General features: G+C 46.0%; 7 protein-coding genes across 9 annotated transcripts; 1 reads left to right on the top strand and 6 right to left on the bottom strand.

Annotated features, from left to right (window-relative positions):
- Positions 1-70,174: 70,174 nt before the first annotated feature.
- LOC115402809 (zinc finger protein 615-like) lies at positions 70,175-85,644 on the bottom strand. The gene is made up of 3 exons (XM_030111374.1): positions 85,417-85,644; positions 71,253-72,063; positions 70,175-70,751 (listed from the first exon to the last, which is right to left on the bottom strand). The coding sequence occupies exons 1-3, from the start codon at positions 85,583-85,585 to the stop codon at positions 70,607-70,609; spliced, it is 1,125 nt and encodes a 374-aa protein (XP_029967234.1). The 5' UTR covers positions 85,586-85,644; the 3' UTR covers positions 70,175-70,606.
- Positions 74,822-77,558, bottom strand: LOC115402808 (oocyte zinc finger protein XlCOF6.1-like). Its single transcript, XM_030111371.1, has 2 exons — positions 77,512-77,558; positions 74,822-76,537 (listed from the first exon to the last, which is right to left on the bottom strand). Exons 1-2 carry the CDS (start codon positions 77,552-77,554, stop codon positions 75,432-75,434), a joined length of 1,149 nt encoding a protein of 382 aa, XP_029967231.1. The 5' UTR covers positions 77,555-77,558; the 3' UTR covers positions 74,822-75,431.
- Positions 85,645-88,286: 2,642 nt separating the features above from the next.
- Positions 88,287-94,805, bottom strand: LOC115402810 (zinc finger protein 12-like). Its single transcript, XM_030111375.1, has 2 exons — positions 94,581-94,805; positions 88,287-89,842 (listed from the first exon to the last, which is right to left on the bottom strand). The coding sequence occupies exons 1-2, from the start codon at positions 94,747-94,749 to the stop codon at positions 88,995-88,997; spliced, it is 1,017 nt and encodes a 338-aa protein (XP_029967235.1). The 5' UTR covers positions 94,750-94,805; the 3' UTR covers positions 88,287-88,994.
- Positions 94,806-95,205: 400 nt separating this feature from the next.
- LOC115402807 (cilia- and flagella-associated protein 251-like) lies at positions 95,206-101,444 on the bottom strand. Of its 3 annotated transcripts, XM_030111369.1 has the most exons (6): positions 100,944-101,444; positions 98,875-99,074; positions 98,143-98,294; positions 97,989-98,035; positions 97,520-97,613; positions 95,206-97,276 (listed from the first exon to the last, which is right to left on the bottom strand). In XM_030111369.1, exons 1-6 carry the CDS (start codon positions 101,189-101,191, stop codon positions 96,992-96,994), a joined length of 1,026 nt encoding a protein of 341 aa, XP_029967229.1. In that variant the 5' UTR covers positions 101,192-101,444; the 3' UTR covers positions 95,206-96,991. The 3 variants fall into 3 exon arrangements, with proteins under 3 accessions (XP_029967229.1, XP_029967230.1, XP_029967228.1); XM_030111370.1 differs by lacking the exon at positions 97,520-97,613; XM_030111368.1 differs by lacking the exon at positions 97,520-97,613 and having other exon boundaries at positions 95,207-97,276; positions 97,989-98,294.
- A 1,429-nt stretch (positions 101,445-102,873) lies between these two features.
- nup107 (nucleoporin 107) lies at positions 102,874-110,574 on the top strand. Its single transcript, XM_030111363.1, has 27 exons — positions 102,874-102,931; positions 103,676-103,758; positions 103,860-103,952; positions 104,036-104,130; positions 104,261-104,384; positions 104,743-104,846; positions 105,264-105,379; positions 105,518-105,566; positions 105,643-105,714; positions 106,113-106,201; positions 106,305-106,380; positions 106,515-106,628; positions 106,698-106,788; positions 107,410-107,489; positions 107,568-107,627; positions 107,999-108,144; positions 108,238-108,286; positions 108,364-108,433; positions 108,558-108,673; positions 108,743-108,932; positions 109,013-109,119; positions 109,197-109,299; positions 109,363-109,523; positions 109,598-109,723; positions 109,911-110,024; positions 110,139-110,306; positions 110,399-110,574. Exons 1-27 carry the CDS (start codon positions 102,924-102,926, stop codon positions 110,504-110,506), a joined length of 2,712 nt encoding a protein of 903 aa, XP_029967223.1. The 5' UTR covers positions 102,874-102,923; the 3' UTR covers positions 110,507-110,574.
- A 1,421-nt stretch (positions 110,575-111,995) lies between these two features.
- c16h2orf76 (chromosome 16 C2orf76 homolog) lies at positions 111,996-114,007 on the bottom strand. The gene is made up of 6 exons (XM_030111376.1): positions 113,962-114,007; positions 113,636-113,835; positions 113,378-113,428; positions 112,710-112,747; positions 112,545-112,626; positions 111,996-112,319 (listed from the first exon to the last, which is right to left on the bottom strand). The coding sequence occupies exons 2-6, from the start codon at positions 113,763-113,765 to the stop codon at positions 112,243-112,245; spliced, it is 378 nt and encodes a 125-aa protein (XP_029967236.1). The 5' UTR covers positions 113,766-113,835; positions 113,962-114,007; the 3' UTR covers positions 111,996-112,242.
- A 1,213-nt stretch (positions 114,008-115,220) lies between these two features.
- steap3 (STEAP family member 3, metalloreductase) lies at positions 115,221-123,532 on the bottom strand. The gene is made up of 6 exons (XM_030111364.1): positions 123,393-123,532; positions 120,198-120,689; positions 118,120-118,447; positions 116,469-116,668; positions 116,222-116,386; positions 115,221-115,955 (listed from the first exon to the last, which is right to left on the bottom strand). The coding sequence occupies exons 2-6, from the start codon at positions 120,663-120,665 to the stop codon at positions 115,689-115,691; spliced, it is 1,428 nt and encodes a 475-aa protein (XP_029967224.1). The 5' UTR covers positions 120,666-120,689; positions 123,393-123,532; the 3' UTR covers positions 115,221-115,688.
- Positions 123,533-142,604: the final 19,072 nt, after the last annotated feature.

The raw sequence follows: 142,604 nt of genomic DNA, 5'->3' as shown, positions 1-142,604 counted from the left end.
GGTGTCCTGTGGGGGGTGGCCCCGGTGGGCCTGGGGGCGGTGGGCCCTGGGTCTGGGTCCTTCTGCTGCCCCCTGTCTGTCCTCACCTTCACTCCTCCTGATGCATGATGGGTGTGTGCTTCTTGGGTCGGTGGCTCTCTGGCCATGGTCGCTGTCCGCCCTGGTCCTGGTGGGGGGGGGGTGGCGCTCCTGGCCCTGTCCTTCATCGGGGGGCTCCTGGGTGACGGGGGTGCTGCGGCATCCCCGGACCCCCCTCTCCCCCCCGCTCTCATGCACACACACGTAGGGCTTTGGGAGGTGGGCTTATCAAGTTGGGTGTGGTGGAGGGGGCCATCTAAGTGGCCCCAATCACTGCACGCTTCAGTGGCTCGCCTCTCAGTCTTAATTGCACTTAGTCATCTAACACGACCAAATACATACAAACACACACGTCGGGGGGTCTTGGCGCGCTGTGTCGGGGGTGGGGCTGTTCAGGTGGATGAGACTGCTCGTTTGGCCTCACTCGCGGCACGGTGTGGTTACTGACCCTCAAATTTTAATCGCAAACAACATATACTCCATCAACACTCACGAGACGGAGGGGGGGAGGGAGGGCAATGGGGTCTTCTGCGCCCCCGTTTCCGGATTCCTTCTGGTGGGGGGTGGGGCGGGGGGGGCTGTTGTTTTCCCCACAGGCCGGGGGTTTGGAGCGGCTGTGGTTTGGGGGGCTGCTGGCTCTGGGGGGTGCATACCTGTCTGCAGCGGTGGGGTGGGGGGGTGGAGGCGGCAGTTGTGGGTGGCGGGGGGTCCTGGATGTGGGGTTCGGTGTTCCCTTGCCTTCCAGGGGTGTCTCCCACAGGATGTGACAGTTGGATGACACGGGAATGTGAGTGTGTTTGGGGTAGGATGGACTGTGTGTGTGTGTGTGTGGTGTGTGTGTGTGTGTGTGTGTGTGTGTGGTGTGTGTGTGTGCGTGGTGTGTGTGTGTGCGTGCTTGTTAGCGTGTGCGTGAGAGTGTGTGAGTGTGTTGGAATGTGAGTGTGTGTGTGTGTGCGTTTGGTTTAGGGATGAGTGGTTGTGTGTGTGCGTGTGTGCATGTGTGTGTGTCAGTATGAGTGAGTGGGTATGAGTGTTGGGTTGGGGCGGGGGGGAGTGAGGCGGGAGAGGACAGGGGGTGGGAGGGGTGGACCGGGCGGTGGATGGGGGGGTGGGTTCCGGGTGGGGGGGGGTGATGCCCTGGATCTCGGGGTGCGTGGCCGGAGCGCTGGGGGGTGTACTGGCCTGGGGTGGGTAGCTGCCCGTGTGGGCTGGTTCTCCCGGGTGGGTCATGGCCCTCCGCCTGGGTGGGGGGTTGGCTCCTGGGCTCTTGGGCCTTGGGCTCTCGGCCCTGCCCGGTGGACCGGCTCCTGCCGGTCGTGGCTCCGCGGGGCCCGGGCCCCGGGACTGCCGGGGTCCCCGGCCGGGGCTTTCCTCTGCCCCGTTTCTGGACTGGAGCGTGGGCGTCTGCCTGGGGGGGCGGCTTGGATCCGGGCTCTGTGATGTCCGCCGGCTGTCTGGGCTCTGAGGGCCTCTCTGGCCTGCTTCTGGCCTTCTCAGAGGTCAGAGGTCATATATGCATGATCACTATCACCATCACTGTCACCATCATATTCACATGATCACGTTGATCTTTAATCACTCTTCACATACTCGGTTACCTTGTCTTCTTGTGGTGGTTAGAATAATGGTGATCTGTAGCAGACCTCTCTTGATGCACGCCCCGAGTTTACTACTAGTTACGACTAGCTATATTCAAAAAAAAAAAAAAAAGGGTTTGTGGTGTCCTTGCATTTCCTTCCTCCCCTACACCTCCTTTTATTATTGTGGCCTGGTCTGTTCACTAATATGGTTCGGGGAAAAAAAAAAATAAATAAATAAATGTATGTATGGTTCTGTAATTTTCTGTGTTGGTTGTCGGCTCTGTTTTGGTGTTGTCTAGATTGGGGGTTTGGGATTATTCTAGGTTGCGTGTGGTGCGTCGACAACACTGTTTTGTATTGTGACTTTGTACATAGGTTGTGCCCCCCCCCCCCCCCCCCCCCCCCCCCCCTCCGTTCTCCCTCTCTTTATCTTTCTCTCTTTCTGTTCCTGCTCTCTGAGCATTTCTGTCCCGGTCCTGTTCGGCAGCCATGCCGGATGCCAGCTTTAAATAAAGGCAGCAGCAGGAGGAGACTCAGTCTCGTCCTGCTGCTAACATTAAAATCTGTTCGGATAGTAAAAGGCTACAATCATACAATATTGCACGCCCCAGCTGCCGAACAGGACAAGGGAAAAAAAAAAAAAAAGAAAAAAAAAAAGGAAAAAAAGATAAACTCTCTAAAAGTCTCAATTGAAGTCATTTTTGCTGCAGGAGATGAAATATTTCCTCTGACAGTTACAAAAACACACAACTCCAACCAACCGTCAAAGCTGCTTCGTCTCTCATCTATTGGAGGATCACGAACAGCGCTCAGCTTCATACTGACACCTACAGGACACAGGGGGAACTGCAGGTTATTCGACTCACCTGCTGGAGTTCACCAGCAGGGCCGGCTACTAGGCATAGGCGAACTAGGCGGCCGCCAAGGGCGCCACGTCCCGAGGGGGGCGCCGCGATCGTACAAGGGGCGCCACGACGCTCTGTGTTCCGTGCCCCCCCCCCCACTCAACAAATGTCGGGACCGCTTGAAAAACACGCTCCCAAGGGGCGCTCGTCTCGGGCTCGCCAAGGGCGCCTCTGAAGCCCGGGCCGGCCCTGTTCACCAGTATGGATCAAACTATGATGATGGTGATTGTAGGAGACAGGATGAGATGAAGGTGCACTGTTTGTTCAAGTGTGAGTGTGTGTTGTGGAGGCAGGATTTCACATGGAGTGGGTGTGTGCATGTTAGAATGGCTGCGCGTAAAGGTGCGCGCTCACCTATGGCGCAGATGGAGAGTCAGGGTCGGGCGTAGCCGTGTCTTTTTGTTGATCGCATGTCATTTTTCCATATACATTTTTTACAGTTCAACTATCTGGTTTTTCATGTCACTGTGATCATCCTGCTGCTGCGCTCTGATAGCTCTGTCTTTTTGCTCTCCAATAAATGCACCAAAACTATCTTTGGATCAGACCGTGTTTTCACCTGTCAAACTTTTTGCGCGTCTCAAATATATGACACCAGGACCCGGTCTCACACTCTCAGCGGCTATAAGGCTTGGAAAGAGGAAGCCTCAAAATATTGTCGACAAAAAAGACACTGGATGAAAATCACCACGCCGCTCACAAGCGCCAAATCACCGAGTCACCAAGGAGCTCCAGCTCAGTGCAGCACACACCACGCTGTCCATTCACCTGGGAACAGGTAGGCCTGAAGCTGCTCGTGTATGTGGATTAAGGAATCCGCTCCGATGGCGAGGCCTACCAGTTGTTGAACTGTTTGGATTGAATCTTTTCTATCAATGAATTAAAACACAATGTCTGTGGATGAATTTCAATGAATATTTTGGATGAATTCCAAACGCAATATCAATAAATTGTGCACCTGATCAAATCTGGTCGTGTTGCTCTGCTCAAAACAATATCTAAACAAAATGAGTTGAGTTAATACTTGCTGGTGAATGTTCAAACATGGAAACTGAAAAAAGACAAATAAAACTGATGGCAAAAGCTTTGGAAAATAAGATTGAGAGACTTCAACATGAGAACATAAGTGCTGTAAATAAAATAAAGGCGCTTATTCCACAAATGAAGACGCACATGAAATCAAAAGAAAATGCACTTGATCTCCCCTCACTTCTGGATGAACTGTGTAAAAAAGCTACTGGAGTTAGTGTCACTGATTCCTCATGACGAAAGTGAGAAACAAGAGTGGTTTTACAGCATGATGGATTACAGTGATGCATTCAAAGAACAAGTGGAAAAATGGATATCTGAACGTCTACAAAAAAACTCAAATGAAACACAACTGAGAACAAACATTTCTGAACAGTTACCGGATGAAAGCAACCATAAAGAGCAAGCTCGTGTTGAAAAGGACAATGATGTGCCTGCTGGTGACACTGCAGCACCTGTACACACTGTACATGACCCCCAAGAAGAACATCAGCCTTGCGACAGCATCTGAAATGCAAGCAAGAAATCACACTCACATCATTCATCTTCTTCAGCCTCACGCCCATCTGCTTGCTTAAAGATTGAAAGAAATATTGCAATTTTGACAGCAAAGCAAACAACATTAAAGGAAAAGCATGCATCTGTCACGTGTGCGAGGTGGAAGGGCGCAGGCAGCAGGCAGAGTACAAAAAAGGGTCTTTTATTTCCAAAAGGAACTCAGGAGGTCAGGAAACCAGGAACTCAGGAGGGCAGGAAACCAGGAACTCGGGAAACTCAAAAAAACACAGCAGGTGCAGGCCAGGACACACGAACACGCGGACAGACCCACAAGGAGCCGACAAGACACACCAGGACAGCAGGGCTTATAAAAGGGGCAGGACAGGTGCAGCACATTAGGGAGTTAACGAGACAGAGACCAGACAGGAGAACAAGAGGAGCAGGCATGTGACCAGGCAGGAGACCATGAGGGCAGACAAACACAAAACAGGACCCGAGCGCCCCCACATGGGTGCAGGGGCACAAGGCTTGACAGTACCCCCTCCTAATGTGTGCCTCCTGGCGCACAACGAGGCAACCCTCCCGGGCAGAGGAGGGAGGCAGACGGGACGGAAACCAGACTCAGACGGGGGCAGAGGGACGGGACGGAACTGCACATAGCAGAAACGGGAGCTTGAACAGGGGAACAGAACTGCGGGTAGCAGCAACGGACGAGTCGGGATGGAACTGCACGCCGGCAGCAAACAGGAACGGGACGGGTCGGGTTGGAACTGCACGCTGGCAGCAAACAGGAATGGGTCGGCTCCTTCTGTCACGGGTGCGAGGTGGAAGGACCCAGGCGCAGGCAGAGTACAAAAAATGGTCTTTTATTTCCAAAAGGAACTCAGGAGGGCAGGAAACCAGGAACTCAGGAGGTCAGGAAACCAGGAACTCGGGAGGTCAGGAAACCAGGAACTCAGGAAACTCAAAAACACAGCAGGTGCAGGCCAGGACACGCGAACACACGGACAGACCCACAAGGAGCCGACAAGACACACCAGGACAGCAGGGCTTATAAAAGGGGCAGGACAGGTGCAGCACATTAGGGAGTTAACGAGACAGAGACCAGACAGGAGAACAAGAGGAGCAGGCAGGTGACCAGGCAGGAGACCATGAGGGCAGACAAACACAAAACAGGACCCGAGCGCCCCCACGTAGGTGCAGGGGCACAGGGCGTGACAGCATCAGAAGAAAATGAATTAAACTTAAAGGATCAGTTCGGTTTAAAGGTGCTGTAGGCGAGATTTTGCTAGTCAATGCTAATTTTTCTGTGTTTTCTTTGGATTAAATGTTAGAGTATCCATTGATAATCCTTTCGGAGTGTAGCATAATTGCACTACCGCGAAGGCACAGCGTTTACATCTGTCTCTGTTCTGAGCTGAAAATCAATCTCAACAGCTCCAGGTATCTTTGACCAATCAGAAGAGCCCATGAGGCTCTAACCGTGATTGGTCGAGCGGCGTTCGTTGCATGTTCTTGTCGGAGGGGCTTAATTTGCGTAAGGGCGTGATTTCAGAGAAAACAGGACAAGATTGGCTGTGCTGGGTTTCACATCGCCATCTTGGATGGGTCAAATCGCCATCTTGCTTAGGTACACCGAAGGAAGATGGTGGAGATGCAGAATCCTGCCTACAGCACCTTTAAACAGTTTTCATGTTGTTTATAGAAAGATGTATAACAATCAACTCACTCAGAAGGGTTTTCTGATCCGAAAAGTGGTACGGGAGAAAGTTGGATCTATAGTCGAGCTGCAGACCTCCATATACTGTTAGCTAATGGGGCATCCATGGTGCCGGCTCCCAAAACAGCTTTAATCGTCCAAAAACTCATTAGTTTCACCAATATTTCCTCATGATCCACACAGGCCTCTCCTCCACCACAGCCCGGTGTCGCAAAATACATGCTGTTGCTGTTTTACAGATCTCTAAAGTGAATACAGTGATCTGGAAGTAAACTGAAGTACATTCACCAAGAGACACAGTAGGTGGCGCTGTGCACCAAAGTTGTTGGTCGCCACCCGCTCCAAAGAAGAAGATGCAGATGTTTCAGAGATATGCGGCAGAAAGATTATCATCACTTATGCCTTCTTGGACCAGGGAAGCACGGCTGTGTTTTGCACTGAAAGTCTGATGCAGAAGCTTAATTTGAATGGAAGGAGAGCAAATATCCTGCTCAGGACCATGGGGCATTAGAAGGTGGTTAACACTTTCATTGTGCCAGAACTGGAGGTGGCAGGACTCGAACATGACACCTTCATCGATTTGCCTAAAGCTTTCACACCAGTGTCCATGCCAGTGAACAGAGTAAACATACCCACCAATGAATATCTGACGAAATGGCCATATTTGAGACACCTCTCCTTACCACAGATTGAGTCTGAAATTTACTTGCTGATTGGGGCAAATGTCCCACGAGCCATGCAACCACTGGAAGTCATCCAGAAATAAAAATATTGGCCTATACGCAATAAGGACGGTGCTGGGCTGGACGGTGAACGGACCACTGACAGGAAACAGTGGAGAGGCCGATCACTGTGAGCAACCAGTAACTGTAAACCGTGTGTCTGTTATGAACTTGGATGAACTGTGGCAACAGCAATTAAAGATGGACTTTCCAGAATGTGCTGTGGAGGAACAAGTCGGTCTGTCCAGAGAAGACCTGAAATTTATGGACATGGTCACTTGACAGTCACTATCAGGTCGGCCAATCCGAGGCGAGTAAACCTGCAAGGATGGACATCCAGGACGCAGATGAAAGGACAGCTGTGGACTGTGATGACAGCCCAGCTCTCCATGCTGACAAAAAGAGAGACTCTACGTCCGAGCCGATGGAAGTAAGGGCTCTGGATGATAAAGTCTACCGAACAGACCCTCAAGAGAATGACGAGTTGAAGCCTGTCCCTCAGAACAGGTCAGGAGTGCTCAAGGCAATCCCAAAGTTCCACAGAGCTAAAGGTCTGAGGCACTTGGAGGTGGAGAGTGTGAACCTGGTGCTGAACGACGTGGAGAGAAAATCCATCAAAGCGGCCAAAGTTTTCTTTGGTTTTCTCTTTGGAGATGAGAACTCAGCTGAAGGAGCTGGAGGCCACCATCGACATGGCCAACAAGAACCACGACGAAGCGCTCAAGCAGAAGATGAAGCTCCAGGCCCAGAAGAAGGATCTGCACCGGGACCTGGAGAGTTTCAAGCAGCAGACCCGAACGGCAGAGATGGACTGAAGTGCAGAGAAACCTTGTCGCAGGAGATCTGCTGTTCTTTATGGACAGTACAATACCTCGTAATTCCTGGACATGTGCAGACGTTTCCAGACCGAAAGGGTTCTCTGTTTGTCAAGTTCGGATCAAGACGAGAATGAGTTGTTTGGACAGACCCATATCCAAGGTCTGTTTGTTGCTCGAAGTAGAGGAGGCAGCATGAGGATGTTGCTGTTCTCTGCCAAGACTGTTTTTCCGGACTTCGACTGAGAGAACATCTGTTCCTGTTTGGACTGTTGACTAGTCGGTCATACTGATGACCAGAAGAAGGAATACCTGTTTATCTATTCATGGGCTTGAGAAATTTATTAGACATGTGGCGTTTAAGATTTGAAGATGAATTTTTTTTTTTGTCTCCTATTTTGTATTTGTATTGAATTATTATGTGGAACCTAATAATTAGGGGCTGGTGTGTAGGAGACAGAATGTGGTGAAGGTGCACTGTTTGTTTAACTGTGAGTGTGTGTGTGTGTGTGTGTGTGTGTGTGTGTGTGTGTGTTGCGGAGGTGGGGTTTCACTTGGAGTGAGTGTGTGCACGTTAGAATGGCTGTGCGTAAAGGTGCGCGCTCACCTCTGGCGCAGATGGAGAGTCAGGGTCGGGCGTAGCCGTATTTTTTTGTTGACCGCACCTCATTTTACCATATCCAGTTTTACAGTTCAACTATCTGGTTTTTCATGTCACTGTGATCATTCTGCTGCTGCGCTCTGATAGCTCTGTCTTTTTGCTCTGCAATAAATGCACCAAAACTATCTTTGGATCAGACCGTGTTTTCACCTGTCAAACACTGCGTGTCTCAAATATACGACACCAGGACCCGGTCTCACACTCTCAGCGGCTACAAGGCTTGGAAAGGGGAAGCCGCAACAGTGAGTTTGACCAATTAAAAGTCAGGATAACTTGGAATTGAGGGATGTCGGGAGCATAATGTGTTATGTGATGCCATGTTAATTGACATCCTGGTGTATATTAACTGAAACTATTTCCTGTTTCAATATTATATATTATATTCAATAAAGGGTTTAGATGAACATAAACATCCTCCTTGGATGTTTTGACTCGTTCAGATAAACCTTTTGTTTTGGAAATGGATGACACATTTTGATAAATGTAATCAGTTTCGAGACATGCTCCAGACATAATTCTCCAGAAAAATCTATCGACTTTGTATGTCAGCAGGCAGCTGCTGCAGACTCATTTATTTAAAATAAATAAATAAATAAATAAACACTGAATGACAAAACCTATCAGATTCAAACCAACATTGTATTTTATTTTTTCAAAGTTCACATCTGCTCATACAAGATTTCATCATGTTTTTAATTTTTATATATAGTCACGTTCAGGAGTGAACATCCAAAGGAATGAATAAATTTGTCAAACTGCCAACACATTTTTAATTCCGCAAAACACCAAAACGCATTGTTTCTCCCGCCTCCGTTTAAACATTCTAACGTGTATATATTTTAGTACAAGACATATATAGTACTGCATTAATATTAAAATGTCCATGTTCCATAACAGCAAGCAGAGAAAACATATGTGCAAGTCCTTAGTTTGTACAACTCTGGGAGCTTTCATGTGGTGCAACAATGAAATATGAGAACTAAATCTTTTCCAACGATTCACGAGAATACAGCGTCTCACTTGTGAGTTTTCATGTGGAACAACAAATGACTGTGCCGACTGAAACTTTTTGAGCATGTTTTACAAGAATGTGGCTTCTCACCTTTGTGAGTTCTCATGTGGCGATACAAACTGCCCGGCTGACTGAAACGTTTCCCACATGTTTCACAAGAATATGGCTTCTCACCTGTGTGAGTTCTCATGTGGCGTGTCAAATCAATGCGTAGAGAGAACCTTTTTCCACAAGTTTCACAAGAATATGGCTTCTCACCTGTGTGAGTTCTCATGTGGCGTGTCAAATCAATGCGTAGAGAGAACTTTTTTCCACAAGTTTCACAAGAATATGGCTTCTCACCTGTGTGAGTTCTCATGTGGACCAACAAATAATCCTGTCGACTAAAACTTTTGAAACATGTTTTACAAGAATATGGCTTCTCACCTGTGTGAGTTCTCATGTGGCGTGTCAAACCAATGCATCGAGAGAACCTTTTTCCACAAGTTTCACAAGAATGTGGCTTCTCACCTGTGTGAGTTCTCATGTGGACCAACAGCTTACTCTGTGCAGTGAAACCTTTGCTGCAGATTACACAAATAACCATCTTATTACCAGAGAGAGATTCTAAGCTCTGACTCAATCTACGTTTTTCACGGACAGTTTCACGACAAAGCATCTCCTCTTGTCCAGCCTGCTTCTCTGAAGTATGAAAGTTTTCCACACGGTCACTATGAAACATACCGACTGTTTTCAGCTCTGCATTTGTAGCTGATTCTGATTCAACAAGTTCATTCACATCGTGGACTTCAGAGTCATGAGAGAAGAGCTGCTCAGAGTCCAGAAGTTCTTCTGATTCACTCAGGTAACGTTGATCCTCCTCATTAGAAGGTTCCCTGAAGGAATCACCTGTAAACGTCTTGATCAGCTGCTCTCCATCCTGGCTGCTACCAAATTCCTCCTGCTCCCCGATCTGTGGAGGTTCTGGTTCCTCCTGCTCCTCTTTACACTGTAGGAGTCCTGGTTCTTCTTCTTCCACTTTGATCTGTGGAAGTTCTGGTTCCTCCTGCTCCTCTTTAACTTTTAGAAGGCCTGGTCCTTCTTGTTCCTCTTTGTTCTGGGAGGGTTCTCGTCCTCCGTGATCCAGACAGTAGTTTGTTTCCTGTTCAAAGCGCTGATCCTCCCTGCAGCCATGGTGCTGTGGGAGCTCTGGAGAGACAAAACAGAACAAGACAAAAGATTTATTACATTACTTCTACAGATCCAGCTTGAAAACAAACAAAAAAAGGCATGAAGTGGTTAAATAGAAACTTTAATTTAAATTTCAGAAATAATGTACAGGCTTGTATATTATTGCTTGATATCCACTTGATGGTTGATCTCTAATATTTGCACAACATTCTGTAACTGTTGACCATGCTACCTGAGATGGAGCCATAAAAAGACGTCCTGCTTTTAAATCCTTTCAGGAAATCTTCAGAAAACACCAATGTGTACAACTTTGTCACTCCATGTTCAGGAAAAGTAGTAATAGTTCCATCAGTTGTTTATACACTCATAACATGCAATTCAAAAAGCTTGATGTGGTTAATATATATCAGGGCTGTCAGCTTTAAAGCACGATGAGATTAATGCAATCCACATCAGAATGCTCTGATATTGAGTGGTATCATAAAATGGTTCACTGTCACTATGATATAGTTTTACTGTGCGACAACTTGGATTTTCAGTTCTCTTTTTATTCTTATATTAATATCAGAATGTGCTTAAATGAGAAATGGTGAGGTCTTTGGACAATCATTAACAATCAGGACTCAGTTAGCTTCATTTTTAAACTGCTTGCTGGCTTGACATCAGTTGTTAATTAACTGTGAACAAGAACAGCACAGCAGCTTCTCCCACATTCCTGACTGTCAGCTTCAACAGAAATCTACTGACACAACACACACATTCTGCTTCTGTCGAACGATGGAGAAACCAAATACCGTCATGATGATGGAGATCATCCACGGGTCACATTCATGTGTTCATTCACACTTCTCCATACCTGTTCTGTGTAACTTGAGTTCAGGTTTCAAGATGATTTCCAGCAGTTTGTTCTGACGACAAATCTCCTCCTCGTACCGGACGATGGTTTGTTCAAACACGGTGAATATTTCTCCAGCGGCAGCAGATAGTCTTTCATTGATAAACTCTCTAAAAGCCTCAATTGAAGTCATTGTTGCTGCAGGAGATGAAATATTTCCTCTGACAGTTACAAAAACACACAACTCCAACTAACGTCCAAAGCTGCTTCTTCTCTCATCTATTGGAGGATCACTAACAGCGCTCAGCTTCATACTGACACCTACAGGACACCGGGGGAACTGCAGGTTATTCGACTCACCTCCTGGAGTTCACCAGTATGGATCAAACTGTCTTAATGGTGATTTTGGCCAATTAAATGTCAGAATAACTTGAATTTGAGAGATGTAGGGAATATAATGTGTGTGAAGCTCCTGTTAATTGACACCCTGGTGTGTATGAATGGAAATTATCTCTTGGAGCCAATTTATTTTATCTTTAATTAAACCACCAGGGGGAGCAGCATGGGGAAATGCATAAATGGAGCACACAAGTGCTCAGGGGCAGGTGTGTGCAGAGAGGGACAGGCTCCAGCTTTCCTATAAACCTGTGCAATTGTTTGTGCCAAGAAAATAAATGGGTGGCCACACCCAAAAGGAGAAATTATGAAAGTTGATTCATTGACTTACCGTGCGGACATGCATCCAAGACCATTCCCTCTCTCCACCCTCAGAGGAACCTCAAAGTGTACGAGTCCAGATGGGGAATGGGCTGTACACAATCTTCTGTTTCAACATTACAGCCGATAAAAGGGTTTAGATGTGCACAAACATCCTGCTTGGATGCTTTGATTTTTTTCAGATAAACCTTTTGTTTAGGAAATGGATGACATGTTTTGATGAATGTAATCAGTTTCAAGATATGCTCCATAAATATTGTACACCAGATAAATGTTTGAACTTTGTATATTGGCAGGCAGGAGTCACAGAATCATTCATGTTACATAAATAAAAACAAATACTGAATGACAAAATCCTTTGGATTCAGATCATTCAGTCATTGTTGCTGCAGGAGATGAAATATTTCGTCTGAAAGACACAAAAACACACAACTCCAACTCACGTCCAAAGCTGCTTCTTCTCTCATCGATTGGAGGATCACTAACAGCGCTCAGCCTCATACTGACATCTACAGGACACAGGGGGAACTGCAGGTTATTCGTCTCACTAGCTGGAGTTCACCAGTATGGATCAAACTATCTTAAAGCGATACTTCAACATTTTGGCAAATTGGCCCATTTAGCGTAATTCCTTAGTCATTTTGAACAGCATACTTACTTTTTTTGTGAGGGCAAGCTATTGTTTATTCAGAGGTGAGTCGGGGAAGTTTTTCGGGACGGACACAATGGAGATGAACAGTATTTTTGTTCCCCCTCGTCAAACTCATCAAATACACAATCCAACAACCCCAAAACACTTTGGTGGACACGTTATAATCCGCACATTCACTACACTGTGAAATATGAATGCAAAATTACGAGATTGAGTTGTTTATGCGAAGATTGCTAAGACGGAACTACTTACTAAACATGGCGTCTGGGCGTAGTGATTTCAAAAGAAAAAGTAGTTCCCAGTATTTGCTTCAGTGCCGTAACGCTACAATATTATTTGTTGGTGTTTCACAGCGTAGTGAATGTGCGGATTATAACGTGTCCACCAAAGTGTTTTGGGGTTGTTGGATTGTGTATTTGATGAGTTTGACGAGGGCAAACAAAAATACCATCCACTTCCATTGTGTCCGTGCCGAAAACCTTCCCCGACTCACCTCTGAATGAACAATAGCTCGCCCTCACAAAAAAGTAAGTATGCTGTTTGAAATGACTAAAGAATTGCGCTAAATGGGCCAGTTTGCCAAAATGTTGAAGTATCGCTTTAAAGGTGCTGTCGGCAGGATTCCGCATCTCCGCCATCTTGCATAGGTTTACCTAAGCAAGATGGCGATTTGACCCATCTCAGATGGCCATTTGAAACCCAGCACAGCCAATCCTGTCCTGTTTTCTCTGACATCATGCCCTTAAGCAAGTTAAGCCCCTCCCACAAGAATGCGCAACGAACACCCCTCGACCAATCTCGGTGAGAGCCTCATGGGCTCTTCTGATTGGTCAAAGATACCTGAAACTGTCGAGATTCCTTTTCAGCTCAGAACAGAGACAGATGGAAACGCTGCGCCCTCGCGGTAGTGCAATTATGCTGCACTCCTAAAGGATTATCAATGGATACTCGAACATTTAATCCAAAGAAAACACAGAAAAATTAGCATTGACTAGCAAAATCCTGCCTACAGCACCTTTAATGGTGATTTTGCCCAATTAAATATCAGAATAACTTGGATTAGAGGAATGTAGGGATCATCATGTGTTATGTGATGCTATGCTAATTGACTTCCTGGTGTGTATTAACTGAAACTATCTTCTGTTTCAATATTACAACCGATGAAAGAGTTTGGATGAACACCAACATCCTGCTTGGATGTTTTGACTCCTTCAGATAAACACTTTGTTTTGGAAATTGATGACATGTTTTGATTAATGTAATCAGTGCAGTCCAGACATAATTCTCCAAAAAAGTTTTCCGATCTTGTACAACAGCAGGCAGGTGTTGCAGACTCATTCATGTAAAATAAATATAAACAATGACTGAATGACAAAACCCATTGGATTTAAACTAACATTGTATTTTTTTAAAGTATACAAATGCTTATCCATGCTTTTTTCATATTATTTTCAGAGTATACAGTCATGTTCAAGTGAAAATGTAAAGGAATTAAATAGAAGTCGTCGAACTACCAAAACACTTTTAAATCAACTTAACAGCAACACTCTTCATTTCTCCCACCTCTGTTCAAACATACCAAAATGTGTATATGTCTGAGGACAGCAAAGTATATATAGTCCTGCACGAATATTACAATGTCCATGTTCCATAACGGTAAGGTAGAGAAAAGATATGTCCAACTCCCAGAAACTTAGTGCTACTTCATCTCTGGGAGCTTTCATGTGGTGCAGCAATGAAATATGAGCACTTCATCTTTTCTACGATTCACAAGAATACGGCGTCTCACTTGTGAGTTTTCATGTGGCTCAACAAATGACTCTGTCGACGGAAGCTTTTTGAGCATGTCTTACAAGAATATGGCGTCTCATCTGAGTGAGTTCTCATGTGGACCAACAAACTATCCTGTCGACTGAAACTTTTGGCACACGTTGGACAAGAATACAGCTTCTCGCCTGTGTGAGTTCTCATGTGGCGTGTCAAATCAGTGTGTACAAAGAACCTTTTCCCACAGGTTTCACAAGAAAATGGCTTCTCACCTGTGTGAATTCTCATGTGGTACAACAAGGCACTATGTCCACTGAAACTTTTCCCACAAGGTTCACAAGAATACAGCTTCTCACCTGTGTGGGTTCTCATGTGGACCAACAGATTACTCTTTGCAGTGAAACCTTTGCCACAGATTTCACAAACAGTTGTCTTATTTCCAGAGACAGATCCTAAGGTGTGACTCAATTTACGTTTTTTACGGACAGTTTCACCACAAAGCTTCTCTTCCTGTCCAGCCTGCTTCACTGAAACCGTAAAGTTTTCCACATGGTCACTACGAAACATACTGACTGATTTCAGCTCTGCATTTGCAGCTGATTCTGATTCAACATGTTCATTCACATCGTGGACTTCAGAGTCATGAGAGAAGAGCTGCTCAGAGTCCAGAAGTTCTTATGATTCACTCAGGTAACGTTGATCCTCCTCATTAGATGGTTCCCTGAAGGAATCACTTGTAAACTTCTTGATCAGCTGCTCTCCATCCTGGTTGCTACCAAATTCCTCCTGCTCCCTGATCTGTGGAGGTTCTGGTTCCTCCTGCTCCTCTTTAAATTTTAGAAGGCCTGGTCCTTCTTGTTCCTCTTTGTTCTGGGAGGGTTCTCGTCCTCCGTGATCCAGACAGTAGTTTTTTTCCTGTTCAAAGCGCTGATCCTCCCTGCAGCCATGGTACTGTGGGAGCTCTGGAGAGACAAAACAGAGCAAGACAAAAGATTTATTACATTACTTCTACAGTTCCAGCTTGAAAAAAAAAGGCTGAAGTGGTGAAATAGAAATTGTCATTCAAATTTCAAAAATAATATGTAGTCTTGTATATTATTGCTTGATATCCACTTGATGGTTGATCTCTAATATTTGCACAACATTCTGTAACTGTTGACCATGCTACCTGAGATGGAGCCATAATAATACGTCCTGCTTTTAAATCCTTTCAGGAAATCTTCAAAAAACACCAATGCGCACAACTTTGTCAGTCCATGTTCAGGAAGTTGTAATAGTTCCATCAGTTGTTTATACACTCATAACATGCAATTCAAAAAGCTTGATGTGGTTAATATATATCTGGGCTGTCAGCGTTAATGCACGATGAGATTAATGCAATCCACATCAGAATGCTCTGATATTGAGTGGTATCATAAAATGATTCACTGTCACGATGATATAGTTTTACTGTGCGACAACTTGGATTTTCAGTTCTCTTTTTATTCTTATATTACAGTTTTTCTCCATTGGTTTGACTCATTTCTTGAAACAGACATTCCATTCTAAAAAAACAACATGGACAGATCTCCAAAATACCCTGTAACTGCTCACAGAACGGTATTTCTCACTCATTTCATCACACTGGAAATATCTTAGTACATACTTTGATGTCTTATGTCTTATATTAATATCCAAATGTGCTTATATGAGAAATGGTGAGGTCTTTGGACAATCATTAACAATCAGGACTCAGTTGGCTTCATTTTTAAACTGCTTGCTGGCTTGACATCAGTTGTTAATCAACTTTGAACAAGAACAGCACAGCAGCTTCTCCCACATTCCTGACTGTCAGCTTCAACAACAATATACTGACACAACACACACATTCTGCTTCTGTCGAACGGTGGAGAAACCAAACACCGTCATGATGATGGAGATCATCCACGAGTCACATTCATGTGTTCATTCACACTTCTTCATACCTGTTTTGTGTTTTCAGCGCTCAGCTTCATACTGACACCTACAGGACACCGGGGGAACTGCAGGTTATTCGACTCACCCGCTGGAGTTCACCAGTATGGATCAAACTATCTTAATGGTGATTTTGACCAATTAAATGTCAGAATAACTTGGATGAGAGGGATGTAGGGAACATATTGTGTTGTGTGAAGCCATTTTAATTGACATCCTGGTGTGTATTAACTGAAACTATCTTCTGTTTCAATATTACAACCGATAAAAGGGTTTGGATGAACACCAACATCCTGCTTGGATGATTTCGTTAACCCTTTCACCCAAACCATTGTCCTCTTTCCTGTTTCATGGTGAAGTTATGTTGGCAACATGAAGAGCAGAGAAACATCCGGAGTCTCTCCCAGGTCACCAGAGATATAATCTCTCCTGAAGGGACGTGGATGTACAGTGTTTCGGCTTTCAAAGTAAAAACATTTTTATCTTCATTATTCAAAATGTCCAAGTCCCAACATTTCTGATTTAATTTAAAAAAAATCTTGCATCACTGAAATAAAACAAGAATTAGAGGTGTTAATATTAAATGTTTTTGCTGTATTTTCATTAAGTCAAGTTGTATTTAAATTTCACTTTTTTTTAATCTTACAGTGATTGGATAACTTTTAGCAGGAAACTGAAGGACAACCACTCTGACCACGACCACAAGGAATTTTATGCGATGGATGGATGGATGGATGGATGGATGGATAAATAAATGGAGGTATGAGGATAAGCCTCCTATAATGTTGATTTTTGCAGCTGTCAATAAAACATCCTCTTGTTAGGAGTAATAATGTCTCCTTTCGGAACGGTTAAAGAAATTGTGTTATTGATCCACCAGTCTCAATGATTTATGAGATAGGATGCATATTTCCCTTCGACAGTGTATTTTTGGTCACCTCAGATTATGAAAATCACTTTTGACAACTTGTGTAGGAGATAGAATGAGATGAAGGTGCACTGTTAAAGTGTGGGTGTGTGTGTGTTGCGGAGGCAGGGTTTCACATGGAGTGGGTGTGTGCACGTGAGAGTGGCTGCGCGTAAAGGTGCGCGCTCACCTCTGGCGCAGATGGAGAGTCAGGGTCGGGCGTAGCCGTATATTTTCTTGACCGCTCTTCATTTCTCCATATCCATTTTTTACAGTTCAACTATCTGGTTTTTCATGTCACTGTGATCATTCTGCTGCTGCGCTCTGATAGCTCTGTCTGTTTGCTCTGCAATAAATGCACCAAAACTATCTTTGGATCAGACCGTGTTTTGCACCTGTTAACTCTTTGCGTGTCTCAAATAAACGACACCAGGACCCCGTCTCAAACTCTCAGCGGCTACAAGGCTTGGAACGGGGAAGCCGCAACATTTTGTCAACAAAAAAAAGGCACTGGATGAAAATCACCACGCCGCTCACAAGCGCCAAAGCGCCGAATCACCAAGGAGCTCCAGCTCAGTGCAACACACACCACGCTGTCCATTCACCTGGGAACAGGGAGGCCTGAAGTTGCTCATGTACGTTGATTAAGGAATCCGCTCTGATGGCGATGCATTGTGTCTCAGAGGACGATGTGTTGAATGGACGGACATGCTGGCTGTCAGAGTGCATTGATGATGGTGCAGTTAATACGCACGCACATTCTTTGATTTTGACGGCAGGACTTTGTGGCATGAATACGTGGCGGCTGGTGTTGTCTCAAGGCCTACCAGTTGTTGAACTGTTTGGATTGAATCTTTTCTATCAGTGAATTAAAACACAATGTCTGTGGATGAATTTCAATGAATATGTTGGATGAATTCCAAACGCAATGTCAATAAATTGTGCACTTGATGAAATCTGGTCGTGTTGCTCTGCACAAACAGTATCTAAACAAAATGAGTTGAGTGAACACTGCTGGTCAATGTTCAAACATGGAAACTGAATAAAGACATAAAACTGATGGCCAAAGCTTTGGAAAATCAGATTGAGAGAAGTCAACATGAGAGTAAAAGTGCTGTGAATAAAATAAAGTTGCTTGTTCCACAGATGAAGACGCACATGAAATCAAAAGAAAATGCACTTGATCTCCCCAAAGCCACTGGAGTGCACAAAGAATTAGTGTCACTGCTTCCTGATGAAGAAAGTGAGAAACAAGAGGAGTGGTTTTCCAGCATGATGGATTACAGTGATGCATTCAAAGAACAAGTGGAAAAATGTATATCTGAACATCTACAACAAAACTCAAATGAAACACAACTGAGAACAAACATTTCTGAACAGTTACCGGATGAAAGCAACCATAAAGAGCAAGCTCGTGTTGAAAAGGACAATGATGTGCCTGCTGGTGACACTGCAGCACCTGTACACACTGTACATGACCCCCAAGAAGAACTTAAGCCTTGCAACAGCATCTCAAATGAAAGCAAGAAATCACACCCACATCATTCATCTTCTTCAGCCTCACGCTCATCTGCTCGCTTAAAGATTGAAAGAAATATTGCAATTTTGACAGCAAAGCAAACAACATTAAAGGAAAAGCATGCATCTGTCACGGGTGCGAGGCGGAAGGACCCAGGCGCAGGCAGCATACAAAAAAGGGTCTTTTATTTCCAAAAGGAACTCAGGAGGTCAGGAAACCAGGAACTCAGGAGGTCAGGAAACCAGGAACTCAGGAGGGCAGGAAACCAGGAACTCAGGAGGGCAGGAAACCAGGAACTCGGGAAACTCAAAAAAACACCGCAGGTGCAGGCCAGGACATGCGAACACACGGACAGACCCACAAGGAGCCGACAAGACACACCAGGACAACAGGGCTTATAAAAGGGGCAGGACAGGTGCAGCACATTAGGGAGTTAACGAGACAGAGACCAGACAGGAGAACAAGAGGAGCAGGCAGGTGACCAGGCAGGAGAACATGAGGGCAGACAAACACAAAACAGGACCCCAGCGCCCCCACATGGGTGCAGGGGCACAGGGCTTGACAGCATCAGAAGAACATGAATTAAACTTAAAGGATAAGTTTGGTTTAAACAGTTTTCACGTAGTTTATAGAAAGATGTATCACAATAAACTCACTCAGAAGGGTTTTCTGATCTGAAAAGTGGTCCGGGAGAAAGTTGGATATATAGTCGAGCTGCAGACCTCCATATACTGTTAGCTAATGGGGCATCCATGGCGCCGGCTCCCAAAACGGCTTTAATCGTCCAAAAACTCATTAGTTTCACCAATATTTCCTCATAATCCACTCAGGCCTCTCCTCCACCACAGCCCGGTGTTGCAAAATACATGCTGTTGCGGTTTTACAGATCTCTAAAGTGAATACAGTGATCTGGAAGTAAGCTGAAGTACATTCTAGAGGTCGACCGATTTATCGGCCGGCCGATATATCAGGCCGATATTTGGACATTTTTCTCCATCGGCCATCGGCCGTATTTTCTTTTAAAAAGCCGATTTTTGATCCGTTGTATAAAATGACGCAATTTTTGATCAGGCACATGTGCGGGCAGCTAAAGCTGCCGCTCAAGAAAGGACCCCTGTGGCACGCTGCTGCATTCAGTTACGTCAGAGCGGAGCGTGCCCGGTGGATTCCAAGCTGTGGGAAAAACCTGCATCTGTTGCATCTGCAGTGAAGAATGGATTTGTTGAACATTTCAACGTTTTTGTGGCTCTCTGGCTCTCCAGTCTGCAGCTTATCAGTGTTTACTGCAGAAAAAAAGTTTGGCCGGGGAGCGCGTCATGCCGCGGGGCTAACGCTGCTAATGCTGCGTCGAACACGGGTCTGGCTCACCTAATCAGTGACCACGTGGAGTTCGGCTGCATTCTGGAAAAAGAGGTCAGAACACAATTAGTAAATCAAAAGAATTAAAAACAAGAATAGAAACAAAGAATTTGTTTTTGTTCCTCTTTTATACCACTTATTCTGTTCAAGGTTGCAAGCTGCTGCAGCCAATATGCGCAAGGCACACAAAACACAGTCCAAACACACATGCACACACACTGTGAGACATTTCAAGCTGATTCAACTTGGAAATGAAAGTTCTATTTCATCCCTACTGACCGCCAGAGGCGGTGCATAAAGCACTGAATGATCATCCTTTCGCATACGCAGGTCGAGAATTAATGACAACAAAGTCACACGTGACCTCCCGGTGGCTGACGTGAGTCTATATAGCCACGTCACACCGGAAGCTCAGTCCCTTTAAACCTTCTCGCGCGCAGGTTGGTTGGGTCTGGTGGTGAGCATTTTGAGCTTAACTCCACTTACGATTGATGTGCTGTTTGTGACTGATAGCCCTGCGACTGGGTAAGTCAGAGCTGCGAGCTTGCTCGCCCTCTAAAGGCCCGTCCATGCTTCACATGTACGCGTTTCCGCGTCCGCTTTGGAAGGTCCGCGCACCACCGATGCGGACGCGCTTTCTCCCATGCTACATTTTGAGCTCAGCTGTGCGCGTCTCGTGCAGGCGCGGTGATCCACACAGCGTCGACAAGCTTTTCCGGCACTACAGACTGTTTATCTGCTCCTTTATTACGGATTATTTAGAGAAAATTAAGCACATACATTGTCAGTACATTATCTTTAAGTATTAAAGTTTATTTAGCCTTTTTTTTTTTCTGTTTCTGAATCGCGGGGCGGCGCCGGAGCGATTAGTTACTTTTTCACTTCTGTCTGCGGACCTTCTCCTCCCTCCAGATAGTCTCTCTCTCTTTCCACGAGTTTTTCACTCTTTCCGTGTCTTTAAGTGGAGCCATCAGGCTGGAGCTCCGTCTACTTTCACTTTTACCGTCATGTTTTGTTTTCTATGGCGCTCTGGCGCATGCGTACACTTCCGCGACCTGCGCGCAATGCGCAACGCGGTCTCAAATTCTGGCTGCTGCGCGGACGTCCGCGGACCGGTCCGCGCGGACCCTAGCGGACAGGAATTCATGACGATTTTTACGTCACGCGGACCAACGCGCAACGCGCACCCACGCGGACATGTGAAGCATGGACGGGCCTTAAGGGCTGCACAAGCAGCACTCCATCTCCTCTTTTTCTTCTTTCCCGTAAACCGGGTATCGTTTATCGCCGTGTCTTTTAGACGGTTGTTTTCTGTTGTAACAGCCCACCGTGTGGTGCGCGCTGCTCTGATTTATTGCCTGTGCAGCTTAATTGTTAATTTGTTGATTAGGAGGCGTTACTTCGCCCTGTTGTTATTGAATACGGCTGTCTGTCAGCTCGTGTTTTCTGTCTGAGTGTGATTCATATACTGTCTCTTCAGTTGTTTGAAGGAAGGAAGTTGATAATAATAATTGAATTAAAAACACAAAAAAAAAAAACAAAAAAAACAAGGAGAAAAACCAACTGCAGGATTGTTTTCCCTCATTGTGAGCCTGTCGCAAATCGCACGTGGCGTTCTCTGCTCGACCCGGTTTGTGACCCCGTGCTCGGATATTCAGGAGTCACTAGTGGCGTTCTCTGCTCGACCTGACTCTGTAGTTGCTTTTCTGAACACTGAGTTTCTTAGTGGGTAGGACAGCTGAAGGTTTTTCTTTTTGACGCCATGTTGGAGCAGCTGTGTTGCAGACTCTGCTTGGCAGCACTCCAACCTGAGGATGGCCATGATTTGTGTCCCCCCTGCCTGGGTGTGGACCACCTACGGGAGGCCCTCCAGGGCACAGACTGCCCGAGTTGCTTCATTATGCCGCATTCCGTGAAGGTTGCGCGGTTGGCTGAGTTTGAGGGTCGCCCGGAGGGGGATCCCACGTCTATGGTGTTGCCTGCTGGACAGTCACGGACGCGGATGCACTCTTCTTCGGAGGCACTAGCGCGTCCGAGGAAGAGGCGCAGGAAGGAGGACCCCGGGGACGGGTTGTCTGGTAGAGTGGAAAACCTGTCATCGGAATTGGCACAGATGAAGGCGATGCTCCAGGACCTTCAGGCCGACACAGGACGCCATGCGACGGTTCAGCAGGACCATGATTTGGCATCGCACGAGGACGTGATCTCGGTGGCGGCGTCGGACACTCAATTTAGGAGTGATTTCGATGAGCTGAGCTCCCGAGTTTCTGAGTCCGGGTCCCACACCTCTGCGGGCTCCCGGGGCACTGGAGATGTGTCTGTGGCCGTGGCTATTCGGACGGCTCTCACCCGCCTGCAGTTGGATGTCCCCACGTCAAACCAAGTCCGCTCCAGCGCATTCTTCCGACGCCAGACGGCAGCTGAGTCCTTTGCGGTCCCGCCATCAGAGGAATACGTTAAGGAGCTGCATGCGTGTTGGACGGATAACAAGGCATTTTCCAGGCCACCACGGATGGGCAGGCCTTAGCAGCGATGCAGGATGCCGATAAGTTTGGCCTGGGACGCATGCTGGCTGTGGAATCGGCTATCGCGTCCCTCATTGTGCATCCGGAGGAGACGCTACGAACGAACGCCAGGTGCCCGCGACCGCAGTGTAGGATCACGGACGATCTACTCTGTAAAGCCTATGACACCGGTGCGCGCATGGGCCGCATTGGTAACTCCCTCTCCCACCTCCTGCTGGGTCTGTCGTCGACATTGGAGGAGGTTTCTGTCGACCCATCTACGCAGGGCCTAATGGACGTGTCCCTACAAGCTTTCGCCCTAATGTCAAGGGAGCTTGGTCGCCTAATGTCTACGCTCGTACAGACTCGACGCCAGGTTTGGTTGGCACAGTCACCACTTTCAGAGTCCAGTAGGGGGACGCTGCGGAGCGTGCCGGTGGTTCCTGGGGAATTATTTGGGTCCGCGGCACTGAAGGCCCTGGAGCGCACCGCGCAGGCAAACCGTACTCGGCAGCAATTGGTGGGTCTCCAGAGACGTCCCCCTCCTCGGGTGGGTCCAGGGTCTGCCTCATCATCTTCACGGAGGTACTCTGCTGGGCCATCGCACCCTCTTCCGGAAACTCGCTGCCAAGATTACAGAACGGTTCCGGACCGGAGGCCACAGCCTGGATCTCTGCCCCCCCGCTCATCACGGATGGGGCAGCCACACCAGCGCCCCCCCAAGGCCTCCAGAGGGCAGGGGGCACGCAGATGAGACTCCACGGCCGGCGGTAGGTTTTTTTACCCCGGGTCAACTCAGACACTGGGCTACCCACGCTCCAGATGCTTGGGTGCTGGCCACACTGTCCCGGGGTTATCGCATTCAGTTCCGCCGCCGGCCTCCCGTGCATGGCCATAATGACTGTAATCCACGACCGGGCCAGGGCACGAGCACTGTCCGAGGAAATTCACACCTTGCTGGCCAAAGGTGCTGTGGTTCCTGTCGATCCCCTGCGGGACCCGGGGGGATTTTATTCAAGGTATTTCCTCGTACCGAAGAAGACAGGCGACTGGCGCCCCGTTCTGGATCTTCGGGGTCTAAACAACTTTTTAAAAGTTATTCCATTCAAGATGCTGCGCATCCCTCAGGTTCTCCACACAATATCGCCGGGGGACTGGTTCACAGTGATCGATTTGAGGGACGCTTACTTTCATGTCCCTGTTGCGCCGTCACACTGGCGGTTCCTTCGGTTTGCGTTTCAAGGGAGGCACTATCAGTTCAGGGTCCTCCCGTTCGGGCTTTCCCTGTCTCCTCGGGTGTTTTCCAGATGTGTGGCTGCAGCTCTGTCCCCCCTGCAGACTCGGGGCTTGACGATCTTGCCCTACCTGGACGATTGGCTGATCTGTGCCCCGTCTCGTGAGGACGCCGTTCGGGACACGCAGGCGGTGCTCGAGCACACTGCCGCTCTCAGCTTGCATGTCAACACGGCCAAGAGCAACCTGGTCCCCACACAGGTGACCACTTTTCTGGGGATGGTCCTGAATTCTCGGACCATGATGGCATGCCCCTCACCTCGGCGGGTTCAGGACATTTTGGACATGCTCCCACACTTCCGGCGCGGCAGAGCCCCGCCGTATGTTCTCTACCTCCACCTTCTCGGCAAGTTGGTGGCGGCGTCTGCGGTGGTTCCCCTGGGTCTTCTATCTCTTCGTCCACTTCAGATGTGGCTGAACAGTCTACACCTGAGCCCCGAGCGACACAGCCACAGGCGCAGGCACCTACGCGTGTCGACGCAGTGCCTGACGTCTCTCTCGCAGTGGCGAGAGAGGCGCTTCATCACACAAGGGGTTCCTATGGGTTCCCTACCGAGCCGTCGGGAGATCGTTCATACGGATGCATCTCTCCGGGGTTGGGGAGCAACATGGCAGGGGCACATGGTGCAGGGGAAATGGTTGCCATGGCAACAAGGGCAGCACATCAATGTCCTCGATTTGAGGGCTGTGCTTTTGGCGCTGCAGCAGTTTCTCCCGCATCTATGAGGCCGACGTGCTGGTCAGGACCGACAACACCAGCGTGGTTTTTCACATCAACCACCAGGGGGGCACTCGGTCCGTGGCTTTGACAAGGCTGGCCACTCAAATCCTGACTTGGGCGGCTCCACATCTGGCCAGCCTGAGAGCACTGCACATTCCGGGAGTGTTGAACACATCAGCAGATTTCCTGTCCCGGCAGTCACCGCTACCAGGGGAGTGGCGCCTTCACCCAGAGGTCGTGGACCGGGTCTGGCAGACCTTAGGCAGGGCGGAGGTAGACCTGTTCGCGTCCAGGGAGTCCACCCACTGTCCCCGCTGGTTCAGTATAACGGACGACGCGGGTTCTCTGGGCCTGGATGCGCTGGCACACGACTGGCCCCAAACGCTGCTATACGCCTTCCCACCTTTTCCCCTGATATTTCCTACAATACTCAGGGTCTCTCGAGAGGGGCATCAACTGATCCTGATAGCCCCTTTTTGGCCGGCGAGGACCTGGTTTCCTCTGCTGCGCAGGCTCTGCTGCAGCTCGCCGAGGCGCCTGCCATCCAGGAGGGATCTTCTATCCCAGTTCGGGGGGAGGATCCTGCACCCCAGTCCAGACCGCCTCCAGCTATGGGTGTGGCTGCTGGAGGGCCGGACGTCTCGTTCTCCGAGGACATAGGCCACACCATCGCCAATGCCCGGGCTCCTTCCACACGACAGCTGTACGCCAGCAGGTGGAGGTTCTTCGACAGGTGGTGTCAGGAAAGAGGTCTGACTGCGGTTCAATGCCCGGTGCCATCCATATTGGACTTCTTGCAGGAGCTGTTCAACCTGGGTCGCTCGCCATCTACACTTAAGGTGTATACGGCTGCGATTTCCTGCTGGCACCAGGGTTTTGATGGCCGTTCTGTGGGCAGTGACAGGACGGTCTCATCTTTTTTAAAGGGTGCGCGTCGTCTCCGCCCCCTCAGTCAACAAAGGGTGCCGACGTGGGACCTGTCTTTGGTGCTCGAGTCCCTGCGGGCCCCTCCATTCGAGCCCCTGGATCAGGCAGGGTTGAAATGGCTGTCGCTGAAAACTGCGTTCCTCTTAGCGATGGCCTCGGGTAGACGAGTGGGGGAACTGCAGGCGCTGTCGGTTGGCGACGCGGGCTGCAGGTGGAATGCCGATGGCTCTGGGGTGACACTCTGGCCTGACGCCTCTTTCATCCCCAAAGTGTTTGGTTCTACAACTGTTACGCACCCCCTCCGACTGGCGCGTTTCGGGTCTCCGACTTCAAACGAACCGCTGTGTCCAGTTCGGGCACTTGAAGTGTACATACGGGCTACGACGGGTGTCCGTCAGTCTGAACGCCTGTTTATCTGCCACGCCGGGCCTCGCATGGGCCAGGCCCTGTCAAAACAGCGACTGGCCCACTGGGTGGTGGATACTATCAAACAGGCATATCTCTCCCAGGGTCGTTCACCACCGGACGGGGTGCGGTGCCATTCGACCAGGGGTCTAACCACCTCCTGGGCCGCGATGACCGGCGTTCCTTTGGACGTTATTTGTGAAGCGGCTTCATGGACATCAGCGTCAACGTTCGCACGGTTCTACAGGGTGAATGTGGCAACATCCCACCCCCTTGACGGGATCCTCCGACAGCACTCATCAACGCTGTGAGGTGAGTGGGGTTGGTGGTCATTGTTGTTCGGCGATTCCTCGTGACTTCGCTGGTATATGTCATCCAGTGCTTTATGCACCGCCTCTGGCGGTCAGTAGGGATGAAATAGAACGAAAGTTACGTAGGTAACTATGGTTCTATGAATCCCGGATGACCGCCAGAGCGTTCGGTCCCTCGGAATCTTCTGCTTGCGAGAAGTGGAAGGGACTGAGCTTCCGGTGTGACGTGGCTATATAGACTCACGTCAGCCACCGGGAGGTCACGTGTGACTTTGTTGTCATTAATTCTCGACCTGCGTATGCGAAAGGATGATCATTCAGTGCTTTATGCACCGCCTCTGGCGGTCATCCGGGATTCATAGAACCGTAGTTACCTACGTAACTTTCGTTCCCCTGCTGTCTTGAAAATGCAAGTTAACTCAACCTGAAGAACATCTTTGTTTCAACTCAGGAAATTAAGTTCATCAAGCTGATTTTAATGCAATGCTCTAGTTGTCTTAACATCGGTTATTAAGTTGAGTTGATTTAACTTGTAATCCCTTGTTGTTTCAATATATAATATATGTAATTAATAATAACTCAGAATTTAATTTCACCGTCAAATAATTTTGTGGAGTAATGCTCATAAATTGTTTCTTCTAAAATTATTAAATGCGCCAATCAGCAAATTCATTTTTAATTCCTTCACTTTGTTTCACATCTTGTTCAGAGTCATAGAGCCCATCCCAGCTGGGTGAGGGGGGTGTCTGTCTGCCCTGCACCAGTGGAAGACAGGCTCCACCCCAGACAGGTCAATGTGGACAATATGAGGCTTGAGGGACGGACAGGAGCGGATCTGGACCTTCGTGGAGAAACGCGAACTGCTGTGGTTCCACCAGGCCGAGCAGCTTCGGGACTGACGCAGATTGGCAGTCCAGTTCCCTGATGGCAGTCCAGATCACCAGACGGTGGTCCAGATCCCCAAACTCTGACTCCCTGACTCTGACTCTCTGTGATGGCTGATCTCACACACACACAGACACGCACATACACACACACAGAGATTCCTGTCGGCAACAGCTGGCAGGCACAAAGTAAAACTTCTCCGGGATTTATTAGTTTTTATCTTTCATTTTATTAAGCTCAAGTTTATTTTTTTTCCCTCTCTTCCGTAGTGTGTGCTCTCAAGGCCTCCTCTTGCGATTTATTTGTCAGTTTTCATTCTAAAGTTCTTGAAACCCCTGTGTCTGGCTTTCTCCCTCTGGTTTCTTACCCCCTGTTTATTACCCCCCCCCCCCCCCCCCCCCCCCCCCCCCCCCCCCCCCCCCCCCCCCCCGTTACCTTCTTTCTTTTTTCAAAGGGGGGCAGGGGGGCAATTGTGCATCTTACTCTTTCTTGTGTTTCTTACCCCCTGTTTCTGTGACCTTCTTCATTTTTTGAACGGCAGCATGTGGAGCTCCTTTAACTATTTCTTGGTTTTAAATTCCCCCGGTGGAGCTGTCTGTCCGCCCTGCCACGGTGGCTTCAGGTTTTAGGTTGTATTCTCTTCCTCTTCCTAGATTCCTCCTCACTCCTCTTCTTCCTGTCTTCCTCCTCTTTTTTGGCCGCCTCTTTTCTGGCTTTTTTCTCCGCTTTTTTCATGTTGGCCTTCTGTCTGTCCGTCATGGAGGCCAGCCGGTCCAGTTCACTGATCCTCTGGAGAAAATGCTGGATTTCTACAGTGCTGTTGTTTAACGCCTCCATCCATTTCTCCTCCTGAGTGAAGAAGCCCTCTTCTACCTTTCTGCACCGTTTCAGCATTTCCTCTTTGGCCAGAGTCTCATCCCAGAGCACTCTTTCTAGGACGTGACATCTTTCTGTCCACTCAGCCTCCTTTTGGGTCATTTCGGTCCTTAACCTTTCGAGCTTTGCCACAGAGTCAACGTTGTTTTCAGTCAGGGTGGAGATCTTGTCAGTGAGGAGCCTGAACCTGTTCCGGTTCTCCTCGTCCTGACCTCTCATTGCCGCGGCCGCCTGCTCTCTCTCCACCTCCCGCTCCTTGATGGAATTTTCAAGGGCTTGCTGAGATGAGGAGGCTTCCTGTTTCAGGGTGACGACCTCTGAACTGAGCTGGTTGACTCTCTCCTGGTACTCAGACAGCAGGGCAGATATCTCTTCTTCTGCCTCCTGCAGCTTCGAGACCTTCAGACTCTCCAGGTTGTTAATAATGTCTGTAAGCTCGTCCATCCTTTCTTGAGCTTTCACTGTCAGAATTTCTGACACTGTTTTTTCCATTTCTAAGTCAACTCTGAGACGATACACCTCTTCTTCCAGGAAGGAAGTGTTCGTCTCACAGTCGACTAACTCATCCTGGCTCTCCTCTGGCTCACACCTCTGGACTTCCAGCAGCTTCCTCTGCAGCCTCTCCGTTTCATCGGTTTGTGACTTCAGATTTTTTTCCAAGGTTTGAATCTGCTGCTCCTGGTCTTTCAGTTTGACGCCGTTTTCCTTGAGCCGAGAGTTCAACTTTTCTTGTTCATCTTTGCTCATCTCCATCCATTTCTCCTCCTCAGTGAAGAAGCCCTCTTCTAACATTCTGTACTGTTTCAGCAGTTCCTCTTTGGCCAGAGCCTCATCCCAGAGCACTCTTTCTAGGACGTGACATGTTTCTGTCCACTCGGCCTCCTTTTGGGTCATTTCGGTCCTCAACCTTTCGAGCTTTGCCACAGAGTCAACGTTGTTTTCAGTCAGGGTGGAGATCTTGTCAGTGAGGAGCCTGAACCTGTTCCGGTTCTCCTCGTCCTGACCTCTCATTGCCACGGCCGCCTGCTCTCTCTCCACCTCCCGCTCCTTGATGGAATTTTCAAGGGCTTGCTGAGATGAGGAGGCTTCCTGTTTCAGGGTGACGACCTCTGAACTGAGCTGGTTGACTCTCTCCTGGTACTCAGACAGCAGGGCAGATATCTCTTCTTCTGCCTCCTGCAGCTTTGTGGCCTTCAGACTCTCCAGGTTGTTAATAATGGCTGTAAGCTCGTCCATCCTTTCTTGAACTTGCACTGTCAGAATTTCTGACACTGTCTTTTCCATTTCTAAGTCAACTCTGAGACGATACACCTCTTCTTCCAGGAAGGAAGTGTTCGTCTCACAGTCGACCAACTCATCCTGGCTCTCCTCTGGCTCACACCTCTGGACTTCCAGCAGCTTCCTCTGCAGCCTCTCCGTTTCATCGGTTTGTGACTTCAGATTTTTTTCCAAGGTTTGAATCTGCTGCTCCTGGTCTTTCAGTTTGACGCCGTTTTCCTTGAGCCGAGAGTTCAACTTTTCTTGTTCATCTTTGCTCATCTCCATCCATTTCTCCTCCTCAGTGAAGAAGCCCTCTTCTAACATTCTGTACTGTTTCAGCAGTTCCTCTTTGGCCAGAGCCTCATCCCAGAGCACTCTTTCTAGGACGTGACATGTTTCTGTCCACTCGGCCTCCTTTTGGGTCATTTCGGTCCTCAACCTTTCGAGCTTTGCCACAGAGTCAACGTTGTTTTCAGTCAGGGTGGAGATCTTGTCAGTGAGGAGCCTGAACCTGTTCCGGTTCTCCTCGTCCTGACCTCTCATTGTCGCGGCCGCCTGCTCTCTCTCCACCTCCCGCTCCTTGATGGAATTTTCAAGGGCTTGCTGAGATGAGGAGGCTTCCTGTTTCAGGGTGACGACCTCTGAACTGAGCTGGTTGACTCTCTCCTGGTACTCAGACAGCAGGGCAGATATCTCTTCTTCTGCCTCCTGCAGCTTTGTGGCCTTCAGACTCTCCAGGTTGTTAATAATGGCTGTAAGCTCGTCCATCCTTTCTTGAACTTGCACTGTCAGAATTTCTGACACTGTCTTTTCCATTTCTAAGTCAACTCTGAGACGATACACCTCTTCTTCCAGGAAGGAAGTGTTCGTCTCACAGTCGGCCAACTCATCCTGGCTCTCCTCTGGCTCACACCTGTGGACTTCCAGCAGCTTCCTCTGCAGCCTCTCCGTTTCATTGGTTTGTGACTTCAGATTGTTTTCCAAGGTTTGAATCTGCTGCTCCTGGTCTTTCAGTTTGACGCCATTTTCCTTGAGCTGAGAGTTCAACTTTTCTTGTTCATCTTCCAAAGTTTTGATGCGGCTTTTCATAGGCTCCGTATCTGTCGCGTCGGCTGTGACTCTGTAAGTCTCCTGATTATCCTTTTTCCGATCTTTACCGGGGGACTCCTCCAGGGCACGTATGAGGCTTTCCACTTTCATTTCAACGCTGGCCACTGTTGTGGTACAGAGGGCCAGGTAGTTCTCTGCCTGTTCACATTTCTTCTCTTCTGTTGTACCTTTCTTCTTTTCTTTTCCAATCCTCTCCTCTGCTTTTTTCCTCTTTGCCTCTGCCTTTCTGATCTTTGGGTTCACTTTGCCAACCGCGGACACGATCTTATCCAGTCTTTCAATATTCCTCAGAAGACCATGAATGCCTGCACACACGTTCTTCCTGTCGTCCATCCATTCGGCCCCATTAGCCGTCAGGGCCTGCTCTGCCTGTTTGAGCCGTTCCTGGACCTTTGTCTTGGCCCTGATTTCGTCCTCCAGCTCCTCGTTCACGTCTTCAAATTTCTTCTTCCAATAGGCTGCTTCTTTGGCCATGTCTCTCTGCTGTTGCGTCATCTCTGCCTCACTGTCAGTGTTTGAACGAATGAATAAATTCAATGAATTCCTCAAGCCGCTCTTTCGCTCTGTAGAACTGAGAATCTCTTGCGTGTCTGAACTGTTCGATTCCACGTCAGGAATGAGTAGACAGTTCATTGATAAGGCCTTCCCCACTGGCTTTAAAGTTGAAAGATGAAAGCCATGTACATTCTCAGCCAGGACTGATGATGTCATGGTATCGGTTACCATGGCTGGTTACCATGGCAACAGCAACTTTTTACCCATGCAAATGGAAGAGAGCTGATTGAAAAAAAATGAAAAAATGCATCCCCAAACAAGTCCACCATGCCTCACCATGGTTCCCCGTAGAGATGTCATTAAACTTTTAAAATATTGCCGTATTTGTCCTCTGTTCAGATGTGAAAACCTTATTTCAATATCTTCTACCAAAATTAAACTGCAAGCTTTTAAGTTTGATCAGAATTTTTGCCATTTTTTTGTAGTTTATAATGGGATTAGATGGGAATGTCTGGAGTGGGAAATTGGCAGCTAAGAGCGTGAGAGACTTTCCATTTAAACAACAATAAAACGGCATTTTCCTTGTGATTCTCACATTGCTAAATCATCTTTTCTCAATCTCAAACGGGTCTCTATCCAGATGCATTTGTTTGAGAATCGGAACGTCACGGAATGTCAGAATACACCAGGTTCAGAGGAGAACAGCTCAATGTTCTGGGTTTCTGTTGTTTTTTTGTGTTATGTGTGTGTGTGTGTGTGTGTGTGTGTGTGTGTGTGTGTGTGTGTGTGTGTGTGTGTGTGTGTGTGTGTGTGTGTGTGTGATCTCCAGAAGCTATGATAACTAATATATGTCCTCTAATTATGCCATAAATTCCTCGACAATCTCAAAGATCAAACACTTTTTATGTCAATAGAATCTCACAAGTTGCACGAAAACTTGTTATTAATACTGTTGCTTCAATCCAATTCATTGCAAGACAAATAAAATACTGGTCCAAGTGCTTTATGGCAATTTATTGTTACATTTATGTTCACTTTATGTTCAGTGTTTGGTCTTCTTGGTATAATAAATAAAATTCAGTCTTCCACTCGATCTTTCCATGTAACTGTTTATAAGAGGAAAAAACCTGAAAACACAACAAGCTCTGGGCATATAGATTTGAACAGCTTCAACATGTGGGAGGTTTTTACTTCCTGTTGCAGAGCAAAAGACCGTCAGTAACCCACAGCCATGTAGCGTGGCCTCAAACCAAACCAAGTATTTACAGGAGTGTCACTGCGTTGGCACATATATGAAGCAAGACCTATTAAAAATAACAATTTCACCATCTTCTGGTAGCTCCACAAGACAGTGACTTGAAATGCATGCTCTCATGCTCTCTGCAAGGCAGAACCAACTGGAGATATTCTCAGCAATGTATCTAAAGTCCACCTTCCCCCAGAGCAGTGTTTGCACACCCACACCGTCTTCAGGAGAGCTCTGGTCTACAGAAAATTTGCTCTTTGAGCACTCATGACATTTATCTTCCACCACACACATCATGCACTGCATGTAGGGCCTCAGGGGTGGCGTTTGGGGGTTGGGGGTGGGGGGGTGGATTTTTCTACTTGGGGCCCAAACTACCAGCAGCTTCCTGTGTTTCAGTGCGAATGAAACCACAGGAAAGTCTCCACACATTTAATATTTCCAGTTTTAGTTGAATAAAGATAAAAATGCAAATACTACTGTGGATAAAATAACAAAAAATAAGAAATAATATTTTAAATAGTGTCTATAGTACGTTCATGACAACATTCATCAATTTATGTGACCAAAATTGTCTTCAGTGGGTTGTTGACAGTCATTTTCTCTCCATGAGGACGAATTTTACAAAGGGTCTGAAAAATGCTTGTAAGAAAGGTCAAAGATTCTCTTAATAACAGTGACTTGTTTCTGTTATAACGAAAGATAAAGATAAAGAGAAAGATGAATCACATTCCAGGGAGTCAACTTGTGGAACAACCCAAAAGTTCTATTTATAGTTTCAAGAAAAGTGTACAAGCTTCATTACTGCTAAAATATGACACTGCTGTGGAACAGAAAACATTGTAAAATATTTAGTAAATTGTCTTGTGCTTTGACATGAACTGCGTAACTAGACCGAAAATGTTATTGATTGCGTGATTGATTTGTTTTGATGAGGGGTGGACATCATATGTTTCTTTTTACTTCTTTCTGCCCCCTTTCATTCAAATATCTTTTTAATAATTGCATGATACATTTATTTTTTTTCTTCATAAAGAATGAAATACAGAATGATGAAACTGTATTTTTATTCGCAATTCTGAAACTGATTTCAGTAGTGACCAGTAAATAAGCTTATTTTACGATTTATCCAGGAAATAACACCGGAACACTACAGAATGTTTTTTGGGTTTACAATAGTTATTAGCTTTTTCTTATTCTTGGTGTAATTAATATGAGTTCATGGGACTTGTTAGTCTTCTCAGAGCCAGAACAACAGCAACAGTGACGTTAAATAATCAAACTGACACCGGGTTCCTGCTTGGTCCCACAAAGTAGTCATACTTAGGACCCCTAAATGAGTTGCAGCAGCCCTGTTCATCTTTATCAGTCAGTTTCTAATCTGCGGTAGAAAGAAAGTCAGAAAGACCTGATATCAGGTTCACATTTTTCATAAAGGGAAGCGGCTTTTTGACATGTAGAGTTCTAACATCCTGCTGATGTTATCAATGATAAGAAAAACGTCATCTGTCATGACAGAGTGACCAATCAGATGGCTCCTTTCAGTGATATAAATACCTTCATAAAGTTCAGTCGTGTCAGATGAGTGACCATATACGTATGGCCACATTTGAATTTCTCATATTTAAACTACAGAAGTTCATATCAGCTACAGGTAACATCCATTTACAAAAAGTAGCATATTCTGAATTGAAAATATGTGATTTTTAGAAAATAAAAATGAATCTAATTCAACATTACTCATGTGTGATCTCTGTGTCTTAATCTGCTTTCTTTAACACGTCATCAAGGATGCAACATAAGAAGCAGCCATGGAGATTTTCTGAAGAGTTTGAATCTGAATTCACAGCATGTGGACTAAATGTTCTTGGAAGCATGTATTAGCCACCCGCAAATTCCTCCACATAATGCATGACCGGAGTTATGTTTTTATTTGTATGTATGGCTTTTTTTTTACAGCCTTGTTTCTGACTGCTTTTGTTCAAATTACATTAAAGTTTAAATTTCTTTTTTGACACTTTAAGAAGAGTGTGAATTTTTAGTACTGCTTGTTACATTGTGTGTTTACTCAGACAACATATTTCATTGTTTTGAAAGCTGTTCAGAGGACTGGACATGACTTGTTGTAATAGATTTCTTTTAGTTGCCCAGAAATTGCTGCATTTCACAAAAATGTGATAAATATATATATTTTTATTAAAAAAATCAGCCTAAATATCAAATTGGAAAAATCGGCTATGCATATCGGCATCGGCTGCCCAAATTTGGAAAACATCGGCATCGGTATCGGCCCCCAAAAAACCCATATCGGTCGACCTCTAGTACATTCAACAAGAGACACAGTAGGTGGCGCTGTGCACCAAAGTTGTTCGTCGCCACCCGCTCCAAAGAAGAAGATGCAGATGTTTGCAGTTCAGAGATGTGCGGCAGAAAGATTATCATCACTTATGCCTTCTTGGACCAGGGAAGCACGTCTGTGTTTTGCACTGAAAGTCTGATGCAGAAGCTTAATTTGACTGGAAGGAGATCAAATATCCTGCTCAGGACCATGGGGCATTAGAAGGTGGTTAACACTTTCATTGTGCCAGAACTGGAGGTGGCAGGACTCGAACATGACACCTTCATCGATTTGCCTGAAGCTTTCACACCAGTGTCCATGCCAGTGAAGAGAGTAAACATACCCACCATTGAATATCTGACGAAGTGGTCATATTTGAGACACCTCTCCTTACCACAGATTGAGTCTTGAATTTACTTGCTGATTGGGGCAAATGTCCCACGAGCCATGCAACCGCTGGAAGTCATCCAATAATAAAAATATTGGCCAATACGCAATGAGGATGGTGCTGGGCTGGACGGTGAACGGACCACTGACAGGAAACAGTGGAGAGGCTGATCACTGTGAGCAACCAGTAACTGTAAACCGTGTGTCTGTTTTGAACTTATATGAACTGTGGCAACAGCAATTAAAGATGGACTTTCCAGAATGTGCTGTGGAGGAACAAGTAGGTCTGTCCAGAGAAGACCTGAAATTTATGGACATGGTCACTTGACGGTCACTATCAGGTCGACCAATCCCAGGCGAGTAAACCTGCAAGGATGGACATCCAGGACGCAGATGAAAGGACAGCTGTGGACTGTGATGACAGCCCAGCTCTCCATGCTGACAAAAACAGAGACTCTCCGTCCGAGCCGATGGAAGTAAGGGCTCTGGATGATAAAGTCGACCGAACAGACCCTCAAGAGAACGACGAGTTGAAGCCTGTCCCTCAGATGAAGACCGAAGAGGCGTCTTCAGGTGGAGATGAAGCATCCAGTCCTGTGAAGAAGACAAATTGTATAAAAGGCTGGGTTTAGGGAGTGTCCGGGTTGGTTCCTGGCGGCCGGAAATGACGACGGGTCGTCAGCTGTGGCGTGTTAATGTCCCGAGGAGCGTGTGGATTAGCGGATCCCCCTCTTGGAGTTACCTAAATCCTTTGCCTACGAGTCTGTGGTACCTCCACCTCGCAGACGTGTGCGTGTTGTGGTTGATGCCGCGGATCCTCAGTAAATGAGAGAAGTAAGTGCAACTCACTCACCTGTGTGCGTTTGTCGCTATCAGCTGTGATCCCTGTGTTCCTTCTGCGCCGCGCTGGTCTCCGGCGTTACAGGAAGCATTCCTGCCGTGACCAAGTCGTGCCTGTGTGTCATCCGGTTGTTTAATCCGTTTTTATTCCCTAAATTGATAAATCGAGTGTCGGAGTTCTCGCCGATGGGAGCGCTTGGTTTGTTCACCCACACTGCGAGTGGCGGGTGGAGTTAGTTTAGCTTCCATGTTGTGGGAGCGTTTGTCCCTACACCCGCACAGTCCGGGCGGGTGGTGTTTATTTGCACCTGTGTTTGTTATTCTTCATTCAATTATGTATTTCTTTGTGTTGGTGTACATGACATGATTGATGTGAATGATTTATGTTAATGTATGAGAAATAGAGACTGAAGCTGATTTCTTTATTATTATTTCCAGAAACTGATTTGTGATCACGGGCATCAAAGAATAAACACATCTGAAGAGCCAAACCTCTGCCTCCTCCTGTGTTCTAACCGACACTCATCTTGAGTGCTGGATCAACCTAAAGAACTGCGCCTCACGCCTTTCCTCATTTACACAAATGTCTCTGAAGAAAACAGTAAGAGGTCAGGAGTGCTCAAGGCAATCCCAGAGTTCCACAGAGCTAAAGGTCTGAGGCAGTTGGAGGTGGAGAGTGTGAACCTGGTGCTGAACGACGTGGAGAGAAAATCCATCAAAGCGGCCAAAGTTTTCTTTGGTTTTCTCTTTGGAGATGAGAACTCAGCTGAAGGAGCTGGAGGCCGCCATCGACATGGCCAACAAGAACCGCGATGAAGCGCTCAAGCAGAAGAAGCTCCAGGCCCAGATGAAGGATCTGCACCGGAACCTGGAGAGTTTCAAGCAGCAGACCTGAATGGCAGAGATGGACTGAAGTGCAGAGAAACCTTGTCGCCGGAGATATGGTGTTTTTTATGGACAGTACAGTACCGCGTAATTCCTGGACATGTGCAGACGTTTCCAGACCGAAAGGGTTTTCTGTTCAAGACGAGAACAAGTTGTTTGGACAGACCCATATCCAAGGTCTGTTTGTTGCTCGAAGTAGAGGAGGCAGCATTAGGATGTTGCTGTTCTCTACCAGGACTGTTTTTCCGGACTTCGACTGAGAGAACATCTGTTCCTATTTGAACTGTTGACTAGTCGGACATACTGATGACCAGAAGAAGGAATACCTGTTCATCTATTCTTGGGCTTGAGAAATTTATTAGACAAGTAGCGTTTAAGATTTGAGGATGACTATTTTTTTTGTCTCCTATTTTGCATTTTTGAAACGTGAATTATTATGTGGAACCTAATAATTAGGGGCTGGTGTGTAGGAGACAGAATGTGGTGAAGGTGCGCTGTTTGTTTAACTGTGAGTGTGTGTGTCTTGTGGAGGCGGGGTTTCACATTGAGTGGGTGTGTGCACGTTAGAATGGCTGTGCGTAAAGGTGCTCGCTCACCTATGGCGCAGCTGGAGAGTCAGGGTCGGGCGTAGCCGTATTTTTTTGTTGACCGCACTTCATTTTTCCATATCCAGTTTTACAGTTCAACTATCTGGTTTTTCATGTCACTGTGATCATCCTGCTGCTGCACTCTGATAGCTCTGTCTTTTTGCTCTGCAATAAATGCACCAAAACTATCTTTGGATCAGAGCGTGTTTTGCACCTGTCAAACACTGCGCGTCTCAAATATACGACACCAGGACCCAGTCTAACACTCTCAGCGGATACAAGGCTTGGAAAGGGGAAGCCGCAACAGTGATTTTGACCAATTAAAAGCCAGGATAACTTGGAATTGAGGGATACAGGGAGCATAATGTGTTATGTGATGCCATGTTAATTGACATCCTGGTGTATATTAACTGAAACTATTTCCTGTTTCAATATTATATATTATATTCAATAAACTCCCCCTAGAACTGCCACCTTAACGTGGTGGGGGAGTTTGAGAGCCCGCATGATCCCAGGAGCTATGTTGCCGGGGGGCTTTATGCCCCCTAGTAGGGTCTCCCATGGCAAACAGGTCCTGGGTGACTGGCCAGACTGAGAGCAGTTCAAAACCCCCTATGAGTAGAAAAAGAACAAAGGTCGTTACGTCGCCCGGTATGGCGCAGCCGGGGCCCCACCCTGGAGCCAGGCCTGGGGTTGGGGCTCGTAAGCGAGCGCCTGGTGGCCGGGTCTTTGCCCACGGGGCCCGGCCGGGCTCAGCCCGAAGGGACGACGTGGGCCTGACCTCCGGTGGGCTCACCACCCACCGAGGGAACCGTAGGGGCCGGGTGCAGTGTGGATTGGGTGGCAGCCGACGGCAGGGTGCCCGGCGACCCGATCCCCGGACACAGAGACTGGCTCTAGGGACATGGAATGTCACCTCGTTGGCGGGGAAGGAGCCCGAGCTTGTGAGGGAGGTTGAGAGGTACCGGCTAGATATAGTCGGGCTCACCTCCACACATAGGCTGGGCTCTGGAACCCAACCTCTCGAGAAGGGCTGGACTCTCCACTTCTCTGGCGTTGCCCGCGGTGAGAGGCGGCGGGCTGGTGTGGGTTTGCTTGTAGCCTCACAGCTCAGCCGCCATGTGTTGGAGTTCACCCCAGTGAACGAGAGGGTTGCATCCCTGCGCCTTCGGGTCGGGGATAGGTGCCTCACTGTTGTCTCGGCTTACGGGCCGAACAGCAGTGCAGAGTACCCGGCCTTCTTGGAGTCCCTGGGAGGGGTGCTGGACAGTGCTCCGACTGGGGACTCCATTGTTCTACTGGGGGACTTCAACGCCCACGTGGGCAGCGACAGTGAGATCTGGAAGGGGGTGATTGGATCGCACGGCCTCCCCGATCTGAACCCGAGTGGTGTTCTGTTATTGGACTTCTGTGCTAGTCACAATTTGTCCATAACGAACACCATGTTCGAGCACAGGGGTGTCCATAAGTGCACTTGGCACCAGGACACCCTAGGTCGGAGGTCGATGATCGACTTTGTTGTCGTGTCATCTGACCTCCGGCCGCGTGTTTTGGACACTCGGGTGAAGAGAGGGGCAGAACTGTCGACCGATCACCACCTGGTGGTGAGTTGGATTCGCTGGCGGAGGAGGAAACCGGACAGACTTGGCAGACCCAAACGTGTTGTGAGGGTCTGCTGGGAACGTCTGGCGGAACCCTCTGTCAGCATGGCTTTCAACTCCCACCTCCGGGAGAGCTTCTCTCATGTCCCGAGGGAGGCCCGAGGGAGGCTGTCCCGAGTGGACCATGTTCTCCACCTCCATTGTCGAAGCAGCTGCTCGGAGCTGTGGTTGTAAGGTCTCCGGTGCCTGTCGTGGCGGCAACCCCCGAACCCGGTGGTGGACACCGGAAGTAAGGGCTGCCGTCAAGCTGAAGAAGGAGTCCTATCGAGCCTTGCTGGCTCATGGGACTCCTGAAGCAGCTGACGGGTACCGGCAGGCCAAGCGAACTGCAGCCCGAGCAGTTGTGGAGGCAAAAACTCGGGTCTGGGAGGAGTTCGGGGAGGCCATGGAGGAGGACTATCGGTCGGCCTCGAAGAAATTCTGGCAAACCGTCCGGCGCCTCAGGAGGGGAAAGCAGGTCTCCGCCAACACTGTTTACAGCGGAGGTGGGGAGCTGCTGACCTCAACTGGGGATATTGTTGGACGGTGGAAGGAATACTTTGAGGACCTCCTCAATCCCGTCGCCACGTCTTCCGTGGAGGAAGCAGAGGCTGAGGTCTCAGAGGTGGACTCGTCCATCACCCAAGCTGAAGTCACTGAGGTGGTTGGCAAGCTCCTCGGTGGCAAGGCACCGGGGGTGGACGAGATTCGGCCTGAGTACCTTAAGTCTCTGGATGTGCAGGGACTGTCTTGGTTGACACGTCTCTGCAACATCGCGTGGCTGTCGGGGACGGTGCCTCTGGATTGGCAGACCGGGGTGGTGGTCCCCCTGTTTAAAAAGGGGGACCGGAGGGTGTGTTCCAACTATAGGGGGATTACACTCCTCAGCCTCCCCGGGAAAGTCTATTCCAGGGTACTGGAGAGGAGGATCCGACCGATAGTCGAACCTCGGATCCAGGAGGAACAATGCGGTTTTCGTCCTGGCCGTGGAACAGTGGACCAGCTCTATACCCTCCATAGGATGCTCGAGGGTTCGTGGGAGTTTGCCCAACCAGTCCACATGTGTTTTGTGGATTTGGAGAAGGCATTCGACCGTGTCCCTCGTGGTGTCTTGTGGGGGGTGCTCCGGGAATACGGAGTCCGGGGCCCCTTGTTAAGGGCCGTCCGGTCTTTGTATGACCGGAGTAGGAGTCTGGTCCGCATTGCCGGCAGTAAGTCGGACCTGTTCCCGGTGCATGTTGGACTCCGGCAGGGCTGCCCTTTGTCACCGGTTCTGTTCATAATCTTCATGGACAGAATTTCTAGGTGCAGCCAGGGGCCGGAGGGGGTCCAGTTCGGGAACCACAGGATTTCATCTCTGCTTTTTGCAGATGATGTTGTCCTGTTGGCTTCATCGAACCCGGACCTACAGCATGCACTGGGGCGGTTCGCAGCCGAGTGTGAAGCGGCAGGGATGAGGATCAGCACCTCCAAATCCGAGGCCATGGTCCTCGACCGGAGGAAGGTGGCTTGCCCCCTCCAGGTTGGTGGAGAGACCCTAGCCCAAGTGGAGGAGTTCAAGTATCTTGGGGTCTTGTTCACGAGTGGGGGACGGAGCGTGAGATTGACAGGCGGATCGGTGCAGCGGCTGCAGTGATGCAGTCGTTGTATCGGTCCGTCGTGGTGAAGAAGGAGCTGAGCCGAAAGGCGAAGCTCTCGATTTACCGGTCAATATGTTCCCACCCTCACCTATGGTCATGAGCTTTGGGTCATGACCGAAAGGACAAGATCCCGGATACAAGCGGCCGAAATGAGCTTCCTCCGTAGGGTGGCTGGGCGCTCCCTTAGAGATAGGGTGAGGAGCTCAGTCACCAGGGAGGAGCTCGGAGTAGAGCCGCTACTCCTCCACATCGAGAGGAACCAGCTGAGGTGGCTCGGACATCTGTTTAGGATGCCTCCTGGACGCCTCCCTGGGGAGGTGTTCCGGGCATGTCCCACTGGGAGGAGACCCCGGGGAAGACCCAGGACACGCTGGAGAGACTATGTCTCTCGGCTGGCCTGGGAACGCCTTGGGATCCTCCCAGAGGAGCTGGAGGAAGTGTCTGGGGACAGGGAAGTCTGGGCATCCCTGCTGAGACTGCTTCCCCCGCGACCCGGCCCCGGATAAGCGGTAGAAAACGGACGGACGGACGGATATTCAATAAAGGGTTTAGATGAACACAAACATCCTGCTTGGATGTTTTGACTCGTTCAGATTAGGGCTGTCCCAAATGATTATTTTCCTCTCGATTAATCTGTCGACTATCTTTACGATTAGTCGATTAGTCTAACGATTAATTTTTTCAGCTACTCTAGCGAATAGCGATTATTTTTTGGTTGACGATTATTAATTCACAAAAACACTTCTGAACAGTTATCCAAATACTTTGTTTATGAAAGCTCGTGTCCGGAGTTTTGAAAGAGAGAGGTTTTTTCCGCCCTCCCTCTGCTTTCATGAGCGACCAAGCCACGCCCCTTTAATCATGCACGCGAATTATCTGTCGGGTGAAAATGAGAGCCTCCGAGTCCTACAGCATCCTCCATGTTGAGCTGTTTACGGTGGATGTTCAGCAGACAGTGGATATATCCGAGGTAAGCGGGGCGGCTGCTGCGTTGCTAACTCTCCTCTGCCTGGGCGAGCGGCCGTGCTCTCTGGCTGCTCGCACATGTTGACTGACAGCACAAGAATGCGGAAGCTCGCATTCTATAGGCTGACGCTGACCGGCGCTTTTTCGGATAACATGGGGGTCTATGAGACGAAGGCGGGGCTCATAAATACATTTTTATGTTGCTTTATGCTAATATTATAGTAAGGTATCAACCAGACTGACACATTTAAGCTCTGTTGAAAAATGATACATACGTTCGGAAACGAACGGAAACTCCGGACACGAGCTTTAAAGTTAAAAAAAAAACAAACTTGAAATTGATTGAACAGTCATATCTTTTAGGCAGGCATCAAGTGTGAACATGAACAAGGTATTTCTGTATGCATTACAGTGAAACAATGTGTGAGTGCATGTTCAGCAGCCCAAGTAAAAATAAATAAATAAATAAATCGCTCTTAAATAAACACAAAGTCCAAAGGAGTCAAATACTGAAGACATTGACTAACTCTTTTTAAGTGACTGTTGTTCAGTTTGCTTTAACCTGAAAAATAGACGGATAAAGCAGAATGCATACTGAAATATTACCACAATGATTTTGAAAAGGCACACATTATATATTAATGCAGTCACGGACTATGGTGAGCAAGTCAGTGTTTCCTGTCGTTTTTTTTTTTGTTTGTTTATTTTCTTAAAGCAGCGAGAGCAACACACCACCGTAAATAATATCTGCATGCTGTGCTGCGCCCGAGGTCTGCACAGAGACGGTGAGACCGAGAGCTGTCCGGAGCAGCAGCGGAGTAGATGTATAAATAGATGCCACGTCTTACTGTTTATGGGCACATAAAGCAGCGGAACCAGTAACGTTACCTATAAGCACCAACACAATTTGACTGGAGGGAAATAGCTCAGCTAACGTTAGCTACATAATGCATAAAGCTGAAACACAACACTGTGTAACTTTGACTGCAACCGCTGCTTCGAGAAATGAAACTTAACGATGCACGTTAACACGTCATGTTAATTAGTTAGTTAGTTAGATGGACTTACGATCCTCCAGCTTTTTGCTTTCACTCATCCTCCGGCAGTACACCTGGGTGACGTCGCTTCAGGTGTTCGTTCATAGCTGCTGTGGTACGTCAACTCGGCTTTGCAAAGGCTATAAACCACCAACTCGTTTGATTTTTCTTTGAAATATGTCCATACTTTGGACTTTCTTGGCCGCTTTTTTAGCTTCGTCGTGGTGCCGCTCTCCTCTTCCCCGCTGGGACCCGGAGCCTCTGCCATTTCTGCTGTGCGCACTTGTTTACATGTGACGATGTGCACGTGTCGATGTGTTTACGTCATTCGACGGTATAGTGTGCGTGCCGACGTATTTACGTCATCGACGACGTCGACTACGTCGAATAATCGGGACAGCCCGAGTTCAGATAAACTTTTTGTTTTGGAAATGGATGACACATTTTGATGAATGTAATCAGTTTCGAGACATGCTCCAGACATAATTATCCAGAAAAATCTATCAACTTTGTATTTTAGCAGGCAGGTGTTACAGACACATTTATTTAAAATAAATTAAAAAAAACACTGAATGACAAAACCTATTAGATTCAAACCAACATTGTATTTTATTTTTTCAAAGTTCACATCTGCTCATACAAGATTTCATCATTTTTTTTATTTTCATATATAGTCACATTCATCCAAAGAAAGTCAACATCCAAAGAAATGAATAAATTCGTCAAACTACCAAAACACTTTTAATTCCGCTTAACACCAAAACGCGTTGTTTCTCCCACCTCCGTTTAAACATTCTAACGTGTATATATTTTAGTACAAGACATATATAGCACTGCATTAATATTAAAATGTCCATGTTCCATAACAGCAAGCAGAGAAAACATATGTGCAAGTCCTTAGTTTGTACAACTCTGGGAGCTTTCATTTGGTGCAACAATGAAATATGAGAACTAAATCTTTTCCAACGATTCACGAGAATACAGCGTCTCACTTGTGAGTTTTCATGTGGCCCAACAAATGACTGTGCCGACTGAAACTTTTTGAGCATGTTTTACAAGAATATGGCTTCTCAACCGTGTGAGTTCTCATGTGGACCAACAGATTATTCTGTGCAGTGAAACCTTTGCTACAGATTACACAAATAGCCGTCTTATTACCAGAGAGAGATTCTAAGCTCTGACTCAATCTACGGGTTTTACGAACAGTTTCACCACAAAAGCATCTCCTCTTGTCCAGCCTGCTTCTCTGAAGCATGAAACTTTTCCACACGGTCACTATGAAACATACTGACTGTTTTCAGCTCTGCATTTGTAGCTGATTCTGATTCAACATGTTCATTCACATCGTGGACTTCAGAGTCATGAGAGAAGAGCTGCTCAGAGTCCAGAAGTTCTTCTGATTCACTCAGGTAACGTTGATCCTCCTCATTAGAAGGTTCCCTGAAGGAATCACTTGTAAACTTCTTGATCAGCTGCTCTCCATCCTGGCTGCTACCAAATTCCTCCTGCTCCCCGATCTGTGGAGGTTCTGGTTCCTCCTGCTCCTCTTTACACTGTAGGAGTCCTGGTTCTTCTTCTTCCACTTTGATCTGTGGAGGTTCTGGTTCCTCCTGCTCCTCTTTAAATTTTAGAAGGCCTGGTCCTTCTTGTTCCTCTTTGTTCTGGGAGGGTTCTCGTCCTCCGTGATCCAGACAGTAGTTTGTTTCCTGTTCAAAGCGCTGATCCTCCCTGCAGCCATGGTGCTGTGGGAGCTCTGGAGAGACAAAACAGAACAAGACAAAAGATTCATAACATTACCTCTTCATGTCCAGATTGAAATAAGAAAAAAAACTCAGATTCAAGTGGTTAAATAGAAACTTTCATTCAAATTTCAAAAATAACGTATAATCTATATTATTGCTTGATATCCACTTGATGGTTGATCTCTAATATTTGCACAACATTCTGTAACTGTTGACCATGCTACCTGAGATGGAGCCATAAAAAGACGTCCTGCTTTTAAATCCTTTCAGGAAATCTTCAGAAAACACCAATGTGTACAACTTTGTCACTCCATGTTCAGGAAAAGTAGAAATAGTTCCATCAGTTGTTTATACACTCATAACATGCGATTCAAAAAGCTTCATGTGGTTAATATATATCAGGGCTGTCAGCGTTAAAGCACGATGAGATTAATGCAATCCACATCAGAATGCTCTGGTATTGAGTGGTATCATAAAATGGTTCACTGTCATTATGACATAGTTTTACTGTGCGACAACTTGGATTTTCAGTTCTCTTTTTATTCTTATATTAATATCAGAATGTGCTTAAATGAGAAATGGTGAGGTCTTTGGACAATCATTAACAATCAGGACTCACTTAGCTTAATTTTTAAACTGCTTGCTGGCTTGACATCAGTTGTTAATTAACTGTGAAAAAGAACAGCACAGCAGCTTATCCCACATTCCTGACTGTCAGCTTCAACAGAAATATACTGACACAACACACACATTCTGCTTCTGTCGAACGGTGGAGAAACCAAACACCGTCATGATGATGGAGATCATCCACGAGTCACATTCATGTGTTCATTCACACTTCTCCATACCTGTTCTCAGGGTGCAAACTACGGGGGGCCAGGGGGGTCTCTGCCCCCAGTGATGAGACATGAGCCCCCCTGAAAATTAGGAGTTACTGGATATAACTCCAATTCTACGAATTGGAGTTACCGCCTACTGCCTACCGCCTACTGCCTACCGCCTACTGGCTTCGCGAGTGGCACACCTCCAATCTCTGTCCAATCCACTGAGACTATACAAAGCTCGACGCACCAATCCCCCGCACGCGATTTTGCAGCACCACACCCCACACCGAGGGTACATAACCACGGATGGTGCTAAGCAAACCCTTCTTCTGACGTAGCAAAACAAGGGAAGCAGACAGCTGGGCCAGCAGGTAGGTGGGCACGCACTTATTCGTAGAACACTTACATCTAGTAACTACTAATTCTACTTCGTAAGTGCTTAGCCCGCCCACGGGCTTCGCTGGTGGTACTCACCAAGGCGAAGGCCGTAGGTCGATGAATGTACTCCCAGCTGGCCTGCTGACGGGATTGGTGCGTAAGACGGAAGTAAACAAACCGTACGTCCAGAACGGACGAAGAACTCCCGAAGGACGGGGCGGGCACCTCGCGACGAAGCGCGGCCCACGATGAACAAAGCATCACCACAGCGACACACACACACGCCGGCCGGGAAACCACAGCGGCAGGCGGTGAAGGAGGGACCCCTGGCCCGCGATCCACACACGGGGAGCGGCACCGAACCCAAAAACGGCAAGCGGCAGAACTCCTGCTCCCGCAACACCTTAAACAACATCCGTAGACCACGGCAGAGCCGAGCGGCAGGCGGGGAATCCTTGGTCCGCGACCCCACCCGGGACGTGGCAGCCAGGCCAGAAGGACCGAAGCAGTTTGACGACCAAACTTCTGTTCTCGCCGAAAACCGACATGGCCACAGAGTCAGTGCACATATCCAACAGATATGAACACACGAAGGTGGACGCAGAGGCCCAGGAGGCAGCCTGGCAGATGTCACTCACCGTGACCCCTCTGCACAGGGCCGCAGAGGCAGCCACACGTCATGTGGAATGGACACGAACCACTGCCAGTGGCGAGAGATTCTGTGCCTCGTAGGCAGCTGCAATAGCGCCCCCCACCCAGTGGGCGAGACGCTGAGAGGTCAGCGGGGAACCACGCCCCCGGGCTCCAAACCTCACAAACAGCTGGTCTGTGGCGCGAAAGCCAGCTGTGTGCTGGACATAAAGATGCAGAGCCCTGACCGGGCACAGCAACCGCAGCCGTGGGTGATCCCCAGATTAGCCAGGCATGGAGTCAAGTGCCCTGATCCGGATCACTCGTGACCAGAAGTCCAAAGTGATTACCTTGAGATGAAAGGCCGGGTTAGGTCAGAGGTCTACAAATCCCCCATCCTTGCCGAACACCATGCAGGATGGGTGGACTGACAAAGCGCAGAGATCCCCAACTCTCTTGGCGGATGCTAGCCTTAAAAGAGAGAAAGCGGTCCTCCACCTGCTCCAAAGGCTCGAAAGGAGGTCCCTTAAGGCCCCCCAACACCACGTGGAGGTCCCACGGAGAGACCACATGCCTGAGAGGCGGTCGCAAACGACATGCCCCACGCAGAAACCGCTTCACCAGCGGGTGGCTGCGTGCAGAGAAGTGGCCAAAACCGCCGTGGCCTGCTGCGATGGCCGATGCAAACACCGCCAGGGTGGATGCAGCACGACCGCTGTCCAGCAGGGCCTGGAGGAACTCCAAAACTCCACCAATGGTGCAGGAGACTGGGTCAAAGCCCCTCCCCGAGCACCACGACGTGAAGAGCTGCCACCGAGATCTGTAGGCTTTGACAGTAGAGGGGGCCCTGGCACTCTGAATGGTGGACACCACCGCTGGGGGGAGGTCTAGTTCCACTAGTCTCACCCGCTCAGCTTCCAAGCCAGGAGCCTCCCGCCCAGGAAGGGGCGGGACTGAATGGCGCCCCCTGCCTGCTGCAGCGTGTCGGGCCCGTCGGGAATCAGCCACAGGTCCCCGACCACCAACTGAACCAGGTCTGGGAACCACCGCGCACTCGGGGTGTCTGGAGCCACCACGATCACGTGAAGATTGTGCAACCTCACCCTGCGCAGCAGCGGGGTCAAGAGGTGGACTGGAGGGAATGCGTACAGGAGGCCCGACGGCCAGCTCCTGTGTGCAAAGGCGTCTACCCCTAGAGGGGGGGCGTCTGACGACCTGAGCGAGAACCAGAGTGGGCACTGTGCGTTCTCTGCACTGCCGAAAAGGTCTGCCACTGGGGATCCGAACCTGCACCAGAGTCGGGCTGCGACCCACGTGGGCAGGCCCCACTCATCGTGGAGTGGGCCTCCCCGGGACATTCTGTCTGCACCGATGTTGAGGACTCCGGGCCCGTGACGCGCTCTGAGAGACACAAGGTGCTGGTCCGCCAACCAGAGGATCCCCTCCACTATGCGATGAAGAGGGGGAGACCAGGTCACCCCCTGCCTGTTCAGGTATGCAACCACCGTAGTGTTGTCCGCCCTGATGAGCACATGGCTGTCCTTCAGCCTGGCTTGGAAATGGAGCAGGACCTTCTGCACCGCCATCATTTCCAGCATATTGATGTGACTGGGAGTCGAATCCCAAGCACCGCCCACCGCGTGGTGGTCTAGGGTGCCTCCCCATCCTGCGAGAGATGCATCCGTGAACACTTTGACGTGATGTGACACACAGCCCAGGGGAACTCCTTGCATTAGGAGAGCAGGATCCATCCAATAAAGAAGATCCTCGCGTGCTTGGGGCGGGATCGGGAACCATTTGCATCCGTCCCGCTTCCCCACGCAGCGGAGGCGTGCAAACCACCGTTGCAGCCTGTGCATGTGTAGAAGGCCCAGCCGGACCATTGGGTGGGCCGTGGCCATCAAACCCAGGACGGTCCAGATCAGTCGAACCCCGACCAGGGGTGCGGTCACTGCAGACCTAAGGGTCGAGAGAAGGGAGGTTCGTCTCTCCTCGGAAAGGGGTGCCGTGATGGAGAACTTATCCAGCTCCAACCCCAGATAAGCCATGCGCTGAGCTGGAGTGAGCGCGCTGTTGTGTCGGTTCACCATGAACCCCAGGAGCTCGATGTGGTGCAGGCCCTGGGTCGTGTGCAGCACAGCCTCCTGATGAGAGGACGCCAGTATGAGCCAGTCGTCGATGTAAGTGAGGATCCTCAGACCACGACGACGGAGGGGCTCCAATGCTGCTCTGACACACTTGGTAAAGGTGCGAGGAGCGAGAGAGTAGCCGAAGGGGAGCCGGTTGTATTGAAAATACCTGGTACCCACGGCAAAGCGGAGGAAGGCTCTGTGCCTTCTGAGAATGGGGATGTGGAAGTAGGCGTCTGTCAGGTTGATCGAAGTCATCCAGTCCCCGGGTCGAATGCTCTCCAGGAGGTGTTTGATCGTCAGCATGTGGAACCTCCTGGTGGCTATGTGAGTGTTGAGGACCCTCAGGTCCAGAATGGGTCTTACACCCCCGCTTTTCTTGGGGACCAAGAAGTAGGGGGAATAAAAACCCGAGTGCGCCTCTGTCGCGCTCAGCTCCGTGACCGCACCCCGGCGGAAGAGTGAAGGCCTCAGTATACTCCCCCGTCGCCGCCACGGCGTTCCTACGCCGACAACCCAACGCCGCTACTGAACATATCTTGCTCCTGCGTCAAGGGAACGCCCTCCTCTGCCAAGCCGCTAGCAGTCACAACAACAATGCGGCTTCCGTAGCTCCGGCTTTACCTAGACATAGATCTATAGACACAGATTTCTAGACGTACGTATCTAGACACGCGTGCATTTACCGAACATATATCTGCATATATGACATATCTGGTGACACCGGGCTGTGGTGGAGGAGAGGCTGAGCGGACCGTGATGAAATATTGGTGAAACTAATGAGCTTTTGGACGATTAAAGCCGTTTTCGGAGCGGCTATACACGTAGCCCCGTCTGCTAACAGTGCTAACACTGCTAACAGTATAGGGATGTGCGCCGCTCAATTTTGGATCTCAATTTCTCCCGAAGCACTGTTCGGATCAGAAAAGCATTTCGGGTGAGTTCTACTTTATTCTATAAACAACGCGAAAGCGGACCAATCACAGCCCTCGAAGTTCACGTCACCACGCGTCGAAACGACACGAAGTCACAATTTTCGGGAGGCGCACGTCAAGCCCCGACGTAGCCCGACGTAGCCTGTCGTAGGGCTACGACGTCTACGTCGTAGGAACGACGTAGCGGCAACGGGGAAGTATACTGAGGCCTTGAGGCTACTTCCGCCTTGAGAGCGGCCGCCCCCGCAGGGCATGTGAGCGTCTGGGCTGATTGGCGCCTCGGGAGGATCGGTGGGAAGACTATCCAGGTGCCGGGCTGCTCCAAGGGGCTGGGCACCACTGGTCCGTGGAGCGACGGCGCTGCGGCGGCGGCTCACGGCGGGGCTGGAGGTGCGGGGCGAGCTGCAGCGAGTCTCGTGCTGCCGCCTCCAGGCGCTCGATGATCACCTGTATATCGGGCCCAAAAAGGGAAGAGGTGGACAGGGGGAGTCCCAGGACACCCCGCTGGTCCCGCTCAGATAAGGAAGACAGACCAAGCCACAGGTGCCTCATGGCGAGCTGTGCGTTGGCCATGACGCGGCCTCCACTGACAGCGATGGCTCTGCACATGCGTATCAGGACTTCGGCCGTATTTTGGACTGCCACGATGTCTTCGGGGGAAAGCTGGGACTTCTCGTGGCAGATCTTGTCCACAGAGCCCCGGATGAAGGTCATGTCATTGGCGAACGTCAGGTTGCCGCTAGCGTAGCCACGATCCAGGAAGCTCGCCATGCGTCTGTCCCTTTCCGACGGCAGCACGGGCTTTCTGCCGGGCCAGGAGGAGGATCGGGGGAGGAGGCACAGCCGAATGGAGTCCTCAATGGCAGGCACTCCAGAGACCACCGGCCAGCCCTCCACACAGGAATACTCTCGGTAGCCCTTCACTGTACCCTTGGCGGTAAGACCCCAGTCCCGCTGCATGTGAGCTTGGAACGACGGCACGGTGGGACATAGCACCGCAGTCCAGGACTGAGCCCGTGACTGGGTTGCCAGCCCGAGTGCAAAATCACGCTGCACCGGCTCTGGAGGCTGCGGCGGCAGCGCGAGGCCGGTGCGTTCGGCGGCTGAAGTGAAGAGCCCCGTGAGGTGCTCCACAGGCTCGCGGGGGAGACGGGATGTGGTGGAGGCGGAGTCGAACCGAGTCGAACTCCGTGACACAGACATGCTGCTGCGACTGCTGCTGCTGACGCTGCCGCGGATCTCGGCCCAGTCGTAAGCGGCGGCGGTGGGGGCAGCGGTCTCCTCGGTGTCGTCCTCACCAGCAGGAACCACGGAGGTTGCGCCCATAAAGGCTGCTCGCCGCTGGCAGCGCGAGGCAGGCCGGGCAGGAGGTCCACTGGCGGTGATGCTGCCAGCCAAGGCAGAGGAAGCAGAGCTCGTGACAGTCCTGCACGATGAGCGGAATGCCGCAGGAGCGGCAGGAGAACGGCCCGATGCCCGATGGCAACTGGTCCCGGGCCGGCGAATCCATTCTTGTCGAATCTTGATCCGGAGAAAAGAGGCTTCTAAGTCTCATGGAGATGCTGAGAAAGAAGAAGGGTTTGCTTAGCGCCATCCGAGGTTATGTACCCTCGGTGTGGGGTGTGGCGCTGCGCGATCGCGTGTGGGGGATTGGTGTGTCGAGCTTTGTATAGTCTCAGTGGATTGGACAGAGATTGGAGGTGTGGCACTAGCGAAGTCCGTCTAAGCACTTACGAAGTAGAACATGATTTGTGAATTTTTGGGAGGGCCCAAAATATTAGCAAAATGCTGTTTCCCCCGTGTATTTCCTTTATTTTATTGTCATTATTTTTGCGTGATCATTATCATGGATCATAATGATAATAATAATGCATTGGTTTTATATAGCGCTTTTCGGGACACTCAAAGACGCTTTACATTGCGTTATTCATTCTCTCCATACTGGGTGGTGGTAAGCTGCTACTGTAGCCACAGCTGCCCTGGGGCAGACTGACGGAAGCGAGGCTGCCAGTCTGCGCCATCAGCCTCTCCGACCACCACCAATAATTCACTCTCACAACTTTCATACTCCGCGGGAGCGGGGATCGAACCGCCAACCTTCCGGTGATGAGACGACCTGCTCTACCAACTGAGCTACTGTCGCCCCATCCCTTAAAACAGCGTTTTGACACACACAGATCTGCACAAGCATAGTGCGCTGCAGAAGGATATACCAGGGGCACAGCGGCTGAGTCTATGGCTTCTACTGCTGTGCTCCGGTATATCCTTCCGTGGAGCACTGCGCATGTGCAGGTCTGTGTGGATCAAAACATTTTTTTAACGGATTGAAAAGGAAAACACGTCTTTTAAAATGTTTTATAACCATTCGGATTTACTTCGCGTGCTAATACGCCGTCCCCTGGACCACTGGAAGGAGGATTTTGTCCACTTTCTCAGTCTGGCTCTGTCTCCACTTCACCTGCCGTAGTTGAGCTAAGCTAACTACGATGCTAACAGCTGGGAGCCAGGCACTGGACTAACGGACACAAAAAAAGGTATTTATGAGCTTATCTCACTTGTAAATGATCGGGATAGGGCGTGGGTCCAAAATCTTCGGAGTATTCCTTTAAGTTCAGGTTTAAGTTCAGGTTTACAAAAACACACAACTCCAACTAACGTCCAAAGCTGCTTGCTTCTGCTAACTTGAATTTGAGAGATGTCGGGAATATAATGTGTGTGAAGCTCCTGTTAATTGACACCCTGGTGTGTATTAATGGAAACTATCTCTCGGAGCCAATTTATTTTATCTTTAATTAAACCACCAGGGGGAGCAGCATGGGGAAATGTATAAATGGAGCAAACAGGTGCTTAGGGGCAGGTGTGTGCAGAGAGGGACAGGCTACAGCTTTGCTCCCATAAACCTGTGCAATTGTATGTGCCAAGAAAATAAATGGGTGGCCACACCCAAAAGGAGAAATTGTGAAAGTTGATTCATTGACTTACCGTGCGGACACGCATCCAAGACCATTCCCTCTCTCCACCCTCAGAGGAACCTCAGAGTGTACTAGCCCAGATCGGGAATGGGCTGTACACGATCTTCTGTTTCAACATTACAACCAATAAAAGGGTTTAGATGAGCACAAACATCCTGCTTGGATGCTTTGATTCTTTCAGATAAACCTTTTGTTTAGGAAATGGATGACATGTTTTGATGAATGTTATCAGTTTCAAGATATGCTCTATAAATATTATACACCAGATAAATGTTTGGACTTTGTATATCGGCAGGCAGGAGTTACAGACTCATTCATGTTACATTAATAAAAACAAATCCTGAATGACAAAATCCTTTGGATTCAGATCACTCAGTCATTGTTGCTGCAGGAGATGAAATATTTCCTCTGAAAGACACAAAAACACACAACTCCAACTAACGTCCAAAGCTGCTTCATCTCTCATCTATTGGAGGATCACTAACAGCGCTCAGCCTCATACTGACATCTACAGGACACAGGGGGAACTGCAGGTTATTCGTCTTACCAGCTGGAGTTCACCAGTGTGGATCAAATTATCTTAAGGGTGATTTTGCCCAATTAAATATCAGAATAACTTGGATTAGAGGAATGTAGGGATCATCATGTAATATGTGATGCTATGCTAATTGACTTCCTGGTGTGTATTAACAAACTATCTTCTGTTTCAATATTACAACTGACAAAAGAGTTTGGATGAACACCAACATCCTGCTTGGATGTTTTGACTCCTTCAGATAAACACTTTGTTTTGGAAATTGATGACATGTTTTGATTAATGTAATCAGTGCTCCAGACATAATTCTCCAAAAAAGTTTTCCGATCTTGTACAACAGCAGGCAGGTGTTGCAGACTCATTCATGTAAAATAAATAAAAACAATGACTGAATGACAAAACCCATTGGATTTAAACTAACATTGTATTTTTTTAAAGTATACAAATGCTTATACATGCTTTTTTTCATATTATTTTCAGAGCATACAGTCATGTTCAAGTGAAAATGTAACAGAATGAAATAGAAGTCTTCGAACTACCAAAACACTTTTAAATCAACTTAACAGCAACACTCTTCATTTCTCCCACCTCTGTTCAAACATACCAAAATGTGTATATGTCTTAGGACAACAAAATATATACAGTAATGCATGAATATTACAATGTCCATGTTCCATAACGGTAAGCAGAGAAAACATATGTCCAACTCCCAGAAACTTAGTGCTACTTCATCTCTGGGAGCTTTCATGTGGTGCAGCAATGAAATATGAGCACTTCATCTTTTCTACGATTCACAAGAATACAGCGTCTCACTTGTGAGTTCTCATGTGGACCAACAAACTATCCTGTCGACTGAAACTTTTGGCACACGTTGGACAAGAATACAGCTTCTCGCCTGTGTGAGTTCTCATGTGGCGTGTCAAATCAGTGTGTACAGAGAACCTTTTCCCACAGGTTTCACAAGAAAATGGCTTCTCACCTGTGTGAGTTCTCATGTGGTACAACAAAGCACTATGTCCACTGAAACTTTTCCTACAAGTTTCACAAGAATATGGCTTCTCACCTGTGTGAGTTCTCATGTGGTACAACAAAGCACTATGTCCACTGAAACTTTTCCCACAAGGTTCACAAGAATACAGCTTCTCACCTGTGTGGGTTCTCATGTGGACCAACAGATTACTCTTTGCAGTGAAACCTTTGCCACAGATTTCACAAACAGTCGTCTTATTTCCAGAGACAGATCCTAAGGTGTGACTCAATTTACGTTTTTTAAGAACAGTTTCACCACAAAGCATCTCTTCCTGTCCATGCTGCTTCACTGAAACTGTAAACTTTTCCACACGGTCACTATGAAACATATTGACTGTTTTCAGCTCTGCATTTGCAGCTGATTCTGATTCAACATGTTCATTCACATCGTGGACTTCAGAGTCATGAGAGAAGAGCTGCTCAGAGTCCAGAAGTTCTTCTGATTCACTCAGGTAACGTTGATCCTCCTCATTAGAAGGTTCCCTGAAGGAATCACTTGTAAACTTCTTGATCAGCTGCTCTCCATCCTGGCTGCTACCAAATTCCTCCTGCTCCCCGATCTGTGGAGGTTCTGGTTCCTCCTGCTCCTCTTTACACTGTAGGAGTCCTGGTTCTTCTTCTTCCACTTTGATCTGTGGAGGTTCTGGTTCCTCCTGCTCCTCTTTACACTGTAGGAGTCCTGGTTCTTCTTCTTCCACTTTGATCTGTGGAGGTTCTGGTTCCTCCTGCTCCTCTTTAAATTTTAGAAGGCCTGGTCCTTCTTGTTCCTCTTTGTTCTGGGAGGGTTCTCGTCCTCCGTGATCCAGACAGTAGTTTGTTTCCCGTTCAAAGCGCTGATCCTCCCTGCAGCCATGGTGCTGTGGGAGCTCTGGAGAGACAAAACAGAACAAGACAAAAGATTTATTACATTACTTCTGCAGATCCAGCTTGAAAAAAAAGGACTGAAGTGGTGAAATAGAAATTGTCATTCGAATTTCAAAAATAATATGTAGTCTTGTATATTATTGCTTGATATCCACTCGATGGTTGATCTCTAATATTTGCACAACATTCTGTAACTGTTGACCATGCTACCTGAGATGGAGCCATAATAATACGTCCTGCTTTTAAATCCTTTCAGGAAATCTTCAAAAAACACCAATGCGCACAACTTTGTCAGTCCGTGTTCTGTCGAACGGTGGAGAAACCAAACACCGTCATGATGATGGAGATCATCCACGAGTCACATTCATGTGTTCATTCACACTTCTCCATACCTGTTCTGTGTAACTTGAGTTCAGGTTTCAAGATGACTTCCAGCAGTTTGTTCTGACGACAAATCTCCTCCTCGTACCGGACGATGGTTTGTTCAAACACGGTGAATATTTCTCCAGCGGCAGCAGATAGTCTTTCATTGATAAACTCTCTAAAAGCCTCAATTGAAGTCATTGTTGCTGCAAGAGATGAAATATTTCCTCTGACAGTTACAAAAACACACAACTCTGACTAACGTCCAAAGGTGCTTCTTCTCTCAGTTATCTTGGAGGATCACTAACAACGCTGTTTCATACTGACACCTACAGGACAAAAGGGGGAACTGCAGGTTATTCGACTCACCTGCTGGAGTTCACCAGTATGGATCAAACTATCTTAATGGTGATTTTGGCCAATTAAATGTCAGAATAACTTGGATGAGAGGGATGTAGGGAACATAATGTGTTGTGTGAAGCCATTTTAATTGACATCCTGGTGTGTATTAACTGAAACTATCTTCTGTTTCAAGATTACAACTGATAAAAGGGTTTGGATGAACACAAATATCCTGCTTTGATGTTTTTGTTAAAGGGGCTGTATCATGCTTTTTTAGCTCGTCCAAACCCTAGAAATTGCATTGGTAATAGTTTATTTTTGGCGCAAAGGAAAAGTCATTTTGTGTGAAATAAAAGATTTTCTGGGGCTAATTCTGAAACCCGGAAGAGAAAACGCTCTGTTTCACTGAAAATCCCGCCTCTCCCCCTGTGGACTTTGACTGACAGCGTACTTCAACCAATCAGCGCTCCGTTAGCGTCTCTAATGGTTATATTTGGCTCTTTGGCTCTGGTTTCTCTACACGGAAATACACGCGAAAACGTCTTTTCCTGTTAGAAAGTCACCAGACGCACACCCTTCAGACTCTTGCTCTTGCTTGACTGTTGCTTTCAGACGATGGTTAAAGTTTATCTCCGTAATCAGAGTTAGAAAAAAGCGGCAACGCTGATTGCCGAGGGCCTGCGGGAGGGGGGCTCAGGGGAGCCATCTTCACCGTGTGACGTGAACGTGGGAAAACAGCGTTTTCACGGGTGCGGGAGGGGCTGCCTCTCTGAGCAGCGCAACAACAAGAAAAGCTCAAACACGCAGACACGAAGGAAAAAACGCTTTGGGGGTGTTTTTGGTGAGTACATAGCCATATAACAAGGTTAAAATATACAAAAGTGAATTTTGCATGAAACAGTCCCTTTAACTCTTTCACACAAACTATTGTCTTCTTTCCTGTTTCATGGTGAAGTTATGTTGAAGAGCAGAGAAACATCCGGAGCCTCTCCCAGATCACCAGAGATATAATCTCTCCTGAAGGGACGTGGATGTACAGTGTTTCAGCTTTCAAAGTACAAACATTTTTGTCTTCATTGTTCAAATGTCCAAGTCCTAACATTTCTGATGTGTTTTAATTTTTAAAAAAGCTTGCATCATTGAAATAAAGCAAGAATAAAAAATGTTAATTTTAAATGTTTTTGCTGTATTTTCATTAAGTGAAGTTGTATTTAAATTTGATTTTTTTTTTTAATCTTACAGTGATTGGATAACTTTCCAGGAATTGAAATTTCAAACAAAAATCAGCTGAGAAAGCAGAAAAAGTAAAACCACATGTGATTCTCTTTTAGCAGGATACTGAAGGACAACTACTCTGACCACGACCACAAGGAATTTTATGTGAGCGACAGACAGACAGACAGATAAATGGAGGTACGAGGATAAGCCTCCTATAATGTTGCTTTTTGAAGCTGTCAAACAATCCTCATGTTTGGAGTAATAATGTCTCCTTTAGGAACGGTTAAAGAAATTGTGTTATTGATCCACCAGTCTCAATGTTTTATGAGATTAGGACGTGTGGCCAAGTCGAGTGGTTTTTAACACAGTGGATCACAATCACTTTAAAGGTGCATTGAGGAGTTTTACAACCTTAAAAATACTTATTTTCCACCATAAATATGTTATACATTTTTAATGATGTGTACAATGTTCCCTGACATATTCATTACAAGTACCGCTAACAGTGCTAAATTGTCACTTAAAAGTTGCAGTGCCGGTCCGGCACCAGCATTTTTTTGGGGGAGAATTTGAAAGGAATGACGTAATGCGCGCTCCGGCTTGTTTACTTTCGCTTTGTCAGCCATTACTCCGCCAGATGCTTAGTGAGCAACAACTGAGCAGGAGCTTCCAGAAAGTAAGAAAAGACTGGCTTCCAGCACTGCCACAGCTCCAGCACAGACTCCACCAGGTAAAAGAAACTTAAATGTTACTTGAGCGCTTCTAAACGAGCGAAGACGGAGCTCCCCTCTTCCGTGCACGCGAGCCACAGGGACGAGTTTTTCACTAAGCTGCATTACGCCTAAGGCCTGCAGGGGGCGCTGTTTCACATAAAACGTGCAAACTCCTTAAGGCACCTTTAAATAACACTACTTATAGAGCTACTAAATTTGGAGATTTTTATATTTACAACGCCAGCTGGTGAAGGCCAGCATCCCCAAGGTTATCCTGCATATGAAGGCCGCAGATTTGTTGGACTAATGGACCAGAGACAGAATTATCAAAATAGACTTTCCTTTATTTGATTTTAATATTCATTTATAATAAATAGTTTACTTTTAAAGATGTATTTCCTTTCACGCACTCATTCATTCAATTAAAACAAAATTACAAAATGGAAACAGTCCTGACAATGTACAGCAATTGAATGTGGCCTACTGAAACAAGACAGCAGCAGCAGCAGCATCATAAGGAGGAAGCCCAAATGGCAGCAACGGAAACCAATCACATGGAAGGAAAAGGCCCGCATCTGCGACCCTACAAAAATCATAATTGGAATTTAATTGTTAAAGGTATAAAGGACGATTTTCTCGAAAAAATCGAAGCCAAATGTCTGTTACTCGCTTTTTGAAAAACGCGCATGCGCCAGACCATCCTACCTGCTCTGCTGCTCCTAGGAGCACGCTTGACGGCGTGATGCAAGCATTTCTCCAGCGTGATTGAAATATTGGAGGACCAATAGTTGACACTTGCATCACACCATTCATTGGCTAAAACATCGTCCATTATACCTTTAAGCCTTATTCGATGGGTTAGGTTGAAGAGGTATAGTTTGACTTACCCAGAACCTCTAAGGCAAGGTTCACAAGACCCACAGCGGCAGATAAAATACCACATGACACAAGAACCTACAGCAAAATGCGTTAGATCCCCAAAATATTTTTGAATTCAGAATGGAAGCACAGAAACCCATAATCACAAAACAGGTGCGCTGATGCTCGAGAGAGAACAGGAAGAGAAGCGTTCAATATTAACGACAGCAGCAGCCTACAAACAATTTCACAACTTACTGAAGTCCTTTGATTTGACTGTAAGCCTTAAAAAATGCATGATAACTATAGTTATTTTACTCACCCAAGCTGTGGCTGTGATCGCGAACCAAGCACGGAAATATGGGCCACCAGTCAATCACAGACAGCCTAGCCAGAAACAGCGTTCAGATCACCAACCCGCATGAATATGAGAACGGTGGAGAAGCAAGTTTAACTCTTTTAGCTGAACTGAAGGTTTCTTGGCAGCTTTTGTGCCTGCTGCAGCACTGCTTGGAGTGACAAACGCCAGAGAGAGATGCGCAGGTGAGTTGAGCCGACAATTAAAACTCCGGTGTGGTGCAAGGGGCCGCCCAGCGTGCGAGTGCATGTCAGAGTGCACGCCTGTGCACCACTACATTGTATGTCCCCCCCCCCCCCCCCCCCCCCCCCCCCCCCCACCCCGTTTGGATCGTCGACCCAACAATCGACATCTATACATGCATACATATATCACATAGCTGAGGTAGTTACATGAATAGATACAGAACTCAGTCACAAGACTACTCCCAAAGAGTCAATATGAAGAAAAGGCCGGCCAAACCTACACCCCACACATTGAGCAACATATGCCAGTCACATATATTATAACCTGTATCACATTCCGCACCTCAGCATGGTCACACCGACCATATGCAACAAAGTTACAAGTCAGTACAGAACTTCAACACCAAAATACCCCCATGTCTCAACACTTGAAAAAGGGGAAAAGGACAGAAAAAGAAAAAAACTATGATGCCATCTGCATCCTCTGATGCATCATTTCAATCAGTCGATTCACAGGCTTGGACAGCCACGCAGGCCGAGACATGGCACGACTCCTGGTGTCCTGAACAGTCACGGTATCCACAACCGTAGACAACTCCATCCCGGAGCAGTCCAGATCTCCCACACCATCCTCGCACGATGGGTCCTTTGCAGGCTCAGGTGAGTCACTACCAAGGCCCGAACCCTCAGCTGGCTCCAGATCATCCAACACTGAGTGAGAATCAGAACAAGATGCCATATCAGCCATCAAAACAGCTGGTTCCTCATCAACAGCTGCGACTGAACCATCCACAGTTATTCCTCCAGTCGACGCCGATGGTAAGCCAGACACCCAAACTCTGGTTCTGTAATCAGTCGAGTCTTCAGACAAAACCACTGATGCTCCCTCCACATCCAGATCACTCAAATCAGACAGGGACAAAACTGCCACCCCATCCTCAGACGACTGATCACACACTGGAAGGAAGTTTACTGGCATAATGAGGTTGCAGTGGACCACCTTCTCTTGACCCGAGGAGGGATTCTGAATCTTGAAAGTGTGACTGCCCTCCTGCACCCCAGTTACCACATAAACCACATTCTCCCAACAGTCAGCAATCTTTCTTTTTCCACACTCCCCTTTGTTCACCAGCAAAACCCTGTCACCCAGCTCCACAGGCACGCCCCTCACTTTCCTGTTGTACAGCTCAGCATGGTGCTGTAATTGTTTTGATGCCACCGTCTGCACCACATCCATGGCTTCCTTCAGATCCTTTCTCAAAGACTGAATGTACCGATCATAATCAGTCACCTCCGGTACATCCAGTACAGAACCAAAAATGATGTCCACAGGCAGCCTTGGGACCCGGCCAAACATCAGCAGAAACGGTGGATAGCCAGTAGTCTCGTGAACTGTACAATTGTAGGCAAAAGTGAGGGACTTCAGCGCTGTGGGCCACTTCTGCTTGGCCTTTGGTGGTAAAGCCCGAATCTTGTTCCCCAGGGTCCTGTTCATCTGTTCACAAGAGCCATTCCCCATGGGGTGGTAAGGAGTGGTGTGCAACTTCTGAACACCAGCAAACTCCAACAGCTCAGCGATCAAGGCACTCTCAAAGTTGGCCCCCTGGCCGGAATTTATTCTCTTGGGGAACCCATAAATGAAGAAATAATTGTGCCATAGTTGAGGTGCCACTGCTTTGGCAGACTGATTGGGGCACAAAAATGCATGAGCCAATTTGGTAAAGTGGCCTGTCACCACCAAGACATCAAGTGATCTGTTGGAAGAGTCTTCGGCCTTCCGTAAGTCCACACACACCAGCTCAAGAGGTTCAGTTGTTTTGATGTTCTCCAATGAAGCTCTAGCCTCAGGATCCGGAGACTTTGCCACAACACACCACCTACAGCGCCGCACATACTCCACCACATCTTTGCACAGCCCCAGCCAAAAGAACCTCTGTCTCACCAGGTACAGCATCCGCTGTTGACCCTGGTGGCCAGCCTCATCATGAACACCTCTCAAAACTTTGACCAGTGATGAGGGGGCCACATACAGGTATGTTTTGTTTGTTGTCAGCACGTTCCTCGACACACGATACAGTATGCCGTCCCTGACTGTCAACTTGGCCCAGTCTCTCAGGAGTCTGTTGACTTCCGCTGGCTCTGTAGCCTGCTCTCTCGGCGAAGGTCTCTGCCCCATTTTTTATGTAGGACAGTACTCTGCACAGCACAGGGTCAGCACACTGTTTCTCCAGTAGTTCCTCCAGCGGAATTACCTTCAGACTAGAACAATCCGGGAGCTGCACAGTCTGTGGAAAGTGCGGCAGAAGAAGGGCTTGACAACACAGCCTGGGCTCCACTCGATCATATGCCTGGAGTGCTGCTGAGATGTCGTCAGCCTCCAGAGACCCAGTCACAACAGCTTCTGAAACCACTGACCTGCACTCATCCACCGCCTTGTCTCCGGGATGAACAGAGCAATGGAAAGCCTCCTGCACACCATATGCACACACAGCTGCTGCTTCCGCCAGGTGGTCCCCATAGGCCACTCTGGGCAACCGATGAGACACCATCTCCCGTGCAAACGACTCTCGACTCAGGGCATCAACCACGATGTTCTGCAGTCCTGATATATACCTGATTCCGAACGTGTAAGGTGCCAACTTTGCAGTCCAACACTGTTCACAGGTGTCCAACCATGGCTTGGACAGAATGTAGGTCAGAGGGTTGTTATCCATCCAAACCATGAAAGAGTGTCCTCTCAGCCAGCAGTGAAACTTATCACTCCACTGGTGTGTGAATGTGTGTGTGAATGGGTGAATGTTATAATGCAGTGAAAAGCGCTTTGGTCTCTGTTAATGCAGTTGAAAAAGCGCTATATAAGTGTAGTCCATTTACCATTTTTAACATTTTTATCACACACAGCCCATTTTAGTGCAAAAAATTCCAGCTGATGTGCTGGATACTTTGACTGATATGGCTAACGGAATGCAATAGGTCTGGCGGTAGACCCTCCCTCTGGAACCTGTGACAGAACTGCCCCAAGTCGATGCACCAACGGACAGCAGAAAGGGCTTCTCAAAATCTGGGTGTGCCAGAAGGACCTGATCCAGCAGAGCCTGCTTTAATTGGTTATATGACCGACTGCACTCCTCAGTCCAGTCACCTGCACACAACACTCTTCTTTCTTTGAGGCGCTTCCTCCCCTTTCCACGGGGTCCCTTCACATTCGATGCCAGTTCAAACAGCGGCTTAGCCAGTGACGAACAACCCTCAATAAACTGCTGGTAGAACACCACCATGCCCATAAAAGACCGGATCTTCCACGGAGACAGGATATCTGACTGGTCCTCCATCAAATCCGCTTCAGTCAATGATGTAATGGCGGCTACTTTCTCTATGTCTGAGCTAATGCCATCTGCCGTCACAATGTTCCCCAGAAATTTCACCGATCTCCTCAGAAAAGGACATTTCTTCAGAGCCAGCTTCAAGTTGTTAGCTCTGAGCCCCCTGAAGACCATTTCAAGCCTCTCCAATGCCAAAGCCTCAGTGGGGGCAAACATCAACACATCATCAAGGTAACACAGAAGACTGAGGAAGTTCTGATCACCAAACACGCTCAGCATCATCCTCATAAACATCGCCGGGTTATTGCACAGCCCCTGCGGCATCCTATTGTACTCATACAAACCAAAAGGAGAAGTGAAAGCCATGTACTTCCGGTCAACCTCGTGTACTTCAACATTATAATACCCCGACGTGAGGTCCATAGTTTAAAAGAAGGCATTGCCACCCAATGCTGCCAAGGCATCTGAAGGGGGCGGGAGTGGATGTGCATCTTTGACTGTCCTGGCATTGAGCCAATGGAAGCCGTTACAGATTCTTAGATCTCCTGACTTTTTCCAGACCAAAACAAGCGGTGATGCAAAGTCACTGCTGGACTTATGGATAATCTCTTTCTCTTCCATCTCGTCCAGTACTTGCCGCAGCTTCTCATACTGTGTGGGTGGAATGCGTCTGCACAGGAGCCGGAATGGCTTCTCATCAACCACCCTAATCCAGTGACAACAACCAGTTGCCTTCCCACTGTCCAGCTTGTCTCTTGAGAAGATCGACTGGAACTGTGAGATGAGGCCAACCAACTTCTGCATGCACAGGCTCCAACGGTGGTTCAGTCGCCTCCGCCTTTTGGGGAAACGGGACGGTCACAGGAACGTCCCAATCCCGACCCAGGTGCATCAGGATCTTCTCTTCTGGATGGATCCTGCTCTTCTTCTGCAAGGAGTTCCCATGGGCTGCGTGTCGCATCACGTCGAGGTATTCACGGATGCGTCTCTCGCAGGATGGGGAGGCACCCTAGGCCACCTCGCGGTGGGCGGTTCCTGGGACTCCATGCTCATTCACATCAATGTGCTGGAAATGACGGTGGTACAGCAGGTGCTCCTCCATTTCCAAGCCAGGCTGCAGGACAGCCATGTGCTCGTCAGGTCGGACAACACCACGATGGTGGCGTACCTGAACAGGCAGGGGGGGACGCGGTCTCCCCCACCTTCATCGCATGGCAGCGGAGATCCTGCTGTGGGCAGACCGGCACCTGTCCTTTCTGAGAGCACGACACGTGCCCGGGGCTCTCAACGTCAGCACAGACACGATGCCCCGGGGAGGTCCACTCTGTGGCGAGTGGGGCCTATCCCCATGGGTGTCAATCCGACTCTGGCGCAGGTTCGGCCACCCGGTGGCAGACCTTGTCGCCAGTGCAGAGAACGCACAGTGCCCACTCTGGTTCTTGCTCAGGTCGTCAGACGGACCCCCTCTCGGGGTGGACGCCTTCGCGCACAGGGTCTGGCCTCCAGGCCTCCTGTATGCGTTTCCTCCGACCCGCCTCTTGGCCCCGTTGCTGCGCAGGGTGAGGGTGCAGAGCCTCCACGTTGTTGTGGTGGCCCCGGACACCCCGAGCGCCCGGTGGTTCTCGCACCTGGTCCAGTTGACAGTAGGAGACCCGTGGCTGATTCCCGACGGGCCCGACGCTTTACTGCAAGCAGGGGGCGCCCTCGACTCCTCCAATCCTGTCAGCACGCCAGCTGGGAGTACATTCATCCCCACGGCCTCCGCCTTGGTGAGTACCAATAGCGAAGCCCACAGCTGGGCTAAACACCACACGAAGTAGAATTAGTAGTTACTAAACGTAACTCCAGTTTTACGAGTGTGTGCGTGCCCACCTACCTGCAGGCCCAGCTGTCTTGCTTCCTTGTCTACTGGCTGTTTCAGAAGAAGGATGTGGAGCACGCACGTGCTAATTATATCCTCTTGGTGAGGGGCGTGGCAGTGTGCCAGCACGCATAGGGGATTGACGCGTCGGTTTCAGATTTGTCTCAGTGATTGGCTGTCGCCAGAGGGGAGTGCCAATAGCGAAGCCCATAGGTGGGTACTAGAGCTGGGATTTATGGCTCTTTGAAGGGAGCCGGCTCCTGAGGAGCTGCTCATTTGAAAGAGCCATTCAAAAGACTGGCTCCCTGACGAACGACATGAGACTCTATTAGAGGCGTCAGTCTCATTAGTGTTTAGTCAATCAGTTATTTTCTGACAACTGACACGGTTACTGTCAGTTATGAGTTGTTATCTGGTGCTTTAATTTGTTTAATGACACAGATTTAAGAGATATTTTTCTGATAAACATTACATTGTGGCTTACCTTGCACATTGTGAAAGAGATTCAAAATGCTGCTACGTGTCCTTTAACTGAGCATTTTATGGTGTGTGTGTGTGTGTGTGTGTGTGTGTGTGTGTGTGTGTGTGTGTGTGTGTGTGTGTGTTCCATAATTGCTAAAACCTCTGATAAAGTGGTCAATGCGGTGTTTCAAATTAACTGGTTTCCTTGTTAACTGGTGACCAACTTCCTTTAGCACTTCCTGCTGCTAGTAGCAGCAGATGTTGAAATCAGATTCATAAAAGGTCCGAAACGGCTTTATGTCTGGTTTTTAATATCTATCAGCAACAAGGGACGTGAAAGAAACCCAGTCGCCAATTAATAGGGAAACCATTTATTCCAACACACCAGCTCCTCTCCGGATTCTGGACACTTCTCCTCCGCTAGTTAGCTGCTGCGTTCAGGTAACTGGAGCGAGCAGCAGAAAACTGAAACTCGGTCATATGAAGGCAGCGGTGACAGCTGGACTCAGGAGACACTCAGGAGACACGTGAAGGACGCGTAGACAATTTGCACAAAACGAACGGCTCTCAGACAGCTGTGAACCGACTCTCATCGTTCACTAAAAAGAGCCGTTCAAATGAACGGCTTGTTCATCTAACGTCACAGCCCTAGTGGGCACGCACACACTCGTAGAACTAGAGTTACGTTTAGTAACTACTAAATACATAACACAACCGCAAAACCAACTTAAATCAGATTTGTGGACCCACACACACACACACACACACACACACACACACGCTCACACACACACACACACACACACACACACACACACACACACACACACACACACACACACACACACACACACACACACACACACACACACACACACACACACACTCCTCAGCCATTCACTAGTAAAATAACCATGTTGCAGGCCTGGTTCGAAGCCTGGGAGCGGTGAGGCCAAAAACTGAGGGGCCGCTTCACTCAAAATTGAGCAACAGAGAAAATAAAATGTGCACTTTTAGTAATTCTGATGAGTACTCGCACATCCAAGAGGTTAGTAGGATGAGTTGTGAAACGGGTTTTAACGGTCACAAGGGCACAGAGGAGTAGATGGTCTTTTGTGAGGATGAGGATGATGAGACGAAAAAACTCAGATCACTGAAGAAACAACAGAAACTCAGCCGGGCCTCTGGTTGACGCTCCAATCGGCTCTCTCTCTATCAGTCCACATCTCCTTAAAGGATATTTCACTGAGTTCAACTCACACTTAATACAAGTATGCGCACATACGTACAAGGCTTAAACTGAGCATATTGATACTCAGACAGTCATATGCTAAAGTTAACAGCTTTCCGCTATGTAGCACAAGACACATGTTTCCTTTAACACTGTGACCATAAGTTATAGCACAGAAACACACATATCTGCCACATGATGCAGCTCACAACACAGTCACATTCTGGATCAACGGGTAGTCGACCTTCCATATAACTTAAAGGTTCTCCACAAATCAGATGCCTCCTCGACGTTCATGGCTGACATAAGAGAGATTTTTTTTTTTTCCTGTCACATTGCTGTGCCACTTGTCCCACCCCTTATGCAAAAGAAGATCTCGGATTGGCTATTAAGTTACAACCAAACCAATGACAACAGAAAGATACCATGAGTGACCATGAGTGACAACTGAGGGTGTTTTCACACCTACCCAATTTGGCTCGACCTTACAGAGTTTATGGACCGAGCACAGCGCGACTGGGCTGGTGTGAAAGCGCCACTCGCTCTAGTTGTCACTCTAACTCACCCGCTCCGAGAGCGGCTGAAAGGGGTGGTCTTGGAGCGGCTTGGGTCGCCCTGGGTTGCGGTGCGGAAGATGTGTGAAAATGCACCGGCTTTAGCTCGACCCAAAGTGTAGATATTGCATCTTTATGAACTACACAGTCACCCGTAATCAGCTCAAAAAGGTGATCAAGTGTCAAAATGGCAGAAAGAAGAAAGTCTCTGCCGCTCATTCTCTAGCAGACTGATAACAATGCTTTTTTTCCACTGGTTGTTGTGCGATTTTAGCCCGCCCCTTTCCTTTTTTGATTGACAGTTAAGAGACAGGCTTGCCATCATGTTTGATTCTTTTCGGTTCCATAGCAGTGGTGCAACAGACAAATTTACCGGTATTTTTTTTTTTTTTTCAGGGTGAAAAATGCAATGTGTGGCGTGAGTGCGTGACAAGAGACCGAAATGCGTTGCTGTCATGCTCAATGCGCGAGACTTGAGAGCCCTGGTGTTTACCATTAGCAAGACTTCTGTTTTGGTTTTACGCCAACTTCCGCCTGGTTGTCATGGATACCATACACTTCCCTTGTTTAGAGCCATTGCTCTGCACGGTCATGAAAAGTATATGTGAAAAGGGATCATATTAGTTGAAAATTGAAAAATTTTATCTTTTTTCCTGGTGCGGCTGCCTTTGGCTCGACCCAAATATATGTGAATACAGCCTAAAACAAAATGAAGAGTGTGCACATCTTTTAAGAAACATTGAAACCAAAACAAACTTATTTATCTCTTTCAAATTTCACACATAAATGAACTTTATACATTTTACACTGTAAATACATTTTAACTGAATTCAATTTTTTTCACAGAATTAAAGGGCAACCCCGGTTTTTTGACATCTGGACCTTATTTCTAGATGTGTGCATGCTCATATACTCACTCAGACAAACATCGTGCAGCTCGGAGTCCTTCAGAAGTTATTTAGATCCAACCGATTTAGCCGCATTTAGTGGGGGCCACAGCAGGAGAGCTTCAGCGCGGTACATAATCTCTGCAAGATAAACCTTTTTTGTTTTGGAAATGAGTGAAACTGAAACTGATTGCATTCATCAAAACATGTGCTTTGATGAATGTAATCAGTTTCAAGACATGCTCCAGACATATTATACTCCAGAAAAACGTTCGGACTTTGTATAGCAGGCAGGTGTTGCAGACTCATTCATGTTACATCAATAAAAACAAACACTGAATGACAAAATCCACTGGATTCAAACCAACATTGCATTTTATTTTTTCAAAGTTCACATCTGCTCATACATTTTTTTAAAAATTTTTAGCGCATCATATAGAGTCACATTCAGGAGTCAATATCCAAAGGAATGAATTAAGTCTTCGAACTACCAACACACTTTTAAATCAACTTAACAGTAACACTCTTTGTTTCTCCCACCTCCATTAAAACATTCCGAAATGTGGATATTTTTTACTACAAAATGTATGTAGTACTGCACAAACGTTAAAATGTTCATATTCCATAACAGTAAGCAGAGAAAACATATGTCCAACTCCCAGAAACTGAGTGCTACTTCATCTCTAAGAACTTTCATGTGGTGCAGCAATGAAATATGAGCACAACATCTTTTCTACGATTCACAAGAATACGGCGTCTCACTTGTGAGTTTTCATGTGGCTCAACAAATGATCCTGTCGACTGAAACTTTTGGAACATGTTTGGCAAGAATAAGGCTTCTCACCTGTGTGAGTTCTCATGTGGCGTGTCAAATCAGTGCGTTGAGGGAACCTTTTTTCACATGTTTCACAAGAAAATGGCTTCTCACCTGTGTGAGTTCTCATGTGGCGTGTCAAATCAGTGTGCAGAGAGAACCTTTTTCCACATGTTTCACAAGAATATGGCTTCTCACCTGTGTGAGTTCTCATGTGGCGTGTCAAATCAGTGCGTTGAGAGAACCATTTTCCACATGTTTCACAAGAATATGGCTTCTCACCTGTGTGAGTTCTCATGTGGACTAACAGCTTACTCTTTGCAGTGTAACTTTTGTCACAGACTTCACAAACGCTCATCCTCTTACCAGAGACAGTTCCCAAGTTCTGATTCAATTTACGTTTTTTACGGACAGTTATACCACACGTTCCCCCACAAAACGTCTCCTCTTGTCCAGTCTGATTCTCTGAAACCGTAAAGTTTTCCACACGGTCACTATGAAACATACCGACTGTTTTCAGCTCTGCATTTGTAGCTGATTCTGACTCAACATGTTCATTCACATCGTGGACTTCAGAGTCATGAGAGAAGAGCTGCTCAGAGTCCAGAAGTTCTTCTGATTCACTCAGGTAACGTTGATCCTCCTCATTAGAAGGTTCCCTGAAGGAATCACTTTCAAACTTCTTGATCAGCTGCTCTCCATCCTGGCTGCTACCAAATTCCTCCTGCTCCCCGATCTGTGGAGGTTCTGGTTCCTCCTGCTCCTCTTTACACTGCAGGAATCCTGGTTCTTCTTCTTCCACTTTGATCTGTGGAGGTTCTGGTTTCTCCTGCTCCTCTTTAAATTTTAGAAGGCCTGGTCCTTCTTGTTCCTCTTTGTTCTGGGAGGGTTCTCCTCCTCCGTGATCCAGACAGTAGTTTGTTTCCTGTTCAAAGCACTGATCCTCCCTGCAGCCATGGTGCTGTGGGAGCTCTGGAGAGACAAAACACAACAAGACAAAAGATTTATTACATTACTTCTACAGATCCAGCTTGGAAAAAAAGGACTGAAGTGGTGAAATAGAAATTTTCATTCAAATTTCAAGAATAATGTACAGGCTTGTATATTATTGCTTGATATCCACTTGATGGTTGATCTCTAATATTTGCACAACATTCTGTAACTGTTGACCATGCTACCTGAGATGGAGCCATAATAAGACATCCTGCTTTTAAATCCGTTCAGGAAATCTTCAGAAAACACCAATGTGTACAACTTTGTCAGTCCATGTTCAGGAAAAGTAGTAATAGTTCCATCAGTTGTTTATACACTCACAACATGCAATTCAAAAAGCTTCATGTGGTTAATATATATCAGGTCTCTCAGCGTTAATGTGCGATAAGATTAATGCAATCCACATCAGAATGCTCTGATACTGAGTGGTATCATAAAATGGTTCACTGTCACTATGATATAGTTTTACTGTGTGACAACTTGGATTTTCAGTTCTCTTTTTATTCTTATATTAATATCAGAATGTGCTTATATGAGAAATGGTGACGTCATTGTGGCATCTTGAAAGCTTGATGCATCAGTCTCATTCATAAATCATTTTGTCCCATATTTCAAAAGAGTTCTGAAGGATTCATGGAGACGATCAGAGCTTTTCCTTTGAAATGTGTTTACAGCGGACAATCATTAACAACCAGGACTCACTTAGCTTCATTTTTAAACTGCTTGCTGGCTTGACATCAGTTGTTAATTAACTTTGAACAAGAACAGCACAGCAGCTTCTCCCACATTCCTGACTGTCAGCTTCAACAGAAATATACTGACACAACACACACATTCTGCTTCTGTCGAACGGTGGAGAAACCAAACATGATGATGGAGATCATCCACGAGTCACATTCATGTGTTCATTCACACTTCTTCATACCTGTTCTGTGTAACTTGAGTTCAGGTTTCAAGATGATTTCCAGCAGTTTGTTCTGACGACAAATCTCCTCCTCGTACCGGACGATGGTTTGTTCAAACACGGTGAATATTTCTCCAGCGGCAGCAGATAGTTTTTCATTGATAAACTCTCTAAAAGCCTCAATTGAAGTCATTGTTGCTGCAGGAGATGAAATATTTCCTCTGACCGTTACAAAAACACACAACTCCAACCAACCGTCAAGGCTGCTTCTTCTCTCATTTCTTGGAGGATCACTAACAGCGCTCAGCTTCATACTGACACCTACAGGACAAAAGGGGGAACTGCAGGTTATTCGACTCACCTGCTGGAGTTCACCAGTATGGATCAAACTACAGTATGTTGATGGTGATTTTGACTAATTAAAAGCCAGAATAACTTGGATTAGAGGGATGTAGGGAGCATAATGTGTTATGTGATGCCATGTAATTAACTTCCTGGTGTGTATTAACTGAAACTATCTTCTGTTTCAATATTACAACCGATAAAAGGGTTTAGATGAACACCAACATCCTGCTTGGATGTTTGGGCTCGTTCAGATAAACCTTTTGTTTTGGAAATGGATGACATATTTTGATGAATGTAATCAGTTTTAAGACATGCTGCAGACATATACTCCAGAAAAATGTTCGGACTTTGTTTATCAGCAGGCAGGTGTTGCAGACTCACTCATGTTCCATGAATAAAAAACACTGAATGAGTAAACCCACTTTATTCAAACCAACATTGCATTTTATTTTTTCAAAGTTAACATCTGCTCATACAAGATTTTATATTATTTATTTTTCAGAGCATCATGAACAGTCACATTCAGGAGTGAAAATCAAAAGGAATGAATAAAGACTTCGAACTACCATCAGAATCTCAAATATGCTTAACACCAAAACTCTTTGTTTCGCCGACCTCCATTTAAACATTCCGAAATGTGGTTATGTTTTAGTACAAAATGTATGTAGTCCTGCACTCATATTAAAATGTCCATGTTCTATAACGGTAAGCAGAGAAAACATATGTGCAACTCCCAGAAACTTAGTGCTGCTTCATCTCTGCGAGCTTTCATGTGGTGCAGCAATGAAATATGAGCACTAAATCTTTTCCAACGATTCACGAGAATACGGCTTCTCACTTGTGAGTATTCATGTGGCCCAACAAACGATCCTGTCACGGAAACTTTTTGAGCATGATTTGCAAGATTACGGCTTCTCACCTGTGTGAGTTCTCATGTGGTACAACAAAGAACTATGTCCACTGAAACGTTTCCCACATGTTTCACAAGAATATGGCTTCACAACTGAGTGACTTCTCATGTGGGCCAACAAATAATCCTGTCGACTGAAACTTTCGGAACATGTTGTACAAGAATACGGCTTCTCACCTGTGTGAGTTCTCATGTGGATCAACAAACAATCCTGTCGACTGAAACTTTTGTAACATGTTGTACAGGAATACAGCTTTTCACCCGTGTGAGTTCTCATGTGGCGTGTCAAATGACTGCGTACAGAGAACCTTTTTCCACACGTTTCACAAGAATACGGCTTCTCACCCGTGTGAGTTCTCATGTGGACCAACAGATTACTCTGTGCAGTGAAACCTTTGCCACAGATTACACAAATAGCCGTCTTCTTACCAGAGACAGATCCTAAGTTCTGACTCAATTCACACTTTTTACGGACAGTTATACCACACCTTTCCCCACAAAGCATCTCCTCTTGTCCAGCCTGCTTCTCTGAAGCATGAAAGTTTTCCATACTGAAACTTTTGGAACATGTTTGACAAGAAAATGGCTCCTCACCTGTGTGTGTTCCCATGTGGCGTGTCAAATCAGTGCGTAGAGAGAACCTTTTTCCACATGTTTCACAAGAATGTGGCTTTTCACCTGTGTGAGTTCTCATGTGGTTAAACAAATGGCCCTGCTGACTGAAACGTTTCCCACATGTTTCACAAGAATACGGCTTCTCACCTGTGTGAGTTCTCATGTGGCGCAACAGACTACTCCGTGCAGTGAAAGTTTTGTCACAGACTTCACAAACGCTCGTCTTCTTACCAGAGACAGTTCCTAAGTTCTGACTCAATTTACGTTTTTTACGGACAGTTATACCACACGTTTCACCACAAAGCATCTCCTCTTGTCCAGACTGCTTCTCTGAAACCGTAAAGTTTTCCACATGGTCACAATGAAACATACCGACTGTTTTCAGCTCTGCATTTGTAGCTGATTCTGATTCAACATGTTCATTCACATCGTGGACTTCAGAGTCATGAGAGAAGAGCTGCTCAGAGTCCAGAAGTTCTTCTGATTCACTCAGGTAACGTTGATCCTCCTCATTAGAAGGTTCCCTGAAGGAATCACTTTCAAACTTCTCGATCAGCTGCTCTCCATCCTGGCTGCTACCAAATTCCTCCTGCTCCCCGATCTGTGGAGGTTCTGGTTCCTCCTGCTCCTCTTTACACTGTAGGAGTCCTGGTTCTTCTTCTTCCACTTTGATCGGTGGAGGTTCTGGTTCCTCCTGCTCCTCTTTAACTTTTAGAAGGCCTGGTCCTTCTTGTTCCTCTTTGTTCTGGGAGGGTTCTCCTCCTCCGTGATCAAGACAGTAGTTTGTTTCCTGTTCAAAGCGCTGATCCTCCCTGCAGCCATGGTGCTGTGGGAGCTCTGGAGAGACAAAACACAACAAGACAAAAGATTTATTACATTACTTCTCCAGATCCAGCTTGGAAAAAAAGGACTGAAGTGGTGAAATAGAAATTTTCATTCAAATTTCAAAAATAATGTACAGGCTTGTATATTATTGCTTGATATCCACTTGATGGTTGACCTCTAATATTTGCACAACATTCTGTAACTGTTGACCATGCTACCAGAGATGGAGCCATAAAAAGATGTCCTGCTTTTAAATCCGTTCAGGAAATCTTCAAAAAACACCAATGCGCACAACTTTGTCAGTCCATGTTCAGGAAAAGTAGTAATAGTTACATCAGTTGTTTATACACTCACAACATGCAATTCAAAAAGCTTCATGTGGTTAATATATATCAGGTCTCTCAGCGTTAATGCGCGATGAGATTAATGCAATCCACATCAGAATGCTCTGTTATTGAGTGGTATCATAACATGATTCACTGTCACTATGATATAGTTTTACTGTGCGACAACTTGGATTTTCAGTTATCTTTTTATTCTTATATTACAGTTTTTCCTCCATTGGTTTGACTCATTTCTTGAAACAGACATTCCATTCTCAAAACAACATGGACAGATCTCCAAACTACCCTGTAACTGCTCACAACAGAACGGTATTTCTCACTCATTTCATCACAATGGAAATATCTTAGTACATGTTTTGATGTCTTAGAATGTTCTTTGCAAATGATTAAGCACAGTAAGGATAGATTTAGCACAATTTCCAAGTGACTAGATCAAGTTGATCTAAACTCATTGTTTCTCAGTCTAATGATTGTTCTCTCCAACACATATCAGCATCATTTCATTGTATCAGTCACCACATGCAAAATAATCTGTTCAACTGTCAAAATGATCAAGAACACACTTCAATACCACGAACACCAGAAATGGATATGTTGACATGAGGGTGAGGAGCCCGACCAGGGGGGTGAGGAGGACAGTCTTGAAGGTGAGGAGGACTAGTGAGGAAGTGAGCTGTGAAACTCCAGCTTCATTTACAGCACTGTGGGCTACATAACATTTTACTATATATATATATTTTTAATTTCTTTGCGTTTATTTCACAGTATATTGAACACTGATGAAGTTAGTTTTTGTGTGACTAAAAATTATAAAACTTTCCTTAGAAGTCTGAGAGCAATGTGTAAATCAAAGTTGAAGGTTCTTACTGTAAAATGCTTTTTTGTCTTAATTTTTTTTTATCGAATATGTATTCTGTTAGCTAAACAACCCAAAGAAGAAAAAAAAAAACTATCACAGGAACCATTCTGACTGAAGGGCTGGACTCAGACAGATAGGAGGAATATTTCAATGTTCCTTTGCCTTAATGACAAAACATTTAAACATTTTGACTTGTAGTGCTCACATGATGCCAAAAGGATAAAGCATTTGGAGGGCACTGATCATTTGTTGGAGAAAGAAATGTAGTTTTGCCAAATGAGTGAACTGTTTTGGAAGAGATCTGATCTTTGACAGGAGAGCCATGTGGTTTTGCTGAACCGTCCAGGTTGTTTTTGACAAGAGAACCAAGATAATTGAAAACTTCCGGTTTGTTTCAAGAAATGAGTCAAAACTGCTGAGATGTATCGTTGCATTTTGGAGGCTCTGACTGTTCATATGGGAAAGAAATGCAGCTTTGAAACATGAGTGAAGAGTTTTGGGAGAGATATGAGCTTTTGCAAGAGAACTATGGTGTTTTGCTGAACTGTAAGACCGTTTTGCTCTCAGATCTTGGAGTTTGAAAATGTCATTTTGATTTCAAGAAATGAACCAAATCAATGGAGAAAAACTAATAATGTCAGAATGTGCTTTTATTACAAATGGTGAGGGCTTTGTGGCATCTTGAAAGCTCGATGCATCAGTCTCATTCAAGAATAATTTTTTCTTCCCATATTTCAAAAGAGTTCTTAAAGGGATACTTTAACATTTTTGGCAAATTGGCCCATTTAGCGCAATTCCTGAGTCATTTCGAACAGCATACTTACTTTTTTTGTGAGGGCGAGCTATTGTTCAGAGGTGAGTCGGGGAAGGTTTTCGGGATGGACACAATGGAAGTGGATGGTATTTTTGTTCCCCCTCGTCAAACTCATCAAATAAACAATCAAACAAAGCCAAAACACTTTGGTGTATAATCCGCACATTCACTATGCTGTGGAACACCAACAAATTATATTGTAGCGTTACGACACTGAAGCAAATACTGGGAACTATTTTTTCTTCTGAAATCACTCCGCCCAGACGCCATGTTTAGTAAGTAGTTCCGTCTTAGCAATCTTCGCATAAACAACTCAATCTGGTAATTTTGCATTAATATTTCACAGCGTAGTGAACGTGCGGATTAACCGAATGCCTTGGGGACCGGTCACCTGACCAGACAGCCGCTAAGCGCTCGTAGCTAAGCTACTCGGTTCAAACAGATCGTCAAAAACTGTGCAAATCGTCGCGACGCAGCCGGCATCGTGATTAAAAAAAGAGGCTTTTGGCCGAGTTGGTAAGCAGCTTATAGTCAAGTCGGCACCAACCAACTCCGCTACTTGAAAGCTCAGTGTCATACTGACGCCTACAGGACACAGGGGGAACATGTTTTGATGAATGTAATCAGTTTCAAGACATGCTCCAGACATTTTCGGATCTTGTACATGAGCAGGCAGGTGTTGCAGACTCATTCATGCAACATTAAAAAAAATAAATAAATACAATGCTAGTTTGAATCCAATGGGTTCTGTCATTCATTGTTTTTATTTAAGTTTACAAATGCTTATACATGCTTTTTTTCATATTTTCAGAGCATAGTATACAGTCATGTTCAAGTGAAAATGTAAAGGAATGAAATAGAAATCTTTGAAGTACCAAAACACTTTTAAACCAACCTAACAGCAACACTCTTCATTTCTCCAACCTCCGTTTAAACATTCCAAAATGTGTATATGTCTTAGAACAGGGGTGTCCAAAGTCGGTCCTGAAGGGCCGCAGCCCTGCACGTTTTCCATGTCTCCCTGCTTCAACACAGCTGATTGCAATGAGGCTCGTTATCTGGCTATCTGCTGGACTTGGCCATGAATCATCGTGAGATTCAGGTGTGTTAATCAGGGACACATGGAAAACATGCAGGGCTGCGGCCTTCCAGGACCGACTTTGGATACCCCTGTCTTAGAATAACAAAATATATACAGTCCTGCACTAATATTAAAATGTCCATGTTCCATAACGGTAAGCAGAGAAAACATATGTGCAAGTAACAGAAACTTAGTGCTACTTCATCTCTGGGAGCTTTCATGTGGTGCAGCAATGAAATATGAGCACTAAATCTTTTCTACGATTCACGAGAATACGGCGTCTCACTTGTGAGTTTTAATGTGGCCAAACAAATGACTCTGTCGACTAAAACTTTTTGAGCATGTTTTGCAAGAATACGGCTTCTCAACTGAGTGAGTTCTCACGTGGCTCAACAAATTATCCTGTCGACTGAAACTTTTGGAACATGTTGTACAAGAATACAGCTTTTCGCCTGTGTGAGTTCTCATGTGGCGTGTCAGATCAGTGCGTACAGAGAACCTTTTCCCACAGGTTTCACAAGAATGTGGCTTCTCACCGGTGTGAGTTCTCATGTGGTGATACAAATTGCCCTGCTGGCTGAAACTTTTCCCACAAGTTTCACAAGAATATGGCTTCTCACCTGTGTGAGTTCTCATGTGGTACAACAAAGCACTCTGTGCACTGAAATGTTTCCCACAAGTTTCACAAGAATACGGCTTCTCACCGGTGTGAGTTCTCATGTGGACCAGCAAAGCACTCTGCTGACTGAAACATTTCCCACACGTTTCACAAGAATACGGCTTCTCACCTGTGTGGGTTCTCATGTGGACCAACAGACTACTCTGTGCAGTGTAACTTTTGCCACAGATCACACAAATGGCCGTCTTATTACCAGAGACAGTTCCTACGATCTGACTCAATTTACGTTTTTTACGGATAGTTTCACCACAAAGCATCTGGTCTTGTCCAGCCTGCTGCTCTGAAACGGGAAACTTTTCCACAGCGTCATTATGAAACATATTGACTGTTTTCAGCTCTGCATTTGTAGCTGATTCTGAGTCATCGTATTCATTCACATCACCGAATTCAGAGTCACGAGAGAAGAACTGCTCATTGTCTACTGATTCACTCAAGTAACTCAGATCCTCCTCAACAGAAGGTTCCCTGAAAGAATCACTTTCAAACTTCTGCATCAGCTGCTCTCCATCCTGGCTGCTACCAAATTCCTCCTGGTCTTCACTCTGTGGAGGTTCTGGTTTCTCCTGTTCCTCTGCAAACTGCAGCAGTCCTTCTTCTTCCTCCTCCTGTTCCTCTCTGATCTGTGGAAGTTTTGGTTCTTCCTGCTCTGCCAAGTGTGTTCCCTGTTTAGAGCGCTGCTCCTCCATACAGTCACGGTACTGTGGGAGCTCTAGAGAGACAAACAAAATACAAGACAAAAGGTTAGTTACATTACTTCTGCAGTTCCTGCTTTAGGGAAAAAAAACGCTAACTAAACTGTGCTGTAAGGTTTTTTTGATTATCTTTTTCCAGGTAGTAAAATCACTGGAGATGCAAGACATAATTGGCAGTGATATCAGTCTGATAAGTTCAATTGGTCTGATATTAGCAGCCAGTATTTATTCCTGTCTATTTCATTGGTTTTGACCATAAGACTTAGGGGTGGGCGGTATGAACGGTATAAAACAGTATGCGATATAAATTTGGCCCACGGTAGGGATTTTGGTCATACTGCCCAACCGCGATAGCACATTACGTCCTCTAGATGGCAGTAATGCAACTTTTTAGATGCCGGTACCCGAGGAAGAAGTACACAACAATAGCCATGGCAGCGAGCAGTGAACAGACAGAGGAAGAGCTCGTGAAAAAGATTGGTGCAACAACTATAACAGTGGTTGGCAACTGGCGGCCCGCGGGCCACTTTTGGCCCGAAAACAACAGGGCTCGAAAGGATGACGTCAGCAGTGGAAAAAACCGCAATGCATTGTGGTCAATGCGGGATGCGGTAATGTCTGTTTACGCCAGCTACAGGCAAGACGCTGCGCTCGTGCTGCCATTTTAATTTTGTTTGGTGAGTTTCTACAAATACAAACATGGTGCAGTCGTACTGTGTCATTAACTGCCACAGTCATTCCCACGATCGATCCAGTAAAAAAAAGAACGAAGGGATGACGTCTTTCTCATTCCCAACTTGGAAGCAGCGGCAGGGACCGGGATATGTAAGCTAACAGAGACGTCGAATGGCCTGGAGGGCAGCCGTCAGACGACCAAACATGACCCGACACAGACAGAAGTAAACACGAGGAAAAATGGACCGAAACAGAAAGGCGACGGACCGTACCGAGACAAGCTGGACCCTGTTCAGACCGGGTTGGGCTCACTTACCGTTCCTGTTGCGGAAAAGGCTGCCTGGAAGTGAAATGTCCATCAAAGCATCGCAGCAGCACGGCGCTATAGGTTGTCAGGGCACAAACTTCAGTCTGGACTTCAGTGATGGGCATTTTGTCTTGAAGAAGACACACAAACACTACAGCCAGACACAGAAATACAACAGCCAGACAGACAGACTCAAATGTTTGTGACAGCTGCAAAGTTTTGTGACTTAGTTGTGTGGACTCCGCTGGACTGCAAAGTGCATTGTTTTCCTTCATTGTGCGAGGGGTTACCCAAAAGTTCCCGGAATTAGGTCATAAAATACTAATAATAATGAGTTTCGACTTCTGGCCGTCAGATGTGCTACAGGTAAGCCTCGTGCATATGTGAAAAAGCTGAGCTCCCAGAGTGACACTGACGCCTGTCAGGCGCTATTTATAGTAACAGAGTGCCGCTGTGGTCTGCGCTTTTTCCAAAATGGCGACATTAACTGGAAAGCTACAGCAGCGCGCAAACATTAAATTCTGCTTTTTGCTGGGAAAAAACAGCAGCAGAAACACTCACCTTGTTGCAGCAAACCCACAAGGACGATGCTCTGGGGAAGAATCAGGTCCATGAGTGGTTCGGGTGGTTTAAAAAGGGCCACATGTCGGCACGTCAGGTCCGCTCAGCCGTGAAAACAATGCTGAGCTGCGTTTTCGCTGTCCAGGGTATCATCCACAGCGATTCTGTCCCTCCAGGTCAGACTGTAAATCAGGACTACTACATGGAAGTCCTCAGATGGCTCCGTGAGGATGTGAAGAGGAAGCGGCCCGCGTAGTGGCGGAGTGGAGCCCGGTGGATCCACCACGACAGAGCGCCAGCGGACACGGTGCTGCGCCTCACGCAGTTTCTGGCGAAGAATGAGATGACTTTCCTCCCCTATCCGCCCAATTCGCCAGATGTAGCCTCGAGTGACTTTTTCTTGTTCCCCAAGTTGAAGAAGGAGCTGAAGGGACAGCGGTTTGCAGATGTGGAGGAGGTGACAGAAAAAAACGCAGCTGGCCCGGAATGGCACAATTACGCGCGGGTCTGACGACGCATTCGTGAAGTGGGAGACACGGCTGGAGCGCTGCATTAATGCGGATGGAGATTATTTTGAAGGCGACGGTGATGTTTTATTTTGAAATGTCAGAAATAAAAAGTTACTATCAAATTCCGGGAACTTTTGGGTACCCCCTCGTATTTGCAGTGTTATTTGTTTATGCACAATCTAACTTTATATAGTTGCAGTGATATTTGTTTGCACAAAGACTTTTGCACCTTATTAGAACTGTAACTGTAACTTTAACTTTAACAGTATCGTTGCACTACTGATATGATGAAATCATATCAATGGCCGGGTCACGGCACCAATTGTTGGAGCCCAGGACTTCAGTCCAGCTGACTCCACCCGGTTCTTTTATTCTACGCTTGGTATAAAGAATGCCAAAACGACTGACTTCAGATTATTACCATTTATTTAAGTATGGCCAGATGTAATGCTCAGCGCTGGACCTTACAGGGAAAGATACAAAGTATTTCGCCCCGAAAGGATCCTGATTGTTGATGAAACAGAGTTTTTATTCCATGTTCTTCTGGGCTGGGCCTGCCCCGACAGATATGTTGGACTTTGTTCGCAATTAGACAATTTGATATCGATGTCAGCTGCCAACCTTATCCAGTATGTTTTGGAACACTAGTGAGTGTGTGTTGGTTTCTCCAGAACATGTGGATATATTTACACTTTAGCAGAGCATCATATAACCTTGGTGTACTTCTCTCAGGAATGGCCTAATGTGCAGTTAATACAATCATTCCATGGTAGTAGTGCTAATTAAAGTATATCCCTAACACTACAAAATGAAGTTTCATAAATAGCTACTGAACTACAATACTTAATTTCAACACAGTATTATTAACTTATTAAAGTAGAGGGCGGGGTTTTGTCACCATATGAGCAAGTAACAGCTGAGGAGATTTAACTGTCCTGGACATAATGAAATGTTAAGGATAAATACAAGGGAGAACCAGAAAAAAACGGACACTGGTTATAACGTTTCATTTGTTTTATTTGAACAATTATTCAAAGCTGTCGCCTTCAAAGTAATCCCCACTTGTTTGAATACACTGTTGCATCCGTGTTTTCCAGCTTTCAAAGGCGTTTGAAAACTCGTGCGTAAGGATGCCGTGCAGTGCGTCCTTCGATTTTTTTTTAACCTCCTTGACATCCTCATATCTCCGCCCCTTCAGCTCTTTATTCATTCTTGGGAAAAGAAAAAAGTCACACGGGCTAAGTGGCGAATAGGGTGGATGGGGGAACAGGATCATCCCGTTTTTCGCCAGGAACTGCATTACGCGCAGGGCCTGGTGCCCGCACGTTATCGTTGTGCAGCCACCATTCGCCATCCCGCCAAAGCTCCAGACGCTTCTGCCTCACTGCTTCTCGGAGCCGCCTCTGGACTTGGCTGTAGTGGTCCTGGTTAACAGACTGCCCAGGCGGCACAAACTCGCTGTGGACGACCCCTTTCGCATCGAAAAAGGAGATCAGCATGGCTTTTACCGCTGACCGGGACTGGCGCGCTTTTTTCGGCCGAGGGGAGTCCGGGTGTCGCCACTGGCTCGACTGCTGCTTCGTTGGCGTGACGCAAGGTCTCATCCGCCGTGATGACTTTGCCCAGCAGCCCAGGATCCTCTTCAGTGTGCTGGAGGATTTCCCGGCACACATCCACCCGGGCCGCCTTCTGCTCCGGAGTGAGGACGCGCAGAATCATCTTCGCTGCGACCCGCCGCAAGCCCAAATCCTGGGGCAGGATCTCCTGACAGGGACTCCACGGAACCCCCGTCAAGGTGGACACCTCCCCGATCGTCCTTCGCCTGTCAGCCAAGACCACGGCTTCCACCTCGCGGATCTTTCCCTGCGTGCGTGAGGATGCGGGTCGTCCGGAGCGGGGCTGGTCTTCAATGGACATTTCGCCCCTTTTAAAGCGCCCATGCCATTCAAAAACCTGCGTTCTCCCCAGGGCGCCATCTTTATACGCCTCCTGGACCACGGTGAGTGTTTCTGACGTTGTTTTTCCCATCAGAAAACAAAATCTAAGGCTTGCGCGCTGATCGCGTTTAGTGATGTGTTACGCCATTTTGTGCTTTTCCAAAGAAGGGAGTCCTGCTGTGTTGACGTCAGCGCTGTGTGTGCTTTCCCTGTGTAACTTTTTGAGACGATAATTTGCAGAGATCTGCACAAGAACATGCTGTAGCGAGATTGAACAACCAAAAATCTGAAATCATTCTTGTTTTAATTTTATAAACACAGTCCGGTTTCTTTCCGGTACCCCCTCGTATTAGAATTAAGCAGAGAAAGACTGTTACCCATCAATTTTATTTACAAGTGGTTCATCTCACCATGGACTTAATTTCACCATTCATATGTTTACAATGGACACACTGCTCATTCTCTACAATGTTGTGTGTCTGTGTCGGGTCATGTGTTGTCTGACAGCTGCTCTCCAGGCCATTCGGTGTCTCTGTTAGCTTACATATCCTGGACCCTGCCGCTGCTTCCAAGTTGGGAATGAGAAAGACGTCATCCCTTCGTTCTTTTTTTTACTGGATCGATCGTGGGAATGACTGTGGCAGGTAATGACACAGCACGACTGCACCACTTTTGTATTTGTAGAAACTCGCCAAACACAATTAAAAGAGCAACACGGGCGCAGCGTCTTGCCTGTAGCTGGTGTAAACAGACGTTACCGCATCCCGCATTGACCACAATGCATTGCAAGCTATCACGTGGCCTTTCGAGCCCTATAATATCTGGCCCGCCAGATGATTTTGAGAATCTGAGGCAGTTGCTTTGCGAAGGCAGTAACACTGTCCATTAACCTGTCAGTATCAGCTCCTCCTAAACTGCCTTCACGACATTACCTGTGAAACACATTGAAACCCTCTGGTTCAGTGAACAATCTGCAGCTCCTGCTGCTTTCAGGGACACTTTGTAACAGTAGCCCGCTGCTAGATGCCACCGGTGTCTCAGTCAGCTGTTAGCTTAGCTGTTAGCCACCGACGAACTAGCTGGCTTTGAACGATTCTTTCATGCTCCAACACAAGTCTCAAGTCTCGCGCATTGAGCGCGACAGTCACGCATTTCGGTGTTTTGTCACACACTCACGCCACACATTGTATTTGTCATGCTGAAAAAAAAATACCGGTAAATTTGTCTGGTGCGCCGCTGCTATGAAACCGGGAGGAAACACGTCTCCTACCCTGTCAATCAAAAAAGGAAAGGAGCGGGCTAAAATAGCGCAACAACCAATGAAAAAAAGCATTGCCATCACGTGAGTCTGCTACGGCGGACTCCGCAGAGGAGGACAACTCTCCGGAGAGGGACAGGATGGGGGAGTGGGGGTGTCACTCTTTCCAGCATTCAAAACTTGAGAGCCCTGACATAATCAAGTTGCCGACCCCTAATCTATAATCCAGACATGGTTTGGCTTCAAAGTAACTTGACTTAAGTTTTTTAATAGCATAAAAACTACTTCCTGCTTCCATGCATTTACCATGTGCTATGGTAACCATTAACTAACTGTTATGCTGTAATTTGTATATCAAATTATACCGTGATATGTACTGTCTACCATGTAAGGTTCAAATTATACCGTGACATAAATTTTAGGCCATATCGCCCACCCCTAATAAGACTGTCACAGACCTTGAACACTGTTCAAAATATGTCTGATTATTGAGAATGTAGTTGGGACAATAAGCCTGATTTAGCACAAAACTAAGACTGTTTGCAGAAGCCATGAACGAATAGTGAGACATTTCACTGCACTAGTGAGATGGAGGCTGGTTACTGGTGATATTTTGGGGACTGCTTATTGCTTATGCTATTGTTTATGTTGTGCTGACATTGAGTAGGGGTGTAGCAGGTCATACTGATGTGGGCGTAGATACTGAGTTAACATCCTGAACCTGTTCACTTGTGTGTGGGTGGGAGGAAGGAGAGGGTGACCCAGGTCGATTCAATTATGAGTTCGAGCTTCACATTTGTTGATAAAAACTTAAATCATCTGGCAGATCTTAGTGGATTATTGGAGAAGCTCGTCAGACAGTCACAGGCCCACTGTCATCCCCTCAGCGACTCGGTTTCTTGGAGTTGCTACATTTTTACTGAATTCCATTTGTTAGTTTCATCAAGAATGTAGCACAATCAGCCACTGAGTGGCTGTAGGGATACGCACACCTCATAGCACAGCCAGACAATGTGTACCCTCCTTTTGGTTAAAAAAAGAAAAAGAAAAAAAGAAAAAAGCTGTTGCTGGGCAAACAGCCGACAGCTAAATACTCTTCACATTCAAGCTCCTTCCCCTTCATCGCCCCTCCTACCTCATAGACCTTCACAGGCCCACACCCCAGCCTACAGCCTTCCTCGGCCGACCTCCTAAACTGGGGTGGGGGTGGGGGGCAGAGCTTTATCTGCTGCTGCTGCTCCACCCTCTGGAACTCTGAGGACTCTATCCAACCTTTCCACGTTTAAATCCCTCTCCTGCTTTCTTTTAACCTGTTTATTTGATTTTAACACCCCTGTAAAGCGACACTGAGAATCTTTTAAAAGCGCTCCACAAAATGAATGTATTAATAAAAACCAGCGACTCACTACATCCACCCAGGCTTCCTGCTGCTCCATTGAAGTCTCCCTTCCCGACACTGACCAGGTCCTACCCTGCGGAGCTTCCAAGATCTGGCATTATTATAACACACTGTTTAATACTCAGTGTCGCTGATGAAATCACTTTATTTTTACGACTAAAACGATTGCATAACAGCCCTCCAGGCAATGGAGCATATGGCGGATTTGAAAACCCGCTGCAGGTGTAGTGTGGTAACTGCTGCCGGTGTTAACAGGTGTTGTGCCAAGGCACTGACCCCCGATAGAAAGTCTATCCCCTGAAATAATTTGTACCCCGCTGTAACTTAGGGAAGAAATGAGCGAGGGCTTTGAAACTCTCCAATATTATCAGTCTTTAAAGGAATACTCCGAAGACTTTGGACCCACGCCCTATCCCTATCATTTACAGAGTTAGATAAGCTCATAAATACCTTTGTTGTGTCCGTTCGTCCAGCCGCAGGCTCCCAGCTGTTAGCATCGTAGTTAGCTTAGCTCAACTACCACAGGTGAAGAGGAGACAGAGCCAGACTGAGAAAGTGGACAAAATACTCCTTCCAGTGGTCCAGGGGATGGCATATTAGCACGTGAAGTAAATCCGAATGGTTATAAAGCATTTTAAAAGACGTGTTATCTTTTCAATCCGTTAAAATAACGTTTTGATCCACACAAACCTGCGCATGCGCAGTGCTCCGCGGAAGGATATACCGGAGCACAGCAGTAGAAGCATAGACTCAGCCGCTGTGCGCCTGGTATATCCCTCCGCAGCGCACTATGCTTGTGCAGGTCTGTGTGTGTCAAAACGCTATTTTAAGGGATTGAAAAGAAAACACGTCTTTTAAAATGTTTTATAACCATTCGGATTTACTTTGCGTGCTAATACGCCGTCCCCTGGACCGCTGGAAGGAGGATTATGTCCACTTTCTCAGTCTGGCTCTGTCTCCTCGTCAACTGCTGTAGCTGAGCTAAGCTAACTACGATGCTAACAGCTGTTAGCCAGGCACTGGACTAATGGACACAAAAAAGGTATTTATGAGCTTATCTCACTTTGTAAATGATAGGAATAGGGCGTGGGTCCAAAATCTTCGGAGTATTCTTTTAACAGAAATGATCACAAAATAAATTTCATGATGGCAGTTTATGATTTGACCATTTTCAGGGGGGATACAGATTTTTGCAGGCTAAGTATGGTCTCTAAATAGAGCAAGCAATATACTGAATGGATCAGTGATGATATTCTTGTCATTATCGTTATTATTATTATTATTATTATTGGGCTGGACTTTCTCTCAAAAAGAAAAGTTTTGAAGTTCGTGTTTGGATGGAAACGTGCTTTTATTTTGAAAGTGTGGATAGATCTTCCGGATGATCGTAAATAACAGTAGAAGGCTAATATAAGAAAAAATATCCCAAAGAGCAATCAAAACTCAACGTATGAGCATGGTATGAAGAGAGATTGAGCAATACTTATGAAGACTACTTATTCTTTGTCTGATCAGGTTCTTATGGCTCTACACAGTGTGACAAAGGACAAAAGTTGGAAAAACTAAGCATTTCAAACAATGGACTTGTTTATATTGATATATTAATTATGTACAATGAAAAATAAACAGGAAAATGGTAACACTCACTACATCCATACAACAATCTGAATGACAGTACTTGTCATTGTTAAGCGTGGAGTCCCATCCCACGAACACCTTGGCACAACACCGGTGTTGCAGTATTTTCTGACTCCCCTTCACGTGAACGCGGCTTAGGTTTCACTTCGTGGCCACTTCACCTGGTTTTCTGATGTACAGTTACTGCTGTTTGTCGTTTCACAGTTCAGTGTGATTTAGAAGATAACATGAAACATATGATACGAGTGAAGCCGAGCATTCATCATTTCCTGGGATGACCCACCAGTGGTGGACATGCAGAGGAGAAGAGGAGAAACATGGTTACTGTGCCCCCCTAATCCTATTTAACAGGGAAAAACATGTTTAATTTTCGGTTCTTAATCACACTGAACTGTAAAACGACACACCGCAGTAAAACAGAAAACCGGGTGGAGTGGGAGATGGATTTTTCTGGGGAGTCAGAAAATACTACAACAAAATGCCACGACGAGCTGCCGCTGCCACAACAAACACAAATCCTGCTTCTGTCTCACTTCGAATAAACCAAACACCCTCATGACGATAGCTAATCCTCCACGATTGACATTCATGTTCATCCAGACTGCTCCTTACCGGTTCTCCGTAACTTGATTTGCGGTTTCAAGATTTCCAGCAGTTTGTTCTGGCGACAAATCTCCCCCTCGTACTCGACGATGGTTTGCTCAAACACGCTGAATATTTCTCCAGCAGCAGCAGACAGTCTTTCATTGATAAACTCTCTAAAAGCCTCAACTGAAGTCATTGTTGCTGTGGGGGATGAAATATTTCCTCTGTGAGACACAACAACACAGCTCCCACCAGCCGCCATTAAAACTGCTTCTTCTTCTCCCAGCTGGAGGAGGATCACAAACGAAGTTCTGCTTCATACTGACATCTATAGGACAGAGGTGGAACTGCAGGCATGTTTCAGGTCTCAACGCAGCTGATTGCGATGAGCGGCTCCTGATTAGGCTTTTTGTTCAAGCTTGAAGATAACTTTAATATGATATTCAGGTGTGCTGAAGCAGAGAAACATCTAAAGCTGGCAGGATACTGAGCCTTTTGGGATTCAGTTTGACACCCCTGTTAAAATGGATTGTACTGCATGTGTCTTTTCAATTTAATGATCATAAACATGTAAACAAATATTTGAATGAGAGACAATACCCACAATTTCTGATTGGTTGCCAATTTTCCAGAAAGATGTCAGTGATAATTTTGGTAATGTTTCTTAAAGGATTTGGCAAATTCTGTTTCTAACTTTGTCATTAAAAATGGTTTTCCTGTTGACAGCACATTTAATACATTAATTATTCTGGCCAGTATGGAAGAAATAATCTTAATGTTGATTTTGGTCAATTTGCCAGCAGGACTTGGATTAGAGGAATGGAAGGAGTGGAGTTCAGTGACATCCTGGTTCTCCAGTTTCAACATTACAACAGACAGTGTTTCGATGAACTTTAAAAGATGTGTCTTTGGATTGTTTCAACTCAATATTCTGTTTGAGAAACACATGACTGATGAATATAATCAGTTTCAAAACATGCTCCAGACAAAAGTTTTCAGACATTGTGTTTCTGCAGGTATGTGTTGTATGAAAGCAAGAAGCATTTTTCTTATGTAGGGTAAAAACAGTGAAGAGTGAACGTATGACTCATTGATGTTCAAGGAAAACCAAACACTGAATCACAAAACTAACTATTCTTATTAACATTTTCCTTTCAAAGTTCACATCTGCTCATACAGATTTTTCACATCACATTTTTCAAAAACACAATAAAGCAGTCGAGTGAGAAAAACAACCGAAATATGGTTCTTGAAGATTCTTTATTCAAATCGTCTCATTTTTATGACAAACCAGGAACAAGCACAGCCTCAACAGTGTCTGGACCCCCCACATAGCCTCTGAACAGAACAAGGCCCGGCAGAGGTCGTACGTCCTGCGAAAGCTCAGGAAGATTCACAGGAACACCCTCCACAACATCCAGTCTGTCCTCTGCAATCCTACAGACTCAGTAACTGCTGCAAAATAACACATACTTGAGAATATTTGCACTAGTTTTTACATGTAGAACCCTGCTGCCTTGTAGATACACTGTATTCAATATGATTTTAGAATGTTTTTAGTTTCTTCTTTCCTTAATCTTTGGTATTCAGCGTCCTCATGGTATAGAGTCAATTTGACACAAATTCCTTGTTGGTTGTACAATAAAAGCTGATTCTGATAACTTCATCTCTTTGTGGGACTTCATGTGACGCAGCATTGAATCATGCTGACTGAAGAATCTCCCACGTTTCACAAGAAAACGGCTTCTCACCTGTGTGGGTTCTCATGTGGATCAATAAAGCATGATAACGTCCTCTTTCACCCAAATGCCAGACATCTCTTTGTGAGTAGAGTATGATCATGAACATTTTTCAGACACTGTTTCAGCAGGTAAGTGTTGGATGAAAGCAGAAAATACTTTTTATCTTTGTAGAATCAACAAAGTGAAAAGCTAAACTACAATTCATCCATATAAAATAAGAAAATAAACTAGGGATGCACCGAAATGAAAATTCTTGGCCGAAACCGAAACCGAAAAATGAGTAAACTGAAGCCGAAAACCGAAAGCCAAAAGACCGAAAGAAATGAATAATTATTAGCCTATATTCGTCAGGGATATTCTTCAGGGATGATCAGGTTCATCGGATTAATCACTGCATCCAATTAGGACAGGACAGGAGAAGTTCCTGTCTGTGGCATTTATCCTACCGCATTTTCCGCTCTATAAGAAACACATAAAAGCCTCTAACTTTCTCAAAACCCAACAGTGCACCTTATAATGTGGTGCGCCTTTTTTGCAGAAAATACCGTAATAAAGACCACCCGGTTGTCATTCCGTTGTCTTGACTACGCTTCCCATAATTCGTTACGACGTGTAGCTAAGCTAGCCACTTCAAACAGAACAGTAAACAACAACGGCATCCACCTCTAACCCGTCAGTCACAGTTTGTCCTCCAGTCTCCCGACCAGAGAGCACGGCCCGCGGCTGGCAGTCCGCATGCTGTGCCGCTGGGAGCGGCCGGCCGCTGGCCGACAGCCCGTCCGCCGGGCCGCCGGGAGCGATGGGGGACTTCACTGGCTGGCTGGACATCGGTGACCAACAGCCAAGACGGTCTGACAGACCGTTTGGGTTTTTTATAATTCAAATAAATCTGTTCAAAATAATTCCCCTGTCCTCTAGTTCTTTGACTTTTCCTAAATATGTGTCTTGTATGATTTTCTGAAACAAATAAGGTCCTAACAATGACACACATAATATTACGAAGCATTCAGTGTCTATAGAGGTGCCAATTACAGATTCAGGTATCCTCCATCAAAGTACAGCAAACCATGTATTTCTCGTTTCGAAAAATTAATTTTATAACAAACATATTTTCTGAATAAATACCTTTGTCCTGTAGAGCCTGCAGTCCCAGAATCAAATGAGCAGGGTGAGGATGGACCGTGTGGGAAGGTGTCCGTCCTGGTGCGCAGCCGGGGAGACTTATTTTACTAATTTTAATATGTTCTTGATTATTACTGACGGTCAGTAATACATCAATTTTGTGTGTGTTGGTGTATTTGTCAGGGAAATGAGTGCGCGGAGTGTGAGAGGTGACGCTGCGCAAATGCGCACTGTAAAAAGTTTAAAACCTGATTTGAGGCATTAATACAGCAGACATGAGGCATTAAAAGGTTTGCTTTAGCATTACCGCCACGTCATCACCATTTTTTTCGGCCGTGTTGTTTCGGTGATTTTTTTTCTTTCGGCCGAAAGCCGAAAATACACTTTTGAGTCATTTTCGGCCGAAAATTTTCGGTGGCCGAATTTTCGGTGCATCACTAAAATAAACAACAACAAAACATAAATCAGATATATTTCATTTCCATTTCTTCACAGGTCAAATCCACTCAAGACTTTTAACATAACTTTTCCAAGTAGAAAATAGCAGTCAATGTGAAAAATAAATGAAATGTCCCTCTTCAGGATTCATTAAACAACAAACAAATTTAATGAACTCTTCTCATTTCAAATATTCCTAAAGCAACATTTCAGCAGAGTTTAGCCCATTCATGTTTCCACTGAACGGGACGATACTTTGGGAGGAAGTTCAGCTTGAGCACAAAATCACAGAGTGTTGAGACTTCATCTGTGAGTTTTCCTGTGGCGACTCAATGAACTGGGATCACTGAAACATTTCTCACATGTTTCACAACAATACGACTTCTCACCTGTGTGAGTATTCATGTGGCGATACAAATTGCCCTGCCGACTGAAATGTTTCCCACACGTTTCACAAGAATACGGCTTCTCACCAGTGTGAGTTCTCATGTGGTCTGTCAAATGACCCTGTTGATTGAAACTTTTGCCACAGGTTAAACAAATAACCGTCTTATTACCAGAGACCGATCCTGAGTTCTGACTCAATTTACATTTTTTACAGACAGTTTCATCACAAAGCATCTCCTCTTGTCCAGCCAGCTGCTCTGAAACCAGAAACTGTTCCACACGGTCACGATGAAACATACTGACTGTTTTCAGCTCTGCATTTGTAGCTGATTCTGATTCAACATGTTCATTCACATCGTGGACTTCAGAGTCATCAGAGAAGAGCTGCTCAGAGTCCAGAAGTTCTTCTGATTCACTCAGGTAACGTTGATCCTCCTCATTAGAAGGTTCCCTGAAGGAATCACTTTCAAACTTCTCGATCAGCTGCTCTCCGTCTTGGCTGCTACCAAATCCCTCCTGCTCCCCGATCTGTGGAGGTTCTGGTTCCTCCTGCTCCTCTTTACACTGTAGGAGTCCTGGTTCTTCTTCTTCCACTTTGATCTGTGGAGGTTCTGGTTCCTCCTGCTCCTCTTTAAATTTTGGAAGGCCTGGTCCTTCTTGTTCCTCTTTGTTCTGGGACGGTTCTCTTCCTCCGTGATCCAGACAGTAGTTTGTTTCCTGTTCAAAGCGCTGATCCTCCCTGCAGCCATGGTGCTGTGGGAGCTCTGGAGAGACAAAACAGAACAAGACAAAAAATTCGTTTCATTACTTCTACAGTTCCAGCTTGAAAAAAAGGTGTCTTTTCACATTTCTGTGATTTGTTGTATACAAAATCCCTCATGCTAGCTTGTGAACTGCTAGCGGTAGCTCGCTAGCTAGCGTTAGCATCGGTGACAGCTTCAGCGTCCCTTCCTCCAGCTTGTTAGGGTGTTTCTATGGTAGCTGATCTCTCGTAGCTCCTGTACTGCTGCTGTAAACCAGCTTTGCCAGACACGGCCTCCACCCAACAGTAGTTCCAGTTCGAGAAGCTGCCACACCGCGCTCCGCTCGTTGTTAGCTGCCTTTGCGTCCCGAGTCAACTTCAACACAGCACCAACTGTGGCTGCGTTTTTTTTTTTTTTTCTTAATCATCGTTAATGTTGCTCCGCATGTATCTATTATGTATGTGGATAACTGCACTAGAGGGAATATTTAGTTGATGTTATCTGAAGCTTTCAGGCAACATCCTCACTCCAAAAAATATTATATATAGGCGAAAAAAGAACGAGGAGGAGAAAGTGCCCTATAGACGATTTAACGATCTTTCTGATTTATGAGATCGTCCCGACGTTATAATCCTTAACGATCTTATATTGTCATATCGCACACCCCTACGCTAAAAGCGTGAGTACCGCTAACAGCGTAAGGTACCGCCAGCAGCGTAGGTACCGCAGGTAATGACTAGCACAGCAAGCTACCGCAATCACTCTAAGGCCCAGCGCTGCAGCGGAGCCAACAACCGGGGAACCCCGACGCGGCCGACCACACCGGGCATGTAACAGACAGCCCGGCTACCTAGCCAGGCAAAGGAAGCACAACGGTGTGCCCGCACGGAGGAGACGTGCTCCCCGCGGGCCGACAGTCACGGCCAGCCGCCATACAAATCAAAGGGAGCGTCCCGATGCCTTGTGTGCTCCCAGATACTAACCGTAACCTCACTGTAATCAGGAGGTTGGAATAATCTCACCACGGAGATGCATACCGCAAAAGCCAAGCCTCACGGTGGGGATGAACCGCGTTAGCTTTGGTTACAGCCTTTGGAGGGCACCCGCAGCTCCAAATAGAACAGTCACAAGGCTCCCAGCAACCAAGATATAAATCGCCAAAATAGGCACACCCCGATTCTTCAAGCCTCAAACCAAACGCGAGAAGAAAAAAGGAACCAAACCTGGGTCTGGGACCGGAACTTATAGTAGTTCCTGGGTCACCCAGGTGTCACAAGTGATGTTGTTGGTATACATACTCCAACTACGCATGCGCTAAGGGAACATTCCAGTACTTAAACACCGCCTCCGGTGGTGAAACACGGTACTATTACATGGTGGCGGCTCTGGATTCGTCCACCACCCGCCGTGTGATGGGGTTCCTGCAGGATCCGCCAGCCCAAGCCAAGTACGCCGCCCTGAAGGCGCAGCTCCTCCGTTTGCTCCAGCTGTCGGACGCGGAGCTTGCAGAACGGTTGTTATCCCTTAACGGGTTGGGTGATAGCAAGCCGACGGAGTTGATGGAAGGCATGTGGGCGCTGCTGGGGTCTGGCGACACATCATTCCTCTTCGTTCACCTGTTCCTGCGTCAGCTGCCGGCTCGGGTGCGCACCGCTTTGGCTACTTCGCCGCTGTTACGCAGGAAGGACTACCAGGGTCTGGCGGAGGAGGCTGACAGGATCCTGCTTGCATCACGCGCGCTCGGGTGTCCAAGCTGCATGGCCGCCGGGGCGACAGCACCAGCCCGAGGAGGACACACTGGCTGCAGTCACCGCCGTGAGGGATCGGCGTAAGGACAGCACACTGTTTTTTTCACTGGCGTTTTGGCTACCGGGCGAGATGCTGCGCACCGCCGTGCGCATTCCCGGTGCAGGGAAAAGGCAAATCCAGCGCTCAGTAGCGGCTGTGAGCGCTGGGGATACTAACAAGTTGCTGTTTGTTAACGACGCTGTGTCAGGGAGGCGGTTCTCGTTGACATGGGCGCGCAGCAGAGCATATCGACAGAACCAGCAGTGAGCAGGGCCCGCAGCTGGATGCCGCCAATGGAACTCCGATCTGCACATTCGGCACCAGGTTCATGACTGTGTGTTTTGACGGTCGCCGGTTTGGTTGGGACTTTGTCGTGGCTGCTGTGTCTGTGCCGATCCTGGGGGCTGATTTCCTGTGTGCGCATGGGTTATTAGTGGACATGGTGCACCGCCGCCTGGTGGACGCGCTCTCTTTTTCCACGTATCTGTGCACCTTGAAGAAGGGGGCGTCGTCGTCCCTCGTGAACATTCTGTCCTCTGGGGATGTATATCAGCGGCTTCTGGCAGAGTTCCCCGATCTGACTGTCCCTAATTTCTCGGCCTCAATCGTTAAACACGGAGTGGAACATTACATTCCCACTGTCGGGCCGCCGGTTTTTGCGCGCCCTCGCCACCTTGATGCAGCGAAGCTGGTGATCGCCAAGGAGGAGTTTGCCACGATGGAGCGGCTGGGGATTGTGCGGCACTCTGGCAGTCTGTGGGCCTCACCCCTGCACATGGTCCTGAAGTCAGATGGCAGGTGGCAGCCTTGTGGCGATTTTCGGTGCCTTAATGATGTCACCAAGCACGATCAGTATCCCATTCTGCATATCCAGGATTTCTCGGTCCACCTGGCGGGGAAGGCTACTTTTTCTCAAGGTGGATTTAGTGAGGGGCTACCACCAGGTCCCGGTCCACCCCCAGGACGTGGCTAAGACTGCCTTAATCACGCCGGCTGGTCCTGCGCCTGTGCCTGTGGAGGTGCGCAGTCGTTTTGCTGCGTGATTCAGCCCCCTGTGTGGGGCCGCACTTGATTATTGGTTATTGATGGTGATTTTTCTTTTTTTTTTTTTTTTGTGTGTTGTCCATTGGGGCGCTAGCTCCCTTCTGAATGTTCGCGGGGGCTGTGTGGTGCCTGTGTAGCTGCTGGGTTTCCTCACATTAGAAGGGGCGGGGCTTGTTGACATGGGGAGGTGTGTGCACTGGTGGCGGGGTTTATAAAGGCGGAAGTTACCTGTCAATGGGCTTCCTGGTATGCCAGCAGTTACTGGCGTGTGTTCAGTCATAAACTCCGCTCACACCAAATTCCTCGTCCGACTCCTGTTTCTGCGACCGCCACAACACGAGTCTTTTATTACCCTCAGTTAAAACTAGTAAAGCAAATCAGACAAAACCAGCACGTCCTCCATCCAGGACTGCACTGATGAGTCAGGTGAGCTTACCTTTGCAGTCACAACTGTGTTGTTCCAGCCCTTTGGTCGAGATGCGAACATATCCTGCACCCAGCCATTCGTCAAATGTCCATGCGCTTCCAGAGATTTAGAATTTCAGAACTGCTCACATGTGTAGGCGCTGACACCGTAGACCAGGCAGTTTGTGAAGTCCAGCGCCAAAGTCGGAGGCAGTAATGCAGTCTCGGAGCTCCAGTCTCTGTTTTTCAGGTCATATAGATCGATGTTTTTAATTGTGGACAATTCAGCCACACACCGGTTGCTGGCCTCCTTTATGAGTTTGTCTCTGTACCGTGTCCTCCTATTGCGCTTATTCTTCTCCATATGGGAAAATGCCAAAAAGAAGGTGATGAAATCACTGTGGTGCGGCTTACTGCTCTGTTGTTTCGCCCCTCCAAAATGGCGCATGGGGGCGGGCGTGTTGCCGGTTTGGTCACGTGTCTGCAAAAGACCGATTACAGGTTTTTTGCACTTCCGCATTATCTTCATGTTTTATGAGTGGAGGTTGGCGCTTTGCTATGACCATAAGACTGTCACAGACCATTAACACTGTTCAAAATAAGTCTGATTATTGAGAATGTAGTTAAAATAATACTAATAATAATAATGATGATGCTAATAATAATTTATTCAATGTAAAAAGCGCCTTTCAAAGCACCCAAGAACACTGAACATTAGTCAGGATGACATACTTCATACTTTGCACAGTGGCAGCAGAGATCCAGATGTGCCTGCTGGGAAGGTTTGGAGGCTGTCACTCTGCTGTACTGGGGTGGTCAGGTTCTGTTCTTTCATGTTATACCACTGCATTTCTATTCTTCAGTTAACTTAACCAACAAAACAACATCAACGATTATAACAATAATTAATGACTTCATTAACAAGTAGTATACTTATTCAATACACTTTGTACATACGTACCAGACAAACTGTACTTTGGCAGCAATATCTTGCATGATAGGGGAGGCAAATTTTGAATGAGGAGATTCGGATTTATGCCAGTGAACAATTATTTAATTATGAGGAGGTGCACCATAATGAGGAAACTTGAAAAATGAAGGTCCTGACACCAGTGAAGCTGAGGATGCATCACAATTATCTCTATGGCAACACTGCTGGTGGAAAAGCAGAAGAGAAGAGGAGACTCATGCAGACTGTGGCCAACTAACCATGTTTAACAGGGACAAACATGTTTAATGTTCGCTGTAAACGGTAAAACGACAAACAGCAGTATTTGTACAACAGAAAACGGGGTGAAGTGCCCACGTGTTCACGTGAAGGGCGAGTGGGATTTTCCTGGAGTCAGAAAATACTACAACACCTGAAATGCCACGACGAGCTGCCGCTGCCACAATTCCATCCAAGTTTCCCACAAGAAACACGAATCCTGCTTCTGTCTCACGGCGAATAAACCAAACACCCTCATGACGATAGCTATCAAGCACGATTCACATTCATGTGTTCATCCAGACTGCTCCTTACCGGTTCTCCGTAACTTGATTTGCGGTTTCAACATTTCCAGCAGTTTGTTCTGGCGACAAATCTCCTCCTCGTACTCGACGATGGTTTGCTCAAACACGCTGAATATTTCTCCAGCAGCAGCAGATAGTCGCTCGTTGATAAACTCTCTCAAAGCCTCAATTGAAGTCATTGTTGCTGTGGGAGATGAATTATTTCCTCTGTGAGACACAACAACACAGCTCCCGCCAGCCGCCATTAAAACTGCTTCTTCTTCTCCCAGCTGGAGGAGGATCACAAACGAAGTTTTGCTTCATACTGACATCTATAGGACAGAGGAGGAACTGCAGGCATGTCTATGGTCTCAACGCAGCTGATTGCGATGAGCGGCTCCTGATTAGGCTTTTTTTCATGCTTGAAGATAACTTCAATATGATATTCAGATGTGCTGAAGCAGAGAAACATCTAAAGCTGGCAGGATACTGAGCCTTTTGGGATTCAGTTTGACACCCCTGTTAAAATGGATTGTACTGCATGTGTCTTTTCAATTTCATGATCATAAACATGTAATCAAATATTTGAATGAGAGACAATACCCACAATTTCTGACTGGTTGTCAATTTTCCAGAAAGATGTCAGTGATAATTTTGGTAATGTTTCTTAAAGGATTTGGCAAATTCTGTTTCTAACTTTGTCATTAAAAATGGTTTTCCTGTTGACAGCACATTTAACACATTAATTATTCTGGCCAGTATGGAAGGAATCATCTTAACGTTGATTTTGGTCAATTTGCCAGCAGGACTTGGATTAGAGGAATGGAAGGAGTGGAATGAGTTCAGTGACATCCTGGTTCTCCAGTTTCAGCATTACAACAGACGGTGTTTCGATGAACTTTAAAAGATGTGTCTTTGGATTGTTTCAACTCAATATTCTATTTAAAAAACACATGACATCTTCTGATACATGTAACCAGTTTCAAAACATGCTCCAGACAAAAGTTTTCAGACATTGTGTTTCTGCAGGTATGTGTTGTATGAAAGCAAGAAGCATTTTTCTTATGTAGGGTAAAAACAGTGAAGAGTGAATGTATGACTCATTGATGTTCAAGGAAAACCAAACACTGAATCACAAAACTCACTATTCTTATTAACATTGTCCTTTCAAAGTTCACATCTGCTCATACAGATTTTTCACATCACATTTTTCAAAAACACAATAAAGCAGTCGAGTGAGAAAAACAACTGAAATATGCTTCTTGAAGATTCTTTATGCTAATCGTCTCATTTTTATGACAAACCAGGAACAAGCACAGCCTCAACAGTGTCTGGACCCCCCACATAGCCTCTGAACAGAACAAGGCCCGGCAGAGGTCGTACGTACTGCGACAGCTCAGGAAGATTCATCTGCAGATTCACAGGAACACCCTCCACAACATCCAGTCTGTCCTCTGCAATCCTATCGCTGCCTGGTTGGAATCAGCCACCAAACAGGACAGGCACAGACCGCAAAGGACAATGGGGTCTGCAGAGAGACCAACAGGGCACAACCTGCCCTCTGTCCTGGAGCTGTACCGGTCCAGGATCAGGAAGTGGGCAGGAGACATCTCTGCAGACCCTTTAAACCCCACACACAAACACTGTAAACTCTTTCCATTTTGTGGGAACCACCAGACACAGTTTCATCCCCAGGCCGTTGTTCCTGATGAATTCTCAGTAATCACAGACTCAGTTACTGCTGCAAAATAACATACTTGAGAATATTTGCACTAGTTTTTACATGTTGCCTTGTAGATACACCGTCTACAATTTGATTTTAGAATGTTTATAGTTCTTCTTTCCTTCATCTTCAGTATTCAGCGTCCTGATGGTATCGTCTCAATTTGACACACCGGAGTTAAATTCCTTGTCGGTTGTACAATAAAAGCTGATTCTGATGACTTCATCTCTTTGTGGGACTTCATGTGACGCAGCATTGAACCATGCTGACTGAAGTATCTCCCACATGTTTGACAAGAATATGGCTTCTCACCTGTGTGGGTTCTCATGTGGACCAACAAACTATCCTGTCCAATGTAACTTTTACCACAGATTTTACAGATGATCCTGTCAGAGACAGTTCCTAAGTTCGGACATAATAGATTATTTATCAAAACAACTGTTTTTATCCCACACATGTTTTCCCAAAAAGCATCTCCTCTTGTCCAGCCTGGGTCTCTCAAACTGGAAACTTTTCCACACGGTCACGATGAAACATACTGACTGTTTTCAGCTCTGCATTTGTAGCTGATTCTGATTCAACATGTTCATTCACATCGTGGACTTCAGAGTCATCAGAGAAGAGCTGCTCAGAGTCCAGAAGTTCTTCTGATTCACTCAGGTAACGTTGATCCTCCTCATTAGAAGGTTCCCTGAAGGAATCCCTTTTAAACTTCTTGATCAGCTGCTCTCCATCTTGGCTGCTACCAAATTCCTCCTGCTCCCCGATCTGTGGAGGTTCTGGTTCCTCCTGTTCCTCTTTACACTGCAGCAGTTCTGATTCTTCTTCTTCCTCTTTGATCTGTGGAGGTTCTGGTTCCTCCTGCTCCTCTTTACACTGCAGCAGTTCTGGTTCTTCTTCTTCCTCTTTGATCTGTGGAGGTTCTGGTTCGTCCTGTTCTCGGCAGTATTTTGTTCTTGGTTTAAAACGCTGCTCATCCGTACAGTCGCGTTGCTGTGGGAGCTCTGGAGAGACAAAAAAGTACAAGATCAAACGCAATACTCCTGCATGTTCAAGCTTAAAAAAAAAAAAAAGAAAAAAACAGGACAGGTAAAATTCCAAAAACAGTGTAGAGTCTTTACATTTTTTCTTGATTTACAGTTCTAAGTACTGAACAGCCAGTGGAGTGATGAGTACTGTTTTGGATTAACTTTTTCCAGGTGTTATATTCATTTATCTTCTCACATACATGCACAACATTCCGTTACCTGTTGACCATGCTGCCTGAGATGTAGCGGTAATGTGACGTACTGCTCTTTAAACGTTCTCAGGAAATGTCTCTTCCAAAAAAAATGTCCACACCTTCATTTGTCAGTCCATGTGGGGAAAAGTACCAACAGTTCCATCAGTTGTTTACACACTTAGGACATGCACAGTAAAAAGCTTAAAGATATTTTTAAAAATACATAGCTGTGACAGTTAAAGCTCCAAGTCAAAACATTCAAAAATGTACCTTTGAGATATTTTTTTTTTTTTTTTTAATTGTCATGGCTCATGAGCTAATATTGTGAAAGGGTCAAAAACTACAACTTGTCTCATTGAGGCTGTTGCTGTGTGGAATGCAGATAATCTTTCTGCGCTATAAGAAAATAAAGTTGTGCAGGGCTCCTTCCCCATGACCCTGGATGAATGTAACACTTGAGTCACTTTCTTGAGTTCTTTCAGACTTTTCATTACCTGCTGTCTGGAGCTGGGTTTGAGGTTTCGAGTCGACTTCCGTTAATCTGCAATGACAATGAATTCCCTTCTCGCAGTTGAAGATACTTTGTTCAAACATGGTGAATATTTCCACAGCAGCAGCAGTGAGTCGCTGGGTGGTCAGGTCTCTCACAGAGTCAAGGGAATTGTCCATTTCACCATCAGTCACGGTCACTGCCATGATCTCCTCCTCTTCCTCCTCCTCTTTAATGTGTGGAGGTTCGCGTTGCTCCCCCTCCAGACTGGAGCTCGTCTTCTGGTTACCAATGTGTTGCTGCGGACTCTCTGGAGGGGAAAAAAGACAAAACAAGACACTGATGTGATGGAAGCTAATGTGTTATATTTTGCAGTGATGGATGAATGAGACAGGACAGGCTACATTTACACAATTAACAATAAACATTTGAGACATAGGGTGCTCTCGCTTTAATAAGGTAGCTGTGCAATTCTTTTTTCTTAATGATAAATCTGTCTGGATACAACTTTAGCTTGTTGGAGCTCTGAAACATCAGGGAGAAGTTACAGTTTGACCTGCTTCAGACATGTTGTTTTTTCCAAGCAACACCTGAACGCATCATCATTCTTCAGGATTTACCCAAACAAACCACAGTGATGTAGGCATGCTGGCTCCGCTTAAGTATCAATAAATTACTTCTTCGGTTCGCAAACAGCACAGACAGCGTGTCCTCTGTTTATAATACAGGTGCTTTGTTTAATGCTGGAGGTTTCTGCTTTAAAATCACTTCCGTTGTTTCACCTTGAACTAGAACTGCAGCTGCAGCGTCATTTATGTCTATTTGCTTCAAAATAAATTAAACAATCCTCAATGAATCACATTCATGTGTTCATTCAGACTCCTCCATACCTGTTCTTCGCAATTTGATTGGAGGTTTGTAGCTGATTTCCAACAATCTGCGCTGACGAGAAATCTCCTCCTCGTACTGGGCGATGGTTTGTTCAAACACGGTGAATATTTCTCCAGCGGCAGCAGATAGTCTGTCGTTGATAAAGTCTCTCAAGGCCTGGACTGAAGTCACCGTCGCTGCAGGAGATGAAATATTTCCCCTGCAAGACACGAAAACACAACTCCAACAGTCAGTCTGTGTATCACCTGTCGTCTTCTTCGGAATTTAAAGACATATTCGAGGATTCTCTGCCTATTTCGTACAACATGGCCGATTTGCCAATTCTATAGCACTGCGCATGCGCGGCTCCCTCCGCATGAGGACTGTCAGGAGCACTCACGTCAGCCGCATGTCAGTTTGTTTATATCCGCACAGCTGGAGCATCCCGGTCCGGACAAGATGGCGGACTGGGTGCATGCATAGTTTTGAGCTCCGTCTGCCTGTCCCAACTTTTTGCAAAAATGGAAACTTCCACTGATGGCGCCAAACGAAAAGTCCCCTTTTCTCCGGGCAAAACCCAACCAAACCCCAAAAAGGAGGACTCTGGGACAGATGAAGGTATGCAAGCTATTTTGGAAGCAGCTAATCAGCTTTCTACCCAGACTTCAGTGATCGATAACAAGGTGGACTCATTAGGCATTCAGATTCAACAAAACTCCATCCTGCTCGCCAACATGACGAAGGCCATTGAGTTTAATGCATCAGAAATTAAAGACTGCAAATCGCAAGTGAAAGTTCTGGAGAAGGATGTAGCCGCTGTTGTTAAAATCCACGCTGAGCTAAGAGAGAGAGTCCTGGAGATGGAGAGATACAAGCGGCGTTGGAATCTGCGGATACGAGGGATAAAAGAAAAAGAAGGAGAAAATATTGGTGAGGCGGTCTCCAACTTGTTAAGTAAAATTTCCCCCCAGTGGTCCCAGAACATTGAGCACATTGGGGACTCGGTTCTCCGGTTGGGTCGACGAGAGGAAAGAAGAACGAGGCGAGTCATCATTCAGTTCGTACAGAGGACACACCGCGACGCTTTGTGGAAAATGACCAAGAACTCCTCCATCTGCAAAGACCTGGGCATCGGCTTCATGGAGGATCTCTGCAAAGCTGACAGGGAGACACGCGCAGCACTGTGGCCAAAGATTCAGCAGGCATGAGCCAAAGGGAAGCGAGCATATTACAGAGGCGGTGATGGTTACATCGAAGGTCAGAGGATTACTTAATCTGGACTTCAAGTTGACCTTTTTCTTGTTTGTCACTGAATGTTCGGGGCTTAAGAAATAGCAATAAAAGAAAAGCTACATTTTTGGTCTGTAAGGGTGGAAAAAAGAATTTTGTTTTATTACAGGAAACACACTCAATACCAAAGGATGAAAAATTCTGGATTAACCGTAAGATTCTCTTTGACCATGGTTCCACTAAATCAGCAGGTCTGCCAATTTTATTTTTTAAACTCTCCTGGGAAATTGTTAACCTCCAAATGCAGTAATAACGGAAGACGGCTAATTTGTGAATTAAAACTGGATGAGCAGTATGTTATTTTAGGTAATATCTATGGTTTTAATAATCCCTTTCGGCAGGACACACTTCGTCTCTGGCGAGATTTGCGCGAGTCCTGTTTTTTCTTTTCTTTTCTTTTTTTTTTTTTTTTGAGGGGGGGGGGGTGCAAATAAGATTCACGTTTACCAAACCATATGAATTATATAAACGTGGAACTTATTTGGCCATAGGAGAGAAAACCAGGAGATGCAAATCTCGGTACAGATAAAATGTGTCCTGCCTAATAATGCAGAACCCGGCATAACACCTGTTATCAAAACACTCAAGCACTCAACGGCTTTACAGCGACGAGCAGGACAACTTTTGCAACGGTGTCTGATTCTGAGGTGAGTTTTCAATGCAATACCATAACTGCAAGTTGAGCTCATTAGGGTTCATCCAGCTTCATTCAATTTGCGGGACATCTTGAACAAGACACGACGCGGATTTCAACATATCATCACAGGGTCAACAACATAACAGAAAAACAAACACTTACCTTTCCAACAGAAATGTGGCGAGTTCTGCATCGGATTTGAAGCCATTCAGATCCCGAAGGGTCCTCCACCTCTCGAACGCAGTGCCGACATTTATTCTTGTTCTGTTTCGTGCGCGGTCCTCCTCCTTCTTGTATTCTTTCTTTTGGGCTAGCGTTTTTACGACCCGTGACTTCTTGCTGGAAGCTGCCGGGGGTAAAGCGGGAATTGGCACCTTGCCGCTGCCCGCTGGATGGCCGCTGTCCGCCATTGTTCGGGTTTATGGTTCTTGTTTTTGCTCTTCTTCTTGTCGCTGTTCTTCTTCGTGCTGTCCTCAGTTAACTTCGTGGTGTTTTGATGATGTTTTGTCCCACGAGGCAGGTAAATATGCTGGCCTGGACTTCCTCATGCGCGTTCACGAGAAGCAGAGCTTTACAACCAATAAGGATTGAGGGATGAAGCGCCGCTCCTCGACCAATCAGGATAGAGCCTCAGGGGCTCTTCTGATTGGTGAAAAATACTTGGAGAGGTCGAGAATCCTTTTCAGCTCAGAACAGAGACAGATGGAAACGCTGCGCCCTCGCGGTAGTGCAGTTATACTACACTCCTAAAGGATTATAAACTGTAACATTTAATCCAAAGAAAACACAGAAAAATTAGCACTGACTTGCAAAATCCTGCCTACGGCACCTCTGCCCTCTGCCCCTAGGCTCTGCCCTCTGAAAAACACAGCCAATTAGTTCAATGTTTCTGAAGCCAATCAGCAGAGCAAAACAATGGATGGAAAACAATGGATCAAAGAGACTTGCCTGCTTTTCTGTGTTATCGTAGCCTATACTGAGTTACTAGAGGAGATGACTAAAATTCAGAGGATTAAAATATCGATCTGCACAAATTAAGTACAATCACCGTGGCTGAATACACTGTGCTCTCTGTTGATTGGCTTCAGAAACATTGAACTTATTGGGTGTGTTTTTCAGAGAGCAGAGCTAACCGCGCGTTTTTTACGGCGTCTTAGGATCAGACGCGTTGGTTAGTGGCGAATTGTGACTCTTTTGGCGTTCCATATGTTTACATCCGCGCAGCTGGAGCATCGTCTTTCCGCATAGGATTAAAATACATTTGTAATCATGTCGGACTCTTCTTCCAATCTTACATAAGAATACGATCCGTAAAGTAGTGTCTTGCGTGTTTATGCAACAAAAACACATTTGAAAAGCATGTTACCTGTCCAGCAGAAACTTCGCCACGTCGTGATCAGTCCTAAATCCCTTTTGTGCCTTGAATGTCCGCCACCTCGTAAAGGAATCTCCGAGTAAAACACGCGTTTTGCCCTTCTTTTCTATGGCCTTTCTTCTGTCCTCTGCCATCTCGAACAATGTTCTCTTTTGTGACTAGCCATCTTCGGCCACAAGAGCACCCAGCTGCAGACAAGACAGAGCAAACCGCTTCTGAATGAGGCGCTCGTCCCTCCCACTGCATGCCACTTCCTAAACAATGCTCTGCGCATGCGCGGCTCAAGAGCAGCGCGCGCACAGAGACGGCGATTCTACATGATATGTCGTCACGCAAACGCATTCCCACATGGATTGGCATTATGACTGCCCAATTACGATTTGGAACCACAACGCTGATTGGTTCTAATTATCCTCCAGCATGTCTTTGAAGGCAGCTTGCATCCTACAGTTGAGCTAGCATTAAAATGTTCTCTTATATACTTACACAGTATTATTCATTCATACATTTCCCCTATCAGACCGTCTGTGTGTCTCGGTGCCAGTAGAAGAACTGGGATAGTGTCACTGTTTGCCACCAGGGGCAGCAGAGCGCCTCCCGGACTCCAAGTGTGTCTCGGTACCAATAGAAGAAGAAGAATTGGGATAGTGTCACACTTTGCCAGCAGGGGCAGCAGAGCGCCTCTTGGCCTTTAGTGTGTTTCGGTCGGTAACAGAAGAAGAAGAGGTTCCCCGTTAAACCTCGTGAAGCGGGAACTGACAGCAAGCATGGAACGGTAAAACTGTGTTTTTGTAGCTCTCTAATAGTGAAATTGAACAGTTGAGCCATTGTGGTGTGCGGTTATTCTCTTTGTCTGCTCCTCATGTGGCTGAATGATCCGCTTTTGGCCGTTTGACTGAGTCGCTTGTGGCTAACGCTGCTAGCGATGCTAACAGTGCTAACAGCTGCCATTGAAAATGAACACAGAAGCTAGTAGGCTAACAGCTAATGTGTTGACATCTTTAAAGTAGTTGTTTCTTCATTGAAGCGGTTTCTGACATTTCCACCATCTTTTTCCAAATCTTGTGTTGTTCTTCTTCAGAACATTGCTGACAGTTCAGGCACACAGTTCTGAAGTGGGATGTTAGGATGTAGACTACAGATCTTTAACTTGGACATGAATGCTGCTGTTCAGATCTTCAGCTTTATCGATCGTTCCTAGAACAGAAGAAAACTCAATGGTTTACTCATTTAAACAAGACACACACAATGGTTTGGATTCATATACACAGCCGAAACATGTCAAGGTAGGAAAAATAACCACTGGCCTGTGTATATGAATCCAAACCATGAATACAAAAAAAGGCCTAATTGATCGGACTAAGACACACACAAACTGAGCTTAGGAAACTGTAACATCCATTCATAAAGTGGAAAAAAGTAAAATGAGAACAGGCGACACTGCTCTAAGTGGAAACTTTGGATGAAAAAAAACATTTCTGCTCAAAATTAATATTTTTGAATGCCCCCCCCCCCCAAGGGATCTCAGTGACCTGCCGTCTCCGGTGGTCCGAGATGATGAGGTGACAGTGGCGGCGCGCCGGAGGAGGAAGAAAGTGGCCTGTATCCTGCAGTGGCTTTGTGTCTTTATCCCTAAAGTTAATGTCACAGAACACACCTTCTACGCCATCTGTCAACCCTGTTGTCCTGATCAACTGTTTTAGTCCCGTCACCTGGCAGCGGCAGACCCACTGTCGCCATGGCAACCCCTGCCCGATCCCTGAGAAATACCCCCGCCTCACTATACAGACAGGCCGGTGAGACACACACACACACACACACACACACCTTCATTCATCACATATTGCACTGACCTCATCCTACTCCTCCTTTTCCTCAGTAACTCCACGGATTCAGGATGTTTCCTCCATTTTGGCTCCAGGAGGTCGAACACCTCGATTCGTTCACACACCCAGAAACACACTTGGCAGTTTGGTGAGCACACACACTTCTGTACATGGACTTTATTTACAAAGTGAACATGAATTTCCTGTTTTATTTTTGGGATGCAGTCAATCACTGTGTGGCCCTCATAAGTCTTTAGTGTGTGTTTGTATGCGCACAGAACTTGGATGACAGTGACTGGACCACATCTCCTGTTTCCGGTTTGGAGAACACCAGCTTCTTCCGCGACGACACAACCAACCTGAGCTCAGCCCTGCTGAAGGAGGACGACCCAGGAGAGTCCTGTGAGGCAACACCGGAGCCGAGTCACAGCAACAGTCTCAGCCTAGCGACAGGAACAGTCACCACCAGCGAATTCAGTCACGTTCTCATCAAAGCTGTCAATCTAATGAAATTGTGTGATCTACTGATAAAATCCGGCTGCTCAACATGAGGAGATTCAGAAAGTTTGTTCCAACTTCATGAATATAAATGTGAACCATGAAACTATAACAGTGTTAGGAGAAAGACCCAATTTCAGTTGAAGAGCAGAAACTGTATTTTCAGCCAAGCAAACAGCTGTGAAATGTTCCAAAAGTCTGTGAGATGGGTCCACCTTAAAACACGTGGTCTGATCTAACGCTGTGTTTCTGATCTCTGCAGCCGCCGCCAGTCTTTTCCCAGAATTCCTTGGGTCCTTCCTGAAGCACTCGTCATCTGCAGTGTTTGACCTGCTGGAGGATTATCAGGCTCTCTGTCAAGACAAGGTAGAGGGGCGTGTGTGTGTGTGTCAGGACCTGGTTGGTTTAGTTTTACAGGAGAGTCAAAGTGATGAAATGTGATGTGAACAGTCACAGTTTAAGGAGAAATGTTTTGAATTAACAGAGTTCAACAGAATTATCTGAAAAGATTGTTTGAAAAGACTCGCAACAACCACATGATGCATTAAAGTAAAACATTCCAACAAAATGAGACAAAACTATCAAATATTGACCAAATATGAAACAAAATTCAATTTACTCATCCAGAAGATCCCAAAGATCAAGTAAGTGAACATGAGGAAGTGACAAAGTTGTGTGAACCTGCTGGAATTGTTCATGTGTGAGGTGTGTGTGTGTCCTCTTCCCGGTGGACGTCCTGCAGTTGGTGTGTGAGTGTCTGAGCCGTGTGTGTTCTCTGTCCAGGTGGACGTTCTCCAGTCGGTGGTTCTCAGAGCCGGTCAGAGCAGTCGAACCGCTGGAGTTTGTTGGCTTCTGCAGCAGGAGAACAGCACCTGGAGACTCGTCGCCTCCCTCTACAGGTGAGTGTGAGACTCCCCCCCCCCCCCCCCCCCCACACACACACACACACACACACACACACACACACACACACACACACACACACACACACACACAAAAGCGTCCCCGTCCTCCACTGATCCCCGTCTGGTCCACAGGGACCGGGTCCAGTCGGCGCTGGAGGACGACCTCATGGTGGACGCGGTGGTGAGTTCCCGTAGCAACAGGCGGAAGGACAAATCGTTGAGAGCGAAGCAGAACTCAGTGAGTGGTTCTCCTGCAGGTTCCCAGTGAGAGCGAGAAGGTGGTGGTGGAGCAGCTTTTCCAGAGGGACTCCGTTATCCGACAGAGTCAGGTGAACCTGAAGGCATCACAGCCGGAGCGCGCACACACTCATACATATCTAAAGGTGACCCAAAAGAAAGTAAATTATGAAAATATGTCAGAACAAAGACACAGAATTACCAGGATCTCTTAAAAGATCCAAAACAACACCAACATTTGCACACAAAAAAAACAAGCAGAATGAACCAAACTTTACTCCAGATGTTGATGAATGAACATAACATGGAGGATGAAGGTGTGCTGCAAAATGAGAATGACTCCAAACCAAAAGTTTCAAAAATATTTTATTTAAATGACCCAAATAAAAAGCAAAGGACACCAAATCACCAAGAACTGAATTTCAGATTAAAAGATAAATCAAAATGGACTTGTATCTGTGACTCCGGCCGTCGACTCGCTCCGTTGCAGCTGGTTGTTGATTGGCTGGAGAGCATCGCCAAGGACCAGATTGGGAATTTCTCTGACAATATCGAGTACTACGCCAAAAACGTGTGCTGGTGAGTCTCCAAATACACACACTCACACGCACGCACGCGCACACGCACGCGCATACACACAGAAAGCCAGCAGTGTGTGTTAAGATGAATGTGTGTGTTTCAGGGAGAACACACTCAACGCACTGATGATGAGGAGGAAGAGCGGCACCACCTTCACCGTTCCTCTGGTCACTGAGCTGGTGAGAGCTGTTACCATGGAAACACCTTCACAGTCTGACTGTTGACCACGAGGCCCCCACCAGGGCCCCGGGCCTCGCTTTGAGAACCCCTGGGTGGAGGTTTTACTAACATTGCACCACATGCGTGTCTTCAGGACCCAGACGCTCCTCTCAGACAGCAGCGGCCTCTCGCTGACCTGGACCGAGAGGACGACGCCCGGCTGCTGAAGAACCTGTTCACGCTGATCCGAGCCGGGATGATCGACGAGGTGCTGGGACGTCTGTCAGCGCACGGTCCTGCACAGGACACGCTGAGCTCAGCTGTGTGTGTGTTTCAGGCTCAGAGGCTGTGCAAACGCTGTGGTCAGTCCTGGAGAGCAGCCACTCTGGAAGGATGGAAACTGTACCATGACCCCAACATGACCTCAGGTGACCTCTGAAGCTCGGCAGCAGGTTCTGAGCTGCAGTCTGCTGCTGTAAAGCTCATGTTCCATCATATCCGTTGCGTCATGTTGCAGCAGGGGCAACCAACAGCCTCCACTGTAGTTTACGGCTGTTCTTCCACTGGATGCGGTACGACGCATGTTTTCACATTCTCTGCTGCTGCAGGCAGCACTCCAGGAAGTGGAGGAAGACGCTAAAAACATCTATAAACATCTAGATCCACATTAACAGACTACAGTCAAGAATAGTTCTGTACTTTTCTTGCACTTACAATACCCGCTATGCCTTGTGTCTGTCTGCACTACGGCAGCCCTAATAATTCAAAATAGACAATGCAAAAATTTCAAGTCTCTTCAATGCATTTTTTTCTTTTCCTTTCAATCATCTGCTTAGGATATTACAAAGTTCACATGTTCATTAACGTAACATTTCACCGTTATCATCATTCCTCTGTAAACTACACTTCAATCTACACAGTACTTCCAAAACTATATCAATTAAACAAAGATGATTGAGGAAAAAAAGCTCAACTTCAGATTAGAAATAGCTTTGTAATAGAAGCTGCATGCTGTCCACATAGTCTGACTGTTTTCTGTGTGTGTGCAGGAAGCCTGGAGCTGCAGCCAGTGGAAGGAAACCCTCAGAGGGGCATCTGGAAGGTCTGCTGCTGGAGGATGGCTGAGGAGGTGCAGCAGGACGACACATCCACCGTCCACACACCCAAACCATGACAGCTGCTGTAACGGCTGTGTGCTGTGTTTCAGGAGCAGCTCAACAGATACGAGAGAGCCATCTACGGCAGCCTCAGCGGAAACCTCAAACCGGTAACACACAAGTCTCCAGACTGTATGAATGTATGACATTATGCACTTAAAACTGCCTTGAACAAGAGAACTTTAAACATGGAATTTAGCTATGGCTATTCTGCCAATTAAGAGAATTAATCTTTTGGTAGCCCTGCCCTAAACCGTTAACTTCTCTGTTGGAAACAGAAAAAGGGGCTAAAACAAGTTAGTAACCAGTTAAAACGTGCTCAGAGGTTTTAAATCTGGCTTCCACAGTCAGCTGTTCACCTCAGACCATCAAACTAGTAAAAACAAAAGTGAGATCTGCTTAAAATGAAATGTTTACAGTGAAATGTTGTCATTTTAGTCCTACTCGACATATGGTCTGTGCGTGTGTGTGTGTGTGTCAGCTGCTGGCAGTGTGTGAGTCGTGGGAGGACAGTGTGTGGGCGTACTTCAGAGTGATGGTGGACTCTCTGGTGGAGAAGGAGCTGATGTCTTCAGGGATGGCTCACCAGGAGGTGGAGACGCTGCCTCGAGAATACCTGGAGGCAAAGTATGAGTGTTGACCTGCTCCGATTGTCCTCCGTCCCTCATTCGGACCGTGGAGACGGTGCTTGACCTGCTCTGATTGTCTTCTGTCCCTCAGTTGGACCATGGAGACGGTGTTTGAGGAGCTCCAGGCTTCAGAGTCGAAGGTGAGACAGACAGTAGCTGAATGTGATCAGACAGCCGAAGTGACCATAACGCTGCGTTTTTTTGTTCTGTTGAACAGAAAGTGTTAGAGGAGGCCAAGGAGCATTACCACGTCATCCAGAGGTTTGTCGTCCTGGGAGATCTCGATGGTAAGACCTCCACTTCCTGGTTTACAGAGCAGAGACTGGTCTGGTCCTCACATCTGTAGAACATCTGTGAACCTTCAACCTGCCTCACATATGTCAACCCAAAGAACTTGTTTCTCTCCATTAGGTTTGTTGGAGGAGTTTTCTGATTGGCTGACGGACTCTAAGCCCCTCCCCTCCCACCTGCTGCGTTTCATGACCCACCTGGTGCTGTTCTTCCGCTCTCTGGGCTTGGCGCTGAAGGTGAGTGCAGTGTGTGTGGTTGACCTGCAGAGGGCGCTCTGCTACGTACTGACAGTTGACTGGTTTCAGGAGGAGGTGTGTGTGGACGTGGTGAAGGCCTACGTCTCCCTGCTGATCCGGGACCAGCAGACTGACCTCGTGGCGAGCTACGTGGGCCAGCTCCCCTCGGAGCTCGCCACCGCTCAGTATGCCGCCTTCTTGGAGACCGTCAGTCAGCCGGAGCTCCGCCCACACTGCCTGCAGCTCGCCACCGAAGCCGGTGAGATGGGAAACGCTCTCGGGCCAGTGGGAAGACGCAGAGCAGCCGTGGGAGGTCGCTGAGTGTTTGTTCTTGTGCAGGCTTGGATGTTTCTGCCATCACTAAGCTGGTGGTGGAGACGGTGCGAGAGAGAGACGAGAGCCAGTTCATGCACCACAGCCAGACGCTGGAAACAGGAACCACAAAGGTACAGAAGGCTCCAGAACCCGGACAGTAAAGAGGCTCAGCCTGTGAGTAACGTCGTTCGTCACTCTGCTCTGACAGGAGGACCAGGGGAAGATCGACATCATCGACTGGCTGCTGTTTGACCCCGCCCACCGAGCCGAGGCCCTGAAGCAGTCCAACGCCATCATGAGGAAGTTTCTGGGTACGCTGCGTTGATCTCGTGTTCCCTGCCGGCCGAGGGACTCTGACCGTGTTTTCCTCTCAGCTCTGCAGAAACACGACGCAGCCAAGGCGGTTTTCTCTAAAGTCCCCGAGGACTCCATGAGGGCGATTTACTGCCAGTGGTCCAGCGTGGGGCAGACCGCCCCCCTGCCTGCGGAGGACGAGAACGCCATCAGGGAGCACCTGTGCATCAGAGCCTACCTGGTGTGTTGCTGCAGTTCCTCCTGCTCGCCTGCTGCTGCTGCTGCAGGTTCACTCAGTTCGTTCTGTCGCTGCAGGAAGCCCACGAGGCGTTCACTGACTGGTTCAGCCACAGCAGCTCTGCTCCTCAAAAACCGGCGCCGGTCTCTGAGGCCAAATTCACTGAGCGGGTGGCCAATGAGATGAGAGAGAAGGAGTACCAGGTAAGACCAACGGAGGTTTCCAGGGCGGTGCTGCTATTACACAGCTTCATATCTTATGGTAGTTTGCTAGTTTTATCATCCAGTTTAACTTTGTCTTTAATCATCTGCTGCCATCTTCTCCTCTGGTTGGGGCAGCAGCGCCCCCACAGGCCTGCAGTGGTACTACAGTGTTTTCATGCGTCCTCAGACGGCGCTGTCGGCCTGGTCGTCCCGCCTGGACGCCCTGACCGAAGACGTGAAGGAGCGGATCTACAACGTGCTGCTGTTCGTGGACGGAGGCTGGATGGTGGACAGCAGACAGGTGAGGTTTATCGGATCTGGAGCAGTGGACCGCACAGTGCACTCTGGACCGCGCGGTGGACTGCGGGTCATGCGGTGGGCTCTCTAAGTCTCACAGTGGGCTCTGTGTTTGCAGGACTGTGAGCAAGACTGCGAGCGCAGCTTCCAGATGAAGTCGCTGCGCTCTCTGTGTCTGCCTCGACTCAGCTTCCTGCTGCTCAGCGTGCTGCAGAGCTCCAGCCGCCACCAGGAGGCGCTGCGACTGGCCGACATCCTGTCTTCAGACCAGCACCACCTCTACCAGGTGACCCAGCAGCTTAACGGGGGAGGGGCAGCGCTGCACACTCAGGCTCTCGCTCCCTGCCTCGGTGTCTCACCCTCTGCGCTGTGTTCCAGGTCTTCTCTAAAGACGAGCTGAGGCGACTCCTGCAGAAGTTGAGGGAATCATCTGTGGCTCTGCTGGACCGAGGCCTCGACCCGCTGGGATACGAGTTGCAGCCATGAACACACACATACACACACACACTCGTCTTTTTTCTGTTTATTTGCTAAATAAAAGAATTTCCATCAGGTGGATTTGTTTCTTTCTTTCTCAACACTAAATTCTTGAATGTAATTATTTTGTGAGGATTCAAGATAGAATCAGATTTTCTGACTCAGTCTTAAATAATGAACATAATTAAAAAAAAAAAAATCCTTTCCGTAGATATGAAACCTTTCCCTTTGCAGGTTTTTCACAGATGTCTGGAACAGAACAACACTTTATTTGCTTTCATTCATTTCACTAATATTAATCCTTACTTTGGGAAACAGTTTTTTCATCACATACATAATATTTCCAGAAGTATTTGCTCCCCTGTCTTCCATTCCATTCCTAGTTAAGTCATTCCACATCACAGCCATAGTACACCACCCCATGAATCCCCTCAGTCAATATTCTGGAAATCGGATGCATCCTTTCAAAATAAAATGGATTTGAAAATGAGGAGATGGTCAAAACCTACGCAAAATCAACTGATTTCAACTTGAACTCCAACATTCCTAGTTATTTTGAAACCATTCAACATCGCAGTGATAGTACATCATCTATGAACAGTTCCTGCCTTAATTTTATTATATTTAGGTATGTGTGAGAAACAACCTGTTTGAATAAATGTTAAAAAATGGATCGATTTTAAATCACTTTCCCAGTAAAAGCAGGTCGTCTCTCTTTCAACTTAATGCACTGTGGGAGCGAGTGGCACCTTGGGCATTATCTTTAACGCATAAAAAAATGTACACAAGTATTTAGAATGGCAGAAAATCTGACTGGTTGTAAGTTTTACAGAAAGTTACCTGGAATAATTTATAGAATCATAACCATCCAAACTTCTATTGAATGCGAAGCTCAGCTACAAAATCATTCAATACAGAAAGGGTGGATTGAAACTTTTTTAGAGAGAAAATTGATGATAAAACTTGCTGGAAACCTCACATAAAACAAGCCCAAAACAAAATATTCAGAAGCATCTCAGTCCTGGATGAAGCTGGGGACATGCTCAACCAGAAATCTCTTTATACTCTGTATAACTCACTGATTTGACCTCATCTAACCCACTGTGTGAAAGTATGGGCACATTCCCTACAAAGACTTGTTATTCTGGAAAAAGAACAATAAAAATGCTAAACTCTGTTGGCCTTTATGCACACACAAAACCTTTTTTTACTATCAAAAACTTTGAAATTCATAGATCTTGTGGAGTTTAAAACTCTTCAAATAATTCATTAAGGAAGGAATCATTTATTACCAGTGAGTTTTCACAAAAAAATCTTCTGTGAAAGGGAAATGGTTGCTACAGTTTATCATGTCTACCTTTCTCAGTTTTACTTCTGTTTTTTACATGTTCAAAATAAAGCTTTGGCATAAAAAATGCTGAGTGATTCAGTAAACACGAGAATCAGGGACTTTTGCTAGTCTCGTCTCATTGTTCATTCGTCCGATTAAAAGTGATTCAAAGAGCATTTAGACTTTATTCACCTTTAAACCTTTATTTAAAAACCAAAACAAAACATGTTGTACCGATTTCCACACAGAAAATATCATCAAAACAGAAAAACTCACACCAGGCTGATAGAAAATAAGACACACCTTAAAAAAAAATACAACCCACAAATAAACTCTCTTTGGCCTGAACATGAAGACAGAGTTGTTTTAGTCTTTTTATCCTGTAGCAGCTGCTGCTGCGCGCTCCTCACGGCGCTCACCAGGAGGTGCGGGGGTTTGCTTTGTACGCTTCGTAGTCTTCTTTCCTGAAGAAAGCCACTTCGGTTTCTGAAGCTGAGAGCAGAAAGAGAGTCTGATGAAGACCTCGATCCTCTGCTGGAACCACACATGCTTTCAGTTCAAGTCAACCTTTTGTTGTGTTTCACACAAAGCAGCTGAAGAAGAAAAGCATCTGGATCTGTTCCATTAGGAATAAAATGTGGGTTTAAGGAACGTGCAAACAATGTGCATTGATTTCCAGAAAGAGCTGTTGGTGAGCAGCCATGACAACAAACTCACCGACTCCGGCAGCTCTGAGGGTCTGGTCACTTCGCAGAATGAGCTTCTCGTCGTCGTCCAAACTCATCACCAGCTCATTTGTCTGGAAAACAACAGATTTCAGTCACGGAAGCTTCACATGTAGTACTTGTTCTGACACGCTGAGCTGCAGAGAGCGAGTGATACCTTTGCTCCGTGAGCATGGTGGATGATTTTCATCGTGTCTGCAGATAGAAGAAGATAACGTCAGAACTGATGTGAACACATTTATCGCCACAGAACATCAGAGCAGCTCAATATTAGCTGAACATGATTTCCACAAGATTTCAGTCACAACATGACAGAGCTCCTGCTCTTCATATTCACATCTGATCTTGAAATAATGGAAAGTAAATTCCGGATATTTGGCGTTTGGATGAAATATCGGGATGGAAGAACCTACAATGCACTATAACCTGTCCAGGTGAACTTAATGAACATCCAAATCTTTAATATTCCAGTGCTTTTTGCACAACTTGCTGTTTTCTAACATGGACCTTAATGGAAATATTCACAGCAGGTGTTTGATTCATGTCTCTGGACCAAAACATTTCTTGGTTCAATAAGATGTTAATGTTGTACACAGAGCCTGAATGAGCTGAGAGCCCTTCAAGAGGAGTTTTATGTCTCAGCAGACAATGACAATGACAGAATGTCACTGTAGCACGCCCTTTTTACAATTTCCAGAAATTTCACCCAAATGTCAAATATATCAAACCTCTTGTGAGAAGTGTATGTTGACAAGCAGAGTATGAATGTACAGACCAAACATGACTGATCACAGTTCAGGAGTAGTAGGAAGTGGAAAGTCAGACCATAGCTGTGTTTCCTAAATGGAGGAGGAAGTCCTGATCTCGTCTCAACATCTGAAAGAAAGTCAGTCACATTAACATCTGTTTCTGAAGACATGATGACATGCGTCGTGTGTGGGTGTGTGTGTGTGTGTGTGTGTGTGTGTGTGTGTGTGTGTGTGTGTGTGTGTTGAGAGAGAGAGAAAGAGACCTGTGTTTCTGATGGCTCTGTTTCTGTTTTTGCCACGTATTTACATGAGAGTTTTTTGGGTCTTTGCTCACCCTCTCGCACCATCTGGATGAAGTCCTGTACCCGCTGGTCGAGACTCACCTCCGGGTACACCAGAGGTTTGAAGTTGCGGTGCTCGAAGGATCGGATGAGCCGCACAGTGACCACCACCGGAGCCGACATGGTCCTTTATACGGTGCTATGAAGTAAGCGGCTCCCTTGTTAACTGGTGACCGACTTCCTCTAGCAGGCGCTAAAAACACCGACAGGAATCCCAAATTGTACGTTGCGAACGCTGTTTGACCACATTTGGAATACATAAAGTTTAAAGTGTCAGCTCATATGCGAGTCTCTGTAAGGACGCAAAAGAAGTCGTTACCAGTTAACATGGAGACCAGTAATTCCGAAACACCTAAGAGGTTCCAGTGGTTCCACTGCAGGAGACCGGACCAATGGAACCGTAGGACGGTGTTACATTGAAAATGGTCCGTAGGAAACAACCCCGCTTAGAGTTGTCTGTCTGCATTTAGTGTTGTTTGTATCTCAGTCAGTCTGTCCAAATATGCTACATTTGTACATTTTTCTGTATACAGACAACTCACCAATTACAAATCGGGCGGTTTCGCAATGGACTGTTTTTGTTTTATTTTTTTACAAGTGATTTTTGGTTCAAACTTCAAACACAGCTGGTGAGCTGCCCGATGGGGCCTCGTTGTGGCTGAATCGGTGAACTACACAAATCACCGAATCCATTCCATCATACGGCAAAACGTCTCTCTGCTGAACTGGAAATAAAAATTTTAAAATAATTGCATTCTGTTTTTATTGACATTTTACATAGAATTCCAGCATTTTTGGAAACAATGGTTGCACATTCAGTTTGCATCAGTTTTGAAAAGTAAACTGTAACGTCAAACCACCTCAGTGTGATCGGCGTTGAGTCCTTTCACTGCTTTGTCCTTGCTGACTTTGAGCAAACTGATATTTGCTTTGCAACCACAGTAACTGCTGGCTTTATGCCACCTTCATTTCACCTCAAACACATCTGAGAGCTCGATCTGAGTGACAACATCCGATGCACAGGGACAAACACGAGTTTGGATTCTAGCTGCATTGGATTGAAGAAAAGATCCTGGTTTGTCTTCAGGTTCTCACAAATGTGAGATGATGTCATGAAATTCTAATTGTTCCAGGCTGAACTGCTTTTTGGATTTACTCCCGCATATGATCTGAAATAGATATGTCCATGCTGTCCTCTCTTCTCATTCCTTTAAGTGACCACAGCTTGAATCAGGGTATGAGTTTTTTTCACTTACTTAAAAGATTTTTTCTTTTTTTTTTCTCTCTCAGTTCTTAATTATGCTCTACCTACTGATTGGAAATCCTGCAGTGGAGAGAGTTTGTTGATCTTTCAACTTAATGTGCTCATTTTCATATTCCTGGTGGTAGAAAACACTATCACCCTGATCCTCCACAGGTTTGGAGTTCAAGCTAATCAATTCATTTTTAACATGCAATCGGATTGATGTCTTAAAACATTTGTGTTGTTCTTGATTAACTTAACATATATAAAAAAACAGGTAAAAATCAGCTCAGACTAAGAGACATTCATCAGCTGGCTCCTCACAGCTTATGTGATAACTTCTGTGTTGTATCTTTTATTAGGTCAGTGATATGTTTTACACGTGTGTTATCACGTGGACACTGTATCATTTCATGCAGATCATTGTTGTCAACAGACCTCGAGCACACAGACCCCTCATCTCATTACTGTGACAGCTTATTATTTTACGGACTCAACATACAAACAATATAATTAAAGCAAGGCTAATGTAGCCATTTCACATCAAACACTTTAAAATCAATAACTGACTGTGAAGTATTCCTGATCCGTGTGTGTGTGTGTCTTCAATTTAAAATGAGGAAATGTCTTCATCTTTCTCTCCATGAGCAATGTAAAGAGGTAATTCTGGTTTCTTCCTGATGTTCACAAGGCAGAACTTGTGGAATCCAAAGCTTCGACGCAGAAGGATGGAGGAAGGAGTCAGTGATGAAAAGTGCCGGGCTCTCACAGAGAGCACTTTCTTCTCCTCGACAATTCCAGCTCTACACGTTATCGAAGTTTTGAGCTGCCTCGGCCTCACAGAGCTTGCTTGGGCTCTCCCAGCCTCGGCGGATCATTGTCAGCTTCAACGAGAAGCAGGGCAGAGCCAGGAGGAAGCGTCCGGTCAGGACCACGCAGGGCAGTATGAGGGCCAGCAGGAACACCGGGGGCATGTGGTAGGGGTAGGAACGTGGGAGGAAGGCGAAGTTCCAGCCGAAGAACAGGGTGTGCATAGTGGAGAGCGTCAGGGCAGCGTAACCCAGGCCGGACTGGAGACACAGAGAGAGAAGCAGAGCTTCTGTCACACACAGGGAGAATTCACAGCAGCTCGCTGAGATCAGTCAAATCCTTAAAATAGTCCAGAAAAAAGGAAAGAGAAGAAGAAGAGCAAGGCTAAAGCTTAATTCACTGTGTGCCTGTTGGGCCTATTGATCAGAGGGAGAGGGTGAAGACGGCCTCCTCACAGAGATCAGCGTGAGATCTTTAAAATGAGCCACATCATGTGTGGATTCAGTGAGGATGGCGTGCTACGAACCTGAACGAAGGTGAACTCCCTCCAGTTGAGGGTGTTTCCCACAGACGGCAGGGAGGTGATGGCCAGCAGGGCGAGGACTCCGAATCCGAGAATCCCACAGGTCAGGTACAGGTCAGACCTCCACACCTGCGACTCCACCCTCGAGTCTTCCAAGCCGGCGTGCACCTGAGGAGGAGGAGGAGGAGGAGGAGTCACGAGGACGGACTCAGCCGCCGGGACACGTCCGTCCACACGGCGTGGAGCTCACCTGCTGGTAGGCTTCGTTCAGGAGGTTGTAGTGCGCTGCCTTCCTCAGCGTCAGACACATGCTATAGATGGCGTGCAGCAGAGCGGCCAGGAAGCTGAGCAGCCCCAGCTGCTTCCTGCTGCACAGCCAGCGATCCAGCCAGCCTGGAAACCTCTGGTACTTGGTTTCTCTGTAGAGCTGCAGCACAGCGGCCAGCAGGCCTGAGACAGACACACACACACACACACACACACAGTCTTGTATTTCTATCCTTGTGGGGACCGTCCATTGACTCCCATTCATGTCTAGCCCCTAACCCTGACCCTTACCCTAACCCTAACCCACACCACAACAAAGCCTAACCCTAAAGAAATGTTTTTGCACTTTTACTTTTTTCAGTAACAACAAAATGGTCAAGAAAACACTGTTTCTCCTACTTAGGACCGGAAAAAGGTCCCCACAAGGCACGTCGTTCCACGTTTTGCTATCCTTGTGGGGACATTTGGCCCCAACAAGGATAGAAATACAAGAACACACACACACACACACACACACACACACACACACATACACACACACACACACACATCAGGGTTTTAATCACATTCTACTGCTGCGGTCCTGGATTTTTCACGTGCTTTAAAACACACACATCAACTCAAAGCTAAGCAACACTTGATCCAGTAAAATTCATCTGCAGCCACAAAACACGTTTAACCTTTAAAATGCGGGTAACGCAGCTCGTAAAGCACAAACTGCTTTATATTCAGAAAGCAGTAGCCTCTGGTACATTTATGGCATTTCATAACTATAATTCAGATTAACAATAGACAGTTTATTACACGTTCTGCTTTGCTGCTGTAGTGATTCCTCTGTAGCAGTCTTATTTTAAAAATTGGTTTTCACTTTTTTAAGCCGTATTAACTTTAACTTAACTTCAGCTTTCCTAGTTCTTTTTTTATTTTATTAAGATACTTGGCCTTTCACAGTCTGTTTCTTGGTGGTTTTATCAGTTTTAGCTCTTTTATCATAACTCTTCAGTATTTTCTGTGCACCTGTCAAAGCAAAAATTTACTCAAGGTAAATCAATGAAATCTCTGCATTTTTTACTCTGAGACTTGGATTTATGTGGATTTAATCTCACCAAGAAGTGACCTTGGAAACTCAACATTTGTCAGCAGAAGTGAGAGGCAGCGTGCAGGAGCACCCTGCGAGGTCTTGATGAACGAACAGCAGACTTTAAACATTAGAACCTTTCACCGGGAGATAAAAGTTCTTATGAAACGTTATCTGCTGTGCAGTAAAACGAACATAAACCATTTATTTCCAGATGATTCGAACGCGCCGTGGTGGAGCTATAGTCATGTGCAGACTTTTAATTTAGCTGACGCAGGGCTGAAGAGTGCATTTTATGATCCAGCTGCTTCCTTTCCAATGATCATTGGAGTTCAGCAAGCTTTAATAAGCAGTGTTGGGAGAGAATGACTTGCTGATTACGTGTGAAAGCAGATCTGAATGAGCTGTTAGAGGATATCAGCTGATCAGTCTTCTGTTTCTCTTCTGACCCAGAAAACTGTCACTTCCAATAGCAAAGCAGTATTTTACAATCAGAGCAACAACAGTGCTTTAAATTCATCCAGTCTGAAATGTGGTTTATCTCTTTGCTTCATACCAGGTAAATAAACCAGAGCCAGCGTCACCAGCGCCACGACGGGCAGCGTCTGGTTGACGATGATCAGAGGCAGCTGGCTGAAGGTGTTGGCTCCGTGATCCAGGTACGGCAGCAGGACGCTCCTCAGGAAGATGTAGAAGTAGAAGAAGAGGAAGATGAGGAAGGTGGTTAAGATGGGGCCCCCCCATGACGGGAAGAGGATGAGAGGAGCCTCCTCTATCTGTTTAGAGGCGCGCAGACCACCCTGGTCCACGGGGATGAAGCCCAGCTGCCGGGCCAGCTGCAGGACCGAGGACTTGGAGTCCTGATGGTCGCTGCAGACCAGGACCTGGAGGGAGGAGGAGACATCGCACGGCTCAGCATTCATTCAAACCTACTAGTTCTGCTCAGTCAAAATTAGGCCTGAGCTCACTGCACTCACACACAACGGGAGCAGAGATCAGAAAAGCATCTGCACACAAAACGCAAAAGAACAAACGTCCACATTTACACTTCAATCAGAACAAATCTGCGCTGTGTGAAAACGGCACTGAGCTGGGATCATCCACTGAAGGTGACGAGACCTCAGAACTCACATGAAAGAAAACTAAAGATGTTTCTGTTTCACAACAAGAACTTCATTTCTCATGTGTTTATCCAGTAAGACTCAATGCATTTTTTTTTTATCTTGGTTTTAGACACGATGTAGAAGACAGATTACAATAAACGGCAAATTGTCAGGTGAGCACAGCTTCTGCTGTTGAAATCAGTGTGATTCCACTTCAAATGAAGAATCTTCAAACATGTTTCTGATTCACTCTGTTTGATCTGAGCAGAATAAGCAAAGTCGATCTTTTCTCAGACGAGAATCACAACAGCGTGAACCTTCTAATTTTGTGTTCTTGACTTATACAGACCATAGAAAGACGTCTACTCATCAAAAAAACTTTTTCCTTCACTTTATCCAATATATATTGCTCATTATGGGTGTTTTGTCTTCTGTGGCAGTGGGTGGTATTTTAAGTGTATTTCCATTTCCTAACTTTATTTTTGAATTCTTTAGTTTTTAAGTGAAGTACATATTTACAAAATGTGAGACGGTGCAAGACTGATTTGATTCTACGGTGTGTTTTGCTGGTGCAGCAACAACTGACAGTAAAGCTCACTTTGTTATATTTGTCCCATTTTATTTCAGGAGGACTTTATGTGGTGCACATTTTCAAGGTATTTTCAGGGTAATTTCCATTTTAAAATCTTCTTTCCTTTGTTCTCTTTTTGATTTTTAATCTATGTTGGGTGATATATTTTGTCTATACCTTTTGCTTTTTTAATCTGGGTGTTATATGTCTACATAGGTCTCCACCATAGGAAGTCAAGGTCAGTTGGAAGGAAGGAAGGAAGCCACTGGATCATAAAATGCACTTTTCAGCTCTACTTCAGCTAAATTAAAAATGATACACGTGATTCTCTAGCTCCATGAAGCCTTCAAGTCATATGGAAATAAATGTTTTATGCTAGTTTTACTGCACAGCAGATAACGTTTCATAAGAGCTTTTATCTAACAGTTGAAGGTTCCAGTGTTTAAAGTCTTTAGTTTATTAATCAAGACCTCTCAGAGAAAAGAAATGTTGAATAGTTGAACCAGTAGCATGTACGTCTTCTGCATGCTGCCTCTCACTTCAGAACACAAGTTTTCATTCCACCAAATTTAATAGAAACCGGGTTTCAAATTAGTTTTGACCGATTTGCTGTGATTTCTTTGGAAGGGAAACTTTACACAGAGAATTCAGGATTCATTCTATTTTTCCAAGCAAAGGTTAAGGCCTCATTGACACAACAATGTCTCAAGTTTTTGTGTTTTCCTTGCAGAATGCTTCACATTTTATGCAGCAACCTTTAGTAGGGTTTCCATGGAAATGGCACAAACACTGAAAATGATGTAGAGTCACTCCTGGTTGCTGTTTGTTTTTGTAATGAAATGACACGTGCACAGAACAATGCACCATAAAAATGAACAATGGGAGGACACAGACAATCGACCAAGTTTGATAAAACACTTGAAACTGTTGTTGGTGAACATGAGCTCCTGGGCCGCTCACCTGTCTGCTGCCGTCCTGGGCTCCGGCCTGCAGGGCCCAGGCTGACACCACGTTGAAAGCCTTCACCACCTTGCTCCGAGGGAAGATCTCTGCCAGCCTCTCGGCGTTGGACTGGCCTTCCGCCCTCAGCTGGGCGGCATTGCTCACGTCGATCAGCACCTTCCCGGCCAGCTGCTCCCTCAGCCCCGTCAGGGTGGGGTAGTACTCCGGATACACCGCCACAAAGACCATCCCGTCCACGGCGGCCGCCATCTCCGCCTGCGAGCAGATCTCCACCCCGTCGGGGAACAGACTGCTGACCACGCGATCGGGGCAGCGGCTGCCCACCATCACCCGGTACCCCGACAGCACCAGGCGGAGCGCCAGCGAGCGGGAGTAGTCTCCTGAGCCGATGATCCCAATGAGCGGACCCGTTGTGTTCAGAGGCACGGGCTCCGGACCAGAACTGTCGATCAGAGCAATCTGCATGGCGGTCCGCTGAGAGGAGGAGGTCTGCCACAAACAAGAAGATGAAGAAGACAGTTTTATTGAGCACTGGGATTCAGTCGAGTTCACTGCACCTGAACTCAACAACTCTAAAGGGACACAAGGAATTCCCTACTTGTGTAACTGACACATTATAAAAAGATAATGAACCTTCCAGACTGGGGCTGAACATGTGATGTGTGTGGCATGACAGTCAGGGTCAAATTTTGGTAATTTGTTTATACAATTAAACAACACCGACCGTAGGGATCGTCACAACCAGGAAATCAAATACAAAGGTCACTAAAGTTCTCCAAAAAAAAAAACAAAAAACTTTGTTACCAACAATTATAAAATCAGTAAACACACATACACATTGCACAGTTCCAAGGGCCTCCTTAGGCTGAGGTCCAGCTGCCCAAAGAGCAATCAGTACGAAACAGAATGACCTTAAACTAAACTCTAATTCTAAAGTCAACCAACTGGCAAAAAGAGAAAGAAACATCATTTAAAGCAGATACTGTGTGGGAGCAGCGCATTCATAATCGTATCTTATTAGGCTGGTAATCGAATCAGAAGCTATACAGCTTCATTCTGCGTAATCCCGAATCCGCCCATCACAGCCGAGCAGACCAGAAACAGGTCGACACGGGAGGACGGGTGGAACCAGCTGAGCTGAGACTAAAGCAACAGATGTCAGAACCAGGGCCCGGTGGTGTACCGCCTGCCCGGTGCATTGGAGGTAGATGAATAGAAGGCTCAGCGCAGCAGAGATCACGGCCCATGCGTTACGCACGGGCGCATTACGCACGGGCCGTGCCACATTCAGGCCGCGGATCTCCAGCTGTCTGACCGACCGCTTAGCGCCGTCACAGAGGAGAAATGATCCGGAACGGCGTCTGAACAACCACCCAACCTCAAACCACACCAGAGCGCACCGGGAGGAAGGGTTCCACCGGGGATAGGCTGTGGACCACAATCCATGTGTAAATAGATAACCGATTCCAGCCTCCGGAACTCAGTGGGCAGAAGGTGGGCCATTCTGCCACACTCGGATAACATTGATGAGTATCATGGTTATACTTTACAATGTCTCACAGTTCATATCCGTTTCTTTTCATTTGATCCGCAACATGTGCTTTTTCCAGCAGTTTGTCGACCTCCCAGTCATTTTTTCCATTTTCTTGCGTCCGATTTCTGTACTTCTGTCTCTATGGATTTGATGGTGATTAATGAAGTGAAATTAGATCACTTGTCTAAACGACTGAGAATCGCAGGATTCATCTGATATGAATGAATACATTGTGACATGGATATAACAGATAAGCCTAACCTGGTGAACAGGAAGTCAGAGGAAAACGTTGATGTTTAGTGTTTCATCTAATAGGCTTGGTGGTGGAGGTCACCCAATAATTAATAAAGAAAAATAATTTTTTCTTTGGGATTCATGAAAGACCTCTATTCTCTTACTTTGTAATAAACCCATTTAAGAGACGCAGGGGGGGAAACTGGATAACAATCTACTCCCCAACTATTGCCAGCTACCGTCCAATTTAAGACAAAATTGAAAAGATCAATTAAAATTAGGGCTGTCACTTTAATGCATTAATTAGATTAATTAATTACACCTCAAATTAGTGCACTAAAAAATTAATCTAAGATTATCATAGCACACTTGAGTGACAGTTCAATGTGAATGAAATTGTCTTATTTATAGACATGTTATACTTGTAGTATTCATTTTGAATAGCTGTATTGAGTTAGCTTCAGTATTTATTTTGAATTTAGTTTGCTTCAGTGGATATTTGAGACTCAGCTTTATTTTATTTCAGAATTTTTTTTCATCAATATTTGTGCTGCATTTTTGAATAGTGCACCAGGCCGAACTGGTTTGCTGGGAGGTACTTTAACTTTTTCTTCTTTTTAATTTCTTTAATGGAACACACTGAAAGTGTTATTTAAATTGCCTGATTGGGCTTAGAATTTATTTTGGACAAGACGTCCTGACTGAGCTTTCAGTCATCATTCACAAAAATGTAGATTTCAAACCTCTTCTCAGTGTACTCATTTGATGAGTCATGCACTACAATTCTGTAACGTCCTAGATTTCGAATTCTTCACTTGGGGACCTAAAACAGATGTGAGATTAAAATGCGATTAATTAGATTAATTAATTACAAATCCTGTAATTAATTAGATTACTTTTTTGACCGTATGACAGCACTAATTACAATAGAAAAAAAAGTGGGGAGAGTTCATCGAAATTTGAACTTTCCTCAAGTTTCCCCTAATCAATTATCTGTCAGATAATAATTTACAGGACTATTTTGTTCTGTTTCTAGCGTGTGTTTTGAGACAGAATGTTGTGTGTATCTCCTGGAGGTTGTTTATCAGGAGCTGAATTTCACTGTTATAAAATGATGTAAAGTTGACGTTGAACCCTTCGAAAGGTGTCTTTTCCTCTGCTCCACTCTTCACATTGTCCCAACTCGATAAGTTTCGTTTCTCTGCAGGTCGCAGAGGAAACACTCCCTCCGCTCACTTTGGTTCCCAGATCTACTAAGCCTATGATATTGGTATGAAGTGACAATGAACACGATGAAGGCTACATCAGCATTTACACTCGTACTATTGATGATGAGCGTGATAACAGAGCCGGCAGAACGATCCGAGTTCACAGCGAACACGTGTTGTAATAGATTTGTGTTTTTAGAAAATAAAATAACTCACCGAGTCCTCCTACTGCAGAGAGTGGATGAGTTCACAGAAGGATGAGCAGATCTGAGCAGATCTGAGAAGATCTGAGCAGACAAGAAGTCCTGTGGTCAGACTCTGTTGTCAAAGGACAACATGTTACATGACCACAGGCCCCGCCCACTGAGGCCTTCAGGTGCTGCTCGTAAAACTCGGAATTTCAGCTTTTACAATGGAGAGCGCGTCGACTGAACATTTATTTAAGAACCAGCTGAAAAAGATTAACACGCTGGCAGATTTCTATTACAGGTGAACGTTTGTGCGCATCAAACACCAAAACAACAAAAAACCACAAAGGTAAAGCAGCAGCAGCGGCAGAAAAGGCACGTGCAGTCATTTGAAAATATTTCCCACTGTCTCTGAAGGCACCACCACAAATGACAGGTGAAGATAAGCGATGAGCTCCTGTCTGACTGTACTGATAACACACACACACACACACACACACACACACACACACACACACACACACACACACACACACACACACACACACACACACAGGGTTTTCTCAGTGCTCAACCTTAAATGTAAAATAAATAAATAAAAAAAACATAAAAATGAACTAAAAGGGTGTGCTATATCTGTGTCCACTGGGTGACGCTCTTTTATTACAAAGCATTTATGTTTTTCTTGCACGCACACACACACACACACACACACACACACACACAGATCTGGAGCTCAGATCATCATGTTAGAGGCTGAAATGTGTTCACATGATGGATGAACAGTCATGTTTGGATCATCCTCTGCCTGCAGTAGAGCTGAAACCTCACTCAGCATCTAAAGTTCTGTCACCATGCAGTATCAGGAGATTTGGGAGTGGCGCGGTGCAGAAGTGGAGAGGGTGGGTGCTGCTGGACTGGAACAGCTATGTCTTCATGAGGCCTGTAGTGGTGACAGACAGTTCCAGGAGGTACATGGGTTCAAGTCCTGGCCTGTCCTCTGGGCCTTTCTGTGTGGAGTTTGCATGTTCTCCCCATGTGTGCGTGGGTTCCCTACAGGCACTCCAGCTTCCTCCTGCGGCCCAAAAACATGCATGTCAGGTTAATTTGTTCACCCTAAATTGGCCTTAGGTGTGAATGTGAGCTTGAATGGTTCTATGTCTATATGTATCACCCCCCTGACAGACTGGTGACCTGTCCAGGGTGTACCTTGCTCGAAGTATCTGGGATTGGCTCCAGCCCCCCTGCGACCCTGAAAAGGATGAAGCTGCTTAAAAGATGGATGTTAGACTGAAATATTTATTTCAGCACAAATAACAAAGTTCAAAGAACAACTTTATGGATGAGGCAGATTTCACTTTGTGTTTGTGTCTTCTTAATAGCTGTAATATGAGACAAAATGCCTTTCCCCCCCCCCCCCCCCCCTCACCACATAAGCCTGGGACTCGGGGTTACACGTTCAATGTGTCGGTGTCAGTTTGGTTCCCCTGATGGTTTCATGTGGTTTTGGATCAGAAAGTCGATCACTGGCATCAAACATCACTGCTGTCCAGTTCCTCCTGGTTTCCGGTTTTTGCTGTTTGGTCCTGCTCTGCTCTGTGGATGGTTGACTGATGCATTTCAAATCAGATGTGCTGAGGCTCAGTTACACAATGATGGAGGTGAAAACACTTTTTTTTTTTTTTTTTTTTTTTTATGTTTTCATTTCAGAAACAGTGAAGATGATGTAGTTTTGTTGCAGGAACACTAGTAGGCGCTGTTGGTTGATTTTGCAATGAAACCACACACGCACAAAGAGAACAATACTTTAACAATGGCGGACAAAGAAGTTGGATTGTTGACTGTCAACTCTAAGACTACCGAGTCAGGAGAATATGGACTGGGAGCCATGACACTCCGGAAGAAAACATCGCTGATGATGTCCGTCTTACTGAGCACGTGCAGAAGAACGGTTTATAACAGCGGTGGTGCACGTGCCCAGAGGACAAGGAGTTGGGGCATGAAAGCTTTCAAATAGTTGTGTTTATATGATGGAATCGGAGAGCTTGAAAATGAATGCAATTTGGTTGACTTTACTCATGTTGGATTGTTTTTACACAGAGGGTAGCTTGTTTAAGCATTTATGATGCAATTATACTTAAAATGTAACTGAATCACAGCAATTAAAACAAGGCTCCCATGCTGTCAAAAGCTGTGTGAAAAAGCCAATTAAGCGTTATTTGAAGCGAAGCTGTGACCTTTCCTCTCATTCCTTCTCTGAGGATCCCTGCAGTTGGCACCATTTGACATTTTAAGCTGTGACAACTACTCAACCTGAGCAGCAGAGAGAGGAACAGCTTGAAACCTTCCAATCATCTCCTTCAATTCCACACGGATGAAGATATTTAAAGTAACGTGAGACAACGGTGATCCCCACTCCGACTCATACACCAAACACACTCGGATGGATAGACAGCTGAGTAATGAGTGCTTGATTTATTTCACAGATGTCTTGATATAATTCACTCCATCTTGAAAACATGCAGTGTGACCCTGACAGCTGAGTGATGCTCGGCTGCCAAATGAGTGATTAGGTGAAATGTTTAATGATCCTCACGAGAAAATCACATTCAGCTGCAGCTTCATTTGTTATCAGTGCTGTCAGGCGTCCTGCAGGTCTGTTCCTCCGTCCTACCCCTACTGCGTGTGTGTCTGTGTGTGTTCGTTGCTGCTATGAGGACTGGAAGCTCTTCACACAGCCACACTATGGAGACCCTGAGGGGACAAATGTCTCTTTAAGGAAAACTTTTTACATGTTTCCATGAAGGCATGTTTGAGATTCTCCCTGCTGCGACTCAACATAGTGCGTCTGCAAGCTTTATGATCAACAGAGTTTGTACTGTCCATCAAATGAAATTGGTCTGCAGCTGCATTCAACCTTCAAAATGAAGCTAACACAGCTCTAACTTTACTATATATAGTAGTTGCCAAATATTTTCTCTGATCTGTAGGTTCTCAGCATCTGTTTTCATTGCTACGTGCCAGGTTTACATCCCGGTAAAGGAGACAGATATCTCCTCACTGACAGCTCTGTTGCTCTGCCTCAATGACGTGATTCCAGGCTCCACGTGTGAAGCCAGCAGTTTCGAACCTGGGTTTTAAAATAGACATTGATTTTAAACTGGATTCACAGATAAGCGCAGTGGTTCAGTTTTGCTTCTTCCATCTCAGGAAGATAACAAAGGTGAATCCCATTCTCTCACGTCAGCATTTTGAAACAGTAATTCGTGTTTTTATTACATCTCAGCTGGATTGTAGTCATGACTTTATGTTGGAGTCAGCCGGTCTTCACTCACATGACCCCAGCTGGTTCAGAGCACTCAACTGCTCATTGGAAAACCTGAAAAGGAAAATATAACTGCCCTTCTGGCTTTCCTCCAGTGGCTGCATGTGCACTTCAGAGTTCATGTTAAAGATTCTTTGATTTGCTTTTAAATACCTGAATGCTCTCGACGCACCTTACCTCTCTTCACCTCGCTTCACCTCAATGTTTCCGCTGGCGCCTCAGATCAGCTGATCAGCTCCTCCTGGAGGTACCCAGGTCCAAACTGAAGCTCAGAGGGGACAGAGCTTATTCTGACTTCGCCCCCAAGTTATGGAACAAGCTACCACAGCACACCAGACAAGCCTCTTCACTGCTGATTTTTAAAACTGATCTTTAAACTAATTTCTGTTCCTTGGCTTTTAGCTCAGCTTGAGACTCTACACTTGTTTTTATAGTTGCGTTTTTTTTTTTTTTATTGTTGCCATTTTATGTTTTTATGTCTGCTTGAATGGTATTTTGCTTCTGCCGTGGTAGTCTTTAAAGTGCTATATAAATAAAGTTGAGTTGATAATGTGCTGAGAATAGGTAAAAATGTAACGCAGCTAAAACAGCTGAAACTGCTATTTCTCTTCTATTAATCTGTTAAAATGTGGACTGTGGCTGCAGTAAACTGTGTTTCTGTTCATGTGTGACAACAGGAACAATAACAGTGAAGGATGCAGAGTGTTGGTTAGAATTTAAAAGTTTTTCTCCAACAAAAAGGACATTTTCCAACCATTTACCATCATCTGCATACGTGGAGACACATTTCCATACATTCCAGACAGGCTTAGATCATACTGACGTGCAGGTGATAGTATGTGAGGAGCTTCATGGTGGACACATTTCCACATTTATGAAAGTGACGTGCCGTCCAGCTCCGGCCCAGTTTATGATATTATTGTAACTGACGTTGTTATCACTGAGAAACAAATGGGATGATTCCTTTCAATCTATCATATTCATCTACATTTTTCAGCGAAGTGCTCACTGACTATTAAATATTGATAAATACAGATAAGCATTAAAAAAGCCACATTTATTAATATTTTGTTTCTCAACCATTATAAATCATGTAAAATCAGAGGTGTTCAGTAATTCACTCTTTGACATTTACTTTTTGGATGAAGTGCGGTTGGCTCAATACTGCAACTTTCTTTGAATATGAGCTGCAACACACACTTATTGGGACACAACATTAATTTTTACTTCATCGGCACACACACACACGCACGCACACTGTCTCGTATTTCGATCCTCGTGGGGACCGTCCATTGACTCCCATTCATGTCTAGCCCCTAACCCTGACCCTTACCCTAACCCTAACCCACACCACAACAAAGCCTAACCCTAAAGAAATGTTTTTGCACTTTTACTTTTTTCAGTAACAACAACATGGTCAAGAAAACACTGTTTCTCCTACTTAGGACCGGAAAAAGGTCCCCACAAGGCACGTCGTTCCACGTTTTGCTATCCTTGTGGGGACATTTGGCCCCGACAAGGATAGAAATACAAGAACGCACACACACACACACACACACACACACACACACACACACACACACACACACACACACACACACATCCAGGAAAAACCTCTGCTCTGACCTCTGACCTTTAGGATCTTCTGACACTGACATTTCCACAACTCAAAAAAAAAACAGCTAATCAACAAACCTCCTGGCATTAGCGCGCCAGGAGTGTGTGTGTGTGTGCGCGCACACACACACACACACACACACACACACACACACACACACACACACACACACACACACACCGTCACACCTTTCTGAATGAAATGCGATGTGACGGCATGAAAAGGTTGACCTATTTCGGTCATTGACAGACCAAAGGCAGCACTAAAATTCGAGAGTGAACCTGACGCTGTCTGTGTTGTGTGCAGTATAAATAGCCAATCAAAGACGGCGAAAACATCTGTTCCAATATGGAGAACTCTTAGTCGTGAAAATGTAAACAGGAATAAAGTAACACGACTCCAATCAAACATCCAGAAGTAAAACAAACTCATTTCATGATGGGGGATTAACATTCCTGTCCTCTAGTTACTTGTTGTTCCCTTTTCCCCATGAGTCTCTCTTCCTTTCATGTTTCCAGTGCCTCCTTCTTTGTGACTGTCGTATTTTTTTCTCATGATTCCTTCTTTGGGTCTGTAAAGTGATGGTTGGAAGCCTCCACTTCTCTGTATTTCTTCTCCACTAGGTCATATTATTACACCCCGCCCGCTCACCCTGGTCAAACACACAGATACAGACAACCCAGGAGACCCACGCACACACACACACACACACACACACACACACACACACACACACACACACACACACACACACACACACACACACACACACACACACACACACACACACACACACAGGGAGAACATGCAAACTCCACACAGAAAGGACTGCTTGATATTTTAAGCCATGATCTTCTCGCTGTGAGGCAAGCATGCAGAGTAACAAACACAACTATTACAAATGAAAAACAACCAAAAGATAGCCACTCACCTGCTTCCATCTCAAACAAAGGAGAAGAAAAGAAAGAAAAGGTGGACGGAACAGACATGGATATCTCACAGAAATGTTCCAGATATGATCCAGATATGACTTAGGCTTACAGTAATTACATTTCTATTCTAATTGAGTTTCATATTACATTTTTAGATTTTGAACAATCACAATGTTTCTATATTATACTGCTGTTTTAGTGCTTATAGGCTGCATCAGATCTGTGATTAGCGGCAGCATTGCCTCAATAACATTACTAGTTTGATCCCGGTGTGACAACAAATCTGATTTTAATGACTCAGTCAAAATAATGAAGACGATCTAAAATTTTTTGAAATGTTGGTTAAAATAAATTGTGAAAAATGACATAATCTTCTATAATATGAAGTTCAAAGCTTGCCAATTATACTTGACAACAGGAAGTTAACGATAGACTTGTAGCTCTCGAGACTAGTCTTTTGATTGAGACCGGTCTTCAGACGACCTTTTTATGGTCTTGGTCTCATCTCGCTCTCGACAGTCTATGCTCTCGGTCTCGGTCTCAGGCTTCATCATTCTTCAGTTTCAGTGCTCTCCGGCCGCTCCTCTCATTCACCATGTCTCCGCTGCTGCTCCTCTCCAGTAACGTTTATGGCAGCTTGTACCGTAGTGAAGTGTTCAAAACAATTGGAAATTCGAAGTGTTTACAGAAATTAACAAATGACAGACAACAAAAACAAAGCAAAAAAAAAAAAAAATGCAGACTGTGAACCTTACACAATATAAAACATGTTTGAATCATGTCGTTTTTTTCCTTTTATTGGCAACAAAAACATTTTAAATTGATGTCATTGTCCACATCTCTCACAGCTAAATAATGTCCATATGTCTTACACTTAAATAACTTTATCACACTAAAATATGAGCCCCGCCTTTGTCTCATAGACCTCCATGTTATCTGAAAAAGCGCCGGTCAGCGTCAGCCAATAGATTTCGAGCTTCCGCCTTGTCGTGCCGTCAATCAACATGTGCACGAGAGCACGCGCACTCGCCCAGGCAGAGGTGAGTTAGCTCCGCAGCAGCCGCCCCACTTACCTCGGATATATCCACTGTCTGCTGAACATCCACCGTAAACAGCTAAACATGTAGGATGCTGTAGGACTCGGAGGCTCTCATTTTCACCCGACGGATAATTCACGTGCACAATTAAAGGGGCGTGGCTTGGTCGCTCATGAAAGCAGAGGGAGGGGGGAACCTCGAGACATTGGATTAAAAAAACCTGTCTCTTTCAAAACTCCGGACACGAGCTTTAATAACCAGAGGTTTTCTCCACCAATAAAGAGATTTCAAACAATCAGTGTCTCTGTTTCACAGTCTTAATGTTTCACTGTTGTAAACTACTTTACCAATAAAAAACCCCTTTTAAATATGTGTTTTTTTAATGTGGCAGGCCTGAGTCGTGGCTTGACATTGTTGAGCCCAAAGGTTAATGGTCTGATCACAACAGGATAAAATGAAATCAACGTTAACTAGCAGCCACATCCACACAGTCCGAGCATTTCTGTTAGCTTATTGCCTGAACTTCGCCGGCGAGGCAGTCTCTGTGTGTAACCAGACAGAAATAAAGTTCCTGCTGAAATTAACTGGCACTCACACTATTACCTGTCTCTTGATAGATTGTCAGGTTGACAATCCAAAGCACAAGCAATGAAAAGTTCAGCATAATGAGCAATAGAGCTCACCAAACAATACTATTTTCATCCACTTTCCTCTTGCATGCATCCATTTGCAACCCCTTCTCTCAGAGATGTGAGGTCTCATGACCAAAACAACTTGGCTTTAAAAAAAGTATTTTTTCTTTAAAATGAAATAATGTTATGTTTTTTTTTGTTTTACATCATGAAATACAATATTCTCTTTTACAAACACATTTTAACATGAATTTAACTATTTTTAAACAAAAATGTCTGACTTTTAACAGTCTGATTTTTTTTTAAACAATCAGTCATGAACGATGTATTATTTAAATGTATCTTAACATTTCAACAGGGTTACATGGGCAATAATAATAATAATAATAAGAAGAAGAAGAAGAAGAAGAAGAAAGAAGGAAAAACACAGTTCTTTCATTAAAAAGTAAAAAAAATAATAATTAAACTGTTTAAATGACTATTTCATATCTTCCAACAACGTGCAGTTCCCCCCTGTCCAGTCTGTGTCGGTATAAAGCTGACACTGTAACAAAAACAAAACAAATCAAAACAAATCAAAACAAAACAAAACAAAACAAAACAAAACAAAACAAAGAACTTCAGAGAAGACGTTACTTAGCATTTTTTCAAACTTGTTGTTTTTCAGTTGAAACTGTTATTTTTCAGTTATTTCTCATCTTCTTGACCAACATGGCTGAAGTCCAGACTTTCAGAGAGTTTATTAAGGACCGACTAGCTGCTGCCGCTGCAGAAATCCTCACCCTGGTTGATCAATTAATTCTTCAACAACAGCAGGAGACTGATGGACAGGACAGATCTCTGGAAATCAGCACAAAACCTGAAACGAACGTCTCCAGAACAGGTATGGAAAATTCTAAATGAACCTGTGAATGGTGGAGGATCAGTATCTTTTATTTTGAAGCTAACAGACTGAAATTAGACTGTACTTGTTGTTCAAAGTGAAATAACAGGAGTGATTTTCAAGCAGAAACCTTCAGCATTACACAGCATCTGCACCATAAGCAGAACAAACAGAGTTTGTTTTGTTTTCAGATGGAAGAATTGAATTATTGACTTGTCTGAGCTAACATGCTAATGCTACTTATAGTAGAGACATTTCCACGGCTGCCAGGATCTGAAATGTCTCTTCCTGGGCTTAAAGAGCAAATCTTTCAGAATTATGATGCTTTCAAGTTTCTCTGGAGTTAGAAAAAAACCTGTCTGACTGCATGACACTGGGAGCTTCCTGCTAACGACTCTTTTAAAAACGATGAGAAGCTAACACAGCTGAGGAGGAGTGAGTGCAGACTGGAGCAGAGCCGGTGTTTCCAATTAACTGGTTTCCCTGTTAACTGGTGACCATCTTCCTCTCAGGTTTCTTGTTGCTGCTGGATGTTAAAAACAACCAGACAACGTTCTGCTGTTATTCCTTAAACCATACAGTTATTATTGGTTTTATTGAATTTAGCATTTTATTTAAATGTAGCCTGTCCTGCCTCGTGCATCTATCTCTGTAAAACATTCACATCCATCACATCAGTGACTTTCTCTTGTTTCCCTCCAGAGAGTCCACAGCAGCACATTGGCGTCCAGACGACGATCTCCTGTCTGAAGCAGGAGGAACACGAAGCTTCACACATTAAAGAGGAGGAGGTGGATGTTGAGGAGTCTGCTGCTGATGGTGGAAATTCCCTGGACTCTGTGAGAGACTTGACCACCCGGATTCTGACTGCTGCTGCTGAGGAAATCTCCTCCCTGCTCCAACAAAAGATCGTCCGGTACAAGGAAGCGGTTGTTCATCATGACAGACTGCTAGAAATCATCTGGAAACCTGAAGCCGAGTTACACAGAACAGGTATGGAAAAGTCTGAACGAACACATGAATCTAACTGGTGGAGGATCTCCGTCGTTATGACTGTGTGAGTTATCCAGTTTTCAATATTTTAATCAGCAGACTGATAACTCCAACTCCAGATACACTGAGTCCTCTTCTCCACTTTCTACTTCAATTCAACCACACAGCGCCCCCTTTGGTATGGAAGTGTGGAAGAGCTGAGATGTGTTGTTTCATCTTGTCTTCTAAAGTCAGTTATTTGTACATGCAGTCAAAGACCCTTTCATCACTGGAATATTAGCAATAGCCCGGTTACGCACGGCCATATAAACACTGCCAAAAACCCACATATGCTCATATTCTGGTTTTTAAAAACCCAAATTAGACCCCTGGGTTACTCCTTTTCTAACCCGGACATGTGATCATATAAACATACATCAGAATATCCCCATTGAGAGGATCATTCATTTGTTTTCTGTGCATGTTTGATACGGCGTCTGGCGCCCAATCCACTGGAAAAACACACACAAAGGTAAACAGACACAGCGAAACTCAGATGCCGGTGCAGCACAGCAAGTGTGGAGGAAACAAATGACTTCATTAAAAATGTTGTGTGCATGATGTAGCAATAGGAACTGCTCTGCGCGTCATTGTTTTTACCCAGACATGTTAAAATGTAACACGCTCAAGTGTTGTGAATAAGCGTTCCCCGTCAGCAGGGCTGATGCTCAGATGTCCAGTTTGTAGCCATTGGAGGACAGAACAAATGGAAACAGATGTGTGTGGCACATTTCCAGCTTCTCCTTCATGTTCTCTCCTTGTATTAATGAAGATCATGAAGCACTGTTGGTGGATCCGCCTTGCTGTTGCTGTTGTTTGTTCTTTTGGGATACAATTTGTCCTTAACCCGAATATTGATTTTATGTAAACAGAGCCACAGACAAGCCCCCTGGTCCTGCTGGTGTTTGGGAGCAAGTCATTGTTCAGACACCAGGATGTGAGGACCTGGACCTCCTCTCTGTAGACGGTCTCCCCATTGTTGGTCATGAATCGGACCTTGGCTGTGTCATCAGCAGATCAGCATTTCCGGTCTGTGTCGTGAATTTCAGTGCAGTCATGAGTGAAAAGTGAGCCTGAAGCTGAGTGAGGACTCCGCTCTGGGTGGTGTCAGTGTTGAGAACGGTACTGGAGGAGACCAGCTCTCAAAGTCTCACATGCTGTGGTCTGTTGGAAGGGAAGTCCTTCATCCATCTGCAGAGGTGCTTGATGGAACTATGACTATATTTGTCCCCTCAACTCTGCGTGGTAAACAGTTAACAGAATGTTGTGTGAATATTAGGGAAGATGAATGAAAATGCCACGAGAAAAAGTTTATTGAAATAGTAATCCCTTCAGCAGCTAAAGGTGCTCTTCAATCAATAACATAACAGCTGGAAGCTGTTTGTGAAATTTGAATAAAAGTTTTCAGTTCCAGTTTTGTTTTCATTTTTACCTCCGCCAAGGAGGTTATGTAATCACGTCGGTTTGTTGGTTTGTTGGTTGGTCTGTTAGCAACATTACGGAAAAAGTTATGGACGGATTGCAATGAAACTTTGTGGAAAGGTGGTCTTGGGCTAACTTAGAATCCATTCAATTTTGGTGATGATCCGGATCACTGTCTGGATCCAGGAATTTTTTTAAAGGATTCTTTATCATTGAGAGATAGGGCAGTCTTTGACATAGTTGGGCAGGCCCGCCAACAGGGGGCCTGTGCGGCATGTGCGCGCCGCACTGCACGCTGCACGCCGCACGCTGCACGCTGCAGCGCTCCGCTCCAATCACACCCCCGATCACAATGTTGCTTTATTATTACATATGGTGTTCTTATTGTTGTTGGTGGCTAATTTGACCTGTGGCGGAGGTCTGCACTCTCTGAGTGCCAAATTCTAGTTTAAGATGGAACTGTTTAAGAAATGTAACTGATCTTTTTATCTTGTTCATTGTTTGTCCCTGCAGAGCTCCATCAGCACGATGGCCACAGGAAGGAGCAGCTCTTTGAACAGGAAGCAAGCCACTGTCGAGGGCAGGAAGAACCACCACTTCCAATGATTAAAGAGGAAGAAGAAGAACCAGGACTTGTACAGGTTACAGAGGACCAGGAGGAACCAGAACCTCCACAGACTGAGGAGCATGAGGGTCTGGGTACCAGCCAGAAGGCAGAGCAGCTTATTCTGAAGTCCGAAAGTGAAAACTTTGAGGTTCCTTCTCTTCAACAGCAAAGTGACCTGACTGAACCACAAGATGTACCAGAACCTGAGCAGGTCCTCTCTCAGGACTCTGAAGTCCACCGTGAGAAAGAACAGCTTGACTTTCCTGTTTCAAAGAAGCGAGCTGAATGTGACGAAACATGTGGTGAATCTGTCCGTAAGAAAAAGAAGCTAAATCAAAAGGTCAGGCCGGTCACCGAGAATGTCTGTGAAACGTGTGGCAAAACTTTCAGTACAAAGAGTTATGTGTTGATCCACAAGAGAACTCACACAGGTGAGAAGCCATATACTTGTGAAACATGTGGGAAAAGTTTCAGTGACCGCAGTAGTTTGTTGAGCCACATGAGAATTCACTCAGGTGAGAAGCCATATCCTTGTGAAACATGTGGGAAAAGTTTCCGTTGGAGCAGTGATTTGTTGAGCCACATGAGAATTCATTCAGGTGAGAAGCCATATCCTTGTGAAACATGTGGGAAAAGTTTCCGTCAGAGAAGTCATTTATTGATCCACAAGAGAATTCACTCTGATGAGAAGCCATATCTTTGTGAAACATGTGGGAAAAGTTTCCGTACACGGAGTTATTTCTTGACCCACATGAGAATTCATTCAGGTGAGAAGCCATATCTTTGTGAAACATGTGGGAAAAGTTTCTGTACACAGAGTTATTTCTTGACCCACGTGAGAATTCATTCAGGTGAGAAGCCATATCTTTGTGAAACATGTGGGAAAAGTTTCTGTCAGAGCAGTAGTTTATTGATCCACAAGAGAATTCATTCAGGTGAGAAGCCATATCTTTGTGAAACATGCGGGAAAAGTTTCCGTCAGAACAGTCATTTATTGATCCACAAGAGAATTCACTGATGAGCTCATTAAAGAATCTGTGGAAGAGCTATTTCTGGAAGTCAGTTCAAATTATAAAGATGTTCTGTTAATACTGTTCTTCATGATTTTTGTTTTTTTCATTTGTGGTTTTTTTTGAGAAATTTTGAAAATTCTGAATAAAAAAATCAAAACTAACCCAATGGGTTTTGTTATTATTATTATTATTATTATTATTTTTTTTTTTTTTTTTTTTTTTTTAACCTTTATTTATACAGGTTATCCTATTGAGACCCAGGGTCTCATTTACAAGAGAGATTTGTGTCTTTCTTGTTTTACATTTTTGAATTGTAATTTAACTTTTCACTCTCAATCTTTCATAGAAAACAGTTTTTGCTCCCCTGCAATGCATACCTGCTGTCAGAGACTCCAGCACTGATAAAACCTAAACATGGGGTTTAATGAGACCTTCAGGGGTCAGAGAGCCGCTGATACAATGACGGAGGATCTATAGCTAGGAGATGTGTGGAGGTTTTTCCACCAGGCAGAAAAGGAATGTCGCTTCTACTCTTCTACTTCTACGCTTCTACTCTCACTCGCATGTCACATGACGTCATCAAGATGGCAGCAGCCGGTACACGGGAGAGTGTACCTCGCAACAAACTTTTGCTGAATTTAGGTTAATAAACTGAATACCAACGTTAACAATTGACAGTGAGTTGAACTGAATACTCCGGACGTGAGTTAAACTAAAAACATTTGGAAATGGTCAAAGGACGAGGACGTGCAGGAACCGGCAGCAGTGGCGTGCGCACAGCTGATGATCATTCTGAATCAGAAGGAGAACACAACTTGAGCCTTGCTGAAACACTACGTGAAATTAAAGAGTTCCGTGCTGAAACTGGCAAAAACCTTGAGGGAATAAAACAAGAAGTGGGTGAGTTGCATGAGAGCTTTGGACATTTGAGCACAAGATTGGATGCAGCTGAGTTAAGAATCGCGGAAAGTGAGAATTGTCAAAACACAGTGATAAATGCGCTACTGCACAGCATGTGTCTTCAGAAACAATTGGAAGAAAGATGTGAGCAAATGGAATCCCATTCCCGCAAGTGCAATCTGAGAATACATTCTGTTTGTGAGAATTTAACGGAGAGCGGTGATGTGGTGGAGTTTGTCAAAGAGATTATTCGGGATGTACTGCGCATCAGCCTCGAAGAAAACAGCATAACAGCAGCGCACAGGATTGGGAAAAAGAAAGGGGACAGAACATCGGCTCAGGTCAATAATAGTCCGCTTTTAGAGTGAGAAGATGAAACAGCGGGTGTTACAGGCGGCATGGGAAACAAAGGACCTGAAGATCAAAGACAAGAGGATTTATTTCGAGGATGACTTCACTGACCGAGTTTATAAGGAATGCAGACAATGCGGAAAGATAAGAAAACAACTCCTACAAAAGAACATAAAGTCAAGAATCGTGTATCCTGCTAAACTGAAAGTATTTGAGAAGGATGGGCAATTCAAGTTGTGTGATAACCCACAAGCCGCAGCTGAGGGTGTACGAGCGTACGGCGTTACAGCGGATTTCCCAGCTGCCAAACCAGACTTTGAGACTATATTAAAGGCAGCAGGTTGGCAGACAGCAGGCGCTGGGAAGAGGAGGACGAGAGAAAATGAAGATGAACTAGTGGCAAGTGTTAAGACATTACTGGACTCTTGGAATCGGCATGGAAAGGTCAAGGACTAAAGGTACGGGTCGAATGTAGAAGAACGAATGTGTGGGGGTTTGCTTCCTGAAGGATAGGTTATAGACATTATAAAGGTGACAATGACTGAGATGGTTGGAAGTCAAATCCTCACGGGTTCCAGTGAAGAAAATTTGTATGATTTAAATGATGTAGACCCTGAGAGTCATTTATTTAGTTATATTGGAGATAATTGTAAATACTGTAGTATGCCTGAAGCAGGAGGAACATGAAGCTCCACATATTAAAGAGGAGGAGGTGGATGTTGAGGAGTCTGCTGCTGATGGTGGAAATTCCCTGGACTCTGTGAGAGACTTGACCACCCGGATTCTGACTGCTGCTGCTGAGGAAATCTCCTCTGTGCTCCAACAAAAGATCGTCCGGTACGAGGAAGCGGTTGTTCATCATCCCAGACTGCTAGAAATCATCTGGAAACCTGAAGCCGAGTTACACAGAACAGGTATGGAAAAGTCTGAATGAACACATGAATCTGACTGGTGGAGGATCTCCGTCGTTATGGCTGTGTGTGGGTTATCCAGTTTTCAATATTTTAATAACTCCAACTCCAGATACACTGACTGCTCTTCTCCACTTTCTACTTCAACTCAACCACACAGCGCCCCCTCTGGTGTGGAAGTGTGGAAGTGCTGTGATGTGTTGTTTTATCTTGTCTTCTAAAGTCAATTGCTATGTGTACAAATGTGCGGATTTTAACGTGTCCACCAAAGTGTTTTGGGGTTGTAGTTGGGAAGATCTGTGGAAACATACTTATTTCCTATCAATTGAGTCAAGATTTTCCATGTACCTTTTAAAGGGATACTTCAACATTTTGGCAAATTGGCCCATTTAGCGCAATTCCTTAGTCATTTTGAACAGCGTACTTACTTTTTTTGTGAGGGCGAGCTGTTGTTTATTCTGAGGCGAGTCGGGGAAGGTTTTCGGGACGGACACAATGGAAGTGAATGGTATTTTTGTTCCCCCTCATCAAACTCATCAAATACAAAATCCAACAACCCCCAAATACTTTGGTGGACACGTTGTAGTCCGCACATTAACTATGCTGTGGAACACCAACAAATAATATTGTAGCATTACGACACTGAAGCAAATACTGGGAACTACTTTTCCTTTTGAAATCACTACGCCCAGACGCCATATTTAGTAAGTAGTTCCTCTTAGCAATCTTCGCATAAACAACTCAATCTCGTAATTTTGCATTCATATTTCACAGCGTAGTGAAGGTCCTGGGTCAGAAGCCTAACTCTAGGAGTAACTCAAGGGATACTAATAATAATAAGGATACAAATAAAATAAAATAAAAAATAAATAATAAAAGTATTTGCAGACAGTGTTACAAGAGCAGTAACCTGGTGTGCAAAGTGTCCAGTGCTAAGTGAAAGCAGTGTCTCTCTAGTGCGGAGTAGGAGCCTAGAGAGCACGACTGGAGTTCAGCAGTCTAACAGCTTCAGGAAAGAAGCTGTTCCTGAGTCTGGTGGTTCTGCTCTGCTCCTCAGCCGCCTTCCTGAGGGAAGGGGCTGAAACAGGCTGTGTGCCGGATGAGTGGTGTCTTTGAAGATGCGAAGAGCCCTCCCCCTGCAACGTGAAGAGTAGAGGTCCGAGATGGTGGGCAAGCTGCTCCCAACAGTTCTTTGTGCAGCCTTCACCACCCTCTGCAGAGTCTTCTTCTCAGTAGCAGTGCAGCTGCCATGCCACACGGTGATGCAGGTGCTGAGGACGCTCTCCACCGCACAATCGGTAGAAGCTTTTCAGGACCGGGCTCCCCAGCCCAGACTTCCGCAGCTTCCTGAGGAAGTAGAGTCGCTGGTGGGCTTTCCTGACCAGACAGGAGGTGTTCATCCTCCAGGTGAGGTCACTGGATATGTGCACACCCAGGTACCTGTAGCTGGAGACCGTCTCCACGGCTGCTCCGCCGATGTGCAGGGAAGAGAGGGGGCACTTGTCCTTTCTGAAGTCCAACACAATCTCCTTGGTCTTCTTCACATTGATGCAGAGGTTGTTGTCTCCACACCACTGCACCAGGTGCTCCAGCTCCTTTCTGTAATTGGACTCATCGTTGTCGGAGATGCATCCCACTACTGCTGTGTCGTCCGCAAACTTCACAATGTGACAGCCGGAGTGTGTCGCCGAGCAGTCGTATGTCAGCAGAGTGAACAGGAGGGGGCTCAGCACAGCCTGGGGGGAGCCGGTGCTGAGGCTGATGGAGGAGGAGATGGTGTTATGGATCCTGACGGTCTGAGGTCTGTTGGTCAGGAAGTGCAGGACCCAGTTCCCCAGTGTGGATCTCAGCCCAAGAAAGGAAAGCTTCTGCACCAGAGTCTGTGGGATGATGGTGTTGAAGGCTGAGGAGAAGTCCAGGAAGAGCAAACGGACGTAGGATTTTTTGCTCTCCAAGTGGGTGAGGGCTGTGTGGACCACTGATGAGATGGCGTCATCAGTGGAGCGGTTTCTCCTGTAGGCGTATTGATGGGGGTCCACAGTGACGTCGATGGAGTCTTTGATGTGGGTCATGACTAGCCTCTCGAAGCACTTCATGACGATCGGGGTTAGGGCAACCGGTCGATAGTCATTCAGGCCTGTCACTGTGGAGCACTTGGGGACAGGAACAATCGTAGCAGTCTTTAGGCAGGTGGGGACAGATGACAGTGACAGTGAGGTGTTGCAAATGTCTGCCAGCACCTCAGACAGCTGGTCGGCGCAGTCCCTCAGTACCCGCCCCTGGATGTTGTCAGGGCCTGCAGCCTTGCAGGGGTTGATACCCAGAGGGGTCTTCCCTACGTCTGCTGCGGTCACACTGAGGGGCATGTCAGGTGAAGATATGAGTCTGGTGCTGGGGGGAGGGGAGTTTGGATCCTCAAAGCGAGAGTAGAACCTGTTTAATGCATCCGGCAAGGAGGGGTCTCTGGGGCATTGTGCATTCCTGGCCTTGTAGTCTGTAATACACTTAATACCCTTCCACATACGCCGTGAGTCGTTGGTGGTGAAGTGGCCCTGGATTTTCTGGGCGTATATGGCTTTGGCCCTTGCGATGCCTGCAGTCAGTTGTCTTCTTGCCACTCTAAAGTGCTGATGCCTCACCTGCCCTGAACGCAGCATCCCTGGCCTTCAGTAGAGCTCTCACCTCCACATTCAGCCAGGGTTTCTGGTTTGAATAGCAGGTGATTTTCTTGGTGGTTGTAATGGAGGCTCAAAACTGTGACTGGGTTCCTTATCTGCAATCGCAGAGCACGCGTCGGTCAGAACGTGTTTGTGTTCCCCCAAGACTTAATCCAACCAAAGGATGACACTGAGATGTATGTCCCTTTATGCAGCTTTAATGGTCCTCAACAGACAGGGTACATTTCTATTCTGTGAGTGTGTATATGTGTGTGTTGTTCTATGAATAAACAGAAAACAATAATCATTAATGACCCACCACACTTATCCATCATTCCAAACAATATACATGTATAGACAACTCCACACAGATAAACAAAGCCCAACATAGCATGAAAACATTATCATAAGATCAGCCAGAATGTGTTGTTAGCTTCTATGATCCTCTATCATCACTCATTAGCATTGCTAATCATGCATAGCGTTAGCTTTTAGCAACCTCGCCACAAACAGGAGAGATACAACAATAACATGCACTGAACAGGCCGACTTACTTCTCTCTGGACGCACACTAACTCTCAGAAAAAACATATAGGCCTATTGTCCGAAAAAAGCATAGCTTGACGGTAAAGCGGTAAATTAGAACTTTTCAGTGTCCTGTGTTTATTTTGTGTTAGCTATAAAAGTTATTTTAGATGGTAAGGTTGGGTGCTCGACGAAATCATCAGCTGATAGGGGAAGAGCGCAAAAAAGTTAGAATTACCACCAACGTCCAAAATTAACAGCCGCCAACGGCAGGTGAATTTTCTGTTTGGCGAGTAAATAGCAGGGTTATCTGCCACACGGGGCAAGTGGGTGAATGTTTTCTACCATAATAATAATAATAGTAAGCGTTTTGGGACACAAAGTGTGGGGTCATTACAAGTTGAAACGAAAACATAGTGCAGCATGTCTATGGTGCATCGGAGTTATCCTAGCATAATAGCACATTGTATGCTACACCAAGAGTCGTCGAGGAGGTCCTTGAACGCAACGCGAAATTAAATTGAAGTGATTACACAAAAGAGGCACAATATGTTCAAAAGGTAAGGCTGGATTTCTGAAGAATGTGCCATTTCACAAACAGCTGATATGGCAACGCTTGTCAGTTATCTCGACTTCCGTACCGGAAAAATGGGTGTGACCAATCACAGCTACTGGAATGCGCACATGGATGAGACTCGGATGGAGTCAACTGAACAGAGCGTTTTCGGAGGAAGGAGGAAAAGCAAGGAAACGACGCAGTAAAAGACACAGATCTAAGAAGCTTTCAGTGCTGGTTATCCTGTATAGGCCCTCTAGGGGGGGCTAGAAATTAAATACGAATGAGCAAAACCGGCCGATCAACGTCCCCTTTAAAGTTTGACCAAAACAGCTTCAACAGCTATTTGAGATTAGATCAGAGAGTGGAAATCATAGGAGACCATATGATTTTAAACACCAGTTTGCTCGGACGACGCTAAGGCAGATATGTATTTCTGTTGTAGGTACAAAGCTATGGAACGCACAAAACATGGAGTTAAAGAATTGTACAGTGATGTTTCAGTTTAAAAAAAAGTTTAAAGAAGAAAAAAAATCAAAAATTATGAATTGGATGACTGAGGAAGGGAGTAGTTTTATTTTGTTTTTTGTTTTTTTGTTTATTTGTTGTTTGGTTTAGTTGTATGTTTGTTTGTTGTTGGGTTTTTTTATATGTATGTATGTTCTGTAGTAGTTGAACTAGAATCCAAGTACATGGACTAAGTGCTGGTTGCCCTGGGAAAATGTGTTGCAGCGAAGGGGCAGACGTATATAAGACTTGTCTTCTGTCTGCTCCTATATTTTCACATGATAACACATGAAGATTAAGAGATTTGTATAATTAAATTGATTATATATTAT

The sequence above is a fragment of the Salarias fasciatus genome, chromosome 16 (assembly GCF_902148845.1).
Source record: "Salarias fasciatus chromosome 16, fSalaFa1.1, whole genome shotgun sequence".
In the NCBI taxonomy this organism is placed as follows: Eukaryota; Metazoa; Chordata; class Actinopteri; order Blenniiformes; family Blenniidae; genus Salarias; species Salarias fasciatus.
This window is presented reverse-complemented; position numbering and strand designations above follow the sequence as displayed.

What these genes read in the sequence shown, in the direction of transcription:
- LOC115402810 (XM_030111375.1), bottom strand. Translation starts at nt 94,749, where the DNA reads ATGACTTCAATTGAGGCTTTGAGAGAGTTTATCAACGAGCGACTATCT. An exon ending in AATCAAGTTACGGAGAACCG is followed by an intron (nt 89,843 to 94,580) that starts GTAAGGAGCAGT and finishes TTGTCTCTCCAG; the next exon opens with AGCTCCCACAGCACCATGGC.
- steap3 (XM_030111364.1), bottom strand. Translation starts at nt 120,665, where the DNA reads ATGCAGATTGCTCTGATCGACAGTTCTGGTCCGGAGCCCGTGCCTCTG. An exon ending in CCCAGGACGGCAGCAGACAG is followed by an intron (nt 118,448 to 120,197) that starts GTGAGCGGCCCA and finishes TCCTCCCTCCAG; the next exon opens with GTCCTGGTCTGCAGCGACCA. An exon ending in GGCTCTGGTTTATTTACCTG is followed by an intron (nt 116,669 to 118,119) that starts GTATGAAGCAAA and finishes TGTCTGTCTCAG; the next exon opens with GCCTGCTGGCCGCTGTGCTG.
- c16h2orf76 (XM_030111376.1), bottom strand. Translation starts at nt 113,765, where the DNA reads ATGTCGGCTCCGGTGGTGGTCACTGTGCGGCTCATCCGATCCTTCGAG. An exon ending in ATTTAGGAAACACAGCTATG is followed by an intron (nt 112,748 to 113,377) that starts GTCTGACTTTCC and finishes TTCTATCTGCAG; the next exon opens with ACACGATGAAAATCATCCAC. An exon ending in CCTCAGAGCTGCCGGAGTCG is followed by an intron (nt 112,320 to 112,544) that starts GTGAGTTTGTTG and finishes TTCTGCTCTCAG; the next exon opens with CTTCAGAAACCGAAGTGGCT.
- nup107 (XM_030111363.1), top strand. An exon ending in TTCCTCTGGTCACTGAGCTG is followed by an intron (nt 106,381 to 106,514) that starts GTGAGAGCTGTT and finishes GCGTGTCTTCAG; the next exon opens with GACCCAGACGCTCCTCTCAG. An exon ending in CATCATGAGGAAGTTTCTGG is followed by an intron (nt 109,300 to 109,362) that starts GTACGCTGCGTT and finishes TTTTCCTCTCAG; the next exon opens with CTCTGCAGAAACACGACGCA.
- LOC115402809 (XM_030111374.1), bottom strand. Translation starts at nt 85,585, where the DNA reads ATGACTTCAGTTGAGGCTTTTAGAGAGTTTATCAATGAAAGACTGTCT. An exon ending in AATCAAGTTACGGAGAACCG is followed by an intron (nt 72,064 to 85,416) that starts GTAAGGAGCAGT and finishes TTGTCTCTCCAG; the next exon opens with AGCTCCCACAGCACCATGGC. An exon ending in TGTGAAACATGTGGAAAAAG is followed by an intron (nt 70,752 to 71,252) that starts GTTCTCTCTACG and finishes ATGTTCCGAAAG; the next exon opens with TTTCAGTCGACAGGATTATT.
- LOC115402807 (XM_030111368.1), bottom strand. Translation starts at nt 101,191, where the DNA reads ATGGCGGACAGCGGCCATCCAGCGGGCAGCGGCAAGGTGCCAATTCCC. An exon ending in AATCAAATTGCGAAGAACAG is followed by an intron (nt 98,295 to 98,874) that starts GTATGGAGGAGT and finishes TTTCCCCTCCAG; the next exon opens with AGAGTCCGCAGCAACACATT. An exon ending in AACCCAGCTCCAGACAGCAG is followed by an intron (nt 97,277 to 97,988) that starts GTAATGAAAAGT and finishes TTGTCTCTCCAG; the next exon opens with AGCTCCCACAGCAACGCGAC.
- LOC115402808 (XM_030111371.1), bottom strand. Translation starts at nt 77,554, where the DNA reads ATGGACATTTCACTTCCAGGCAGCCTTTTCCGCAACAGGAACG. An exon ending in CCTTTTCCGCAACAGGAACG is followed by an intron (nt 76,538 to 77,511) that starts GTAAGTGAGCCC and finishes TTGTCTCTCTAG; the next exon opens with AGCTCCCACAGTACCGTGAC.